Below are 144,179 nucleotides of genomic sequence, written 5' to 3'. Positions count from 1 at the left end.
GAAGGGAAGAGAGACAAGCAGCCCCAAGAATGTTGAAAAGGCCTTAAAGAATTTTATTAATTTATATTTACCTAAATTTATACACAATATATAAAGAGTATTATGAGATCTTTTTAAATTTATTTATTTATTTTACATCCCAACTGCAGTTTCCCCTCCCTCCTGTCCTCCCTTTTTCTCCCCCTTTTAGCCCCTCATCCACTCATACTCCATTTCTGTCTAGAAAGGGTCAAGTCTCCCATGGGATGTCAATAAAAGAACAAAACATGGCATATCAAGTGGTGGTAGGACTAAGCTCCTCCCGTTGTGTTAAGGCAAGGCAGCCCACTATGAGGAATAGGTTCTCAAAAGCCAGCCAAAACATCAGGGACATCCCCTGCTCCCACTGTTTGGAGTCCTGCAAGTAGACCAAGCTACACAACTCTCACATGTATGCAGAGGGCCTAGGTCCATTCCATGCAGGCTCTCTGGTTTTCAGTTTGGTGTGTGTGTGTGTGTGTGTGTGTGTGTGTGTGTGTGTGTGTGTGTGTAAAATCTTAAATGAAGTTTTGTCACTTAGTCTGACAGAGTTCTCCAAAGGAGTGATAAACTGTTTAACAAAAACCCCAGTATCAAGGCATGATAAACCTCCATTCAAGTTATTTGTTATAGTAGTCCAAGGAACTCTCCAAGCAATATAGGCTATTGCTGTTGCCTTGGTTAGCTATCAAAGATGGAACATAAGCCCCTACTGTCAAAGACCCCCACAGACTTTGGGCACTGGACTCATAAGATCAAAGCCAGTGTATTTTTAACAAATATTTATATGCAAATGTTTTTAACACAGCATTTCACTGCCTACCTGTTCCCAAGAATGAACTAAACTGTGTTACCATTATGACTTGCTCTTGTGCAGGTAAATATGTAATCAATTACTCATGGGAGATCCATAGATGACATTTAAGACTTCAAGCAAGAGACACCAATGCAATTGCTTTATCTTATTCTGTTGGGGACAGTAGAGAGGTCATGGGTTAGGTTTGGTATAGCATTATCTAATTGAAATGACTGATTTTACATGCTGGATTGACGAACCTAAACTCCGAGACAAGTGGACTTAAGACACAAAACTTATCTTTTTTTATTAAAATTAATATTATGTGTAAGAATAGTATTTTTCCTGTCAATAAGTTTTGAGAATGCATTATTCTTTGGATAGTAAATATAGATTGCATTGGCTTTGTAGATACATGGAAAGGAACAAATTCCTTTTGCTAAGAAAATTGGTTTAAAACATTGAAGGCATCCTTTAGCTATCACAGAATGATATTGTTATCTAATTACATAGAGTGTGTATATATTTAGGGAGAATGCTGAGAATTGAACCTGGGCCTTTGTGTATACTGTGTAAGCATTCTACTACTGAGCTGTATCCCTGGACCTTAGATTTTGGAGCTAGGGTCCTGAAATATAGTACATGCTGCCCTGGAACTCAAGATCCTTTTGCCTCCGCCTCATCAGTGCTATGGTTACAGACAAGTGACACCATGCCTGGCTGAAGCTATTTCTTAACTGAAATGTTTTTGTTTGTCAGATATACAGATGATTTTTGATATAAATTATAACACTAAAGTTATAGTTTAGTTCCCCTGAAGGATCCAATACGTTTGGTATCTAATCCAAAAACTCGTATTACTCCATGGAGTACCATTTAAAATTTCAATTCAAATCATCTTTAAATTCTAAGTGTGTATTGGTTTGCTAAAGTTACTGTAATAGCATATCTCATAGTTAGTGAACTAAATAATGAAAATTTAGTTTCCCAATTAGTTCAAGGAGGTAGAGTTCAATACCAAAGTCTTGGCAACATTGGCTTCTCCTGAAGCCTTTCTATTTGATATGTAAATGGCTGCTTTCTGGCTACATCTTGACAAAGTCTTCTATGTGCACACTCCTGGCCTGTATGCCCCATTTGCTCCTTATAGTTTCACCACTCAGATTGGGCTAAGACACACTATGAAGACCTTGTATTATTCTAATCATCTCTATAAAGACTTTATCTTTGAAAATAGCTAAGTTAGGAGGCACTGGGTCATGGCTTTAATATATGACTTTTGAGAGAATATAAAATAACACATCGCATTCCTGCCTCATAAAGTTCCACAAACAGCCTAGTAAATATCTCTTGGAAAACAATTTCATTTGACATACAGCTCTATATTTTTCTATCTTTCAATAATTAAATTTTTGTTACCTCACCATATTAATTAAATATGAGTTTTCTTCCAAAAGGCTCTGATTTTCATTTCTATACACAAAGATTACATGTGTGTTATCTCTCCGCTTCAGGCACCCAAGAGGATTCCAAGGCACCCATGTAAATAAATTTCTTGTAGAACTCTTGTATCAGTTTGTCAGTCATTTGGACTTCCCCTTAACCTCCTACCCCTGTACAGTTTCACAAAGTCTCTCAGATAAGACAATATTAGCTCCATCAAATCTACAGCAAGAAGATTAAGCTCAAAGCCACTTACCAAGGGAATCCCTACTCCCTTAATTTAAATACAAATCTTGTAATTCCAATTGCTATTTCTATCAAACTATTAACAAAGCCTTGGAATTCACCTCCATGTGGTCAGTTGCCACTTGTCTGCCAGTGTCGGTAAAGTTCTCCGGTCTCCCAGCTTCCTCAATGTGCTGGCTTTGATAAAGATAAAACAGACTCTGAGTAAAGTGTCATATTGTCAGTGAAACTAAATTCTGCAAAAAAAAGAACATGTCCAAAGACAGAGTCATCATAGAAAACCCCATTTCAATCCCACCTTTGCCATTTGAATACATTTCTTACATTCCCCAAGCCTCTGAGGCTGAATAAGCCTGGTTTAAGATAACACTTTCCAGATGTATACATTTTCCTCCAAATTCCATTTTTCTTAACAATAAATAAAGTTCACACGCACACATATATCATATTTTCATTATTCGTCTTTTGTTGATAGACTTTTAGGTTTGTTCCATTCTCTTGCCATTGTGGATAATACAGAAACAAACACGGTTGTGCAAGTATTTCCATGCGTGCAGTAGTGTAGCTAGGATGTATGGTGGTTCTATTTTCATTCTTTAACTTTTTGAGAAATCTCCAGATTGATTTCCATGATACTTGTTTCTGTTTACTCTTTGACTAGCAGTGAATAAGGGTCCTCACATGGTTTGTTGTCTATTTTCTTGATGATAGTCATAACTAGTGTGAAATGGAATCTCAAAACAGTTTTTATTTGCATTTTCTTGACGACTGAGGATATTGGATGGTTTTAAGAATACTTACTGGCCATTTATGTTTCTTCTTTTGAGAATTCTAATGCGTTAGCCTATATCTTGATTGTCAGTTTAGATTTTTGGTGTTTTTTTCTTTTATTCATAGTTCCTAGCTCATAATGGTTACATGTATATAGTTGAGTGTGGCTACAGACTAATCATCTAGAGAAGAGAAGGAAATGAGATGATTAGGAAGTAAAGAGGACAAAAGGTCACAATTAACACAATAGCAAAAAATATTTCTACATGTATGTTTTCAAATTCTTTTCCTAAAATGTAACATACATTCTCTTAATTGACCTTTTTTTTACTCATTAATTAATTGTCATTATATTCAGAAAATGTTAGGTAAAGTATAAAGGATATTTCAGCATATTAGTTAAATCACTTTCAATGTGTTAACACAAACATATGTTATGCTTCCATAGTTCAAGAGGTCACCACCACTTGTAGGTAGATGACTTTTGGAAACATCACACACGTGGCACAATACTGTGTTGCAGGGTAACAGAGTTCTGTAAATAAGGCATAGATATGCTTTCTCAAATAATAGTTAGAATCTCAGTAGGATTTGTGCTATTCAGCGTGTATTGAAAATGATAGCAGATTAGGTTTCTTTATTCCAAGCCAATTACATACAACAAAAAGATAATTGGAGACACAATTTCAAAAGATTACTTTTAAATTCCGAAATTAGCACCCTCACTCTACATAGTACTGAGAAATAAATTAATGCCCTCAGCCCTTTCTCTCATAATCAGTTATTATATTTTGCTCGTAGCTGCAATTAAAGGCTGTTACCAAGGTATGCTTTCTTTCCACTTTCTACTCTGAGCAGTTGAAAGACCATTCAGCTGAGACCTGGATGAAAAAGAAGCCATCCAAGAAAATAGACAACCACTTCAATCAAAGGGAAAGCAAATGCAAAGAAACAGGTAATGAGGTTACTGTGGTAGTAGAAAGAGAAACAAAGCCACATGGATTGAATGTAGTGAGCAATGAGCAACATGAGAGGGACTTGAGAACATACCAGGGAATAATGACATATATGTGTGAGGCCCAATACCGAAACACATTATATTGTATGCTAACCTAAAAAGATAAACTAAAAATTATTTTGAAATGCACACCAGAGGATAGAATACCATAGACTGGTAGCTTATAATGAGCAGAAATGTAGTGTTCATAGTGCTGGAGGTTAAGAAGTTCAAGATCAAGAGACTAAGAGTCTTTTTGGTGTTTCACCCATGACAGTGGTGCAAGAGACGGTATATGAGAGGAGAAATGGAGACCAAGCTCATGAATTTATAACAACCAACTTCTTCAGTGATGGAAGATAGAATGGGTTAATGAAGAAGGCATAATCCTCATTGCTTTATCACATCTTAAAGGACCATCTTATTTAGTTTTTCAAGGCAGGATTTCTCTGTGTAACAGCTATGGTTATCCTGGAACAAGGTTTGAAGACCAGGTAGCCTCAAACTCACAGAGATCCACCTGCCTCTGCCTCTCAAATGGTGATATTAAAGGCATGTACCACCACTGCCCAACTTAAAGGACCATGTTAGTACCATAGAAATGATTATTGAATTTCAACTTGAGTTTGGAAAGGTGAATATTTAAACAATATCCCAGTAATTACATTTTATGCCTCCTTGAAGATGAAGTAATATTTCCTTTCCTTTCCTTTTCCTTTCCTTTCGTTCTTTCTTTCTTTCTTCTTTTGGTTTTTAGAGACAGGGTTTCTCTGTGTAGACTGACCTTGAACTCTCTCTGTAGACCAGGCTGGTCTTGAACTCACAGATATCTGCCTGCCTCTGTCTCCTGAGTGCTGGGATTAAAGGCATGCACTGCCACCACCCAGTGAAGCAAATTTTTTTTTACCTGAAATGAAGACACTGACAGTGGGCAAAGCTCTGACATCGTTAATGTTTTAAGAACTCTATATATTGGAGAATGAATTATAGTTGTGCAAGACAGAACATAATTGTAAAAGTCACAGGAGAGCTGTTACAACTGGAACAAGAATAATAGTTTGTAGAATTGATGAAGGAATTAACATTTGTTGACTGTTAGACCAATAAAAACAAAGGAGAACTGTATCATGAATAATAAAAATCCCGAGACAGATATTGGAGTTCAATATGGAGATCAGAAAAGCAAAGCAGCCAAGCCAGTAGAGAGTTCTTACCTCTACCAAGGCTCAGACCAAAGGGGGACAATCCACTGAACCTGAACCTCAAACTGCTCCCGACTACACTGTTCCTCACTGAACCTCAGGCTCCCTGAGATTGCACTGAGTTCCTGCCTTATGTTCCTGTCTAGTGCTGGAATTAAAGGTGTGTCATCCCTAGTGCTAGGATTAAATGTGTGAGCTCTGTTTTTCTTTTAGACTGATTCACTCTCATATAGCCCAGGGTAGCCTTGAACTCACAGAGATCCATCAGCCTCTGTCTCCTGAGTGCTGATATTAAAAGTATGCTCACCACTGCCTGTCCTTTATGGTCATCTAGTGGCTTAGATGTTTGCCTAACTAGTGGCTTAGTTCTGCACTCTGATCTTCTGGAAAGCTTTGTTAGATTACAAACAAAATATCACTACACAGAACATATTCAACATTAATGAAAGAAACCTGAGTGGCAGGCACTTGCAAGAGCCTCTGAAGGTGAGGGTCATGGAATCTGAAAGGGATGGAGTAGACTCTACTCTGGACTCACTAAGACAGAAGCCATAAAATCAGGAGTTTATGAAGGAGACAAACCTAGAATCACAAATATAGGAAGCTCATTCTAATAAATAGATCATACTTTAGAAGAATTACATGTATAAGGGAACAAAAGGAATGGGGAGATCTTCTTAATACATTTAGACCATTCAAAAGAGTATTAGTTTTTATTTAAATGCAAACACCATTTCCCCATTAGGTGAAGACTACACCAATATAAACTAGGGATGTTATGATGACCTTGGAAATATGATGCTATTTGTTGTTTTGGCTTTCCTTTACCATAACCTCATATTACATGTCAGTGTACATCCTTCTTGAATTATGATGGAATGAGGAAGAAACTTGACTTTCTCATTATTCAAATCATTCCCTTTATCTCTGTTGCATCAAAGGTGACCCCAAGACCAATGTTTGAACCCTTGATATAGTACCTCATTAACCTATTCCTTTCCTAAAACTCATATGCTATATCAGGTTCTGATATAATTTTCCATCTAGTGTAATTTATGGATGCTTTCTGTAACCCATATTTCCTGGTTGATAACAGCATGGAATGGAGATCTGGTATAATTTTTTGCTCCCAAAATTAAGTTTGTAATTTGCCGATCTCCCTTCCTTTACAACTCTGACATGTTCATTCTCTCATGATATTTATGTCTACTTGAGTATATCACTTTGAGGCATTCCTAAGGCTTTTTCTTCACCAAAATGTTGGTACACTTCTGTTCATGCTCTCTTCCCTCCCCATGGTGGTGAGGGTGAAGCACATGAGGTGTGTGTGTGTGTGTGTGTGTGTGTGTGTGTGTGTGTGTGTGTGTACGTGTGTGTGTGTACATGTGTGAGTAAATGTGAGAAGGTCCAAAATTACTGTTGAAAGTCTTCTTGTATTGCTCTCTACTTTACTTACTGAGTTGGGGTCTCTTGTTGAACCCAGGAATTACCAGTTCTGAATAGTAGACACAGCCAGCCTGCCTAAGGATCCCCTCTCTCTGCTTCCCACGTACTAGAATTAGAAGGGACTGCCACACCTATGGGGTCCTGGAGATTCAAATTCCAGTGTTCATACTTCCAGGGCAAGTGTTTTGTCTGCTGTGGCATCTCCCCAGGCTCTGATTTTATTCCATAATCTGATTTTAGGTTGTGCTGACAGGCATAGCCAAGTTGTATGTCATCTTCAAATAAGATGAAGATGCACTGAATGGGAGAGATATGACAGAACTGATCAATATCTTGGGATTCCACTAGTGACTTTTCCCATCCAGGGCTCATTCTTTATGCAGCTCATTCGCTTGATTGGCAGAATGTTCTACTGTGACATTATCTTTTTACTTCTGCTTTGCTTGGCAGAAGCCCTCATGTTGTACGACACCGTGTGAGCACTAATTTAAAAATTACAGTCACAGATGACACATGGGGATTGAATTCTGTAGCAATGACTAGAGCCATGAGCTTAGATCTCAGTTTGTTTCTCTTGGAACTTAGCATGTTCTAAATCTTCTGACCAAAAACTTAAAAACAATGAAAAAATATTCTCTGTTGACTTCTGGGCCTACCCACAGATAAATCTTTAAAGTGTACATTGAAGAATGGTAACCAAGTCAGCAGTGCAATGTAATGTAAACACTTCAAAGAAAATAAAATTCAAGTATGGCCAGCTTGTTATTTGACACTGTGAGAACCTAGGCTGTGCCAAATGTGAGGCTCTTACTAAACCTCACCACATACCTGACATCAGAATAAGTCACTGAGAAAGACTGCAGCCAACGCCACGACTTTCTCTAAACATTTTCCCCCAGTGTCCTTTAGTGGAAGTTTGAATTTCACTTCTTCAGGCTAAAATGAAATTCCTTAAATCTTTCCTTGCATGACTTGTTTTGAAACAGAATAAGCTTTCTCCTTGATTGACCAAAATAATTATGCCTGTGTGCAGTTTCCAAGATTTAAATTGGGAATAAATCTTAGCAGGATAAAAAAAAATCTGGCACTGTTTCTCTGGGTATAAAGAAACATGGGCAGGGTACTCACTCTTTAAAAGTTTTAAAGAGAAGCCCGTGTTTTGGGGCACTAACTGTAGCACCATCTTATGAATATGTCTTATTACCATTCACCCCCAATCACAAAAGCCTGGGTAATACATGACCATGCCTATGCTCCAGTCACTAAGGACATATCATTGTCTTTAGTCTCCTAAAGTCTTTTCTACTCACCAACTTTCATGTTTTCTTCTAAGTTTTTAACCTATGCTTCTTGTTTAAAAAAAAAGATAATTTTTTTAGTATATTTAGAATTTTCATTTTAAAAAGATAACACTAAGTATTTTATATATATGTGTGTGTGTGTGTGTGTGTGTGTGTGTGTACATATGTGTGTGTATGATTAAGTACACATGAATTCAGGTGGCCTCAGAGGCTAGAAGAGACAGATCCCCTGGAATTGGAGTGGCAGGCAATTGCAAACTGCCCAGTGTAGGTGCTGGGAACTGAACTCAAGTCCTTGCAAGAGAAGCATGCACTCTTAACTGCGAGCCTTCTCTCCAGTTTCATTTCGTCTTCTGTCGTAAGGCAAGGACCTAAACGTTTTCCTGAAATAGTCAAGTTAACCATCACAACTCTACTGAATGATACTCTGCTTTATATATATATATATATATATATATATATATATATATATATATATATATATATGAAGATAAAGAAAACCAGTAGTAAGATTATCAGATATCAATGTGATCTGCTAACCATGCCAATGTCTTTACAAATAAGACAATCTAAGCAACTAAGCTGTTATAAAGATGGTTGGATGAATAATTGTTACATTGTAGATAGATGTCTTTAAAGATAGGGAAGAACAACATATCCCTCCTCTCCACTAAATAAATATACCTCTCACCACTACCTATACTTCTATGCCCCTAAGCTTCCCATTCTTTGCTTTCTGCAGCTTAGAACTCTTCCCTGCCGTACCTGAAAGCTTTGATGGCTACAAAGATTCCTCTAGAAAGATATTTACTTGATGCCATGCCATTTTGACTCCCCAGAGATGGAACAGAAACAGGTGGCTCTGTTTCTAACTGTGGCCAACTACCCAACTATTGGTTGTGTTGGATAAAGTGTATCATTGCTCTGGATCTCACTTCCCATGTCTGTCCATTGGAAATCTTTGAGACACATTGGTACATGTGTGAACACCCTGCTCTGTAACTGAAACCTATGATTTGTGCTATGAGGTTTTGCTGAAATACACATGCAACAGATTCCAGAGACAGACTGGCCAGGGAGTTAATGCATGTAGATATATTACATAGAAATCTGGACTTGAAAATGACAATAGTTTAGGATTGTCCATCTCTGAAGAGAAGAGAACTGTACTTTTCTTGTTTATAGAAAGTTTGTTTCTTTGGGTCAAAGCATTGCTGAAGACTGGAGTATATGGATAAACAATGGGGACACATGGTGATAACCAAGGGCATAGAGCACATACACACTTGTGTTTTCATGTTTTACCCCACATCCTCTTCCTTCCTAACGAGGCTCTTCTATAGCTTGGTGAATCATGATGGCCCAGTTGCTCTGAATAAAAAAAATAAGTAAGAAACCAAGGTAGGCTTGGAAAAAACCTTGTAGAACTCGAATCTCACACATATCAACAACAGACAAAAGTTTCTTAGCCACCAGAGGCCAGAATCCTGGGAAACTCCTCATCCTTCCCTCCTCTGATGTCTGGAGCTGCACTCATTCCTGTTCAGATGAGCACAGTCCTTCAACTTTTCTCTGATTTATGGGCTTCACTGTATTCTCTGCGTGAGGACCTGTTCCCATTTGCCACAGTCATTTCCCAGTAGTTGCAATAAAAAGGATGTCAACAAATAGAACCTTTATCCGACTGAAGCAGCGACAGCTCCAAATACCAAGTAACTGGAGCTAGCCTTCACCTCAGTGTCAGCAGAACATGAATCCAGATGGTGTGGTTGAGGACTAGCTTCCTTCCATATCTGGTATGTGCCACTCTTTGTCATGTGAGATACCTATCTTTCAAGGGGATGTATTGGTGCAGAGGTTCAGGGGGAGAAAAACAGTGAAGTCAGCAGTGTACAAGCAAGCAAATGCTTTTCATTAATGAAGTCTAGCTAAAATAACCTTTTGGCACACTGGACAGACAAGTTATCTGTTATCTGTGTATTATTTCTATGCCCTTTAGGTTTGATGAACTTGTGTTTGACTTGTTCCTAGCTTAAGGCATGTTTCTGAAGTCTGCAAGGAAAAGTCACAGAACCAAGTAAGGAAAGGTTACCTTCACTTTCACACCTGCCTGTCAAAATCCATGGCTAGGAAGGCCATTGGTCCTTGGGGGAGGATATATTAATGTTGTGTTTCTGAGTGGTCATCTTGTCAAATTGCCTTCTACTAGCTTCAGGCTCTCACCAACTGAGCTAACCCACCACCCCTTTTAAACTGCCTTCTAAATATGTACGTTACATAGTTTTGTGCTGCTCCCAACCATGTGGCAGTGTGCAGTGGTTAATGCAGCGATTCATGACTTTTTGAAGTGTTGAGGATAAGAAATTGTCTGTGCTCAGTTACGGATGGTGCATCGATAGCAGTCCTCCCCTAACAAAGCTAGAGACTATCTGAGAAGACAGGCAGAAAGAATGTATGAATCAGAGGATGGGAAGGAAGGCTAGGAAACACTGTCTTCAGGACATGGTGTGTTGTACACACAAACCTACAGCAGGTATGGTTGCCTAAGTAGGATCAAACCAGATAAACTTCCAGCATAGATGGAGCAAGGACCACTAAGGCTTCACTCCTCAATGAGGAGGTACTGACAATTGATGGCTACTGGGGGGAAGGAGGAGGAGTCATTTTGATTTGGGGGTGTGGCCACTGGTAGGTTTTCCATTCATCAGTGGGTGGCCCCATCACTATGTGCATATGAGCAGCACTAATTAGACTCAGTGAGTTCAAGATAAATAAATAAGTAAACAATTTTCTAAAAGGAGGGCATGATGTTGAGAAGTGATGGGAAGGAACCTGGGTGAAGCAGGAAAGGGACAGGGGAGGTGGGGTGTCAAGATCCAATAAAAATGCATTGTATACATGAGCAAATTTAAAAGAATACAAAATAATCTTCTAAAAAGAGCCTATCGCCTCCCAGAAGCGATTACTGTACTTCTAACTAAGCCAGTTCCTTCTCTTTATACTCCCTACACTTGAAAAGTACCGAGCGTGCCCTGTTTAGCCCACTGTTTAGCCAACTTGCTCAGGGCACCCCTTCAGTTTTTCTAAGTCTTCATCTCCAGTAGATGCTTTTGTGAAGTTTCTTTTTCTCCTGTTGCTCAAAACAAAGAACACATTTCCCATTTTGATGCTGTCCTCTAGCTATTGTTTCTTATAACTGACTTGAGATAGAGTTCCAATTTCATTTTCCCCGTGAGGGTTACAATTGTTTCTGCTGCAATATATTAACCAGAATCTTACTTCCCAATCATTTCCCACATTCCTTATATCATACATCAGAATGTCATGGCTATGTGAGTGCTCTATTTTGTCGCATCAACAGTCCATCCCTATGTCACATTTTCTAACTCAGGAATAGTTAGGGAGAAAAACAAAACTCTTCATGTCTTGATCACTAACCATTACTTCCTCTCTGCTTCTTCAGAAATGAATGACAGACTGGTCTTATCTTTGCTTTCTATTTATCTACATAATTTTAGGATCAGTCTTCAGAAAAAAGTTTTGAAATTAATCTGTCACTCTTGATAATATCAACCTATTTTATCTATACAGATAATTTATCTTTATACAATTTTACACCTATAAAGTCCATAATTTATATATAATGATCTATTTATTTCTATACAAATATATTTACTTATGAATTTATTTATTTACATGTAAATATTATATGTAGTTATAATAAAATTACACACCTAAGTTATTTCATTAGGAACTTTCTGGTGATTAAAATTTTGCAACCATTCATGATTAATTACTTAGGATGATGTTCTAGATATAGAACTATTTTATAAACATATCGTCTCTCTACCAAATATCATATCATGAGAAAATTTAACTGTGCACAACACATAGAAAGAGTAATAAAATGCATCTCGGGGATTAAACTTTAGATGGAACATCTGTCCATCCTCTTCAAGGTTGGTTGCAGACACCATAACCACTACTGAAAATAAAAATTCCCCACATTTAACCTGTTTCTAACAATAAATAACCATAACATTATCATTGCTGTAGAAAAAATTAAATCTAAATCCTTGGGTTATGATCAGCCCGTATTAAATATCTCCCAATTGTCTACCAACTAACGCTTTGTTTTTTATTTTCCTGAACAAAACTCCAATTAGAGTGACCCTACTGTGTTAGTTGTTAAATCTTTTAGTCTCTCATAATTGAGAACAGTTTCAATATCTTTTTTTTCTTTTTAATAACACTGACATTTTGGAGCAACCAGGCCAGACTCCCAGAGTTCTGCAACCTGAATTCACTGGGACTGATTGCTTCCATCTGGATGCTGCTTTCCTTGTTTCTTTTATCTTCTGTTCCTGTAAACTGGGAGTTCAGTATAAAGAACTAACTAGCTTCGGGTTACAGATGCTGAATATGAAGATTTTATAGAGGATACAATGCATTTGGGGTTGTGTCACATCAAGTCAAGACTGTCCTGTTTTGGTAATGCCAGTTTGAGCACTTGATTAAGATAATTAGAACTGAATATTTCCATTTGCAATGTTTTCTCTTTAAAATTAACATAACTAGAAAGTAAATTGTGGATCCATGTGAATATATGATTTATTTTCAAGATTTATTTTCAAGACAGGGTTTCTCTGGGTAGCTTTGACTGTCGTGGAACTCACTCTGTAGACCAGGCTGGCTCAAAACCAGAGATCTACCTGCCTCTGCCTCCTGAGTGCTGGGATTAAAGGTGTGTACCACCACCACCAGGTTGAATGTATGAATTCTAATTATTATTTCATGTGATTTTTTGTAGCTCTGGTAATCCTTAACTCACTCATTAATTTTATCACAGAGTTGGAAAATGTTAAGTGTTTTCTTCATTTATAATTGCTGTATTTAATAGTGTGTGTAGAAAATATTATTTAGTTAATGAGAAAGAAACCATAATCCCTCTTTTTAAACAGGTATATATTTGCCCTTGACAGCTGTTTACCTGTTTCACAATACACTTTTATAGAGAAATCCCTTCTAGCAGTGATTTGATTCATGAAATCCCTTCAGTCTGACACATCCCTCTTAGACCTTGAATTCTTGCTTCTTGTCATTTAAAAAAAAAGAAAAGTGATCCAGGATAAGAAAACATTTTTCCAAACCAAGACCCCCAGTCGACCACTTTTGCAAACTATCCTTATTGTGTTAGTAAGGAATTCTAGCTGGAACAAAACTCCGGATACCAAGTCCTTTGCTTTTAATAGGGAGGCGTTCCTGAAGTCGTCATAAGTGAGGACAACCAGGAAATGTACTCTGAAAGGATGAGCTTTAGTTTTCTGCCCAAGTCAACTAACAGGGACCAGATTTGCCATCTTGCTGGAAACAATCAAAAACACATTGGACAGTCTATATGGAACAATTTCCAAGGCTTTGGATAGAAGACAACAAGGGATAGTGTTTCTCACAACATGGGAAATAAACAGGCTGGCTCCTGCAAGCTCAAAGTTTGTTTCCTGAGGAGTTTCCAGACCCTGTTCAGAAATAGGAGTTCAGGCAGCATTCAGGTCCTTCCTTCAAAATAAGTAGAAGATGAAACTCCAGAGAGAACAAAGCATACAGTGCTCAGATCAAGTGATTAGGCTGCTGAGAGGTAAAGCTACACTTTCCCCCTCAGATCTGGAGCCATATATGTATGACAATTACCCAATGCTGGGAAATATCTATGCAGAGAATTAAAGCTACAGTCCATGGAAACATGTCAAGGGCTGAAAACAGTGCCTCCTCTCACCAAGCAGACTGGAAATGGCACAGAAGAGACCTGTATCAGTCCTAGGAAATGTTGCTTCCACAATCCCATCTAATACATCTGAAAAACAACATGCCACAAGTTTAAACTCTTTTCCTATAATTCAATTGTATTTCAGAAGAAACTGTTAGAGGAAGCAAAAATTTCTAGCAGCTAACAAGCTAGCATTCACAAAGTCTGGAATATCATAATTAAAGAAATTGGCATGAACATGAAGAATGAGGAATGTATGACTTTTAGAAATGAACATGTCAACCCACTAAAAAGATATTAAAATTACTAACAGTTATTATAATATATATATACATTAAACATGTTAACTGGAAATATAGGTATAACATAGATGATAAAACTTCTAGAAATGGAAAGTAGTCTCAGATGAAATACATCAGATGAAATAAGACATCACAAACAGTGCGACACAAGAGAAAATAACAGTGATCTTGAAACCATAACAATAAAAATTATTATATAATTATTATATAGAACTCTGGATTCCAGTTGCAGGGGAGGGGGATGATGAGCAAAGGGGTCAAGGCCAGGCTGAGAAACCCACAGAAACATCTGACCTCAACAAGGGGAAGCTCATAGACCCTGGACTGATAGCTGGGAAAACAGCATAGGACTGTTCCAGACTCCCTGAATGAGGATGTCAGTTTGGAGGTCTGGTTAATCTATGGGGCCTCTGGCAGTGGATCAGTATTTATCCCTAGTACACAAATGGACTTTGGGAGCCCACTCCACATAGAGGGATACTCTCTCAGTCTAAACACACAGGGGAGGGTCTAGGTCCTGCTTCAAATGATATGACAGACTTTGAAGATTCCCCATGGAAGGCCTCACCCTCCCTGGGGAGCAGAAAGGGGATGGGATAGGGGGTCTGTGGGGGACAGGAGAGGAGGGCAGGGAAAGGAAACTAGGACTGACATGTAAAAGAGGCTTGCTTCTAATTTAAATTTTTAAAAAAGGGAAAATTTATTATACAAACCACAAAATTAAAGGCCATCAGTCATTGTGGGGAAAAGATTAAGTTACCTAAGTATGTATAATCAAAATCCTATTTAAATGGGTCACAAAAATATATTTAAAGAAACAATTACCAACAAGATTCTGAATTGAATAAAGACTGAAGACCCACAGATAATAGATCATCAAAATTACACAGATGCACATGAGAATCCATTTGTTCAAAACCAGTGGTGCTATGAAAGGCATTAAAACATCCTAAGAAGGAAGAAATATTACAGATGAAACAACAGATAAGGATGGCCAGAGAGCTGGGAGCTGGGGATGGGGGGCATATAACACCTCCAAAGTACTGTCAGAAAAAGGTGTCACACTGGAATGCTGCATGTAGTGGTTCATTCAAGGCAAGAAAGATAGCCTGAGCTATGCCAAAGCTAGAGAACCTACATTGCAGAAAATTCTGAAGGCCCTCTTTCAGACAGAGGCAAAAGATACAAAATGGAAACATATTTCCAAAAAGAACAACGTGCATTGGGAAGAGGTGGGTGTGTGAACAAAGCTGGAATCATCCCTACTTCCAAGTCTCCTGAGGTACTTCTAATAAAAGCTTAAAAATAATCATGTCTTTCAGGGTGTATGCTATCTGTGGAAGTAAAATACGTTAAAGTGTCAAGAAGACAGACAGATACAAAAAATACTATGATGCCGGGTGGTGGTGGCGCACGCCTTTAATCCCAGCACTCGGGAGGCAGAGGCAGGCGGATCTCTGTAAGTTCGAGGCCGGGCTGGACCGATAGCCTCCAAAACAATACAGTGAAAGCCTGTCTCGTAAAAACCAAAAAAAGACTATGATAAGGACTTTACAGTATGTATGCAATGATAAGGACATTTCAAAGTTGGCTGCGATCACATAAAGATGTGTTCTACCAACCCCAAAGCTGCTACTAGGATAAAAAGTAAAACTGAAGCATATGAACCAACAAAAGACACATCACTAAAAACATCAGAAGACAGTGAAAGGAGACAAACGGAACAAAGAATAGAGTGGACAATTAGAGAGGATTCAATAGGAACCAGGAGACTTACATCATTTCTTCTCTGTCTTGATCATGAAGCCTTGTTCTCCAAATATCTCCTTCCTTCCCAAAGTCTGCTCTGCATGTAATCTAACTCCTTCTCTCTGGACTCTGAGTATCTAGTCCTCTGACCCACAGTTCTTCCAGAGATTTTTTTTTCAGGATTTCTCACTGAGGCCATCCAGAAAGACTTAGTGACATCAGCTGTGTTCTACATTTGCAAAGACCTCACTGTGTTTTGTCTTTTCTCATCAGTTCCCTTAAGCTTCTTCGTTGATCTAGTACCTGTCTTCAGTCATTAGACTATATATCCCCTTTGTTTTCCTAGGGCTTCAGGTGATGTAAGTTCTCTCAGCAGAGTGTGCTCTTGGGTTCAGTTTTAGGTAGCCACCCTTATTCATAGGAGTCTTCCTGTCTTCCTTGCTTTTCATTCTTCAGTGTTGCACACGGTGGCTTTCTACCCCACAGCAGCTGTCTTACCAAGAGCAGCATACCCTTGTTGAGCATTTTAGTGAGCCCCGTGGTGTTACTGTACATTTGGATATCTGGAGGATCCCCTGTTTCTTGAAGCACTTCCCTTCCCTAGAAACTTCAGTATAGCACTCTCCTCTGTCCCTCCCATGCTGGCTGCTCCTTGATCCCTTTTTCTTCCACCTGCTTCTGTTCTGCATTCAGTCAAATGTTGACTTCTCTCTCTAAATGTTCTCCCTTCGCAATTTCTCTTTTCTAAACATTCTCTCCTTTTGTAATTTCACTTTTCATTTAGTATTGTCAAAATATTTTCCTAAAATTCTGGCCCAAAACCCTAAAGCAGATGCTCAATTGCCTGTAGAATGTTTCCAACTTTTGGTTGAGACAAAGATGACTCAAAACCATTATCTCCCAAACTAAATCCATTACTGCCCTTTATAATCCTGCCAATCCTCTTAAACATGTGTGACAATGATTGATCACCAACTGTTAAGGGGCAGCTTTTTCCTTGAGAGAAAAGCCTTCCCGCCCGCCTGGTTCTAGATCCGCATCAGTCCCAAATAAACACACAGGAGGCTATATTAATTATGAAGCTGTTGGCCTTGCTTGTTTCTTACTGGCTAACTCTGACTTAAGTAATTACCCCATAATTGTTAATCTAAGTATTTCTCTTACCAGAGAATAGTTCCGGGCTTCCTACCTCCATGGCATTACATCTTGACTCTCCTGTGTTTCTCCTTCCCAGAATCCTCCTGGATTCCTAGCCCCACCTATCTAGATTCCTATTGGCCAGACAGTGCTTTATTGACATATACACAGGACTTCCCCAACAACCAACCATTACATTAACCTACCCAGAAATCTAATGATCATTCTTCCTCCTCCTCCTCCTCCTCCTCCTCCTTCCTCCTCCTTCTCCTTGTTCTACTCAGTATCCTCATGCTTTTCCTACTATGACATCTGTCGATGCTCTGTTTATTATAATTAGCATTATCATTTCCTAGTTCAAGCCTTATCATCTCTCCCTCAGATTATTTCACAGCACTCTATCTCCCTGAGCACAATTTCCTGTAGCCAATCAATAATTCATATAGCAGTCAGAGTAAATATTCTGAATTATAACATACTTGTTTCTCTCAACTCTGTTGAGTGACTCAGCATATCCTTAGGATAAAGTCTAAATTCCTTAACATGGCTTACAAAGTTGAAATCCATAATTTATCTCCTCTCCATTAACTCAGACCCTTGCCTCATGGCTCTTTTAACCTCACAATCTACATTTGTCCTACTGAATCTTCTGCAGTGTTTAAAACCAACCCCAGATCTTTTTTCATACTGTCCTCCTTTTCATGAAGTTAATCCTGATGATCTTGTCTCTTTCTTCTTCCTGGAAATCATCTAATGTCCCTTCCTATTTAGGGGCATCTCCCTTTGGGTCCATGATACTGGGCACTAATCTCTCATAAGAATTATAGGTCTATGGATATCTACAGGTGTGGTAATTGTTATTTCTTGTTTATGGGTCTGTATTCTCTGTTATAGATGTCTTTGAAGGAGATGTCTTCACTAACCTGTGAGTATAAACCTGATGTATATAGCAAGTACTTACTGAATGGCTATTGACTAATAAGTCGACAGGTATAATTGCAAATGAATGCCTTATATGACATACTTATTTTCAGCACTTAAATTTGTCCATTAATAATTCTCTTTGTAGAATAAAAATATTCCTGGATGGTATGATTCTAAGGCCTATAAAATCCCAAAGTTACTATTATTAATTTAGGATGCTTTTAAGATTTCTTAAACTAACAAATGTATATTATTTCTAAGTGAAAGTAGAACTTTATTGGTTCTTCTATGGAGGGGATACTAGTCAGTTATGTTTATTGATCACTCACTCTGTGCCCATCAACGTTCTGAGAGCTTTCTGGGTAATGTTGTTGAGTCTTCATAGCAACTCGGTGAGCTTTCTGGTATCCGACTTTAAGATGGTAACAGGCACATGAATGTTTAGTAACTTCCTTGGAGATACATGGTTAGTAAGCAGCACTGAGCTTTAACCCCAACAGTGCGCTTGCAAAATTCTTCTAACTACTATGGTTCACTACCACTTAGTTGTCTTGAGAGCTTCAGTCTGAAATGTTTTTACTACCCTCCTTTGACTTAATTCTCATTCCCTATTTTATTTACATATAGAATTGGGTCCATTTACATTCTACAAAACAAACTCAGAATTAACTTTATCCATTAAAGCAAAACCCAAAAATGCTTGCATCTATTCTTGTCATGAGGCAGAGTGATACCATTTATGTTAAGTGTCTTTCTTATATATATATAAATTTGGCAAGAATGCATGTAAAGTTGAAGTCTTTCCTAAATCTCAGGACTGCCTTGTGATTTGTAGGATCTGGTGCAAAATGGCAAGGACCTTTCTCAAAAGTCAGTGACAAGAGAACATTAGATCAGGCATGACATCTCCTAAGGGATGTATCCTTTTGCCCAGGAAGCATGTCTGTGAAGCTGGTGTGGCTGAGGCCCCTCAGAAGCAGCCTCATCAGATGATGATTTCCAGCTATTACTTTGTCTGCAACTGATACTGTCTTGAGAACAATGATGCTACAGTATTTAAAGTTGAAAATTGTATTTTCCATTTTAAAACAACTTTATTGTTTTGGATAGAAGTACTCACCCACATTATCCTACCACAGAATATTCATAATCAAAAAGAATTTAGCAACGACTCTCTCTCTCATATATACATAAAATAGAGATGTAGCTTGCTGAGTTAAATGCCTGCCATGAAAGCATAGGACCTGAGTCCCCAGCAACTGCATAAAAAGCTAACGTGGTGACGTATGCCTGTAATGCAGCACTAGGGAGGCAGAAACAGGACTATCCCCGGGGTTTGCTGGCTATTTTAACTAAGGTGTGAGCTCTAGGTTTATTGAGAGACTCTCTCAAAAAACCAAGTGGTGATCAATTGAAAAAAGACACCCAAGGTTGTCTTCTTGCCTCCACATACACAAGTATATACATGCACAAATATGTACACAGGCAAACACACACACACACACACACACACACACACACACAAATCTCATGTGTTTTAGCTACTATGATGTCTACAGTTCTATGCAATAGCAATAAACGATTTTATTTTGCTGAGGAACAAACAGACTGAGAACTATTAAGTGACTTCCATAAAACCACTTAGCCAGTAAATTGAGGGGCTACTAGTTAAGCTCATAGCCACCTGCTGCCAAACACCATGGCTTTTCCATTATGCCACATCACCCCTTTTATAGCAATGGAAAAACCACAATCAGTCACGGACCAATAAGTAGAACTGTAAGACATTTAATTTTGGCTTTAAATAATTTAAAGTTTGCACTTGTTTCTTCTGTGCCTTTGCTGTGAATCTCTGATTCTTCAAACCTGGGCACAGTCCTGGAGACACAAAAGACAATTTATAATTTCTCTTTTTAAAAAAGGAATGGGTGCATCATCTGTGACTGGGTGAGCTCCCCAGTGGGAATGCTGTCGTGGTCATTCTCAAATATCAGGGCAGATGCAATCTATTAGACATTACAACACCAGCTGTTGTTTTATATCATTAGACTTGTAACCAACTGGGAAAAAGTCTTCTTCTGCCAAGAGGCAAGTCTCCAGGCTCTGCCACAAATATCAATTCCAATTTGGTTGAAGTGATGCAGGGTCATTGTTTTCCCCTCTTTTTCATGGTTTCAGAAGTGATTCTCTGTACGTTGGTTGGAACCAAACTTGAACTATGTCACATTTTCCATTTAGATTTAAGAAGATGTACACTTACATAGGCCTTTAAAACAGAGTCAGACACACATTTTCCATCAAGACTGAAGACTCTGGGCACACCTCCTTGTCCTCTGATGTGGATCTGAGCATAAAATTTGCCTGGGACTTTGAGCTAAGAGTAGTATGTGATTTGCAGAACCAATCATTTTGCTTTGAAAAGGGAAGAGACGGATTACAATTTGCGGCTCTCTCTGGTGAAGAGTTACAGTGTCCACTCAATGTTATTACCAAGCCAGAAGTTCACAAGTGGCTCTCCTTGGCAATTTGATCTCGAGTCTGATGGCCATCTGACCATTTAGTAGCATTTTAGAATCATGAAGTGGTAACCTTGGAAGGGACCTTAGGTCATATTATCTCAGTGCCTCATTTCACATAGATGTTCAAGGGTGTTTGTGGTGGCAGAAGTTATGAACCAAACCAGTAAAAGAACAGGTCCTGGGTCTGAGTCACTGACCATTGCTGTGTCTCCTTCCATTACTGCATACCTGTCTTCTTTCTTGGTTCCTGCAAAATTCCATTTGTTCTTCTTGGCACACAGTTTCCATTTCAACAGGGAAATTCTTTGAATGGGAACCCTTAAAAGGATACAGTTTTCTTTGGTATATATTTACCTTTAAAAATTCAATAAAACATTCAGCTGTCTGCTGTCTGCACAAGGACCATTAGGTCACTCTTGCATTCAAGGATTAAGTCAACAAAGGTTTGTTGATCACTGACAAAACAAAATGGATCTTTATTTTTTTATTTTAAGATTATTTTGTTTATTTTGACTACCCTAAAGGAAATTAAAATCTGGAGGAATGGATATACAAATAATAATTTTAATAACTGTTCAATTTACATTTTCATGCATATAATGTGGTATCTAATATGGACTGTCAACTTAATAGGGTCTAGCATCACCTAGGAGACACACTTCTGGGTGTGTCTGTAAGAGAGTTTCTAGAATGGATGGAGCAGATCCATCCCAGAGACTTGGATCACAAACTGCATAGAGATAAAGTAAGCTGATTACCATCATTGGTTTCTTTGTGTTTCTTGATTGTGGATGCAATGTGAGCAGTTATCTCTCATTCCTGCTGCCATGTCTTCAATCCCATTATGCACTGTGCATATATGTATATATATATATATATATATATATATATATATATATATATATATCTCAAAAGGAAAAGGCTGCATGTGCAATTAAGCAGTGTTACCAATATGTTTATTTTCAAATTGGTTCCAGTGTGAGGGACAGCATCCCAGGCTGCAATAGGAACTGGAGCTCAGAAGGCTGTAATGGTTGTGTTCTCATCTGAAATCCCTGTGGATGAGTTGCCCAGCAGTTAAGGATATGAAGGTAGGGGACAGCACATTCTGTCTGATCTTAGAATGATAGCAAAATGCCATCATGTAAATAATCAGAATGTCAGGGATGATTCCTGTGTGTGAATAAAATGTGATCGGCCTGATTCCTGCTCTTGTCACCATTTCCTACCTCTGTGATCAGTACTGACTTCCCTTCTGAACTATAAGTTAAAAATAAACTGTATCTTCTATAAGTTGCTTTTAATCACAATACTTTATCACAGCAACAAAAGAATACATAGTACTTACGTCAAAATTTGATTTTGCCATAGTCCTACTTGTTTCTGTTAGGCAGCAATACCATTTCTCCATTTTCCCAAACCTAAAGTGTTTGAGTTATTGATACCTCACTCTTCTCAGCTCAGAGAGGGAAGAAGCTGTGTTTGATATTTGGGCCAGTGTGACATAAAACAGTTTCAACAAAATGAGTTAATGAATCAGTCCAGCTCTCATCCCACCTCTGACAACAAATTCATAGAAATCGTGGAGAAGGCTCTTGGATCCTGTGGCCCATTACATGGCTAAGGAAGTTTCAAATTGAGGTCTTTGGTTCATTTGAACTAAAATTTGTTGTAGAGTGATATCAGGGTCTAATTTTATTCTTCTATGGCATCCAGTTTCCCCAGCAACATTTATTGAATGAATATGCTGTCTTATCCCAGTGTGCATGGGCTTGCTTTGTTTTGGGTTTTTTGCTTCTTTGTATAATATCAGAAGACAGTTGCTACTAGTACATATGCTTGGGTCTTCTATCTTTTTCCATTGGTCTATGTGTCCATTTTCTTTGTGTGTGCTGGCACCATATTGGTTTTATTCTATAGATCTGCAATATATCTTCAAGTCTAGTATAGCAATCTTTCCAATATTCTTTTTACTCAAGGCAGGGAGCAAATGTGCGGGAAATTACCAATGCTCCAACTTCTTGTCTGCCTGGGGAACCATGAAAGAAAGTGTCATAAAATGTCATTTCAAATGCTTCTTTGAAACACTCAAGAAACTATTTCTGATATGCAGAAAACATTCTGTTACTGACATTGCCTGTGTTTGGGAAACTCAATCAATGTCTGAGAGCAAGCTGCAGGGAGAAGAAAAGTCTCCTTAGAAGTCTCAGGCTTCATACAGTTCTTCCCACATTTACCTTGTGGTATTGTTGTGCAAGTAAAATAACTACTTTCCTTAGCAATCTGGCCTTCACCAGGTCTAATATAAAAACCTTTCCTGACCCATATTGTGTTGATTCCATAGCCTTTTCTTGCCTATCCCCCTTTAAGTGGATCTTTTCTACATCTCAAATTTCTCTGGCCAAATACATTTGTTTAGAAAAGTCAGTAGGGTACATTCTTTCATGTTTGAGGAAGAGGGACAATTTTGCATTTGTTGACTGCTGCCTGGTTACCTTCTATCACCTCATTACATGGGAAAGCAAAGTTGAGTTACAGACATCCTTCAGGAGAGACGCTGTGTCCTGCATATGGGATAATATCACCAGAACAGGTTCTTTGATGCTCTCCAACTCTTCCATCATGACAGCCACATAAAAGCACATAAAAACATTAGGTCTCACTTTGTAATTCCCCAAGAGGAAACTATGGCAAGGGAGGCCAGTGCAAGAGAAGGAGCACACAGAGTGTTGGAATTTTCATTGAAGTTCTGGAATCTTCTCTCAAATCTCTGGGAATTTTCAGTTCTCAGATATTTCATCTGTGCTTTAAAAGTTTACCTTTGTCATCATCCTAAGGGATTAATAAGCTTTTATTGATTTTTCAATGTTTAACATCTGGACACTCTATATTACAATGCTCAGATACCATCTAAGACTGAGGCCACCACTCAAATAAAATATAAAGTCATACATAAGGCAAATATTAATATCACTGAACATTTTGTGCTTATGCACTTTCAGAGTCCTCTTTCCTACATTATCTGATCCATGCTCACAGTTCTGAAAGGTTGTGTGATGGGGCAAGACAGTGCAGAGGTTCCTCCATCTTGTGCTCTTGCTGAGACCATTTCAGGTTTAACTAGAATGTGATCATGATGGAAAATCCCATGGGATATTACCCAACTCTATTCTAGGAACCCAAGGTCACGATGCCCCTTTTATATTACCTGCTTGTGCAGACCTTCCCGTCCTTCTAACCTCTTAGCTTGTGGTAAACTGCTTGATTACGTGAGACCCCCTCCTCCCGGAAGCTGCCCAGCAAGATGCCAGGCTCTCCTTAACACTTTTATTGGTAACTATGAATTAAGAAGCCAAGCCTTGGAGAGGTAAAATGGTTTCCCTCATATTTCAAGGTGGGACTTCAATCTCAGTGCCCTCAGTTTCTACTGTACTTCAGTTGCCCAAGCAGAGCATCAAAACAGAACAACTAAATACATGCCCAGTAAACGCAGTTTGGGATAAATGACAATGATGTGGCAGAGCAGGATACTAAGGAAAGAAATGTCTTCCACAGAGTGAGTGAAATTTCCATGGTCAACATGTGGCACTTGCTTTGAACTCTCCTTAGGTAGAATTCTTATAAAACAGCCTAGCATGAAGCCAGAAAGCTGATTCCATGGCTTAATACAAAAGCCCCTCTCATCATCTAATGTTCGTCATGGTGTCTTTCATTTGAAAATGTGCTTTGCACATGTGAATGCCTAATAAATGCTAGTTGATAATGACAATGAGAACTGATGAACCGAGATCGCCTTTGGCACTGAAGTTGTCAGCTTTCCCATGAGTAGCACATGATGAAGAATGCTGAGTCCCATTAGCAGCTTTCTGAATACTTGAGTCCATAAAAGTAACTTTTTGAACTCACTGTGGTGGGGGTCTGAGAGTTGATAACACGAGGCCATGTACACACGATGCCAATCATTCCAATGAAAACTGAAAAATTCAGTCAATCATCTGGGGATTTATCTGCATGACACCAAACATCTGGATGACTGAGTGTTTCCAGTTCTCACTAGCATGGTGTCATGCAGATTCATACATCTACCATTTAAGATCAGCAATATTGCAAGGTACACAAGTTTTAGATACCATGCTGCAAAAGGGAACACAAGAGCATTTCATTTATTTCTTCTCTCGGTAATATTTGTAAAAGGAAGTACATGTAACTACTGACACTTTTCATACAAGAGACCAAACACACACAAAGAGCTCACAGCCTAGTGGGAAAAGCAAAGCAGAATATGATGGAAGCCCAAACAAGAGGACAAAGGAATTCAATGCACAGATGAACTCAGAGAGTTTTCAGAGCTTCAAAGATGAGGTGTTATTTGATCCAGACTACATGCTTAAACAGAGTGGGGGTAGATGTTCCCAGTGGAAGAGGAAGCCAGAGGGTATGATTTATGAAAAGACAAAGGAACTCTCGGACACTCCAAAAGTAAAAAGAGGAATTGAGAGAGAACAAAATACAAGTGTGTTGGCAGTATCTATCTGCAGTCTGTGTGTTAGAAGGTCAGGCTTCGCTCTCACTTAGTTGTATGTCTTCCAAGAAGCAGAAACATCAGGGACAAAAATGACAGCTTGTCCTGGGCCCAACCCTGCCTTTGCAGACCACACCTGTTCTGGGGCTCTAGCATTTCCTTCTCACATTGTTCTCCTTGAGTACCTGCAGAGGCCATTTCTCAATCTCTTCTCCCAAAGGAAGATGCTGCTGCTGCTGTGCACACCAAGGGGCAGCTGATTGTGAGCTGCGAGTGAGGATGAGTGTGTGCGCTGGAGGCTCCTCACCCCACAGACTAAACAGGTAACAGGGAGAGAGGGTCAGCAGATGACAGGCCTGGTATTAGGAGCCAGACATCTGCACCCCACTCCCGGAACCCATGATTTATAAACTGAAATAGAGCCTTGAAGGCCGTTATAAAGGCAGGATAATCAATACAGAGTGATATGATGCATTTATGTCACAGTTTATTACCTTGTTTTACAGCATATCAGTATTTAAATGAACTTGAGTAGGCCTCCATTGGTACTCTCTACAGGGTTCTATAAATGTTAGGGGCAGTTATATATTTGGGGAGGCTGATCAGAGGTGGGGTAGGAGATATTGGCATGAATGAGATTCTGGAGGGTCTCATATGGGTTTGGCAGATAAATTCCCAAAGGAGATACATCAGCTATTTTGTGGCTCGGGTTCCTCCTTTTCCCATCTTCCCCAGCTGCCCCTGTCCTTAGAGAGAGCTTCCTTTTCCACACTGTTGTTCCAATTATGACCCACTGTATGAAATTGAACTCTTAAGTGTAGACTATGTCTAGTTACTTTATGAATAATGATTATACCCCTCAATCTAGTGAGCTCTATTATTAGCTAACAAAAATCTAGAACTTTTGTTGTTTGTTTGTTTGTTGTTTCTTTGATCTTCCATGTTTGTTTTTGATAGTGTTTGAGTTGAAGTTTCCCTATCAGCTTTTTAATGATTCATTGTAAAGAGTTCTTGGAAAAACTTATCAGTGTCACCCTTGAAACTTACTCTCTGCCAGCCTTTTACATTCCTGTACCTTCTCAGGACTGGCTATAGAGTTTGTAAAAGCTGACGAAAAATGAAAGTGGGGAACGACTTGTTCAAAACTTATTCAGCATTTCAGGAAGGTGACAGCTGAGCATTGAAGCAAGCCTGGGCCCCTCTGAGCATGGGGCCATGCGTGGCTGCACAGGTCTGCCTGCCTTCACACATCTCAGGCAAGATGCCTTTCCTCTTGACTTAGTTAGTGAACTCAGTGCAAAGAACCTTTTTACAATCTCAGAAAATGTGGTCCAGCAGTAAATGGGATGATGCTAGATGGCACGCAGATGGACATTTGTTTAGTGTCATGGTCATGTACCAATGTGTTATGATATGGGTAATAGTTATGTAAATGTGCCTTGGGGAAATATAATTTGCACATCAATCAATAATTTCATGTTTATTATTGTTTAGGACAAGGCTAAGTTACAAAATAGGCCAAATTAAAGAAAATATTAAGTAAATAAGAGTCCAGGTGGTAGGCAGATGTTGCACAAAGTACAAAATGGTACTTAAATGACTGAAGTTGAGAAACACTGGGAATATGAATGGTTAGGGTGTCCTGGTGACCCTGGATGACACTGGGAATACTGAATGGTTAGGGTATCCTGATGACCCTGAATATGTGGTAGCTTCCTTGGGCACACCTGATCTCTCCTTTCTGTTCTAACTGATCCTCTTTTCCTGTTTAGTAAGTAGGACTTTGATTTGAACTAAAAAAAAGGCCACCAGATCTGGAGCCCAGCTTAAAGCAGACCTGGAAAGTCTCTCAGATCTAAAACTCCACCCCCTCTTCTCAGCGCAGTCTCCTGGTCCTATTCTGTAGACTAAAGAGATCCATTAGTCTAGGCAGAATGCTTGTGACCAACCACAAAGCTGATACCAGGCAGCCTTAGGCACTTCCAACATTTTTAAAGCTCTTTATTGATGCAGGCATTTAACATTGTTTGTTTGATAAATAGTTTTTATTATTCACCCCCAATTACTATTCTTCAAAATTTAGTAAATATTATTTATGATTAGTCTCTGGATTAGTATTCCTTGTTTATTGAGAGTGTATTAAATGGTGAAAATGGTTCATCTATCTTGTAGCAGCATGAGTGGAGGTGAGGAGGGCTGGTCCTGAGGTCATAAGGGTGGGAGAGCTGCCCCTGTCCCCCACCAGCTGCTACACTCACATGAGCAGACCCTGCATCTTGCCTGGGTAGCCAGACAGAGCCAATCCTGTTGGAGGTATGGGTAAGCCAACCCCTGTAGTTCACATGGGAGAGCTTTCCCCATTACTCATCTGTCATGTGGAGATGAGGCCGGGAAGAGAAGCCACCGCCACCGGTCCCCCAAGGCAGGTGAGAAAACTGGCCCTGCCCCTCATCAGCAGCAGCACGCAGGAGAGTGGCCCCTATGCCATGTCCAGGCAATATAGTTGAGCAGATCCTGAAGATGTAGATGTGGGGGATCTGACTCTGAGGATATGAAAGCAGGAAAACTGCCACCCCACCCCCACCCCACCCCACCCGCAGCGCGCTTTTGCATGGTCGCTGCAAGGGGTGAACTAACCAGGACAATGCAGGAGCACCCAACCTGGTGGTGAGGACAAGGAAGAGATGGCAGGCTGACCAACCCTGCAAACTACCCAGTCCCAGAACCAGATTTATGTGTTGGCCCACCCCAATATCCACCCGATCGGTGATCTGCTGGAACACATAAAGGCTGGACCATTCTGCAGACCCAAAGCTACAGGATTTCCACAGAATAGAGCAATAGCAGGATATCTGAGAGAAGTCCCAGTGAGGGTCCAGCATCAATAGTGCAGAAACCAGAGGCCTCAAAGCAGACCAATGACTCTCTGCAATGAACACTTGCAAGTAAAGACATATGGATAAAGGGTTGACTGCGAGGCTCACTGGGTCACACTACAGCTTCCATGACAAGATTGATTTTTTTCTAGTCTTTTTTTTCCTTTTTTCTCTTAAATTTCATTTTATTTTTGGGGGGTTACAAGGGCAGAGGGTGGATAAGAAGGGATGAGGAAATGAATGGGATAGAGATGCATGATATGAAAGACAAATAATTTTTCAAAATGGTGTAAATGGTATAAAGGCTAACCTTAATTTGATCTTAACAGCAATCCGGCAAGTGTTAACATTTCCACTTTGTAAAAGAGTCTCCTGAGCCCAGTGGCTTCTCCAAGACCACCTAGGATGCCTATCTCTAACTTCTCTGTTTCTAAAGTCAAGATATTTTCACTTTTCTTTGCTTGTGCACTGAACATCTGGGTCCTAGTGTTCCATTTGAGAATGGTGTTTCTCTCTAAATTCATCCAGGACTACTGCTGTTTCAAATCAAAAGGTGTTAATCTTAGGTATTTAGAGAACATGACATCAGAACTGGGAACTCTCAGGAATTTGATATCTTGAGAAATTCTTAATGCATTTTTGACCTCCTGTATACTCTTGGTTTGTTATTATAAATGTCTAAAATGTTTGATTAATAGATTTTATTTATTATCAATATTCATTAATAAGACTGTGAATATGTTTTGGGTATCATAAAAAAGCCTGCAGCCTATAGCTAATGTAGAAACACCAGAGACACCAGGGAGCAGTATTTGGTATATTGAAGGACTCTGGTGTTCATATTGTCTAACATGAATAGCACCACTATATACAATCACATACTGGTGTAAACAATTTAAGGATCAGTTTTGCTTCCAGATTGTTATTTCTTGAGACACTACTCAGTGAACATGATACAATATGTGATTAAACGTACCAGTTTTTAATTTATTTACAGGAATGAGTCACGAGCTTCACATGGGGCTATGGACACACATTGGGACCATGGCAGCAGCTACAGGCAGAGCTGGCACAATGATCCCCTGTCACTTCACGTCCTCCAGTCCAGGTGCGTAAAGTGGTCTCAAACTCTTCAATGACATCGCTTCCTGAGATCCTTTAACTTAGCAACTTCTCTGTATTAAGTTTGGTTCCCTCTAAAGATTTTACTTAGGATTCAAGATTAGAAAAAAATCAGAATAACTTCCTTTTTTTAATGCTGGAAAGAAAAACCCACAGGGAAACAATACCTGAAATGGACAGCACTGTGGGCTCATGGGCATTTGGGTGGAGCAGTTAGGTCAAATTATTTTGTGTTCCAAGAAAGAGGAAAGTAACAATTAAATAAGGGTTTGAAGAGCCCTCCCTTCTTTTCAAACTAAAGAACACTTGAAAGCTTGTTCTAGACAATAAGAATTTTACACAGAATTAAAATTCATCCTGACCCTAGAAAGAATTATTACTAGGAGTTAATTGCAAGTTGCTTGTTTAGACTTTCTGTGGCTGTCAGGTCACTGCTGAGTGGAGGCCTGGAAAACACGTCCCCTCCAGACTAAAGAGACATGTGTTTCCCATTTCAACATTTCATTGCCCCCCAACTGAAAACAAATCAGCTGTGTCCTTGGGATCTTAGGAGAGAAGGTTAGGAGTTATTCCTGGACAAGCTTGAGGAAAACATTATCCTAATGGAGGGAATGTGTTTGTACTAAAGACCTCTTAATAGTATTGAGTTAACCTTTCCCAACTTGAGCTCCTCTGCCTTGAAAAGAATGAAAATTCAAAAAGTCCATTGGTGTTAGGCTGGCTTTGTCTTTATGTGAGAAACCTAGCTTTGGTTTTGATAAGCATAAACATAATCACTGTCTCCAGGGGTTACACACACACACACACACACACACACACACACACACACACACACACACACCTTCACCAGTGTGGTCTAGAAATGCCATCCTTTCTTGACTGTCTGCAGCAATTGAATGCCACTTCCTGTTTTCTCAGACCAAGTTACCTGATCAATTCTATGTTATTTTCTCAAGAAAGATTTCTCTGATTTCTCAATGTTCAACATGGTCAGCAAGAACATCAGCTTGAGAAAGATTATTTGCTTTACTGCACTGGAAATAATGGTCTCCTTAGGTCTGCAAGCCTACTGTGGAGGAATTTTGGCTCCTTTTTATGGTTTTTACCCTGACAGAGCACAGGAAGTAGGAAAATAGATTTATTTTCCTTGGCAAAATCAGGGGATGCTTAGTTTAGCAATGGGTTTTTAAGAGTTCAGCTGGGTAGCCCAGCATGAAGCCACTGTAAGACCTATAGGTCACACTCTGAAGCATAAGTAGAGAAATTCACCACCATTCTCCTTCTCAGCTCTGGGTAATAGATAGCAGGACAATTGGCTTTTCTTTTCTTCTTCTCCCTATTTTTTTCCAAGTTTGATTTTTTTCCATGAAAAGATTTAAAAATTTAAAGAAATTTGAGTTGCAAAGTCCACAGTGTACCACTATACTAAGGTGACAAGAAGCTGGTGATCTGTTCATGCCACCTTGATGTCTCCCTGGCTTTGAGTAAACAAAAGACTAGCATAGAGAGGAGTCACTATTTCTTTACTCAGATTTGTGGGACCTCACCTGGAGAGAATCCAGTGCAAAGTTCTTATTGTAGGTCTCCAACCAATCAGACTTGGAATCTTTAGTAAGGTTACAATTTAGTAGAATCATTTGAAGTTAGTCTATGGTTATATCTTCTGGCTTTCATGTTTTACAGTATAAGATCTTATCTTTTAATTTTTACATCTTTTGAATGACTTCAGGTTTCCTCATAATCACCATTTTAGAATGCAATGTGAGATCTTATTTGACAAGGTAATTCACATAGATATGAAATATAAGCATATTATATCACACTGTGAAATCACACCATTTGTAATTTATACCAGCATTACAGGCATCCAATAAGAGACTGTGTTTCACCCTCAGGAAAAATCAAAATGAGCATACCAACATATTCACAAGATAAGCATAAATATACGTCAGTAATATATCCTACGTTGTGTTTTTTTTAAATCTAGATTCCATATTGTGGGAGAATAGTCCTGAAATGAAGTTGTGTGAGGAGAATTCTGAGTTCTTGTGAGAGCACTTAAGAAAAGAGAATTGTGACCTCAGTTTCTTCAAGAAACAGACCTATTCTTGGGCATGTTTCCATGCTCCTCCAAGACGTATTGGATAGGAGTGAGTTTACATCAGATTATTCATTATTTCTTGCTGCTGATATCAGTCAAATGGTTAAATGATCCCTTATATGCCTCTATGGAAAAACATGATTTTACTACTTACAGCTTGTCCTTGTGACTGTATGCAGTTGGAACTCATGAAAGCATCACTCAGGTGGCCTTTATTAACCCTCAGAGTATAAATTGTCTGGGATTCTGAATAAAGTTTACTATTGCATGAGACTTTAGTCCACCTCATTTATCAGTTCCTTTCTCCAAGGTCCCACCATCTCTAGAATGGTGACACAATTCATAAAAGAAAATATGTAATACTATTTTGCTTAAAATAATCATCAGTTCCACTTAGTTTCCAGCAAATGACAACATTTCATCCTTCCTTATAGATGACTGAAACTCCACTATGAACATATCATATCTTTAAAATCCATTCTTCTTTTGGGGATCATCCAGGCTGATTCCAAACCTTAGTTACTGTAAATTACATGTTTACTACAGATGATACACACGTTCTCTTTTTTGTTTTTTGAGAAGGCTCCATACTGATTTCCATCCTCCCCACCAAGGATTCTCATCAGCAACTGTCGCTTATCATTTTCTTGTCACTGAGAGGAGATGGTGCCTCCAAGAAGTTTCCATGTGTTTTCCTGATGGTCAAGGGTTAAAAGTGCCTTAACTCTGAGATAATAAGCAGGCTTGATTTGCCTCTTCCCCAGATTCTTAGAAGCAGCCCTCCATAGCCCTCTTCCTGACTGTAGCTACTCTTCAAAGCTCAGTATTTATTCCTGTGTTGAAACTACTTCCAAAAATCAGTTATTAAAATTATTTCTGTGTTACAGGGCAGTTTCTCATCTTGAAAAACACATTCCTAATTGTATGCCAAATTGTCATTTTCAAGCTTCTGACTATGCCCCTGGCCAGTCCCTGCTTTTCATGCCCTTGCTTACCAGGAGCTTCTGCTTGGTGATGGCAGCTTTAACAATCTAAGACTGCATCATCTTTCCCAGTGAATGACTGAGCCTCTCTTCTTTGGTTGATTTTGATGAGTTTTATCAATGACTTACTGCGTCACCAGGGTTTGGTCAGTGATGTCTTCGACTCTCTTTTCTTCTTGGTAGGCAGTCCTATTGATTCTTTCTTGGAAGACTCTCCCTATTTCCCATTCCCTGTAAGTCACATCTGTCTTCCAGTGCTTGCCCTGCCCTAGCTCATCTTTGCCTGTTTACAAAAAGTGTTAGGCCAAAATGGCAAGTTTTTAAATTTTTTTTCTCTTGCTTAGAAGCCATTCTTACTTAAAACCTTTTATGGGTCTTTAAGGCCCGAAAAAAGGTTCATGTCTTTTATCTGAAAGTTAAAGGTCAACAGATTGATGAGTCCAGTTCCCTCAAGGTCGCATCCTGCCTTGTTCCTTCCTGCTTCCCTTTGCTTCTCCCTGTCTCCTCTTGTCCCGCTCTAGCTCAATGTTTTCTTTCTTCTCCTGAAATTATTCTATGCACTCTATTTGTTTAACAACTATTTGTCTTAACTAATTGTCTTAATTGTCGCATAACTTGTTTATTCTCAAGTTGCCTTTTTGACCAGATTTTAACTGGTATAAAAACAATTTATTCCTCATGATGTGGTTTTTGTTTTCTTTATTGCCACACACCCACACTGTATACAATGGTTGCTTAAAATGCTTCATTTTGATAATATTAAAATAAAAGCTTGTGCTTTATGTGAAGACTATTTGTCTTATTGTATGTAATATTGTGAATGCTAAAAGCATAGGTAAAATTGCTAAATTTTTATCAGAAGTTCTGCCCTCATCTTCCTACTGTACATACAGCTATTCCTTCTTCCTCCAATTACTACTTTTGCTTTTGAAGAATAATATACAATATCATACCTTGATAAAATCTTCTCTTGCTTATAAAACATTCTTACCTTCACTACTCTCAGGGCCATCTTGAATCCAAGCAGCTCTGCATTTTGGAATTTTAAAGGAAAAATAATCATCTGAGTCCAGTGTATTATAACAAAAGACATTGTAGTGTCAGTCTCTCATTTTATTGAAAAGAAATCATTTCTATTCTAGCACAAACAATGTATATTTTACATCATAAAGCAAGATATAATTTACATATTACATTTCTTATGAGATCTTTATTACCATATGTCATTTATGTAGGTCATTACTTCTGGTTTAATTTAACCCGCCAAGTACTCTACTAATTAGCTTCTTGTTTGGGAAGGGATTGAAGACAATGACAGTTTCATGTCTTCATCTGTGTATATTTTGGTGGAGAGTAACAGGTGTATGCCTTGAGTCTGTGGCACTGAGACACTCCTCTGTCAATTGACTTACAAGCTAGAAATCTAATCCTCCAAATCACTTGTTAAACGTATGTCGAATTTAAAAATGGATCCTAAATGAACAAAACAGAGTGCTAGTGTTTCAGAGATGTATCCAGATAAACGATCAGATAAAGATGTTGTGGTGCGGATCCACTGGGAACAGGCATTCCTGTGACTAACTAGCAAGGGTTATTCTATGAATTCCTAGAAACTACTGATTTGAAGCATTAGGTAAAGCCTCCCACTTTCTCCTTTGAGTTTATAGATCAGGCTCTTTTGATGGTCACTGGAAATAGAATCAGGATTAAGAATTCAAACAACTTTCTTGTATGATTCTCTTCTATGAATCTACTCTCCTTAGCAAAATTTGCTTATTTCTAAATTCTTTTCCTTGGCTATAACCCAAATATCTTAGCTATTCTCTGCAAACTTGAAATCCCGCTAATTTACCAGTCTATTGGACTTGTACTCACTTTACAAATCAAAGGACGTTTTTACAATAAGGATGTACTGCTTGTTCCTTTGAAACCTGATAATACACAACAATTAGTGGGACGAATGCATGAGTGGAAAGACTCCTTAAAAACATGTAATGTGTGTTCATCCAAACCATATGAACTATTCTGAAAGAAATGTTTTAATGGGTGTTATCGAGAAGGGTTCACTACATGAGCTTGAAGTACACATGACGGTCTTCCTTCTTATTATTAACAATGTACAAAATCATTTGAAATATATTTTCAGATCAGTAACTGTTAGACTGAAAAAAATCACCATTAACTCAATTAGATATGCCAAGGGAAATAAAAATGTATACTGAAAGTACATCTTATACTCCAAATATTTTTCCTGTCACTCATATTACAAAGTTGACTTATTTGGCCAAAGCCAATCTGAAGCATTTTATTCACTGAGAACTATGGTTGTCAAGCTGTTGATGAGAATATAAGTTAAAAAATATCTCTATACTTTGTGTCTTAAATTATTCTTTGGTCAAATGATGTGATCATTGAAATATCTGAAAATATAAACCTATTTATCATTTCCAAATACAAGGTTATATGTATGTACAGCCAGATACCATTTCCTGCTCAAAAACAAAGCTTCTAGATACTGTTAATCCATGAACATTGTGTGCTCTTAAAGTCCCTTTCCTCCCATAGCTACAAAGTGCTGAACAGACAAAGAACAAGAAAGAAGAAAGGAAGGAGGAAAGGAGGGAGGGAGGGAGGGACGGAGGGAGGGAGGAAGGGAGGAAGCAAATGAACATAGCCTCACAGCTTCCTTGTGAGATATGTAAGAATTGTTAAATCCATTTTATAAATAGGTAAACTAGACACAGCATGGTTTGGTCAAGTTCACCAGGAAAGTTGACAAAGCCTAGCTGGGAACAAAGAGAAACAAAAAAATACCTGCCCTGCCTCCCACCCTACATACTAATCCCCATTTCAAAAATACTAAAATATGAAAGCATAATTGTCCTTAATTTTCTGGAGTTTAGAGAACGCTTTAAGAACTTCAGTTAAACATGTTAATTGTCTTTCATATTTCTATGGAGTGGAGAAAGAGCAGATGGCTAACTACACCATGCCCCTGCTTTCTGTGTGTATTTCTTGAGATCAGGCTCCAAACTCAAGATCATCCTTATATTGTTAAATAATTCCAAATTCCTTTAAAGCCCTAAAATGAAAATGAAAGCTGTTCTCACACAGTTTCCTAGCAAATTGTACTTTGACCTTAATGAGAATTTTGTATAGAGTATGGAAAACAACAAGATACCACATTAATATATTATTACTGTGTAGATAAGGACAGCAGTGATGGTGTAAAGTTTGCTTTTATACTGTTTGAGAAACTGCAAACTCAAGCTTGCAATATTTTATATATAATATATATATAAATATACACAGAATGTGTGTGTGTGTGTGTGTGTGTGCTCGCGCGCGCGCACGCATGTGCGCGCGCATCTGACCACCACTAAGGCACCAAAGAGATAAAGGCTATGCCTTTCAATTCAGTATTTCTTTTCCCCCAAAAAATTTTTCTACAAAATTTACTACAAAAATTTCTCTCCATCTCTAAAACCAAAAGTACTTCTTCTACCAAAGAGCAAATGACAGCATCTGTTCAAAATGTTCAAAAACAACAGATATCTTTAACTTGGGATGGTTTATTGTTTGGTTTAGATGAGGGATGGTGTTGATGGCGACATTATAACCTAGCACTTAGAGCTTAAGTCCACAGATTCACTTGAGACCTTAGAGCTCAGAGTTCACCAGACATGGCCAACCACATCAATCGGACAGGTCAAACACCACAACATGTGTACATTCCTTTTTCCTGAAGCTGACAGAAAAACCTTACCATAACCAACAGACATGGAGACAACATACAGGTTCCTCAGAAATACTTTTGATTTTCAAAATCTGCTAGAGATACTAGAAGGAGACAGAATAAGGCACTGAAGTCAAACAGGTTACTGAGACATAATCTTTCATGCGCGTGCACATGCGTGCACACACACACACTCGAGTGTGTATATGTGCTTATATGCATATATGCATATGTGTGTGTGTGTTTCTTTGGCTGCTGAAGATTTTTTTAATTCTCATACAATTATAGGAATGGGTGAGTTGAGCCTAACTGAAGAAGCCTGGAGTATAATTAGCAAAGCATGGATAGAAGGAAAACAAAATGAACACACACAGAAACAAATGGTGATGGTATCCGAGAGGAAGAAGGAACCACTGTTAACTAATTCTCGTTTTGTTCCTCTCCTGCTTTTCTCCGCCATGGTCCCAATATTTTAGTTCTGGCATTGTTTGTTTGTTTGCTTTTATTTTTTTCCAGCAGATGAAGAAATGACAGAACAGGATAGGTTTCTTATGGTTTTTGATTTCTTCTTAGGCCTGTTTAATTATTTTTTCCTCAGTTGACTGTTGGCACTTGGTTCCTCTGTAAACTATATTCCTTGGCCTTCAGTCTCAGGTTGGCAATGCTGTTGGCCATGTTGATACCCTGTGCAGGGCTATTGTTGGCACATGTGGCAGAATAAGTAGCCATGGCGCTGTAGGGACAAAGGAGAGAGCAGGGAGAACAACAGGCATTAGTGTCATAAAGCTGCAAGTCCATGCCCTGGGTGGATATACTCTCAGGACAGGGGCAGGCAGGGCAGTAGGGTGGATAGAGGACCTCTGGGGTCTCTTACAGACCCAGCTTTCAATTAGTCAAAGGTCTTTGGAAAAGGGTGGCCATCTTTTATAGGACATTGGGGAAGCAGAGGAAATGAAATAGGGTAGGGAGAGGTATTTCCTGTGTTGGATACAGTGAATAATGATTTGTTTCTAAGGGAAGAGGAGATTCTGCTTGTCAAGTAGCAGGAGTTTCATCAGCTAGTTAAGCACAGCCTAAGCTTTTCTACCCATACAACAGCCTGTGGAACCAGTGAAGGAGATCAGCAAGCAAGTAACACTCGCCTGGAAGAATGTTGCTTCTTCCCTCTAGGTAACTAGAGTGGACAATCAATAATACTAAAAGGAATGATGTACTTGTATAATTGGTTAAACAACCCAGCTTACCCTTCTGTCATTGTGATTCTCTGGACAATAATAACAAACACGGTTAAATCAAGACTTTCCTGTCAATGGGTCTTGATTTTTATAGCTTCTCAAAAGTGACTAGCACACACCACCTTTGGGGTGAGTCACCTTGGAAATATTTGAAATTTAAAAATAAACTTCCCAAGTTATAGTTTTACCATTCTTGATCTCAGGCATAACTGTTTCTCCCTGTCTATGTCGTTGAGAGAAACATGAAGCTAGTTTTGATTGTCATAGACTATAAAGACCTATCCAAGAACTCATTACTGGTGGGCTTCTATTCATTGCATCCGCAAATCTCTTTTAAAGGAAAAGAAATAATGTGTAGATGTAGATGCAAATTATCTTTTTCTCTGTATAAAATAGTTAAAACAAGACTTGTTGGACTAAGTAGAATGCTTCTAGCTGTTTCTAAGATGCATAAGATCCTTTTCAACAGAGAGCAGAGATGAGACTTATAAATGGAACGATGTGTGCTTTTCTGCCTTCTGCATTCCAGTGAAATTTTGTTTGCCATACAGGAGTTTGTGGATATGGGATCAAGTGACAAGATCAGAAAGAACGAAAACTAAACCTAGATGCAATATACCATTGGAGTCAAGATTGGAGTTAAGACTCACAGTAGTCTATTTCAGATTCTAGCATTTCCCAAGGAAAAAATGATTTAAAGAAATACACTGAGTTTCGTATCACTTACTCATTGTATAAAGCAAATCTTTTAAAAGCTTTATTACCTAGATATAAGTCATTGTGAGAATAAAGTCTACATTGCAACAAAGGGGAAAAAACTCGGGTTACAAAATAATTCTACATTCTTACATTTCATTTCTAGATGTCCCCTCTTCCTGATCAATTTCTGGGTCCTAAACTTCCCTTCCCAGACAAGGCTAAGTTCTCTTATAGCACCCTGTATTTTTGCTTTACTCATTTAATTCATATTTAATTAATAACTTGTTCAGAGTTTATCATTTTTTTCTAAAAGCTGCATAGACCACCACATCTGCTTTCTTCATCACTGTATCTTCAGGTAGAGCTGACGCATCCAGCACATATTTGGTGTTCAATAAACCCCTTACTGAATAAACAGCCATAACTAGATATAGAATGATTAAACTGATCTGTGCATCCCTGACATCTATTATCCTGCTGTAGTTCTCTCTAAAAAGAATTCGTTTATTCTTGAGGACTAGTTCTTTCTCTAAAATTTGTTATCTTAATGGAAGGACAGAGTCAGAAAGATGTAGCAAAAGAGGGCATAATCATTGCATATTATTAGATCTATAAAGACATCTTTTCACAGTAAAAATACATTAATATATGAAAGCTTAATAATAAAACAGACTGTTTTTATCACTGTCCATCCAAGAGGCAGAAGAATACTCATTTAAAGCAGGCTTAAATTATGACTAGAACAATTTGCTAACACAGGAAAAGCCAAATAGATATCATTTACTTTCTAGATGAATTACATGCTTCTATCTAATATCCTACTAGAAATCAATGCATACCTCAAATTTGTAGTTGAAAAATTTCCAGGATATATCAAACATTCAAAAATTTAGTAGCTTCTAGGTGTGGTGGTACACACCTTTAATCCCAGTACTCAGGAGGCAGAGGCAGATGGATCTCTGAGTTTGAGGCCAGCCTGGTTTATAAAGTAAGCTTCAGGACAGCCAAGCTACACAAAGAGACCCTGTCTCTAAGAAAAGGGGGGGGGGGCAAACAAAATAGTAACTAAGAAAAGAGATAACCAGGTTTGGGCAATGTACCTAAATTATGTATTATTATAAAATAAAATTAGCCTTTATCAACCAGGTTTCTGTGAGAGTATCAAGTCCTAGAGATAGTCTACAGTTATGGGTATTTTAAACACATAGAGCAGAAGCTGGTGTAACAGGGTGTCTGTGTTGCTTGTTAAATTCTGGGAAGACAATTGAGTGACTTCTGAATACACAAGGCTAAAACTTCTTAAGAGAACTTGAAAAAATTACTACTACAAATTATAGATTGTTATGGAATAATTGTGCTTCTAGATACTTGGTCCAAGTTTCTAAGAGAGATCCCCCATCCTTTGAGATTCTGGGCAGCAAGGTCCTACTTGATAGAAATTCACCTTTTCTTTGATAACTGAACCTCTTTGGAAGAAGGGATTAATATCTGGGAGCATGTGTTAATTTTCTGACTTGGTGTTACTATTTTCTGAATTGTCTACTATAGTGTTGGTATCAGTTCTGCTATAGCACACATTTTGTCCACAGTTATTTCATAGTCTACTACTATATCTCATCTGATGTTCTAGCCTGAATACATTGTGTGGTAACTGTTGTAGAAATACTGAGTTTCTTTCTAAGGTAGGTTGACACTAAGTAACATGAATCAATCCACTTTTTCACTGAAAACCAAATGAATAAGAATTAAGATAGTATTTTGCACAAGAGAGTGAATATTCACCAAGGTATTCAAGTGACAGCCTGTGAGCACAGCGGAGAACAGTGTCTCTTTGTATTTTGTGGAACTGTAATAATGACAGCACCATCCTAGCAGTGATTCTGTAGCAATAATATATGATGTCCCTCAAGTTACAGGGTCAGGAGTTAAGAAAGTTGTTGATATTAATAAATAGCATTTGCACTCCTTTGGGAAGTTTGGTAAGTGATACCAGTTTCACCTGATAAATGTTTAGGAAAGTCACTAATTTTCAAAGATTGGACAAACTTAGTATTTCAGTATTTGTTAGCCATATATGTAGACTATCAAGAGCAGACACCATCTCCATTCTTTGTTTCTTAACAAGTGTTTAAGATATATAATACCATAAATATGAGTTCCAGTCATATTTTATATATTTTCCTCTGGGTGATTGACATGGGTCTGTTTTTACAGCTCAAGCTAAATGCAGTATAGGTAAGTAATGGGCATCTTTTTGACATACCACTACAAACAAGACTTGTTAGCAGTCAGAAAAGAGAGAATTAATTCCTGGTGTCCCAAAAGTTGCTTAGTCATGCTTTAGCCATAGCATTGAAAGGTGAAAGACTTGCTTGTTTAAGTGACAACAGAGGCAGGAGAGACTTGAATGGCTGCCAGTCTGAGAGACTATTCATGACCATCTGTTTTCTGTGTCATGGAAACACCTAAAACTCTGCTTTAGAAAAAAAAAAGAGAGCCCTTAAATATCGTCCCACTGGAGAGACACCAGCAAAGGTAATTAATTGATTTCAACCAATGAATGGGTCATCCAGCCCATGTAAAAATACCACTTGTTCCTACACCGAATGAAACTTCCTGGAATTAAAAAAAGGAAAAAAAAAGACAGAAATTCAGTGATGTGTATCAGTTAAACACATGACAACCACTGAAAGTCAAATCAACTAACATCCCATTTGGCAAGAATTTCTCATTCATGTAAGCAGGGAGCACATATGAGTTCTGGGACCAAGTCTTAAAAAGGTTGGCCAATGTACCATTTGTGCTGAATTTTCAACAAAGCTCTTTGTATCTGTAACCAAGAAACTGAATTGCCAAATAAAGCACATGGAGACATTAGAGATGAGAAAGAATGGCTTGTCTTCCATCTGCTGACTCATCAAGTCTGCAGTGGGACATCACAGAGCTGACACATTTCGGGAAGTATGAGGTTTTCCACTTCCTTATTTGGAGATTCCAAGCAAATGCAACCCAGCAGCATGCTCACCCCACCATCAGGGGCATATAATTGTTTCCTCTGGAGACAAGTCACTTATGACCAATTCTACTTGCTCTGAAAGTTCGTTCTTAAAAAAATGGAGTGAAAATATTACCAAGGAGGTAGAGCAAATACTCTTAATGGTTTGACCTCTAATCATAGTGTCAGTCCTATAAATCACAAAACAATGCTGTCAGCATTCTTTGAATAAAGGTTGAGAAGCTGCACAAAACGTCACCCTAAAGATGATTATGACAGCCTAAGAAGCATGTGAACGGTCCTTAGCATCCAAGTTTCCACTCATTCTAGATTATCTTTCACAGGCTCTAGTTTTCTGAACCCTGAAATACAGGAGTTGGAGGCCATCTCTTTGGCTTGTTCTTTTGTCAAGGAAAGAACAATGGAGGAATGCTTATGTCACCTAAGAAAAGTAAATTTCAGTTTTCCTGGGGAAATTTACTTCTAAACTGAGGTTTCATAAATCCTTAGGAGGTGCGCCTATGTAACTTAAGTCATCATTTCTTCTTTCTGCATGAAATTTGGAAGCTGAATTTTAAAATATATACTTGTTTTTTCTAAGTAGGCAAGTGGGACCACGTTTCATGAGTAAAGCCTTAGTGTCCACTGTGCGTTCCGTGATCCCTCTATAATGTTCAACTTCTCTTTGTAGAAACATCTTTCCCCTGCCACCAGATCTTTTACATTTCCCCTTTTCAATATTGAGTGTGCCATGTTGTTTACCCCTAGATTTTCAACTCCCTTGTGAGACATGCAATAGGGAAAAATTATGTCTGACTCAATTTTCAGTATAAACTTACATAATAAATCAACTATGGCATTGGCCTGAGAAGCAACAGAAGCAGGGCAATGCCATAGTCTGATCCATGGCTCATATTTGGGTATCAAAAGCCTCCCTTGTCAAAGTCTGTCCGATATGACCATCATGAGAATTACTTCAGAGTGGAACAACAGAGAGATACAGAATCCCAGCCCCACTGTAGACTTAATGGATCAGAGTCTTCATAGGCACGGGCCAGTGATCCTGGAACATAACTGTGTTTGAGGGAAGTTGCTCTGGATAATTACACTCCCTTAGAGGGCATGCTTTCTTAAAGTTCTGACTTCTAATTTCTGATTTGGGGAACCTCCACTACTTATATTTCTAAGACATCAGTCACCAGTTTCTTAAAAACAAAAAGCAAAAACTAATATCCCCTTAAGCCCTACCCCAAGAAGCCACCCTCATGCCCATCTGACAAGTTACCTTTTCAGTGTCTTCCGTTAGAATCCGTTATGAAGCCCCTCGTGTAAACAACATCTTGGGAGGGACGAAGATCTATTTTTGAAAGTGTGAAAGGGAGAAATGAGCCAAATGCGTTGAGCAGCTGTCAGCAGCACCATGACCAAGACCAAATGAGGGGAGGGACAGTGTACAAGAGTAATCAGCCTTTCTTTCCCTTGCTACTAGTTTCCAGTCCAGCCCTCCCTCTATAAATGGCACTCCAGACGAGCATGATAGAGCCGCGCCATTCACAAGCTACCTCTCAGAGGAAGAGAAGTGTCTGGGGAAGAATTTCTTCACTACTTCATCACCAAGAATAGTATGGGATTTGGTTGATTTTTGCTACCCAAGAGGCAAACACTGTAAAGCTAGTAAGGCTTGATAATTTTAGTGTTTGTGTGCATTTTCATTTTCATAATTTGCTTAAAGAAAAAGAAGTGGGTTTATGTCCCAAGCACAAACTTGCTTCAGTTAGCTACAGGTAAGTCAATAACAACCTCTACCAGGAAAGTAGTGTCCGTGTTAGGAAATCCTTTGCTCCCTCTGGTACCTCGGTTGCCTGTGTGACATCACCATCTAGTGTACTCTGGAGAATAAGTGAGGTCATACTGAGCTACAATTAGAGTGAACCAAATGTCCTTGTTTGCCAGGGATCATCCTAGTTTTTACCTTTTGTCCTAGTGTAATTATTAATATCATTCTAAAACCTTCTCAGTGCAGATGATATGTTATATTATCTTCACACTCAATAGTAAAGACATCCAGCAAAAATAGGAGGAAGGGGGTGGTTACTTCCAGCCTGTAGTTCTGACCATAGGCAAATAGCTGCTTTTATGATTTGGTTTCCTGTTCTTTTTCCAGAGATGAGCTATAGAAGTTGGAAAACCATTCTCCCTGACAAAATTGTCTACTCACTGTCCCTGGGTTTTATGATCTAACCACTGGGGTGCCCACACCACAGGATAGAGACCCCAGGTGTAGACATGCTTTGTTGAATCAAGAAAGAAAGCTTGAACCAAGAAGGAGCATTTAGATAGTTTCACAATCTTATACTTTTCAGTATTTCCAATATAGTGCAACATGTATCCCTGTGTGTTGGACAGAAACAGGGCCCAGAAATACTGTTCTAATTCTGCTTGCTGGAGACTTAAACCTGGGGAAGTGTTCAGTTTCCTCTCGTTTTGAGCCAGGGCAAGGACAGAGCTATCACACAGGAGTGCTCTAGAGGTTAACCAAGAGAAATGCCTTTTAATGAGACATAATAGTACCAACAGCAACAACAACTCTCATTCCCTTTGCTTTTCATCATTTGTTTTCCTTTTGTATTTCCTTAACAACAATTATGTTTTCTAGCAAGGTTCCAAATGCAAAATTGTAATATATTTGATTCTAAACATAGCCGAAAAAAATCCCCAAGTAACAGAATAGCCTTTGCCACTTTCAGAAATTAACCAAATTATAAACACTTGAGTCAACAATAAGTCAAAGAAACATATCATTCATTAAACTATTGCCTTAAACTTTTGTTTTTCTACTTATACTTGATATTAACTTATTCTTCATACAAAATATAAACAATCAGCTTATATATCACTTCCCTTAGTTTTTTTTTACAAATACTATATGTAAAAGAAATAAATGCATATCATGAAATGAGTAAAAGGAACTAGGTTATACAGTTTTATGTAAAAAAAGCACGATACAAAAAAATGTACACTAAGATTATCCCTATATAAAATATTGAACTCTAGTCATAAAATGAACTAGTTATATCAAGATGTTGAAATTATGAATGGATTTTGGAAATGTATCTAGAATCTTTCTATTTTTTTCAGTTAAAATAGAATATTTCCCAAAAGGCACACACAAATCATCATGTTACTAGTTTCTGTTGGATGCAGAAACTTGTCTATCTTTGGTTCAGTTGGCCTAACTCGATGCTAGTTCAGGATGGATCTCATCTCCATTTGTGTAATTTGCTGTGTTTGGCTCCATGGGTAGGACCCACATGGCAGCCATGTAGATTGTTGATAGCTAGGGGTGAAAAAAGTCCCAAGGAAGACATAGTCAGAAAAAGGAGCAATACTTCCTGGTTGCAAGCAAATTCAAACCAGAAATCTTAATGCAGCAGACCCTGAACTCCACCCATATCTTAATCTGCTGACTGAATCTGTAGATTATCAGATCAATAGTTGTAGGGAGAACAGGCCTTCCACTTATTTAAAATATTAAAGAATATGCTATTCCACAACAGTCTCCAAACTATGTTTTTAGTAAGTTCCATGGGAGAAGCATTTAAATTGTAAGTAGGAAACATAGACATGGCTGATATTTCAAAGTCAGCTTGAAGATCCAGAACAGGAATAGGTCCCTCTCATTCTCCTAGACAAGGGACATCTACCATTGAGATCGGAGCTACTTCAGGCTAATTACACAAGGAATGTCCCCAAACTCCCAAATGCATTCATGGCATTTCTCTGTAGAAATTATTTGAAGCAAAAGACCATTTAGATGAAACTTTGGGATTTACTGACACCTACCAACTGTGGGAAAGTACTTGTGCTTCCCAAATGTGCATTTCACATCTTTAGCTTGGCCCAAACTCCTGTAACCAGTTTTAAACCCCTCCTTGGGGCAAGAATTAGCTTTAATAATAAAATATAAACAAATGTTTTTAATAGAAAAAACAAATATGCGCATAGTTCTTCCATAAAAAGCAGCCAGACAGAATATATAGCCTTGACCTGGTGTCTCCTAGATTTAAAGAAGGGCACAGGAACCTGATCATGTACTAAGTACAGGAATTCTAGATGTGACTGCATCAACTTATGCTTTCTGAACAGCGCCCTGGATGGAGTGAAAAAGTCTTCAAATAGAGACTGAAATGGTCCTCTGTTGTTTTCTGCTTCAAGCAATTCCTTTTTAAAATAACAGTTCGTGTATTTTTATTCTTATTTAAAGGATACCACACAGAGTGAGAGAGAAAGAAGCACCTCACAGAGAGAGGAGGGGAAGAGAGAGAGGGATAAACATTGGAATATATAAGAATTACAAATAAAATAGGAAGGCATTTGGAGATCTTAAGAGATCCTTGCCCACTAACAAGGAACTAGGGTCATGAAAGTGATTGAACTTCTCTATTGCTGAGTTTTCATCTCCTCCCTCCCTCCCTCCCTCTCTCCCTCTCTCCATCCTTCTCTCTCTTCTTCCTGTCCTTTTAATTCAAAATCAGTTTTATTGTGAAAAGTGCTTTTAGTCCTATAATTGGAGCATTACACACTGATTCCCTACTTGACCATAACACAGCAAAGGTGTTTTAAACTGGAGTTTTGTTCCAGAATGGTTCCAAGAGGGGCACTGGACACGGTTTACAAAGGATCTGTTCTTTTATATTCTTTCCTGGTATTGCAACCTTGGCAAGAATTCCTGAGTCCAAGAGGAGATTGCTGATGGCCGCCCCCTCTCTCTTCTGCCCCAAACCCTGCTCCTGGGGCAACCAGCAATCTCTTGTAAAAATGTGGGGGTGCCAGCAAGTTGAATGTCTCTGAAGAGGTTAACCCAGTAAGGAATGTCAGCCAGCTGCAAAAGCAGCCTTGAGAGTGGTGGATGGCTGAGAAGCGTGTGGAAGTGGAGCAAGGGAGAGTGGGCCAGTCATTCACCTGTATGGAGAGGCTGTCCCCCAGGAGAGATAATCGGTGGGTCTAGGAGCAGGGCGAGGTACGATGGGCTGCTCCACAGCAGTCACGTCTCCTGAGTAGGACTTGAGGAGGGAAGCGTTTTTATTGGCCAGCATGGCTCTCTCATTCCGACGGAACTTGGCTCTTCGGTTCTGAAACCACACCTGGAATATTGTTGGGAAGGGAGAAAGATATAAAAAAGGAGAGGAAGAACAAAGAGAAATAAGTTACGTGAATGAAATCTTGGTTGATTTTACTACATAATGTCGTCCCAAGAAAGATAAGGATGGGTCTGGAACCCTTCCTAAAACAACAGGAATACTGCAATGTAATCCTTCCTCTGTGGGCTATGTGATTCCGAGTTAAAGCTCTGTCTGTGGAACATTTCAGAGGTAGAGCTTAGCATCGATAAAGCCCCATTTTAACCTCCCCCCTCGCTAAAGGACCATGAAATACTTCTAGTAATTAAAAATCCAGAGATGGGATCTATGAATAATTGACAAGATGACAAAATGTAGGTTACAAACCCTGCTGTAGTTATAATCAATAAAATGAGGTTTTCACTTGATGTTGGCAATGGATACAATGATTTTTGAAGGGCATTTAAAAAATTCTTCAAAGTGTGAACTTTTCCTCTGCTTTCATGGTGTTTATTATTTAAAGTAAGCCCACAGCTTATACAAGGATTAAGAAGAAAATGATTCATATAAGAGGTGTAGGAAAAGTCATCAGAGAAGGAGATTAAAACAGAAGGAAAAGAACTACTAAAGAGTACCCAATAAATTGGCAGCCCCTATGGAAGCAAAATCAAATAGTGACTCCAGAGATCAAGACTAATGGGGGACAGATGTTCCAGGGTATCCCTCTCCCTCAAAAGGGTGTATCCATACAATGACCCCTTGCAAGCTATCAGGGTCTAGCACTCCTAATATATTGATCCAGACAGGGAAACCTATCTATGTTCTATATATAAAAAAAAACACCTCTCAGTAGAAAAACAAACAAAAAAACAGGCACTAGCCTGAGAATTCAACTGGAGGACATTTATTTGTACATCTGACAGCATCTGCAATAGCTAATGATAAACTCATCACTTATTAAACTGCTCCCAGGACTAGTAATCTATATTGGGACTTACACACTGTTTCAGCCTAGTATAACAGTTCTGCATATTGGGTTTTATCATTTATACTTTGAAGTAGAGGAACATGCCCAGTGAGATTACAATACTGAAGTTTATACAAATAATAACTGGCCGATTTTTCTACTTTAGGATATCTAACCCATGACCATACAGATCTATACTGCAATGGAATTTTATTCATTCGCTTATATTCATTCAAGGACTCTTTGTGGAATGCCCACTGGAGTGCAGGCCTTGTACTAAAAACTGGGAAGAAAGGGATGAAGAGGACTGTTTTTTCAAGCAGCTCAAAATTTATTAAAGGTAGGTGTGTAAGTACATCTGAAGTAACACAAAGAAAATGTTTTAGTCAAATCATAGGAAGTATGACAGTGTATGGGAACAAATTGCACTAGGGGATGACATGTATCTAAAATACCATGTGGCTATTGCCCCCGCCCCACAGAATTGTGTAGCATGAAGGACCTGAATGGACATCAGCAAAGGTGAGATTAGACATCTCCTCCCTGTCTTCCCAGCCCTCTGATCTTTCGTTTGTAATATGATCAGAACATCACTGTTAGAGTTAGCACTTTAAATGTAAACATAATCTGTGTCTTGCTTGATACCATCTACTGCCTTCCTACTGAAGAATACACTGAAAATTTCTTACCACCAAGAAAATACTATTAAAAAATTAGCTCTTTGTTTATCATAAAACCACATTACTTTCTAGTGTGTCTTAGGCTCAGAGCAACCAAATGACTCCCAAACAGAAGTGACTATCCATCTATACACAGTTACACCAGACATTTCCTCTACTGGTAGTATGCTTTCTCCCTGTCCAGATATCAAATCCAAGATTTTATTGTAACATCACTTCCTCCATGAAGGGTCATAGTGAAAGGCATAGACTTCAAGGTCTAAAAGAATTGCATAAAAATACCAGCTATACTACACTAAGGATTTGTCATTGAACTGTTATCTAATGTGTCTGTTACTTTATCCCATAGTTGATTAGAAATGACTGACATGCTTACAAATAGTTATGAGTGGGTTCACAGTGTACACTCAATAAGGGCAAAGTCCCTTCCTTTCCCTTGGGCAGAGTGGATCATTCTTTCTTCTACTCTATCAATAATTCTTGCAGATTTCTTTACTGTGGGGATCATCTCATGATGGCATCATTTGAAGGTTTGGCCATCTTTTCTATCTGTTCCAAACTGTAGCATGGTTAAGAAGAGGGCCACTGTCTTATTTATTTCCAACAAATCAAATCAGGTCAAAAATTCCATAGTTGTTCAATAAGCATTTGAGGAAAAGGGAAGAAATGAATTTTGCATGGATGAATAAAATTTATCCCCACACAAGAGGGCTCCACCACCCAGTAAGGAGAATTGACCCACAGATTACTCCATATAGTACTTGTCATGTTATGGCGAATGTCCTGAATATGGAGTCCCAGAGTTAGGGATTGGTTTGACCTGGGGAAACCTAGGACTATACAGAGAAACAATTTTGTGCCACTCACCTAGGAAATGTTCACAGCAGTGGAAGGCATTGGTTTGTAGTGTGGTGGAAAAGGAAGGAAAAAAAGAGATAGACAATGGACACACAGGTGATACATAGATGGAATTTTCCTGTCTCTCCTACCATATACGTGTATGCACGTATGTGTACATATGCGTTATAGGTATATACATGCACAACATTCAACAATTGAATTGGAGACAAGATAATCTCCCAGCTCAAAATTTACATTTCTGAATTCTAAAAACAATATTCACCATTGCTCTATCTATGTTTCCTTTTTCAAATTCTGAACACTATCACAAAATGGTGCTCTAAGATACTAGGAGCTACTAGTTAATTTAATTTAATTTTTTACATACAACATTTTGACCATATTCTTTCCCTTCTCCCAATGCCTCCCAGATCCTCCCTACCTCCTTACCTACGCAACCTCGTGTTCTGTCTTTTTGTCTCTCTCTCTCTCAAAACAAAATGAAAACAATAGTCAAAACACAAAAAATAAGAAAATAAAATGCCAAAACAAGGAGAAGAACATGTTTTGTGTGTGTGTTGTCTATGTGTATGCATGAGTGTGTGTGTGTGTGTGTGTGTGTGTTGCTCATTTAAAGTTGTTCATTTCACTGAAGGCTGAGGTTGGAGAAATAGGAGATGCAGATGGTTAGGAAAGCAGGAAAAATTCATAGCACTGTATGCAAAGCAGCCTAGGGTGGTGTACAATGGTGAGTTAACAGTTAACATCAATTCTATGAGTTCTATGAGCATGATGGGATGGAGAGAGCAGGACTCTGTTGTTACTATGGAGCACTGATATGAACCCTGACTGCCAACACAGAGGTGTATCCTCAACATTCTGTCTCAGTTTCCTCAGGGTCACAGAAGGGGCCTAGATGTCTTTCCTTGCATCACGGTGCTGCAATTCTTTCTTGTCTCATGGTGACAACTCTGAGGCGGGGAGCCTGTCTCCCCATATGGAAAATCTCACACTCTTCTTCCAACTGAAGGAGTCACCATTACTCTACCTTCCCTTGACTTGTTTTATTTCATAGAGACATTGGAGACAAAAGAAGTTAAATACTTTGAGTGTACTCCTAACCTAATTTTTCATATTCATCTCTAGTCTTTATCACCATTCATAATCATGGGTACTTACAACAAGGTACTGGCAGGTTTATTTATTCTCCTAAGCTGGAGAAGAAAGCTCAGATGAGGGGGAGTTAATAGCCTAGGAATGGCCACTCTAGGGCTCAAAATGAAAGCTGGGGGTGCAGAGGTAAGTGATCAAGTAGATGGTGTAATAGAACACCAAAGTACAAGGTTCACAACAAGGGGAAAGAAATAGCCCTCCCTACAGCATATTCTATCCTTCCTAAAGGCATTCTGTTTGATTTTTTAAAATGCCATTCAACCTAAAGAAACACAGTAAAGATATGAAGCCTGTTGTCATACTTCATATGTACAACCCTTATCAGTACCAGCTTCAGCTCCGAACCTACAACTTGTATTCATAAACCATCTTCAGAGACCGGTCGCAGTGGAGGGGATACTTGGTGTCTGCCACCCAAAACATGAGTTACCTGTACTCTAGCCTCAGTGAGGTTCACCCGACGTGCAAGATCTTCTCGCACAAAAGCATCTGGGTAATGTGTCCGCTCGAAGACACGCTCCAAGGCCTGCAGCTGGCTGCTGTTGAAGGTTGTTCTGTTTCTCCGTTGCTTTCTCTTCTTCTTCTCCTCTGAGTTCAGCTGATCATCTGGAATGAAATGAATTGGTGATAAAGAGTGAATACCACTCCAGAGGTTCCAGGTGGACTAGAGTTACCACATCCCTAGCAAAGTACTAAAGTCAAATGTTACTTTGCTGATACAAATTCTGGCAAGGGCCAAGATCCTCCTCGGTTTCTGGTACCTCATTATTGAATCTATGTGTAAGATTAGATCTGAGATCATTGCCTGAAGAATATTACCTACATGCTCTTTGAAACCTGCTCTGTAAAAGAGGACTAAAGGAAAAGTCTCACACTGGTCCATACTCTCTGTATTTTATTAGAGATGAAGAAATAAAAGTAGATTGCACTTTACCTTATTCCCTTACACAATATGATGCTCACTCATACAGTTTCATCACTGATTATACCAGTCCCCCTAGATCCTCTCCAAAGCACAGACCCAGAGTCACCAGAAAAGGAACTGTTCAAACCCAGAGATTTCCATTTTAATGTGCTTTCTCTTTGAAGCAGTGATCCAAAACAATATTAAAAACTCCATGCTGTTGCTGAGAACACCAGCTTAGATCAAGGTTAGTGTAAAAAACAATACCAGCAACCATTAGCTTGGGGCTCACCCTAATAAAACACAAGAATGGGGAGCTGTCCCCTGAAACAGCTGAGTTCTACATTGAGTAGTAGGGTCCTGAAGACTGGGGAACCTTTAGATAATTACATACCTGAATTTTTACCTGCCAGGGTCTGTTTTGGGTTTTCTCTGAATTATCCCAAAGCCATCTTGGTTTGCTCATCATCCAGAGAGCAGGATGTCCCCATTAGATAGTAACATAGGCCTATCCTGAACCCCTTCACAGGCCGAGGACAAGAATGATTGATTGTGGAAACCAAGTGGTTGACCAACTGTGACCAGCAACCCAATGTCCAGACATTTGGAATTCCCAGACCTATATGACTCATAAGCATTTCCCTATGGCACGTGCTGTCCAGTAGCTTCTCACCAGAAAGGCTCAGCCCAAAGAAAATTACAAGGAGTAAAAATGAGGGGAAAGGAGAAGTTGTATATTTGCTCCATCCTCAACACAAAGGAGTTCTCAGCGCTTTGCTTCTAGCACATCTGATCTCGGTTTTCTGTGACTAAACACACGTACAGCATTCTTGACAAAGCTGCTAGCAAGAATCAAGATGCCCTATGGACATCCACCTAAGCCATAATATTATTGTTAGCACAAACCAACAAATTAGAGTCTGTTCTAGATTTATGTTTGGGTTCAAAGTGCAGATTAGGCTGAGGATTCCTGCAGTGCAGATCTCTGGGTGCCTGATGGTTGACACTGCTGCCTTTACACTATGAGACGCCTTCCCTCTCAAGCTCCTTCAGGACTTACAATATTGTAGTAATTAAAGACCCAGATACAATAAACACTGACTGAAACTTTTTCCCATGGGAAACATGAAACTTCTCTTGCCCTCAGAAGTGTCTCTATAAGAAAAAAATGTATAAGATCCTACTCAATTTCTCCAAGAAAGAGACTGCTGGCCACTATTCCCTGACTGATACATGAGTTCCGTTAATCCTCTTTGTTTTTGATACTGATGGCACCTTGATGGAGCTTCAATTACACTCCCCTGAAACTCTCAAATCAGTCATGTTCTAATGAATCATTATGTACATCATAATTTCTAAGGTCTCTCCAGGCCTAGAACATCCAGCTAGCATGACTGACAGTATTTTACCTATTAGGAAAATCAGCTGACAACACTGTAAACCAAACATGTAGGGTCTAATGTCTTTTAGCAGTTCTCGTGCATGTACAATCTCCTCCCTGTTCAACTGTTTGAAAACACTTGTATTATTCTTATTGTCGCCCCCAACCCAACAGATCTCTTGTCCACAGTTCCATATGCCTAGTTCTTTAGGTATCTCTGGGTTCGTTATCATGAAATTTCATGTTTCCATTAAACATCGATCTGCAAGAGTCCTTAGCCTCTCTACTCTTCTAAATTTAAGACCAATCAGACCACAAGTTAGTATTTTTTTAGTCATATAAAGAAAACCCCAGATTAAGCAAATACTCTGATTTGTCTTCACTCAAGAAAATTCCTTCTCCTGTATAGCCACAGGCTCCAAATCCTTTGTTCTGTTATGTAATCCTGTTTCTTCTTGTACTGGCAAACTCTGATCAAGATCAAGAATATTTTGTCTTGTTCTTAGTGCCACAACCTGCCACGTAATCACTCAGTAGTTCTTTCAAGTCTCCCACCATCCATTGAAATCTCACTGACTGTCCACTGTAAAACCACCAACTCCCCTGAAGTGGGAGGAAGGGAAATGGAGGATTACAGTTTATGACAGGGAATAAAGAGCTGCGATGATCCGAAGTGATTCCAGCAAGAGTTTCTCAGTGAATGTGCTTGTTGTTTCTAACCAATGAAAACATCAGTTCAGATCATGTTGAAGGTGAGAAAAGACATGCAAATAGCAAGGGTCCCAGTAGCCTGGCTCTGGCAAATGTCCTTCAAAGCCCAAGTCAAATAGAAAGAGACAAGGAATAGGCAGCAGAGACAGCATGAGCGGCAGCTCTTTGGCTCATCTGTCTTTGCTCACTACTCTTAGTTTGAGAGTTTTCCCTACCATGGAGGAACAGGCCTGGGTACAGTGTCTTCCACAGCAGGAGAGAATAAATAAACACTGCCGAAGTTTACAAACTCAGGGCACTTGAAAATGTGTGATAAATACATTCTTCTGACTTGGGGCTCTGGTTGAACACATGGAACAAAAGCAGTGAGTGTTTGTCAGAGCAGGAGAGTCATCTTTCTCTTAGGACAGCTACAGTGAAGGCGAATTTCAAAATACATGGTCATAGACACTAATACCCAACTGAATGATGGTATGGACATCACTTTTTGGCATCCTCATGAGACTGGGACCTTACCACATGAATTGTAAACTTGTTTTTATTGAAATAATAAGTAAATATAAGGAAGTTATGGATTTTGTAGATTTGGGGTTTGAATACACTGCAAATGTGTAGCTACTGTTATTGCTACTTTCATGATGAGATAACTAAACTGGTATTATGGACAGGTGTGGTCTCACTTGGAATCACGAATCAAATTTTTGCACCAGCTGGGGACTAGTGGGGCATGCTTTTATTCCCAGCTCTAGGGTGGCAGAAGCAGGTGGATCTCTGTGAGTTGAAGGCCAGCCCGGTCTACAGAGTGATTTCCAGGACAGCTAAGGCTGCCCAGATAAACCCTGCCTCAAAAAATCAGAAAAAAAGAAAGGAGAGAGAGAGAGAAAGAGAGAAAGAGAGAGAGAGAGAGAGAGAGAGAGAAAGAGAGAGAGAGAGAGAGGAAAGAAGGAAGAAATAGAGAAAGAAAGAAGAAAAAGTTTTTGTACCAAATAAAAAACAAGGAGTTATCTAATTCATTCCTCTCATGTTGCAGATGAGGTAAGGAACTAGAAGAACAAAATGATTTGCCTAAAATAACAATGAAAATTGGAGATTTCTAGACAGAGCTGGAAGCCAAGACTCCTAATCCACTTCATTCTTACATGCAAATGGCAATCTACATGCTGTGCAAGAGAAAAACCAGAAAGTAGCCACAAGGGGAATTATTCATGGGAAATGTTTTATCATGCCAGTTGTTATAAAGATATTATAAGTAGGGTCTGTGAACAAGAATCAGTGTGTCATATACCATCCCTGTCAGAATGCCCATGAAGCCATGTTCATCTTGAGTGGCTGTTTAGCTTGGGTATTCTGTATTTTCTTTTTCAGTTGCCTTGGTAAGTATCTCCAGTTATTTTCACACAAAAGAGCACCCCCATCTTCCATCTTTTCCCCAGAAACATATGGGTACATTTCTCTTTCATTTTACAGGACACATTAAAATCAATGTGTCCTAGGAAACATTTCACATTTTTCTTCCTGAGTTAAGACTTGGCCAGTAATTTCAGTCTGTGTTGACCTATCCCCTTTTAAATCCCCCTACACGTGTTAGTATTTTGTCTAATACTATGTAAAAATTATTCTTGAGTTCTTTCCAGGTGGATATTTTCCTGTCGTTGCGCATTCACTCATTACTATGGAAGGGAGAGGGAAGCACAGATGAGCTGACAGGAAAGGATGCAAGAGTTAGACCCACACTAACACGCAGAAGCGGAACCGAGAGTTAGAAGCCTGGAATCTAAAAGACTTGGTGGCTCCTGAATTCTCATGATTCTTTTTAATAGTCCAAAGCAGCTAATTAGACCAGAGATGTCTTTGTTTCTGGGTGATTTTAAAAACAAAAGGAAAAATAAATCTTTTATAGTGTATCTTCTCCAGATCTAGATAGAGAGTTTTGGGGTCTCGTTGCTTTGTAAATGAGGCTCAGTCCTTCATTTTCATCTCTTATGTGAAAAGCAGTTTTGAGAGGGATGAGTCATTTAAATAATCAGGAACACACATAAGACAGAAATGCTAACAAGTGGTGATTTCAATGGGTCACAGTGTTAGTACCGGAGATGAAACACCTCACAAGGAAAAGGAACCAGAAACCTTTGCAAGATAAATTGTGTATCCACACATGGCTTGAAAAAAAAATAGCATTCACCCTGGCTGTAGCATAAAATTTACTCAGCATTCTGCATGAGATATCTGGCATTGCACTGAAGGCAAGGTGAAGAAAGCCTAAAATGATCCGATCAAGCATCAGGACCAGGCAGCTGTAGTAACCACTTCTTACTAAGACCTTGCATCCCCCATGCAGTCTCTGACCTTCTGCTGTGCTGAGTCCAGTAGGAGGAACCCCTGAGGTCCAAGGTCAATGTTCAGCCCAATGTAATTTAAAGGTACAGTAAAAATCTATATTTTAGGAAGAAAAATCGCAGTGAAAATGTGTTCCCTATGCCTGAGTCACATCAATTTGGGAAGAAATCTGATGCAAGAAGATAAAATGCCAACTTCAGTAGCAGAAACCAGCCACCACATCAAAGCTTGTCATCTGTCTCTGGGCTGAAATCATGGCAGGCAAGCGGATCTGAAGTGCAGACCGCTGATCATTTTATGGGCATTGAAGAATGTTTTCAAAGCAATTTATATTGCACAACAGCTACTTACTTTAATGGGATTTGTGTGGTTCAGGCCCTGTAACCTTTAGAAAACTGAGAGGAAGTATAATTGCAAAAGCCACTAAAAACTGTTTTGCTTTGATTGCCAGGTCTATGAAAAGTAGTGAAATACAACATTTAAGCTTCCTTGGGCACACTTAGCTTTAAATGAAATTAGGACGGCATCCTTCTGACATGTGCCCTGATAAGTGGCTCGGGTATCACTTAACTGGAGACACTGTTGCAATGCAAATTGAGCTTCATGACTGCAATGACCAAAGCTAGGTTTAGCGGCTTGCCCACCCTTTCTCAACAGCGTGGTCCTTCACCACTGAATCTCATCCACTGTGCAGAGAGGTAAGGTCTCTGACAATACAAACACTATTCAGTCATTGGAGGTAAATGATCAGTCACCTTAGAGCTGCCAGGCCCACACTGTGTGGTGAAATTAGACATGTGTACTCTTTCCTTTACCATCGTGTTGGCATGTATTTAGTTAGGCACCAGCCTAAGTCCTAAAAGAATAATATGAAAACACACAAAACGTAATCATTCTCTTGAGAAGAGAATGTTCTAAAGACGTGAAAAAGTGGGCTGGAGAGATGGAGGGGAGGCGGTGGGACAGAGCAGGAAGCATGTCAGCTTAGAAACCAAGATCCCTGTTTTCCTGCCACCCTGCCCAGTATTATCTGTGATCTTGGACTGTGCACTTCACTTCTCGGAGCCTATTTGCAAAACAACCCTACAGAGAGGAAAACTAACCTCTCAAGGTTGCCTGGGGCCTCCAGGAATGCATCCTGGGCAGCCAGTGGGGCACAGGGAAAGTATTTGGAAGTGGTTGTGCAGGGCTGCCATTATAGGTGTGATTTCTCCTTGGAAACTAACTAGTCAGAGCCATGTGCTGATCCCTTTGCCTGTAGGGAGCCATCCTATCACAGAAAAGCTACAGGGGAAGTTACCAGACACTCCAGATATGGTGACCACAGCTTGATCAAGTTGGGCAAGAATGTAGAAGAGGCTGGAAGCTGAACAGTCTTTCTCATAAAAGCTTGAAAACTCAGAAGGGACGAAGACGCGGTGCTAGACCCAGCAAAGCCTGAGGAACTCAAAGCCTGAGGAACTCAAAGCCTGAGGAACTCAAAGCCTGAGGAACTCAAAGCCTGAGGAACTCAAAGCCTGAGGAACTCAAAGCCTGAGGAACTCAAAGCCTGAGGAACTCAAAGCCTGAGGAACTCAAAGCCTGAGGAACTCAAAGCCTGAGGAACTCAAAGCCTGAGGAACTCAAAGCCTGAGGAACTCCAGTTTGTAGCAGACCCTCACTGGGGACACTCTTCTGCTCTTAGTCGTTTCCTGGCTTTTTACTGAGCCGATTTTTCTTTCTAAAGCTGGCTTTGGGAAATAAATATGCAAACATCAAGCAGATGCCAGCACACAAATAGGTAAGGAATTCATAACTTTTGTAAGCAACCTCACCAGAAATTAGTATTTTTGAAAACACAGGACAAAGAGGAAGGCCAAAGGCAAAACCCAGGCTATGAAAATTCAATTATTCCCAGCTCATTTGCTTTGTGTTAACTAATTTAGTTGCCACATGTCTAAAAACTAAAAGTCACATTACTTAATATTTATTCAGTGAGTTTTCTTTTTCTCCTCTTTTTTTTTCTTTTTCTTTTTTCTGTCTGAGCATTTTGGGAAATTCCAAAAGACTTTTAAAAAGAAAAGAAAGGAACCACCAAGGGAGGCAAAATTCTAGGAAAAGAATAGATTCTCAATCAGATTTTCAGATTTTAAAAGCTTTCCAACTATTGATGTTCCAGGTGTGTGGTTTCCCCACCGGCTCACACCCTACCCCCACCCCCTCATTCATCCCCACTCCCTGCCCAGCCCAGGTGGAGGCTCCCTCCACAGGCAGCTCTGGGTGAGCTGAGGGCTGTTGGCTGCTTCTGGTGTCATGATTCCTTTACAAGGACTGTATCCACCTCACAAAAGGCTTATCATCAGTCATGGCATTGCCAGGAGGAACTCTCATGTGGATCCACTGAGTTCCAGGTCATTTTTTTAAACATGATTCTTTTATTTGTTATACTTTAAAACGTTACTTTAAAAGCTGGTAAAAGCAGGCTTAAGAAAAACACTCCCCCGAGGAGACTGATGAGTAAGACATCCGTAGTTAATGAATAAAGTTAACTCTTGGAAGGACCAGACTAACGAAACAGAGGGCTCCTCTCCTTGGATTAAAAAAAAAAGTCATAATTAAAAGGTATCTGAGTTCTTGGAATAGTGTGACTTATACGGCCTTGCATGCTTTTATTTTAGGTTGAAAGGGCAGGATGCTTCTAGCAGAGATTCCATAAGGAGCAGAGCACTAGTGCTCCATCACGATGGAATACAGAGGGAGGGCATTTTAATGTCTGCCAGGCAACGAAGAGGCAACGAAGTCATTCTGGTGGTTACTCTGTTCTTAGATACCAAAAATAATCAGAAGACAGGGGGATGCTAATATGCCCGTCATAAGAAGTCCGACATTTACAAGGATGACACCAACTGGCAAACTAAGCAGTAGTTTATATGTCCCTCCCTAATAATGATTTTGACAACTATCTTACATACCATCCTAAAACCTCCATTCAGTGACAGTCGGAAGCAGAGGCAGACACCCACAGCTAAACAGTGAACTGAACTCCTGGAACCCAGTGACAGAGAAGGAGGAGTGATGAGCAAAGGGGTTAAGACTGGAATGGTGAATCCCAGAGAAACAGCTGACTGGAACAAGGGGGAGATCTTGGACCACAACCTGATGGCTGAGAGGCCAGCATGGGACTGATCCAGACCCCCTGAATGTGGGTGTCAGTGAGGAGACTCAGGCAATCTATGGGGTTTGGGGGTAGTAGATCAATATTTATCCCTGGCACACAAATGGACTTTGGGGACTCGACCCACAATGAGGGATGCTTTCTCAATTTGGACACATTGGTGAGGGCCTAGGCCCTCCCAGGAATGAAATGACAGACTCTAGAGATTCCCCATGGAGGGCCTTACCCTCCCTGGGGAATGGAGTGGGGATGGGGGGGGGGCTGGAGGGGTGGGAGGGAGTGGGCATGGAGGGGAGGGAGAGGGAGCTGGGACTGACATGGGAAGCAACCTTGTTTCTAACTTAAATATGTAATAAAAAAGTGTAAAAAAAAAAACCTCCGACATTTAAAAATAGTGTATTGGTAAAAGAAATTAAAATTCACAAGAGAAGTGAGAGTGTAGTTTCTCACAGCTTAGGACTTTTTAGGGGTGGGGAGTGGATACTTCTCCATAACATCTCTGGGTTTCCATATTTTCTTATGTAAACTCTGTTGCTATCTCAGTCAGTTTAGGTTGCTGTCATCAAATACCACAGACTGTGAGTTAACAAACAGAAATGTATCTCTCATAGCCTGGAAACTGGGGAGCTTTAGAGCCTGAGGATGGGCCTATTCAGTTCCTTAAAAATAACAGGGGCGTGTTTTCTTGGGGTAACAAGGATCGAATTCTATCTTGAGGACTCCACCCTCATGGCCTCATCTGAACCAAATTACTTCCCCAAGACCTGACCTTCAAGCACATCGCACTAAACCCAACACCCAAACTGGGATGGAGGTGGGGGCGAGGTGAGGGGAAGCAGTTACTTCAGGAAAATTGCTTTGACACAAAGAATTGAGGTATTTTTAGAGGAGTTCAGTTGCAATGGCTAGTTACACACCATTGCCTTTTATATTAAAACATATTGTGTTTTAGTAATTATTATTAGTAATTCTGTAAATAAGTATGGGTTGGAAAACAGGAGGATTGGATTCTAATTCAAGGAGCTACGGGCCAAGTCTGTGATGTCAGTCTAAAGTACCACTAATGTCTCACAATGGGATCATGAGATTGTTTTTATATTTCAAGGATGGAGCCAGATAGAAAGCGTTAGGTAGTTGTTTGCTTTAGATGATTTATGCTCTTTCTATGGTAGTGTGTTCCTTTTTTTCTTTTAAAGAAATTCATTGACTGGATTATAAATTATGTGAGGGCTGTGACATAATTAGCATGCCTAGGGAAATCCTGGGTGATTGACAAATACCTAAATGCCAAAAGAATCTCATAGGAATAAATCTCCAGATTGAAAGCGATATGAATGTTATTTTGTAAGAAGTAACTCATGCCCAATTATTGTCTAGACAGTTACCCTGTCCTGTAGCTGAACTAAAAGGAAGCAGTAATAACTATATACCACTTTCATTTCTTCAGTCTTTGACCTCCTTTCCATGAGTTAGAGTATTCTCCATGCAGCAGTGTTTATATCAACTACTGAAGACCAAAATTATTAACTCTAATTATAGTCAAAACCAATCATGACCTTCACATCCTCTCACCATCACCAATTTCCTGTTGCCAACTGGTAAAGCAGGCTTTCTGCATACAGAGAAGTATAACATACAGTCTGTTCTCAGAAGATTTCATGCTGATTTGAGAAGCAGAACTGAAAGTACATCAATGGGAAAGTAACAGCAAAGAAAACATATCCATTTGACTTAATGGCCACCAGAGCCAGCAGTAGGCAAAGGAGGACTGAGATACCACGTAAATGCTAGGGTAGATGCACAGCCTGCAAGAACATCCTCAGCATCCTTCCTCAGTTTCAGCGTTGTTTGGCTCCATTCTCTCTACTCTAGTAATAGCACTAATGGTGACCAGTGCCTTTTGGTATATTTTATTCTATTGCGTCTCTTGTGACCTAATGAAACATCCTTGGCCGACCCTTATCCATGTACTTTACTCCTCTTGAAGTCTCAGCTTCCTACCTGCTCTTTCAAGGAACTTCCTCTAAGAAGTAATAGACCTCTCTTCATTGTTTCCCCAACTCCCAGCATTTTAGCCCTCTTAATAACCCTTATGAACCGGTATGGCAATCTGTAATGTCTTATGTTCACTGATGCCATAGTAGACCGCTGTGTCTTGAAGGCAAGCACTTTGTCTGACTTACTAAGTATGGCATTGTGGCATCCAGCAATAGTATCCAGCACAGTTTAGGAACTTTTCTTGAAATAACTCAAGGAATACATTAAACTGCTTGGTAAAAATGCCTTGTATGATCTGACCAATTCACACTTAACTGCTGACCCTGGCAACTCTTTAAGGTATCAGTTTCTATTTAAAAAAATCTTGGCACACAAACTTTTGAAGGACTAAGGTTTACTGTAGTCTTGATAAAGCACATAGGGTTAGCATTTATTCCGATCTTTGATGTACTCTCCCACCAGTGGCTTTGCTTCAGAAATTATCCAGGAGATCAGTTAATTCTCAGTTGACAACGAAATCCTTGAAGGCAGATGTAGTGTGACGCCACCGTCCTCATAGCTGTTAATAAATATTATACCCTGATAATGGCAGCACATATGGAATTATTGACCAATTTGGTCTTGTAAAGGGAAAGGAAGTCTTGAAAGATGTCTCAGTGAAACCATTTCTGTGTTCCAAATGAACTCGTACTTTGGATTGTTTTTCTTTTAGTCAGTCATCTCCAGACACTGTGTTTGCTGTTCCCTTTCCCAGGCAAGAAAGTTTGGGCAAAAGCATGGCTAATTCATTCTCTAACATACGGGAACATGACTGCCTGTCAACCACACCTAACCTTAATTATATGACAATTTCTCCCCCAGGGATTTGTGAGTGTTTTAACTAGCAAGGATGCTGATGTGTTAAGGTCAGATGAAGAAAAAAAAAAAAAAGAAAGTTAAATTTGGGCAAAGTTTCCCAAACTCCATGTGGGATAATCTTATCCCACTGAGTCATGTGCCCTGGTTTTAAGTATCCTAAAGAAGCCCTTGTTAGTAGATGATCCTGTCTGCCTGGAGTAGAGACTGTGAATGACCTGTGTGTCACTATGACTCACATCATGACCATAGGTCCACACCCCGGCATCTGAAAGCTGGTGGAAGAAGGCCATGCTGTCCCAGCTCACAGCAGGAAGAAGCCAGAGTGGAAGACAGCCATAATAAAAAGGTTGTGTTGGTTGGAAAGAGAATGATAAGTAGAAGAGGGTGACGGTATTTCAGTGACATGGGACGTTCCCTCCGCATATGTTTCCATGCCTCCCATTCCAGACATTCTCCTTTCCATATCCTTGGGTCATCTCTCAGCTTTTGTATCCCTTTAAAACTTTCTTAATTGCCAATAACTTTTAAGGAAGGATTTTTTTCTCCCATTTTGATTTTTGAAGCAGGGTCTCTGGCTGTCTTGGAACTCATTCTATAAACCAGGCTGGCTTCAACTCACAGAGATAGACCTGCCTTTTCTCCTGAGTTGTTGTGGCTAAAGATGTGTACCACCACTGCCCAGATAAAGAAGTATTTTTTAAAAAAGATTTGCGTTTTTTTTAATTAAGTGTTGTGCGTGAGTGGGTACATGTTCATGAGTACAGATGCCTGCAGATTCAGGAGTGTCAGAAAATATCCCTTGAAGCTGGATTTACAGACTCTGGTGAGCTCTCCAGTGTGAGTTTTGGGAATTGAACTTGGGTTCCCTGCAAGAACAGTATGAGCTCTTAACCACTGAGCCCTTCAATAGGTGATCAAAGCCCACAGAGTCACCACTAAACATGTAGACAGATGAGCAACACAAAGTGGACTCAACAGTGTATGTGTTGTGTGTGTGCATGTGTGTGTGTGTGTGTATGTGTATGTGTGTGTGCGCGCGTGTGTGTGGTGTGTGTAGTGGGGGTTCAGGAAATCCACAGCTGAACTAGTAACAACAGTGCTATAAACATAAGAACTCAAAGCAGACCCAATCGCCTGAGGTGGAAAGGCCCAGATTCTTGCACTGTGAAAGATTTACTTATCTGGGCTGTCTGCATAGTCCACTAAGCTGCTGAGGTCACTCAGCATTACCTGGTGGGGCACTAACTCTATCTGGTAACTCACTTTGACATATTAGTTGCTGATGGGAGTTCCCAGATAATGGCTATGTGTCACTGCCAGCTGGACATAGCTTCAAAACAAAAGAAAATTTAAGTAGATATTTCAGACATCTGAAATTTAAATAAAGCAAGGCAGAGTATGTAAGGTTCCAAGTGAAGCCAGTTGGCATGACCTAGCACCACATCACTGGGCTCTTAAACCTTGAACAGTTCAAGCATGGAAAAATACAGTTGGTAATGGAGACATTGAAGACAATCACAAAAAGAAAAAAAAAGCAAACTTCCATTAAAATCCGAATGTTTATACATTGACATTGAGACTGTCCCATTCCCACTAGAACCCAAATGATATATGCACCTTTAGAGACATTTGAGGTCTATATTTCAAAGTTCTGAGCTAAACCTCTATGTAAACTTTATGGGTCCCTCTAGAAAAAGAAGGGTTTTTGGTCAGAACTGGGAAAATAACGGCATAAAGCATCCAGTCACAACAGCGTAGATGCCTGTTAGATTCTCTTCCAAGAGAAGACTGAGAAAAACAGTTTATTCTCCAAGTTCAATTTGAAAGTCTAATACTTAATGTTCAAAAACTTTTGTTCATGGAACATGACACTTAGGGAGCCCTATTGAGGAAAACCTGTTTATCACTTGATTTCTTCCAGTTATAACTATCAGGAAAGTGAGCTTCTCCAAGATCATCACAAGTGGGAGTGAAGAACTTGAGTCACATGTGTGTCACTGGCTTTCTGGGGGACATCCTCAGAAGGTTTGCAGACAGCCCCAGACCATCACTTCAGTGACCCATAGCCAATACATCAGTTGCATCTTAGGCACCCAGCTACGCCTATGGATATAATGACTATTTGGAATGTGTTTTTTATGATCTCCAGCCAAAAGCTAACCATGGCTCAATATTTTTGAATCTCAGAGAAACAAGTAGGAATCTATACCCCCCCCCATTCTTAGCATGGTTAGAACAGAATTCCATCAGCAAAGCATAATGGAATTGTGTTCTCAACTTCTGAGCATTCAACAGCTCAGGTTTCTGTGGGTACTTTCGTCCAAAGACCGTAAAACACCTCACATATGTTATTTCATTTATATTCCAAATGTTTCTGGTATAACAAAGGAGCACTTAATACAATGTTAAGCAAAAAGGGCTAATTTAATAAATTAAAATACAGCTTAATAAAGTTGCATTTATCTAATTAACTGCAAGAAACGCACCTAGTAATATTTTGGAAAAAATAAGTCAATCAATAGGTTCATTATTTCTACCATTTAATTAAAATTTTTCTGGGAGCAGTGGTAGCACTGGAGAGATGGATGGTTCAGCGATTAAGAGCATTGACTGCTCTTCCAGAGGACCCAAGTTTGATTCCTAGCATACACATGGTGGTTCACAATTGCCTGTAACTCTAGTGCCAGGGGATCCTCTGTTAGCCTCTGTGGGCACTGCACACGTGTTCACAGACACACATGCAGGCAAAAACATTAATAATAATGATGATAATAAATTTTCCTTTCCTGTTTCCAACCTCTAGGACACACTAATTTTATTTTTCTTCCTTAACTCTGAGTTGGTATTTGATTCAAACAATTTATCACATTGTAGCATATTTCTTACTAGTTAGAAGACAGAGCCCTTAGAACCAGACTGAATCTGTTACTTCAGCAAATGTAGCCTTCTTGAGCCCAAGCTGACAAATGAAAAAAAAAACTGTAAATATTTTCAAAGGTAATTTTTGTGAGGTTCAAGTAAGTGTTCTAAAATCACGAGTACACATATTATAGATGCACATATATGAGATATAGTTATTGTGCAGTCTATGAGGGCAGTGACTATTTTTACCTTCTTATATGCTCTCAAGGACTTAATGTACTGTGGGTGGATATGATTTTTCAGGTTGACACTTAATAAATATATCTTAATACTAAACACTTTCTATCTGCTAACAGCCTCCATTAATGTGCTATGCATGCTCTTTTTTTCATTGTCCTTGTTCTAGATCGTGGTACTGCTTTATCTTATGTATATGAAAAGCCAAAGCTTAGAACATCCTGGATGAGGGCATGGAATTTACATCTAGTAGTTTGCCTAAAGAACCCACACTCTGAAAATCTTTGCTCTGTTTGACATTCAAAGACACGGTAATTGAAATAACTCAGGGGCTATAAAATGTCATTCCTAAGAACTAATAAGAAATGGAAGAAGTTGGGTGTGGCAGTATATGCCAGTATGTGTGTGTAGGGGGGGGTAGAAACAAGAGGATACAGATTCGAGTGCAGCAGAGGCTGCACAGTGAAACCCAGTCTCAAAACAGAGAAAGTAAAAGAAGAGAAGGAAAGAGAGTGACAGAGGGAAAGAAGGAATTTTTTAGTAGATAGGAATTTCCCCAAATATATTGGGGAAACTGAAACAGATACAGAGCCTTCCTCTTCATTGGATCAGGATGTGACCAGATAATTTTCATAAGACATATATTCCTCTAAGAAATGTTTGCGCGTACTTTGTTTACCTTTGAGAACCAAAGTTCTGACCTATATTTCTACTCCTCTCCTAATTCACGTTACAGGACTTTCTTGGAGTCATGGGAGCATAAATCTGATAATGCATGAAGACAATGGGAACAGGATAATTGCACAGATCTACTACCTATCTATCATATTTAACATCAATAATCATATGCTATAGCCACAGCTTTCTCAAATCCCCAAGTTATATGAAATACTCTCTTAGTGCCATGTACGGGAGAGACATATTGGACTGTCTTCATCTCAATTATAAAAGGTAATAATAATAATAATAATCATAATTGGAGTGGTCACATTCACAGGGATATTAGATGATAAACAATGAGAAACAAATAAAAGTGTGACATCTTACATCATCATAGATAATAACATTGATCTTGGGGCCAGTTAGCCCCATGCTCATGAAATTAGACTGGATAGTTCCATGTTTAGTTCTTTTGTATAAAAATTTACATTTATTTAGCAGAAGAGTAGGTCTACTTCCTCCTAACACACCAAAAAATACACAGTAGCAATTCCATACACAAAAGTCTAATAAATCTACTTCTTAGGTGGTTCTTAAAATTTCTGCTACTCCTTAGATCTTTAGGATGAAAATTTTGTACTCTCTGAAATGGTAATGCTTGAGAAATGCAAGCAGAGCTTCTGGCCTGAATAGAGATGAAACAATTGGATGCCCACAGATTATACTGAGTTTACCCCCAAACTTTACTGTAAGCTTGCAACTCATGGAATTCTAATTAACTAGTAATAAAAAATCACAATTCGTATTTCCTATTTTTTGTTTTCTTCCTGGTTGTTGTAACTTAGCATTTAATAAACAACATTTAATTGGTAATTATGAAAGTGAGTTCCTTTCAAAAAGGAGTTCATGGTTTAATGGAGTGGAAAAAAACCAACTCATGTCATCAAGAAACTTCAACAAATGAGTTAAGTAAAATAAACGAGGGTATATACTATAAAGTTGTGGTACAGAGGGATGGAAAAGAGTCATAGAATATGAGGAAATAATTGAATTGTATTTTCAAGGAATAAAAGGACATATTTTGACCAACTGTGGAGGAAAAAAAACCTATTTATAATAAGTAGAGCAAGACAGATAAAAAGCAGTGTGACTCATTGCTAAAAATGTATTTTTAGCTCATTTATTCCCTAAGAGGGTTCAGAGAAGTAAGTTTGTTAAGGTGCAGTGTCAGTAAGAGACAAGATGGCGGCTTTCCAGTGTTGCAGGCACTGAGAGTTTGGGAACTCTGAGAGGAGAAGAAAGATATAGCTGAGCTGGCGAAGGTGAATGGCAGTGGCCCTTTACAGCATTCTCTGGCTTTTAGGCTGTTAGTGCAGAGAAGTCAGTAATGGGCTTCTAGCCGAGAGGTAGGCGGCTAAGCACTTTTGCCTTCCCTGCTAGATCCAGATGACTGCAGACTTCAGGTTTGCCTGGGTATGAGACAAATGCCTCTGTTCTAACACTCAGAAGAGGTTCATTTCTAAGAATATGCTTTGTCTTGCTGCTTAAATAGTTAATATGCATGAGCCTCTCTGATTCCCAAATGTCTACCTGCCCATCTCTCCCACTTTCTCCTCTGTCTCCTCTTTCCAAAGCTTCAAAATCATCTTGTTTCCCACCCTATGAAGTGTATCTGTATCTAAGTCACTAAAAAAGCAAAGTATGGACTCAAGACTCAAAGCGCATATAATTTTCTTTTTAGATAAAAGAGATCTGAAAGATTTTCTAAATGGTCCAGATGCATGTCCTAAAGGTCCGTGTTCACTTCTATAAGCAACAAATGGTCACACAAGTCATCAGTGGCTCTAACCCAGGCTGAACATGCCTTGCCCTCTAAGATTTTACCTGAGATCTAACTGAACCTCCTGGGCTCCTGGAACACCTCACTGTAAGCAATCTGATTCATAAAAAAATAATTTTCAAAACCATAAAATCAGATATGGCAATTCACTTCCTTTTTAAAAAATGACCACAGAATGTTTTTAAGTTGCCAGCTCAGCCAACATTCAAATATCATCACAGACATGTGTGCAAAAGCCCTTAAAATCCATCTATTTGTATTGTGAGGCATGCTGGCATGTCTCAGAATATGGGGGAGTAGTACTATCAATTTAATTATAAACAAGCCCTTTCACTTTTGAGCCAAAGGGAGCCTGACTCTCCCATTTATTTACCATTCCTTGACACTTTCTAGTCTTTCTAGAGATGGAAAGATCCTTGGGGAAATCTTTGCCTAGTTCTTTACTCCAAGACACCCCATATCCCTGTGAAGTGACTACGGAGTTGTCTTCTCGGCATTTATGTGGAGGATCTTTGTGCAAACCAGAGTCTCTGAACACAAGAGGGAATGGAGAGAAGGGCATGTCGACTCTCAACGAATCCTCATCTCAGAGAATCATTGACTTCTAAAGGGGTTTTGTTAAAGGCTAAAGATATAAGTGGGAAGAAACTTTATTAATGTTTTCTAGAGAAACAAAGCTGTCTTTTCCTTCCACAAGAAAAGTCTTTTCTGTGCTGAAATTGGCAGCCGGTCAGCCTGGCATTTATCTCCTGCGTAGAAAGTGCTCTGTCAGGCGATCTGTGACTAACAATAAGCTGGAAAACACACCACAGACGTCCACTGTATTTTATTTGGCAGAGAGGAATTATTTCTCAGCACAAAGTATTTGCAACTGGCATTGGTTAAACAAGAAATTACAACCTTTAAAAGCCCTATTTATCATTAGCTGCAAAAGTGCAGACTTCGCTGTCAATTACCCTCACAAAGGATTATGGACCATCAACACAGCACAAGGAATCACACAGGCTTGGCAGCCTGGGCCTCTCTGAGGGGAGGATTGGAAAGGGTCCCCTCCTCTAGAGACCCTTGGGCCCTTCCATTGCAGTCTCCCCCTACAGCTGTGAGAGGCTCTCTGGTTTTCGCTCTCCCTTTACCTTGGGCTAGCTGATGCTAGGGGACCGGCAAAGAGGAGAACACTGCTCCAGCAACATCTTATAACCCACTGGCTGAATCCTGTCCCCAGCAACTTTCCTGTAGTTCTGCTCTGAATGGATTCTGGTGATGTAAATAAAAAGTACAAGATTGGTTTCTGGAAGTTAGTAGGATAATAGGATGCTAATTCTCTCAACTGCTCCAAGAGGCTAAATAGAGAAAACGCTGATTCGAATAAAGGCAAGGTCTCTACTGCGATTGATTCTCATTAACTTCTCAGCCCCTGAGTGGTGCATGAACACATGGTCTAATCTACCTTAAAATGATTTAATAATGACTTCAAAATAGAAAAGTAAAGAAATATTTGGCTTTCTAGTCTTTCAGCTTTTTAAACTATGTCTTTTTTTTCCTTAAGTGGTTATATAATGGTAATGGACTTTTCTCAAGGAGCACAGATAAACAACAGATAGACAAAGAGATGGATAACCCTACTTAGTTTCAGCTTCCCTAAGTAGCCCAGGATCATGAGCAGGGTTTCTGACACAGGGCTGCAGGTCCATTATTCTCTATGGCCCTGAAGTATCTCTCACAGGAATGCGGCTGACAGCTGAACTATACTTCTCTTCAATGTTTTTGCTCATTTTGATCACAGTTCTCTAAGCATAGCAACATCAGTAATGCCTGAGGATTAAGTGAAGGAGCATAATATATGTAAACCACTGCTATGCAGTTTGACAACAGTGTTCCAGGGACACTGGGGACATGATAATGCAGATGACAGAGGCAAAGGTAAAGGTGAGCATGCCACATAGGGGGGTATGCAGTGCTAAAAGTTACCTTCTGAAATGCTTTTAATACTATGAAGGGACATTGTGAGATCTACACATATATAATATACTCCAAGTTACATGTATGCATATCTTCGCTACATAAAACAACATCCAGCAGAAAACCTGTAAGGAAATAAATCAGTGTATTAAAAGTATTCACCTCTGAGTGAAACAAGAATGGATATTCTCTTTTGCTCTTTTCTCTATTCTCTGATTTTTCCATAGTAAGGTCAAAGTACACAGTTATTATAAGAAGGAAATAGAAACAGTCAATATTGGCAAGGAACACCAGCCAGACTAACATATTTAGCCTTGTCCAATGGGTTTTTAGAAAGCTTTAACACGTGCTAATGGACTCAGAATCAGTTACAAGCCTTCAGGGAAGACAGTTTGCACTGCAGCAAGGTGACTGAGGCTTAAGGAGGTGAAGTGGTTAGCCAGCTCAGGAAAAGCCAGCTCTGCTGCACGGGCAAAGCTAAGGCCCGGTGGTTCTGTGCTGGGGCCTCTGTCATTCCCTTTGCAGATCGCCCGGCTGCCTGTGTGCGTGCTCTCCAAGCTACTGGCTCCTTTGCATTCCTATCTTTTCCAGTTAACTTGTGTTTAAGATGTGGGTCTATTCCTGTGTATGGCACCTAATCTCTCCCTTTCATTTTTCTCTCCTGTGTACATACCAACTATCACAGGGATATCCTGTGTGGATGACCTTCTCCAAAAATCATGCCAGTTTGGATAGCTTTATTTAGCTCCATTAAGTTCAAAGAATGTGCCAGGCAGATTCGCAGTCCAAAAATAATCTCCTTTTATTGGCACTCTAAATTACCTCATGGAGCAGTGAGCTGAGCTAAATTAAAGCTTTCATAGAGCAAGGCCCAGGGATTTTTACTGAGTGGTAAACGTTCTCTCTCTGTGTGAGAACTTTACTGTTTCCTTCCTCTGAGAGAGACTGTGCTTAGAGGCAAAGTAGCTCCAAGCAGATCTGTGAGAACTCATTTTATTTGACAAAGACTCTTAGTGTAAGCCCCTGGTGTGGAATATTTAAAACTTTATAGGTTTTCTTAGCTTTTAGACTAATTTGCATATAAATGAAGGGACACAGACCTCTAGCATGAATGGCTGAATTAGTTCATCGCTTTTTCTTAACCAGAAAGTTGTGCTCCTAAGAGTCATTGAGGGATGGATTGAGCCATATAAGTGGCTTTAAAGAGCTTGACAAGTCTTAGCCATATTCCTTGTGGACCTCCAGGTGCACCTTATGTTATCTTTTCATAACTGCTGGAATACTGTGACATTCCTCTCTGAGATCAGAACATTAAAGAACAGCCAGGATGAAACAAAAAATAGGAAATTAAGAGTCACAGTTACCCATTTTCTCTAACTCAGAATGCCCGTACTGGTCTCAGGTAATAATGGGTTTATCACTGTGCTTTCAATTTATAGGTGATAACCACTGAGTTTCTGAACAGCTAAAACCAGCATACCTGGTTGACCTTACTACCTAACATATTACCCTGGGACTCTTGATGTCACCCTCTGTTGAATAAGTGGCCTGTGCAGGTGTGAAGCGTATATGTGTCCCCTGTGCCCCAGTGTCAGTACTGAGTTTTGGACACATCCACGGCTCTACACAAAAGAAACTAATGAATCATAGTCTTTATGTAGTTTGAAGAAAAGTCTCTTGTATTTTATTTCTCCCCACTGAGCATCTAGAATATCCATGAAAAGTCATCCACTGTTTCTCTGTACGAGTGCATTGACTTCAATGGAGATTCCAGCGAAGTTCCTAGAGAACCGAGCAAAAGAATTTGCTCAAGGGAAGGGAAAGTAGAGGGGCGCGGCATGTGGGGAAGGAATACAAAGTTATGTGTTTCTTAAAAAAGGGATTACATGAGCGAAAGTGTGCTGCATGTGGGTTCCCTATTGAGTGGGTGTTCTTATGCTCAGCATCAGGTCCCGATACTGGTGACATAAATGTTCTTAGTCCTGATTGAAAACCTGAAAACACTTCTCTCTTGACTATTGCTGAGATCTCATAAGCCCCCAACATAAAAGAATAAATGGTCCAACCTAGAACATTTACAGCTCTACATGAGCTCCATTGTGGTTTTGGTAGAAGGAGGAGAAAAAATCTATAATCATATTAAACATTTAGCTATGCAGTATTGAATATTTATCATCTAATGGGATCCAAAATACTGAATGGCTGTAACATAACACAGCTGTGCTAAAGCCACTGATGGGCTACAATGGTCAGTAAACAGGGACTCAGTTCCCAGTACCTGTTTTTCAAGCTAGCAAGCTGACTCTGTGCAAGTCACTTCCTTTTGCTCAGTTTGCAAGTAAGTGGTTTGGAGGGCCACCATCTCTGACTCCTTTTCCCTCTAGTAGTCCATGGCTATAGTTACCACTTTGGGTCATACTAACATCTGATATCTCCCATCTCAGGCCTCCAAAGACACAGCATGTTCAGTGGTAACAAATCAGGTAAGAGAACCCTGGCATTCTCTTCCTTAACAAATTTCATGGAGAAACTAAATGACAAATTAGAAGAATCGATGCTCCTAGCCCACTCCTAATTCCTGAGTCTGCTCTTATTCTAACAACAACAACAAATCCTAAGATGCTAACATACTTTTGATTTTTATCTGTAGGACCCTTTCAAGCACAGCTGTTACTCATTAGACTCCAGTGGCGGAAAGCATTTGGTGGCTACACGGAAAAAAAAGAAAAAGAAAGCCTGTAAAGTTTTATTTATAATCTACTCTCACTGTAAAATGGTAGACGTTCTGAATCAATAAAAAGATGTGCTTGGTACTAACAGCAGAAGTATGTCTCCTTAAAACGGCAGTAAAGGCTGTGGGCATGCTTCCAAGCTTTAAGCACTATCTCACTTCGAACTTATTTTCCCCAGATGTATGGCTGTGTTTCTCGGCCCCGGGACCAGCTTTTGAGTAAGAAAACACAGCTTTGTGGGAATATGATTTTTCCTAGCCGGGTATACAGATTATGCATGTGCATACCTAGGATTCTCAAATAATTTTCTAACAGGAGCTCACATCCTCTGAGGGAAGCAAGTGCTCTGTGAGCTAGTGCACTTCATGAAAATCTTCACAGGAGGCTGGATTATGTCTGCCAAGAATGTGAGAGAAGGAAGTCCAGCTTCCAGAACAGGTTTTGATTCGTTACTTACAAGTTTCAGTTTTGACACTAACAAGTCTGTAAGTCACAAGTGTTTCCTAATTTCATATTAAGAACCTATCCAGCCTTCCTCCCACCTTCTGTGTGGTGGCAGGTACCACAGCAAATGCAAGTGAGAAAATGAAAACTTATGGTGTTGAAATTTCTATACCCTTGCACCTGGGGTCTGATCCCACTTGCACCTGGAAACCAGAGTGTGTGGTAATAAAGTCCCTCCAGGCAGCAGCTTTCGGCCAGGAACTACAAAGGCTTCCAAAAATTAAAATTGTATTTGTTTCTTGGAATCCCCGTGTGGTGGAAAATAGTGTTCTCACTTCCTATGGACAGGGAGCCTGAAAAGTAGGACTCAGATGGGTATACATAAGATGAAAGCATTGTCCCCAACCATTGCTGGTTTGTGAGCACAAAACCCACCTGAGCATCAAGGCCGCAGAGCCTTGGTAGCATGCTACATCTCCCCCTCAGATCAGATTTCTCAGAAAATACATTCCTTTATCTTTCATCCCATCTTGTAAACCTAGGCTGATTCAAGGTCTAACTAAGCCTTTCATCTTTTTATTTAAATTTCTGAAGAAACCGTAAGTAATAAAGTGCCATACTAAATGAGTTACCCACTGCCCATACTACTCTCTACACTAGGAAATCTGTTACTGTGAAATGTTTTCTTTCAGGGGGTTGCCTGAGTGGGTTTTACTTAACACACATATTTTGACATTTTACATGATGATGAGAGTTGAATTTAGTGGCAGTTGGTTGCAGAAAAAGTAGGATCCCAGCCCAGCAAGAAAGCAAAGTGTTATTCTTCTCTCAGCCCTTCCAAAAGCAGGGCGGTACTGCCACGTCGAATAGCCTGCCTCCCGAAGTCTGCTTCTGAGATCGGTATGTTTAAGAATTACATCATAGTGGAATTGGGTCACCCTGACCCTAAGTGCACCATATTCCAGCACTCATCTTCTGACCCCATCTCCCTAATCACATTTGCACGCTGTCTCCACTTTTTATAGTAGACTTAGAACCTTTTTACAACATATTCTATTTTGCAAGTCATTTATCAATGTTTTTTCATCTCTTCTTGCCTTCATTACTTTGAGGTAGGGCCCCGTGATTGGTAATGATGACAAAACCATGTTATGTAGCTTTTCTGGAGCTTCTGTCCCCTGAGAACTCTACAAATATTACCAGCACACACAGAGGTCTCCTGGAATGGCTTAGGTCACAGACAGAGTAGGGGAAAATGCTATGACTAGCCTAAATGGAATAAATTGAAGGTTGTGTTGGAACTGGATCAAGACACTAGTGTTAACATGCCTGACTATTTAGGAAAAGTTCCAGGATCACTTAATGATGAAAAGCAATAAGCCTGTCAAAATTTGCCTGGAATATATGTAGGATTAGGCCAGCTCCTAAAATTTCCCAAGGTACCTCTGGGTCAAGGACTTTCTGCAGAAGGTAAGCATTCTTGATGTTATAAAAATTCCAAAAGTCTTGGTTGCAAAAACATATAGTGTGGTAGTGGGGGATGGGAGACAGAGAAAGAGAGGAGGGAGAAATGAAACAAAGGGTTTCTTTCTCTTGTTTCCATGAATGTTATTCAGTGAACCTGTATTAATTCCCAATGCTTGTCATAGATTATCACTTCTAGGGAAAAAAATAAGATCCTATATCTAGGACCAATCCAATTATTAAATAGTAAGATAATTCCACTGACCTGAAATAAAATACAGCTTCAACTGGTCTTCAAATATGCCTGGTGATTTAATAATAATGTAAGGTGATGCTTCCCAAGGGAAAGTTAGCTACATTCTAAAATAAAATACAATAATGAATCAAGGAAGGTTATCCCTGTTTATTGAGAAAGGAAGGGAGGAATGGAAAAGGAGGGTAGAAGACATTTTTCTTAATGATGTCAAGATTCATGTAAGGGGCAATTCTATAAAAGTTCATTTCCATCATTTATGCTTCCCTATCAGGGGTTCCTAAAAGTTGATACTTTATATTTGGCCCCTAGATTCCTCATAAATACTTTCATCCAATCCTTGTTTGCTGTTAGCAATCAATACATCTCCTATACTTCAAGCATTCACTTAACGCTAATAAATACTTTGTAAGCAACAGTTCCTAGTGCTGTGGACAGCACTAGAAGGACAGTAGTGAGGGAGTGGTAAGCTTTGCCCTGCTCTCTCTACTGTTCCTAAACTCAAGATGAACATATTATTATACACATCTGAATTTTACTAAGTAGTTTTTCTCTGGAACCAAATTGTTCTGAATGGACTACTGACAAACGATTCGTTGTTTCCTTGTTCTGATCCCTGGAACTGCCTGATTCAAGCTTTCTCCTGGTTTCCTCTTTAACCTCTCATTTTATGAAATGTACATCCCTTTGAATAGCTTCAAATTTTCATCCCACAGTCACACTTGCAACACCTTTCTATCACATTGTCCAAACTCCCATATTTAATCTCTCTGACCCAATAAGCTATTTGAATATTAAAGCCTAACTTATATCATAACTGGAGCTGTCATACAAACTCTCATATCTGAAAATAAATGAGAAAATTAAGCTTCATCAAGTCAGTTTTTGCTCATGTTTTCACATGCAAAGCCTACGCTGCTGCTAGACATGATGTAAGTCTGTAATTCTAGCATTTGAGAGGCTGAGAAGGGAGTTTGAGATCAGCCTGGGCTACATAGTAAATTCAAGACTAGCCTGAGATATTCATGAGACTTTGTTTCAAAAGAACAAAACAAAATAAAAACAAACAAAAGACATGTAAGCAAACAAACAAATAACTAGACTATTAATGTTAACTCCTGGTTGTTCTTACAAGATTGACTATATGCAAATGCTTAGACCCAGCCAGCTTTTCCTCTACATACAACACATACTTGAACAACTCAAGGGGACAAAGTCATATATTTAATAGTTTCCTTAATAAACATCTACTCATCTTCCAGTGGCCAGCTTCAGGTTTATATCTATCCAAAAAAATGATTCCAAAATTATATATGATTCCAAAAAATGCAGCCAATTTAAGGCTCATACATCTAATTCCTAGGCAGCAGGGACCAGAGAGCATCTACAGTGGCATTTCTGGAGCTTACCTCACTGTGTGGGTCATTGTAGGTGGGAGGGGAGCAGTTGAGACCATCTATACAACGAAATGCTAGTCCAAGTGGCTATCAGGATCTACAAGTCCAGTAGCTCCTATATTTTGCAAAAAATATATTGTATGGAATCTGCTAAAAAATATTTCATTCAGATTGGAGATGCTAACCTAGTGTGTCTTAGTCAAAATATAACCAAACCTTCACAAGGTTTTCCTTTTTGGTTTGTTCCTCAAACCCCCATGCATATGGAAACATATGCGCGCGCACGCACACACACACACACACACACACACACACACACACACACACACACACACACACACGTGTTTGTTCTCCAATCTCAAGGGGGCTTCCTTTTAATTTAGGCGATAATCTAAACTGCCAACCCCCATAGTCTCACAGCTCACCTCATGTCGCCCCCTGGTGCCCAAAAGCAAGAAAAATATCTAAGAGAATGAAACATAAAAGTAATTTTTATTTCTTTGTTTTTGAGATTATTACTCATTTAATCCATGCTGGCCTCAAACTTGCTATGTAACCAAGGATGACCTTGAACTCCTGAACTCCCTCTCTCTAACTCCCCCTCCCCACACACAAGCAGAGGGATTGCAGGCATGGACTACCATGTGTGACTGAAAATGAGTTTTCAAGGTGATAAATGTCCGGACCTTGAAACCATATGCAGAAAGTGTTTCCAAAAAGTCATGTTTACTGATATAGACATATGGTCACAAACAAGATTAAAATATAAATTTGCTTCAGAAGCCAATCTTGTTCCCCTTCACATCTTTAAATAATAACATGAATGTTCTCCAGTCCCCGATCTGCCTTCCCCAACGCACTCCAAATCTCAACGCCTTGCTTATCCCGAAAACTGTATCGGTGGTTTGTATCACCTAACCTAAGGCTGGGTAGCTGGTGACAGAAAAATTATTTATCATATTTTGAAAATAAATTTACTATTATTTGGTGCTCTAAAGTCATTTGTTTTATAAAATAGCTAATTGTAGATTTATTTAATTACTCTCACAAATCTACATAAGCAGTTCACAGGTTCAAAAAAGAAATATTTACTTGTACATAGATTTCTAAATTCTGGGTAAGCTTAAGCATGGATCTAAAATTAATTTTCAAGGAAAATTAGAAGTTGGGAAGCATTGGAAATATCTGACTTAAAGCAATCTTTGAAGAAAACATAAAGCATTCAATTGCCTTTTTCAAAGAGACTGGTGAAATAAAAGTATTTTTTAAAAAGAAAAATGGAAAGCAGAGAATCGGCAAGTTTAATTTTCAGCCCAGTGTGGTCCATTTCCAGAAAAGAATATTATTAACATTATATAAAGCACAGTTTTTAAACCCATGTTCTATTTTGAGTGTTTCCCTAAGTTACTCTTTTACATTACTTTGTGCATTCAAAGCCCACAGGGAGGTCTAGGATTTATTTTGCCTCCAAAGATCTCTACCCTGATTAATAATAGTAATACTAACAACAACAATAACAGCAATTGTTGGGAAATTTAACAATGAATGCAAAGATCACACCAGTGAATGGGTGTAGTGCCCACATGCCTGGACTTCTGTTTACAGGGGGACAGCAAGTTCTCATCAAACTGTTTGTGAGTCTTAGCTTTATTCAAAGCCAATTTCCAAAGTCCCTTCCTTTCTCTTTTCTTTTTGCCTCTTCTCTCACCACAAAGCTTTTTGGATTGAGCAGAAGTATTTGGTCACTTGCCCTTTGACCTCAGAGTCTTCTGAGACTATATATTCATTTTGAGAATGAGCCCCTTTAGTTACCTAACGTGTCCTCACACTAAATTGTTTCCAGATGTTTACAAATATTTCAAGGAAAAATCCACATAGGTTTTATGGCTGAGTGATAAAGGACTCCACAGTGTCTGTTCCGTTGTAAAATGAGCTCCAAGCAGTTATTATGAAAAAATCTTTGATTTGACAAGGATTCACTACATGACAGGCACTGTACACACCACATTAATACGTTATCTCTTTCAATGTCCACAAAACATTCTTCGGGTGGGGGTGGTGTAATACTCTTCGTTTTAGAGGAAAGGCAAGGAGGCTCAGAGAGAAGCTCAAAACAAACAAGACAGAGAAATGGGTGCTGTTACAGCTCCTCATTCTGCATCTGTGTGCTGCAACTCTCTCAGAGAATCCACTGTTGGTTTAAGAGAGAGAACACTGAGGAGTATTTCCAGAAATCCGGAGGCATCCCTAAGTATCTAAAGAGGCTGTCATAGAGAGTAGGGAAGACAAAAGTCCTACAGTTTCAACTAGTAGCATCAATAGATATGTTCATCAAATATGAATTCAAAGGCTATGAAGGCCTCAGGGCAATGTGTTTTTATTATTTGAAAACAGCTGTTACATGTGAGGTCCTGAAATTTTCCTGTTGAATGTTTATATTGTTCTTCACTTATAATATTCTGACTTATTCTGAAAAAAAAAAGAAATCAAATGGTCAAGATGATCTTTTACTTTATTAAGCTTTTTTCATAGGAGCTATGCTTTTTAGTTAATGTTTTGACACTGGAAAAAAGCAATTATTAGCAAGAAAACTCCATCGATTTGCTTTTGAGATGAGGTAGGACACTATTCAGTTAATATTTCTTTTTTCTACTCAAGCAAAGAAGCAAGGCATTATTTCCAAGGAGCTCAGTGGATGCTGGCTCCATTACCCAAAATAAACATTAGTCAAAAACGTTCTGTATTTGTACTTGGAAAACATTCTAGTTTCTTCACTTCAATTAATTGTATTTATCTGCAGTGTTTACGCTTCTGATTAGTCTTGCCTTGGTGTATTTCCACATGGTTTTGAATTATCAAAATGTAGGCTGATAATGAGATAAAGAAATTATGAAATGTGTACATGAGGGAGAAGTGTCTACTACTGCAGATTAGCCAAATAATTCATGAGGTGGGAAATCCATATGCAGGCAATTAAGAGGTGGCTCTGTACTGGAGTGTCTGTCAAAGAATCCAGCACGGCCTGCTGCAGCTTGCCTTGTCTACTCATGTGAAACGTCATCCATCCTTGCCACCTCTTCCCCTGACCTCATCAAATAGCTCCCCCAACCCCCACAAGGTTAGAATTCAAGTCAGTGTCAAAAATGGCTAAGCATCTTTGCTAGCCCACTACTCAAGGCACTCCAGGACTCTCAGACTCTTGACCTTGCTGAAACCACAGGGTTATCTAAAGGAGAAATCTTTTTCTGGGGGTCCGTTCTTCCTTCCTGTTTCTTTTTCTCTTCAAGCCACCATGACTCTTTCTAAAGAAAAGGTGAGTTACAAAGCAGAGCTTCCTGCTTTTGCTTTCTTAGGTTCTTGATCTCTCAGGCCAAAAGTTTTCCAAGCTGTCAGTCTCTACTCCCTGAATTATACTTTAAAATGCAAAATACCCAGAACGTTAAAAAAATAAGTTGTGATGCCAATATTTATTAATGAGTTCTTCCAATCTTTTAAAACAGTTTTTTAATTGTGTGTGTGTGTGTGTGTGTGTGTGTGTGTGTGTGTGCAGATGCTCATGGAGGCCAGAAACATCAGCTCTCCTTGAAGCTAGAGTCACGGATAGTTATAGGCTGCCCCTTGTAGGTTCTGGGAACTTAGTCATCTTAACTGCTTAGTTATCTCTCCAGACATAATTTATACTACTTTTAAGTGAGTTTAGCACTGGTGAAAAGAGCCAGACTTAAAGCCTAATAGGCAAAGGGTATACATTTTTGGTTTGACAAAATAGCACAATGTCAACTACTACCAAGCAGACCCATGAGAAAACAGTCATTCCTGGAAGAGCCCTTGTGGGACTGAACAGGTATCTCACCAACTAAATTTTCTTGCTTGGTGTTTTTATTACTCTTAACTCACAATCTTTGTACTTGTAAGAAGAAACAATATTGTACTATACTCAAGCCCATGTCTTCTGGTGTCAGGAGATGAACAGGGTTGGTTGGTCCAGTCACAGTAGGTGCAAACTAGCTTGTCCTGACCCAATTTCCCCTTTTATTTTTCATTAATGAAGCCATCTGTGAAGGCTCAGAGTTTGCAGATATGAACCTCAAATAAACAAGACCTGATGAAAAGCTGATCTTTCAGCCTTAGGCAAAATATAGATTAAATTTCCTGTGCTGAGCAGTGAACATATTTTGAAAGTTGTGGAATATGTTAGAAGATTCAGAATCTGAGACAGAGGGCATAGGGTGTCATTCTTCTCTATTGAGATGCTCTAAGAGGCAGAGTGCTAAAGAAAGTTGGGGTATAAAATATTCTTCAAAAGTTACACCATTTCTTCTGATGATTCCAAATTAATGGCTTCTTACAAATTTGGAATCAACATAGTTTGGAATTATATCAGGCTCATGGAAAGTACTATAGAAAAATGTGAGCAAGTCTTCCGTGAGCCATATGTCTGCCCTGGAAGAAGGAGGATACACAGGCATTCAGAATGAAGACAGCGCTAAGATGGAGGCAGTGTGGGGGCTCTGAGCTGTGTCTAGCTGAAGTCTTGAGAGACCATTGAGTGGTAGGGATAAGAAGAGCCGGGCAGAGCATCAGTGAACTCAGGTATTATACTAGGCTTGTCCCTTGGGCAAGAGAACACGTCAGACAGTTCTTCAATGTTGTTCCAAGTGCTTCGTGCGGTGCTTAACATTATAAATATTTGCTAATGGAATGACCACTGGTAGCCAAGTTTGCTGGTTTCAGTCCATCTGATGTATGATTTCAGTTTTATTTTGGGGAGAAAAATATCTGACTGAATTATGACCTTTGGTTTCACTAATGTATACCCCGTAAAGAGGAGGGACTCAGAACCATGAAATAAATAACTTCTTGGGAAATTTCAGTTACAAACATCTTCACGTAGCTGGATTATATAATTTGCCAATGCTATCTGCTAATGTTTTGATAGACTTCAAGGAAGTCACTTTTGCAGAATTTGAAGCAAGGTCTACTTATTCAGATAATGAACTCCAGAAAGAAACTGTCCCCATTTCACTCCCTGCTGTATACAGTCACCTTCTCCTATTTGAACTGCTCACTTGGAACCTGGAAGTTGAAGAGACCATCCAGGTACAAAAAACGGAGAAAAGGTGGGGCTACAAAAATGATCCTGCAGGCCAGGCTACACAGCCTCACTGATAAGGCCCCGCTACTTCTTTCATCTACTAATCTTAGTCCTCCCCACCACCCTGCATCCTCCTGAGCCACTGCAGTACACACACCTGGCTGCCCAGCCTGACTTTTCAAGACATAATTCTCATGGCTGCTTCAAGACACCATCATCTTTATCTTTGCCTTTGCAATAACTTTTTAACTGATTTTTGCTTCTTCTCTAATGTCTATTCTTATAAAATGGTCAAGTTTTTTCTTTTAAAGATCAAAATCTTCATTATAAAATTCCAAACTTCTATCTGTCCAGTGGCTTCCCATTGCCACCATCCTTAGAAAACAGATCTAACCCCTTTAGCATACTCGTCTCTGGTATCTTGCTCATAGACTTCTCACCTTGCCTAAAGTTCTTACCACTTATAGTCTTCTGGCTACACTGACCTTCCTGTCTTTTTTTTTATTATATATATAGCGCATGTCTGTATGCCCACAGGCCTGCAGAGGACACAAGATCTCATTACAGATGGTTGGGAACCACAATGTGGTTGCTGGGAATTGAACTCTGGACCTCTGGAGGAACAGGTAGTGCTCTTATCCTCTGAGCCATCTCTCCAGCCCCTGACCTTCTTTTTATGACCTGGATGTTCACGTTTGATCCAATTTCAGAGCTTTTATACCTGTCCCTTCCCTCTTCTCACAGTTACCTCCTTTTTTCATTCACATCCTTGCTCAAATAAGCCTGTTTCTTTTTCTTCTTCTTCTTCTTTTAGAACTCACCTATAGTTGTAACTAAATTGTTTACCTGTCAAGTTTATGATACTATTTTTCTGTTTGCTCTTGAGGTCCCAACACCTTGGATAATGACCAGGATGGCTGGTACTCGGTGTGTATGTGTCAACAGTGTGAAAACATGAGTGAAAGGAAGAAAGACTGGAGTAGGGGGTCTTCAGTTATTACTGAGTCGATTCCAGACCTCCTATTTGGTTGAATCAGCAAATCTTACAAACCTGGATACCCATGGTTTATTGAGTGTTTGTCTAAATGTTGATCATTCAATATATTATTTGTCACTTAGTTACTCTTCTGTGTGTTTATTTTCCTCACAGGAAACTCCAAAAGAATAAGTAGGAAAACTGAGGGACTAAAATGTACTGCATGCTACAGGAAACCATGCGTTGCAGCAGTTCTGTAAAGGCTGCTATGACAGCATAGGAGATTTGGAATTGAATAAGACAGTCCAGAGATTAAATTCACTACATTCTAAGTTCATCCTAGCATGGGCCCTACACCAAAGAGGAAGAGAAATTCACCCCTTTCTTCCTCACTATGGAGTCACAAAATCACTTCCTTCCAAGATGGCAGCACTCTGGCTGCCCCCACCAACACTACAGTTCAACTACATAATACATTTACTAACTGTTTTAGGTTTGCTGGGAAACTAATCACTACTTAGAACATCATATGTGAACAAATGAATTTCCAAATCTAAACAGTCAACTTAGAGGTCACTGTGAGAATCCTTCAAGGAAACTCTACAGTTTTAAAAATCTCATTGCTACCTTCAAAGAGGACACATCCAGAAATTTTAAATGTTTTAAATGCCTTTTTCCCTCTTATATTGTTCTACAGTTCAGCATTAGACCTGACACAAACGAAGAGCTTGGTTCCATACATCTACGATAGGTAGGTCCAAGAACATCTTGTTTAGCATCCAATAGACTTGTCAAGAAGATGTTCTGCCATTCCCCTTTCATAGACCTAGAGCCCAAAGGAGCTTGATGACATATGCAAAATCATGTTTTTCGTGGTCAAAGGTTAACAGTCAAAGTCAAGTCTCTCTGGCTCACCTCAGCTTCTCTAGACCTCACCTCCATCTCAGTAGTACCTTCATCTAAGTTACTGAGCCCGGTAATTAATCTTAGATTTTCTATTTAACTGACATAAAAGTCCCTATCATCATTTTCTTGGCAAAGGCATTAGTTTTCAAAGGATTCTTCAAATATTTAAATGTGTAATCCCAGGGCATAACCTGCTCTCACAGTGTCCAGCTCACTATTCTATTGAATAAATGTCACAAAGAAAGCGGGTCCTGTTCTACTACTTTTCTGGCTACTAGAAGATACAGGAAAGGGTACTGGAGGGTAATGGAGTATAACGTATCTGAAAGGTCAAGACTAGTTCTAATCTTTGTCAATAACTTAGCTTCAAGGCTCCAGGCAAGGGGCTCAGCCCCTTAGGAACAACAATATCTACCATTTAGCCTTGTTATGAAATTTTAATCAACTTAATTAGTAAAAGTCACCCAGCAAACCATCTGCTCCATGATAAGTGCTCAATAAATCTCATTTTCTTTCTTTAGTACTCTTATCCCAATGAGAAATCCAAAGGCACTAGTTAAGTGCAATCATTTCTGAACTTCAGAGACAAACATAAAGAAACACATGAGTAAATCCAGAGTCTCTTTGCTTACCCAGAAGCCTTTTTTCTATCTCACTGATATCAATTATGCATCTGTGGATTAACAGGAATAGAATCTTGTTTCTCAGTTGTGTTGTAGAAGTTAGGATCGCATTATTTGTCTATGGAAATATGCTTGCTACTCGACAAACTGTCTTTAAGTCAGGAGCTGTCTTTAATAACTACTCACCCCAAATGGGAAGATTCCTTGAGAAGGTGAGTCAGCCAAGATAACTTCAGGGCAGTCATAAATAAGATCAGTATCTACAAGGCCCGAGACATGGGATGTCATGACACTTGGTGGATGACTTCTGATGTACTCGATTATGTAACAAGGAGATTTGCAGAGGCATAACCACAAAGCTCCCCTGGGTAAGCAGCTAGTGTGCTCACAAATGATTAAATGCAAAATAAACAAGAGTGAGCTGTGAATTATGGGGTTGTAATTCCACCAACGGGGTTCCAGTGATGTCATAGACCACCAGAGCAAAGTTTGTGTCACCAAAGGATTCCAGATGGGCTTAGAGGCCTATAACTCTATAGCGTAGCCTGCTATAGACCTGATCCAGAAAGGTCTCTGCTCCTGGTTTTGGCTCATCTCATTTCCACAAGGGTCCACCTTTCTTGTTCCTTTACTTTGAGCTTGCTGAAGTCAAACTGGCTCTGTTTTTCTAAGAGTAGTGCCTTCTGATCAGTCCAACATTCTACCAGTTGATAAAGGCCAACAAATAGACCATTTGGAGACCAGTCTTCTCTGACATACACTTCATTAGAAAACATGACTTGGTATTAATAAAACATTCATGTGGGACAAGATCCTTGGAGTATACTTTAAAGGGGACATTGAAGATCTAGTCCTAAAACATGCCAAGTCCAAATATATCACTAATGCAAAAAAAATTCAGTTGCAATTGAACAAGCTACATTTGGGAAAGTTATGGTGAAATCTCATGTACAGCCTTCTCATAAACACACATCCAAGGGAGGATAATTTACCAAACCAAATTAAAGTAACCAGATTTCAAAGTGTTGCAAAATCTGTGCTTTGTCACTATCTGTAAGTAAGGAAATACTTTACTTTTAAAAAGGAGGAGTGGGAAGAGGGTGAGTGTCAGCTTCCCAAAGGCAGAACACTTTCATATGAATGACTTAGACTTGAAACTAAACTGAAAATGCAACTATCTGTGGTACAGGGTACCTCTTTTCAAATGTGTGCTTCTTCGAGGCTAAGAGTTGAGACAAAAGTCACCTAAGCTTATACTCAGGGGTTGTATATATCTCCATGGTGTATTTCTTGTCCTTCTAGAGCAGTGCTCGGTGACTACAAATGTTGCATGCATGCTTTTTATTTCTTGTTGGTGTGTACATATATCATTTATTCAATAGCTGCTTTAAAGCAAACTGTACTAGGAAAAGCACCATGGCAGGCGCTCTGAGCTGGCTATAAATCATCTGCCTCTCTTTCCTTGTCTTACAAACTGCATTTACCTGGATAAAGATATAAGATTGGCACTTACAGTTTAAGTGACAATGGCACACAAGATATTCAGCCTTTGTCACAAGGAAATACCTTATTCTGTGACTCGATACCAACTGCTATGGACCAAAGTGGCCTAAGTTAGGGCTTTCAAATGTGTGTTTTTTGGAGAACTTCATTCACTGCATATGGAGTCCTACATGTGTCCTTTGTATCATTTGTGTTCCAGTAAACCAGGTTTGTACAGAAAGGAGTGTGAGTGTGTTAGAGAAAGAAACAGATAATCTGGTATTTTTCTTTATTTCTTTTACTGCAAATCGGTAGAAATTAGCAGCATTGCAATCATATAAATAAAATATTGATTATGAAAACAAGGACCAAGAGAAGGGCTTTCTGCATAAGGAAGGACTTCATGACCTTTGAAAGACAGTGGCAACCCAGAATTATCTGTGTACCCCACTGGAGGACAGGTGGACCAGGGCCTGGAAGTCAAAAGGAGCACCCACCGACATTCTGGGCTTCCCATACTTCCTGGCTACCAGATGTGTGTAGCCAGTGAGTAGCACAGACTACACAGGTCATAAAATGAAGACTATTTTCCAACATGTGCAAATGCTTCTCAGCATAAGACTGCCATTTATTCTTAAAGATCTACCTAATCTTTGCCTCAAATTCACTAAGATGTTTGGGACATAATCTGCCTCACTCGCAAAAAAAAAAAAAAAAAAAAAAAAAAAAAAAGAGCAAATGGCAGCTGCTTCCTTGGACCACAGGAGGGAAGGCACACCAGCCTTGCAATAAACCGTTCTCAGAGTGCCTCACCCATAGATACTTGTTTTCTCCACATGTGCCACAGCTGTGAGCAATACAGATCCAGTGTTTGAAAATGCCAGGGAAATTTGACTGTTAATAGCTTGGCAAAAAAATTAAGTCTTAGATACTTCATGATATAGAAATGCAATCTGTACATATTCTAGGCTTATTAGATTTCAAAGGGGAATGTAAGAAAACAGGTCACATATCAGATGGAGGGTAGAATGTTTATATTATGCAACTCATTAGAAAATTGAACTTGGAGAACAGAAGGACAAACTTAAGTGTACTCACAGTTAACATGGCATTATGTCTGCACAAAAACTTACTAAGTCCCACAGAAATGTCAATGGAGTCGTCAGTTAGTGCTGCTGTAGAAACATGACAACAGGGGAAGAATGCTTCATTTTGGGTCCCTGGGAACTTGCTAAATCAAGTCTTGGTTTAACAGTCTTGATATTTGTGTCCTAGATATGTGCTATAATCTACATGATTTTCAGAAGCTCAATAGAAAAAGAAGTGGGTTTGTCTCCCAGTCTGTAAAGTCCATGGGGATGGCCGAAGCAGGTGGGAGTTAAGAATGCTCATGCCCCCTGAAGCACTTCAGGGTCAGTATGGCTATTTACCATGAAGAGGGGAGGAATCATGGCCTGAAAGGGAGGATCTTATGCAGAAAGTTCTAAGGCAGACATGGTGGCATTTGTGGTGGAGCCCTGTGAGCGTCACAAACAGACACGAGGCATCAGTTTCTAACTGTGGATTAAAAACGGATGTCTACTTAGTCACTCAGTAAATGACATGCTGGAAGAGTGTGAATTTCAGAGTATGGGAATATTCTAATTTCAGTAGTACTGAATGGTCTGCAGCATTGACTGGGAAACCACACTGAATATATAGCCAAGCTGGGGAGCAACGATGCTTGTCAGAGATGTTTGTGGAAGTACAGAACAGAAAAAGGCAAGAATTTCTTTATGCCTACAACAGGAAGTGCAGTGGAGGACTGATCACTTTGTGTTCATTACCTCCCTCTGAGCAGTGAGCCTCGGTTATCCATATTCATGAAGCACTTTTATAGACAAAGATACTGAGACCCAGAGAGTTGTACAAAATCAAGTTGTAAATGGGATCATAAATGAACAGAGAACTCTCTGAATCTACAATAAATACATAGAAATTCCTAATGCCCCTAAGCCCCTTGTAAAATATTTCTCAGTTTTGTGTGTATAAGCTCTACCTCCAGGGACTGAATTCAAGTTCTCACGTATATTAATAAGTACATGTTCTGCTAATCACCTACATTGCTAGTCCCAAAGATTCCTCACATTTTGAGAGCTTGGCATAAATCTAATGAATTACATGTTTTATTTTTTATCTTTTCTTGATAACTTAATTTTGAATTCTGTATTCCATGTCTTATAGTCCATTAATGTACATATGATTAACCCTTTATTTTATGTTTGTTTGTTAAAGCAAGGTCTCAGTATGTAGCTCTGACTGTCCTGGAACTCACTATGTAGATAAGGCTGGCCTTGAACTCACAGAGATCTTCTTGCCTCTGCCTCCTGCGTGCAGGGATTAAAAGTGTGAGCCACCACTGCCCAGTCTATTTTTCATTTATTTTTGGAAGCACAATAGCTTACTGCATTCCCACAAAAGAAGCAGGCAGAACAGCGGTTTTCTAGTAAGCAATGTGATTTACTTTTAGAATATTAATACAGCATGGGGACATAATGTAAAGTAGCTTGCTTGATTCCTCATTCCTAATTTACATTGTTTTCTAAGAGAGTAATACAAGTAAAATAGTTTGGTTGACATCAAAGGTGTATGGAATAGAATGTTAAGAAATTAAAATGGGATCAGGAGAGTGAGTCGCTTCACAGTAGTAATGCACTAAGATTATATACACAAGCAGAACTCCTATCCAAAAACTGAAAACAATTGCCCTAGCTCCATCTACTTCTCAGAATTAGCTGAAGAAAATTATTAGAACAGCAAGTGTGTGTTTTTTAATGTTTATGAAGTAAATTTATACTCCATATCACCTTATCTTCCACGTATTAATGTTTTCAATACCTTATGACAAAGCAAGTCATGCAAGTAATTAAGGACATGAATGAAATAAGCCAGCAGTGTAAGTAAATGTGGTCAGTTGAAACAACATAGGCTAAATTTCTTCTCTGCTCAAAGTAGAGTTGAACCTTCAAAACAAACAAACAAACCTCAAACAGGGCAGAAAACAAATATTTGCACCGTTTCAAGAAAGCAGAGTAAAGGAGGCAAAGGAAGGGGGAAGACGAAGATAAACATTTAAACAAAGGCCCTGGAAATTATCACACTCAGGAAAATTGCTCCTTCCCTGAGGGCGGCTGAGAAGAGATTGTAGGAGTCGAGCGTGCAGAGATATTATTTTCTGTTCCTCTTGTCAGAAGGGATTCAGTCTTTGAAATATGTCTAGCTGAACTGCAGAAATCAGTTCCATGATGAATGAACTAAATTACGTTTTATTTCTTAAATGTGTTGGGGATTCATCCTGTGGTCCTTCCCCGGGTTTTGAGGATTAGGGCGGTTGGAAGGCACATCTGGTCCCAGGCAGCCTGCTCTCTGGGTGTTCTTTCTTCCCTCCTTTAGAAGAAGGCAATGTGGGGAGATGCAGAATCTTTTATTGGGTAAGTGTGGTTTTATAATTCTCAAAAATGGTGCTAACTCTATTTCCTCTAATGAGGAAGAGAAAGAGTAAGTATTAATACATAAAAAATACATTTAATTCATAAGCTAAAAGTCTTTATTCAGCATGGTGTTATACCCCTTGTTAATTTTTTCCTTCAATAAAATGTTTGTGTTCAAAGGGCAAATACTTTAATGACAATCTGCCTTGAAATGATCTTTAAATAGATCTACTTCATAATAACAATTTCATATCTTTCTTATAATTATCACTTTAAACAAAAGCTTGTGTCTGGATAAAATTAATTACCTTTGTTTTGTTTTTAATACTTCCTCCTTGTCAAAATGTTTCACTAGGTCCTGAATCTGCCACTGTATCTATCATTCTACAGAGCAGAAAAGAATGTATGACTCTTCCAACATTTAATAAAAGGGAATGCAAGATGCAAGAACCTACAATAAAAGAAACCATGTTGGTCTCCTCTTTGTGCCACTTGGTGAGCACTCTTTACCAGTTATGTCGAGAATTAATCCTGTGGAAAACCCCTTTCTAAGTGTGGTCTAGGAGCATCCTTTAGATATGAGGCAGGCTTTTCCAACTTCAGGAAATGTGTGCTCATATCTAGGGAAAATTCCCAACTAGAACAGGCAGAAAAGAAAATGAAACAATTTATTCTGAAATACTTGGGGCTGAAGATGCCTCCAGAGGAAGCTGACAGGGTTGAGAAATGGACTGTGAAGGCCAAGGTTTGCATAATCATCAGGAGACATTTGTTTGCTGTTTGCATGTTTATTTCTTTAATTTTCCTGATGAGAACAAGTGGGATAAATGTTTATGTGTTTTCTTGTTTAATGGGAGCAGGCTATTTGAAAATGGGCTTAAAAACTCCTCTACTGATTGAAGAACAATCAGTCATCAAGGATGCTAATGCCATATAATCAAAAGTTGTATGAATAAAATTATACAGAAAATACTTCAAATGTATTTTCAAAATATTAACTGTATTTACCTCAGGGTAGTAAAATAATGGCAACTTGAAGTTTTCATTTGAAATTTTAAGGTAGATAAATATAGTTTTCTAAAATACATATGTGCAATTCTTGGTTTTTATCTTATAACAAGACAAACAAACAAACAAACAAAAACTTTGCAGGTAGAAAGCAAAGTTGAATGCCTCCAGGCAGATGTGTCTATACAGTATTTGAGAGAACATGCCCCACCCCACAGTGTCTAGTCTTAAGAAAATTCTCAAGGCACATTCACAACCCTAAAATATTTAGAAAATAAGTAAAAAAATCCATGTGGAAACATTGAGCATTTCTAGAACATGCACTGAAGAAAGGCGTTTACAGGAAGGGATTGGCAGGGACCAGAATTGAGCAGAGGTATCACAAAGTGTCGTGGAAATAGAAACTTGGAAGGTAGAATGTATGCTGCAAATTCTTCTACATAAGAAGCTCGGAGACAGAAGTGAGTCTAGCACACAGGAATACATTTGCCTAGCTAGCATCTGATGGCATAGCAGCAAGACAGCTTCTGTCAGGATTTAGGCTTATGAACAGTGCAAGTTGCTAGAGCAGGATAGAAATAAAGGCTACAGAGAATGAGTTTAAGAGGAAAAAATCTGGATAAGTCATCCATCCTTGATTTCAAAAAGGTTGAAAAGGAATCATGCATTCTAATGAAGGGTGGGAGCTAGGATTTTTAAACAATGTGTTTGCAGGAGAAGCCATCAGCAGAGCTCTCTGAATAGGCTTTAAGGATTTAGTCCACACTGCTCATTTCATCACCTGCACGTAGGGAAAGACAAGGTTGCATTGTGGGAAAACTGATAGGAAAGGAGGAGGAGATGCAGGCAGACATACTAAGCATTGTAAAGGGGACAGGTTTAAGTAGATTTTAAAGGTAAATTCAAGGGAGTTAGAGATGGAGCCGGCAAAGGCACAAGAACAGAACATAAGGGATGGATGTGACAACCTTCACCTGGGAGACATGAAAATCTGCCTGAGAATCAAAGGAAGGGAGTCCCATACTTGGTTACTTCTGAGGCCAAAGTACTTTTGTGACATTGGAAGAGCAACATCTACAAGGTGGCAGCACACACAGAGTCATAGAGCTGCGAAGAGGAAATAATAATCTACAAATGGCTCTTGCCGAGAAAGGCCTAGACAAAAGGCAGGAAGTGGGAAGGAGAAACTAGCATGCTGAGTACTTTCACTCCATAAGAAAGGCCTTTGTTTGAAAGTGCTTACTGAGAGATGGCTCAGGGATTAAGAGCACTGGCTGCTCTTCCATGGGTCCTGAATTCAATTCCCAGTAACCACATGGTGGCTCACAACCATCTATAATGGGATCTGTTTCCCTCTTCTGACATGAAGGCAGAATGTTATATACATAATAAAGAAAAAGAAAAAAAGTGCTTACTAAGCAAGAGAGCACAGACAACCCCTTAACAGCTGTTTACTACCTGCTAGGAGCTATGGTAGTATTTGTGGAAGAAGCACTGATAGGAAGTGGAAAGAGGGGTTGGCATGTGCCTAGTTATTTAGTGCCACGTCCTTGTCTGGATTCACTGTGATGAGTGAAAATGACAAGGTGGGAGGATTTAGAACCAGTACAGTTTCCATTAGAACCTTTAGTTCTGTGAACTAAGCAATGACCCCTAAAAAGAAACAGAATACAATAAACAGTCTCCCAAACTGCAATCACCAACAGATCCCTAACTGGGGAGAGCCCGGGTATGGTAGTACATGCCTTTGATTGTAACCTGCAGGAGTATTATTGTAAGTTCAAAACTAGTCTAGTCTTGTAAAGAGTTCCCAGATACCCAGGGTTAGTTACATGGTGAGACCCTGTCTCAAGAACCCCCAAATTAAAAATGAAATAATAAACTGAATTCGCAGAGAGGAAAAATATAGATAGCTGTCTGGCATAGTATACATACTTGAGCTCAACACCCCTCTCTTTCAGAAGATTCCAGAACACAATATTTAAGGAATGTTTTAAGTTCCAGCACCAGAATTGTTGTGTCAGAGGATATACAAAGAAGAAAAGGAAGATGTTCTCACCACCCACCAATCCTAAGCCAATCATACCAAGCTCTTGGCAAACTGGCACTGGATTTGTATAAAAAGATTGCAAGGAAACATGAGGAAGAAGGGGTACTTTGCATGTGTCTACTGCTGGCCAGGTCCTCCAATTTGCCCAGAGTCAAACAGATTGACCGTAGCACATTCTGGCACAGGGTTTTGATTGAGTTGGGCCCTTTGGCCTTGAAGTTGTATTTCTGAGTCCCCTTTGAAAAGATTTGGCCTCCTTGTGTGTACTCAGAATATAATTGAGAGAACACCCATCTGTTTTTATGCTTATTTATAACTGCACCTCCTTCCAGCACTGTGAGGTCCTTTAAAATATAATGACATGAGTAATGAGGAGAAAATAGCTGAATGAGATGAATGCTCTCCCTCTCTGATACAGGATTGTGGGAAAGTAATCTCCCGCACAGTTCTGCCTCCTGCTTCTACTCCTACTGAACATCTCAGGTCAGATTATCTGGAAAAGTTTGTATTTGATGCCATCTATGCTAAGACAACAATATCTTCATTTAGCCAGTGTGCTGCCCCCAGAGCCACCTCATCTGTCTCCAGTTACCCTTAGGTAAAGAAGATAATGCAAAATTTACAGAGGAGGTAAAGAACTTATCCATAAGTCCTTGAAGGGTCATATTAGGGACTGGAAGTGATTTCCAGCATTCAGATTTCAGTGTCACACAAGTTGTGGGACAGTTTTCACCTTCCTTTGATGGAAAAGGGTTGCCCTCACTCCAGGGGGCAGATTCCCTGCCCTATTTGAAGACTCTAGGTGCTCTAAGGGTTCCTATTGCAGTCTGAAACATCTTACTTATGCCAGCCAAAAGGCTCCACCTCTTCCTTTAAAACCTCCAGCGCATTTGGACACCCATGCATGTATGCTCACGTGCGAACAAGCACATACACTCACTCACAAAATTACACTCACATCTGCACCGTCAATCCCCACCCCTCCACAGAATCCAGGCACTCGTTCCAGAAGCTATAGCTCAAGGGCCAGTCTTCTGGCCCCACCTCCTTCTACCTTTTCCGTCTTACCCTGGAATCTTGATCAGAGTCATTTCAAAGGAACTGAGGAAAGTAGACCACTTCACCAGCAGCTATCTCCGTGTTTCTGTCAAAACACATCTGTGTGGAATATATTCACTGATTTCCTGGAGTATCTTCATGCTATGAGGATTTCCTGTGCATTTCCATTCATGCAGAATACTCTTACAGCTAGTGTCTCCTGACCTAGAGTTGGTTTTTTTAAAGGCAGAATCACCTCAGCCTTGAAAATTGCACCCCCTATTGGAAAGAAAAGGAAAGGAGCAGCCAGTCAAGCTAGGCTGGTGGTCCTTCCTACCTCTTTGGACTAGCAAGAAGGGTGGAAGGGTGTAGGCAGGTTTGCATCTTTGCTTGGACAGAGACAAAAGCAGTTAAAACGAAAGACACTAATGGCTGTGCTTTAAAATTAAAAATCTTTGTTTAATTAATTCCTCTTTACCTAACACACACACACACACACACACACACACACACACACACACCAGAATACTACAACTTATCACACACATTCCAAATTTATTCCTTAATTGAAGTCGAGCCTAATGGAACCAATAGTCCAAAAAAAAAAAAGAGTCTAGACTTCTCAGGAATTGAGACTCCCTGACTCTGCTGTGTAGCAAAGGGTTTCAGGCACTCGGGACCCAGTCTGCGGTCACAACTCAGCCCCTTGTCCCTTGTCCCTATATTTGAGCAGCCCAGATATGACAGAATTCTAAGATTTTGACTGTCCACAGACTCTTTTAAAAGGTCACTGTGAATTTCATTTGTTGAGATGATTGTTGTTTATCTCACCAAATGTCCTTAAGAGGCTATGCCATTCCTCCAACTACTAAGATTGTCGCCCTCTTCAGTCAGCATCTCAGTTTTTTTTTAATTAAGTGATTTTGGTACTAATGAAATACTGTAATTTTTTAAATCTTAGTGCAAAATTGATATGCCAAAGAGTTCTGTATGAACACTTCTTTAAGACTTCTATCTACTGATGCCAAGAATCTACAAATGTTCAGTCTCCGGTAGAGACATCTTTCTGTGAAAATAAACTAGCTAACTTACTTAGAAACACCCTTGGCTGTCCTTCTGTCCTTTCTCTGATGCTGTCATCTATACTGGCGCAACCAGAAGCCACATTTAGAAAAAAGGAAGGCATGGTGCTTTGTTGATATTTTCACCATCGTCTGAGAATATTGATTTTTCACTTGAGTGTTGCTAGCCTGTACACCAAGGTCTTTGATTTTTCCAAGAATCCAAATTCTTGTGACTCAATATCATTATCAAAGAGGGAGTTACAGTACAAGAAACTCATGGGAGGGGGTACCTTAGAGCATCGTAGCAAATCATCGGGGAAATAGACAAGAAATGGCCAGTCATATAGTAATGCTCTGGGAACAGGTAGTTCTCTAATTTGGGGGACACAAAATGGCCATAGAGAGCTGGGCACTTGACAGCAATCGAAATAATTTTTAATAAATATTTCTAGCTCTTAAGGCCCACGTGATTAAACGTACCAAGACATGGATAGAGTACGTCGAGACACATTTTGCTTTTACTTTGGGGAGGGGGAATAGTGTCTGACTAAAAATCTCTTCTTGCCCACCCCCAACACAATGCAAAACCCTATCTCCTTTTCTATGAATACTCCTTCTAGTTTCAAAGTGGTTCCTCGTGTGGCTCTTCTACAGGGTTAATACAATGAACATTCCTCAGCATACAAAGAGCATGGAGCCCTAAGCTGGCGGCTCCCTGTGGTCGCAGCGCAAGACCCACAGGCACAAAAGTTTGCCACAACTGGATAGCGGCCTCTCTAGTGCTTTCCCCACGAGGGAAAAGGTTTTGGGGTCTGCTTTGACAGAAGAGGCTCCCTCACCTCTGCAGTGAGCTGAGGAACACGCCGTAGGAAGAGAATTGTAAATTCTTGAAAATGAAACATCCACTTGGTCTAGGTACGCCCATAGTTGAAAATCTACAGCTGTCATTGAGTGCACCGGGTTCCAGGCACGGCCCTGGAGCAGAGGGCAAAACTCTTCAAAACTCGGTCCTGGCTACAAGTAATGCAAAAGTTGGGTTCTGGAATCTGTGCTATAGAAAAGTACCGCGGCTTTGGAATAGACTGATGGCATTTGTTGGTTTGAGGATGATTTATTCGCTCCTGCTGTAAAATCTAAAATGATTGTCTTGGGAAGACAAAGGAACTACTTACTGACCCTGGTGTGATCCACTGCGGGCCTGCCCTGCTGCCCAGCATTCTGCCTTGAGGGCCTCTTAAGAAAGGTCACCAGTGCAAAGGCTAAGACTAGGATGCTATAGGGTATTGGGAAGGGTTTCCTGGAGAATGAGATCGGAACAGTGATGCCTAGAGTTGCTTTTCTGGATCCTCAAAGAGTCTCTGCTCAGCCTGGATCCTTGGTTCCTATGGACTCAATTCCCTAACAATTTCAAACGCCAAGTTGTCCTGGGTCCCCAAACTTCGAAGTTACTAGATTGTCTTTTTCTCTGAAAATTTTAAGTGGAGGTCACTAGGCTCTCAGCCCCTTGTGTGTAAAATAAGCAATTCACCGCCAACCTTTTGCATTAGGCTTAATGCTTTGGAGACTCCCTCGGTCCTGAATTTCATTCCCTGCTCCCATGAAGAGAGAGTTTTCCAGGCTACCCTTAAAAAGACTTGTTTTATCATCTCCATCTTGAATTAAGATCACTGAGGCCTGGGTTCAAATTTAGAGTACCAGCGCGGGGTATAATCCCAGGGTGGTGCTGAGAGACACTTCTGGCGCCATAACTATTGCGAAATGAGACGCTGCAGGGAGAGAGGGAATTGATATTATTTTGATGCTGATTCCAACTGGGGAGCGTCCTAGAGAATGTCCCCGCTCTCCTGGGTGTTCCTCTGGCATAGAGGAATTGGGGAGCTGGGCCAGGGAGAGTGGAGTTGGTAGAGCAGGAGGGTGCCTGCCTTTACACCTCTCCCTTTGTGACAAATCGATTTCCCGCGCGCCGCTGTTCCACATTTGCATCCACCAGCTCAGCTCGGGATCCAGCTGTGCCCTGGTGATCACTTAGCGCTGGCTGGTGAATATGTGCGTGCGCGAGCGCGTGTCTAATTGACTTTCCGTCTACCTTTTTATGACTACATGTGTTTCCAACAAAAGGTCTTATTAGGACAATCTGGTTTCACTAATTTAGAGGTTGGGAATGTGGAAGGCAGGCGTGTTTTCTTTTTTTTTTTTTTAAGAGTTTGCAGAAGTTGAAATTAAGAAGTTGACAGCGGGATGAACTGTTCTCCCAAGAGTAGGTCTGCTTGTTTTTAAGATTCCTTCCTCTCCCTCCCTACTTATCCCTACCCTGCAGTCACAGGCATCCATACACCAAACGTTCCTCTACTACATTAGCCATAGAGTCGATTTTCAACAGTGCTAAAGGAACCGAAAAGATTGAGAAACATAGACTGGGCTGGAAGAATCGATAATCAAAACAGGCCTTCCATAAAAGGGAAAATGGAGCATCAGCCCTGACCCGGAGGAGGGGTGGGAGAACAGGAATGTTGACTTAGGGTAGGAGAGGTCAATGAGGACTCTACTTTTTACAATACTTGACCAGGATGAAACACATTTTTTTTGCACAATTAAGAATCTACTGTTGAGTGCATCTGTGGAACCTACATTCTAATTTCTCCATATAGGTAATTAGAGAGGCCAGGGTTCCATATACCTGGCAAGTCAAAGCATCTCCTTGTTGTTCCCATCTCTTTGAGGAGTATTTTTCTTTCTCACTCTGAGCACCTGATGCCCTGTGAACTTCTCCATCCCTTATGACCCCTAAAGTCATTAGGACCAGATTTCTGCAGTAGCTCCCATCTATCCCAGACTCCCCATTTCTCTGTCTATAATCTAAGCATTACCGTCTCCTACAAACTGAAGAACCAATGCCACCCCACAGATAATGATTTCCAAACAGATCACAACTTCCTCTGCATTCTACCCAATGCCCAAGAATAAGGATGGGGTTCCACAGGGCTGCTTGTCTTACCAGACTAGAGGGTCCTGTCATCATACCCCCCCACCCCATGGAGAAGAGGAAGGTTCAGAAAACTTTGCTTCTAAAAGCAACAGTTTCTTAGTACAGCCCTGTCTGCCGGTCACATTCCAGTGAAGGCAAAATCAGCCTGGGCCTGTATGTCTATGTGTTATGTTTCCCTGAATTATTTCTCAGTCCTAGGTGCTGGTCATCTTACCCTGCAATGTGTTGACAAGTGCATCCTTTCCCCCAGTTAGCCTGAAGAGGCTAGGTTTCCTCTCTGGGTCCTTCCTCCATCCACCTCTCTACTCACTACAAGTATGAGATGAGGTTGAGTTCCATGCAGGCAGATTTATGGGGTCCTACCCTTTTCTGGGGGGAGTCCCCCAGCTCAGGTAGAAACCTTAAGCTTGCCTAGGAGATTCATATGCATAATGTGATCTTGGTGGTTCTAGTCTCATAAGAACCACTCCCCAGTTTTCACCATCTTCAGTACAGCCCCTCCAAATCAGCTGCACAATGGCTTCCTTAGCCTGGCTTTTCTACATACCACTATAGGAGCATGGCAGTCCTTAAGCTGCCTTCTTCTATGGTTTCCTCAAAGAAGAAAACAAGACAAGAAAAAGCAGTGCTTTCTGTCCTCTTCCAGCCCCACAGTTTCTGATGCTGACTGCCACTTTGAGGCTCTTGCTTTCTGAGGCCAGCCTTGGTCCCGCTTTCCCTGTGCTCCAGCCTTCTCTTGGAGCAAAGCAATACTATCTCCTCTCTCCTGCCCACGGTGGTCTTCTTTAGAGCTTGTTTTCTGTTGGGGTGGTGTGTATGTGTGGTGGTGTGAGGTTCCAACATTTAGTTCTTCCAACAGTGATAACTGTGGGGTCAATATTAAATCGTATGGAAGCTTCCCCGACAGTCACAGAGCAGCTGCAGCTGGGACTCCAGGTACGGCCTTCCTGTCTTTGTTTTCATATTTTCCCTAGTGAAAGGTTTTTAGAATTTCATAGTCCTTTTTGCAAGAGCTTCATATACTCCATCCTTGAGATGCATGAGTATATACCAGAATCAGCTTCCCCAAAAGACTACACAGAATGACTAGGCTCCAAGCCTAGTCCATACCCAGGGTTTGGGGATACAGATTCTTCCTGGATGTGGTTTGAACTAATTTCTGTAATTCGAATGTCTACTTCAAACCTCTTTATCTAGCTCTTGTGGCAGTCAGTGGGCTCAATCCAGAGCTGGCTGTACCCCAGGTTACTGACATCTGAACTAGTTCAATCCTAGCAGACCGAAGAATTTAAGGCTGTAGCTAGGGGCCAGTGCCTTGACTAGATAGGGCTCTCCAGTGACCTGCCTGCTTCAGAGAGCCTGGCACCCTACCACTGTTCCCAGGTGTCATTTCCAGCTGTTTCTGACATAGGTTTGCTCTGAATGTCTTTTTAAAATTATTATTTGGAAGTCTAAGATAGGGGGGAGGGTCCTGTGAGAATCATAGAATGTCTGAGAGCCTCTGAACTACAAAGATCGACCAGCATACAAAGATAAGGAAGGAGGGCATTTTAGAACTTTCTGCCTGCTCCAAACTCCTGAACCTCCCAGAGCGAAGGGAGTATCTGTGTGCATCTGACTAGAGGCCACTTAGGATGAACCAGATGGCAAGCGTGTTACATGCTTAGGGACCATGGCATATGCTGGCAGTAAGGGCGAAGTTAATAACTCCGAAATGAACATTTCGTGGGAAGGAGGTCGACAGTGAGCGAGGGTGGGTACAGCAGCTTGTACTTAAATGTGTCTGCAGGTCTAGGGGCCAGCAAAGCCCCTGTGTGCTTCACGAGCACTTGGGCCTCAACCAGGATCCCAGGTGCACTTAAGGTGCTAGATCAAGCTGGGCAGAGTTTTGGATTTTGCACCTAAAGAACATTCTAGCTTCATCAAGGTTTGCCCTAACGGATGGGCTTTTAGCTCAATCTCAAAACCGATTCTCAGGTAGAAGTGACAGCAGAGGTCAGAGAGCAAGCCGGGGCATCTAGAGCTGCCCACAGTCTTCCCAGGCCTGGGTCACAGGCACACTGGGGTGTACAACCTGAGTGGCTTCTGCCAGATTCCCTTGAGCACAGAGCTTTCCCCTCAACCCCGCAGAAGAAGCACTCCCAGGCCCATCCGACTGACTTCTTTGTCCGCTGTTTTCTCTAACAGGGGTGGCTATGCAGTCTGCGCTCTGGCCAGACTGCTCCTACCCAAGCGCGGATGCTCCGCCTGCGGGATTTCTGGCCGCTGCTCTCACCCGAAACCGAGATGCAGCCGAGGCTGCTGGAGACAGTCCTGGCCGAAGATCCCTGCCTGGGATCGCCTGGCCTCCCAGCTTCCCTGGGCCTCCTGATCTGTCTCCAGCCTCAACTGGGCTTACACCCTTGGAGGATTCCTCTTTTTCTCACCCTGTCTTGTCTTTCTGCGACCTGCGACCAGCACTTTTCCCAGGACTTCCTCATCCCCACCTCTTCCAGAAACCTAAGCCTTAGATAGAACACGCTCGCAGCCACCATTCCCGGGTCTCCACCCGCTGTCCCCTTCCCGGAGCTCGCGCCCCTCACTCACTGTCCTGCTGAGGGGTGTCGCTGCCACTGGTCAGTCCTGGTGACTCCAGCAGGCTCCGGCCCGCCTCTCCCACACTTTCGTCCGCCTGTGCCGCCACCATGTCCCCGGCCTCCTCCAGGTCTAGCAGGTGACTGACGGAGAAGTTCTTTTTCGCCTGCAGGGTGTCGAGGTTGCCCGGGCTGTCCAAGCGGCCGCCCAGCGCCGGTTGCCGCTCCAGAACGTGCCCGTAGCTGGAGGTCATGGTCTCCCCTCCAATCCCACCCACCCCCCTCTTCCCGCTCGAATCAACACCAAACGCTGTGGGCACGAGGGGGGAGAGGAGCCGAGTGGGGAAGAAAGAGGGGGGAGTGGGGAGAGAGAGAGAGAGAGAGAGAGAGAGAGAGAGAGAGAGAGAGAGAGAGAGAGAGAGAGAGAGAGAGAGAGAGAGAGAGAGAGAGAGAGAGAGAGAGAGAGACCCCTTTCTGAAGGGCAGAACTTTTCGGCACCAGTAACTTTGCCACAGCCTCGGTTGCTTTCCTGAAGCCAAGTCTGGCTGGGTCCAAAGAGACAATCCACACCGAAAAGTTTTCTTTTTTTTTTTTAAGTTACCCTATGCTTAAATCAGGAAGAAAAAAAAAATCCTTTCGAACTCTCAAGAAGCGTCCACACGCAGACACTAAAAATAATAATAAGGGGGAGAGAGGAAAGGGGAGGCCAGCAGGGCGGGCGGGGGAGTTAGGCAAACAGAAGAGAGAAGAAGGGGTGGAGAGAAGAATCAAAGTGGGTTAAAGAAAAAGAAGAAGAAGAAGGTTTTTAAAAAAAAGTTATTCCCGGCAAGAGTTCAAGCACCAACAGAAGGAGGCTTGTTCCAGCTTTAAAATTTCTTCAAGAAAGCCGTTCCCCTCTCGGCACTCCTGTGGATTCTCGGGAGTGACTAGAATTTCAGGAGAGTGATGTCTTGCAGATGTATTAGAGGGCAGGATTCTCACTTTACTTTTCGTAAGGAGAAAAAAAAAGAAATAAAGAAGCAGGGCTTCAAGAGTCAGTAGAGGGCGGCGGGTCCCCCTTCCCTTCTCTCTCTCCCCTCTGCGTTGCTCCTCTCCCCTTCTCAGTCGGATCAAGAAACTCTCTGGCACTTCAAAAGGCACAGACTGGCATGGAGAGGAGGCTTTGTAGGGAATACAAGAAAATTGGAGACCCCTGGGAGGGCAGATCTCCACTTAATAGGAGCCTGTAATTACGTGGCAAAGCCTTTGTGCGGCGCCTGACGTTTTACAGACCCCCTTTCTCCATCACAAGCTCCTTCCTCCCTTCCCTCGGACCGAAAAAAACAGCCTGATTAAGAAAACCCCCTTTGCGAGAAAGAGAGAGGGAGGGAGCCAGAGAGGGAGGGAGGGAGGAGGGCAAGAGAGGGAGGGAAGCAGAGAGAGCCCCTTTGGATTTTTAAAATAAAGGTCTAATTATCATTCCCTTGCAGTAGTATCACGGAGAGAAAGGAGCGGAGACCCAGTCACTTTAAACGGGCTGATTATTTTGTTTGGGTATTAACTCCTCCGGATTTGTTTGAGATCCTGTTAGACAATCTCATTTGCAAGCTTTGATAACAGCTGAGGGCAAGCTTGTTGGGGGGGGAGAGGAAGAATGCACATCTATAACAATCAAATCTTCTTCTTCTGCCCCGCCCCCGGCAACTTTTCCTGCAGATTTGTTTTGGCGAAGACCGCAGGGAGAGACTGAGACAGAAAAGCAAAAGAGCAAGCCCATTAAAGCTCGTTTGGCTCTGTAGAGACAGCCTATTAAATAATGTAATAAAATAACAAGAGCGATAATAACTGGAGGCGCTCTACGTTCTAAAGGCAGCTTGGAGAGATCCAGAAGTCTTCAGCTTCGAATGGATTCGAAACTTTCGCTGCCACCAGAAATCTCCAGGCTTCGGACAGTAGAAAACTTACATACTTATTAAACAGGAGGGAAACCCATGCTGGCCGTTCCCCTACTCTTACAACGGGTGCAGTTTCTTAGGTGTGGCCGAGAGTCGCTTTCCCAAGCGAGGATGGTTAGCACAGAGGCCGTCCAAATTCGGAGCAGACAAGAGTACCCCTGCTGAGAGAGCTAGGGGGAACTGGGGGAGCAGGGGAAAGGCTCTGTGCTAATCTGTGTCCAGCCGCGTGCGGTCGGTCCTGGCAGACACTGAGTCCGAGGACGCCTGGGTCGAAGTCTATGGACCACGCTTGACAGAGGACAGAGAAGTGCTGGCGGTGTTTTCATGACCTGTTGGAATCTGGTAACAGCTTTAATAGTCTCATTAGAAATGAGTTGCTATATGACCAGTAAGTAAAATAGTAAGTGCTTATTGGTGGGATTTTATGTTCTTTAAATACATGCATACATACGTTTCCCCTCATTCCCTTGATTGCTAGATTTTCCCTTCCTGTAGCTATGAGGTTGAATTGAAAAGGAGGAAGGGTCCGAGTGTGTGTAAATGGTTTCTGAGCTCCAAAGGGCCATAGTTAGCCCAGAACTTCCAGCCCTGATCTGGGAAAAGAACATTTGATGCCATCAAAGGGTTGTAGATTGAAACCAGATGTGCGCGCCTCGGTTCTTTCCATGCATTTAATTAAGGAGCCAGGATGGAGGAGACTTTTTCATCATTAGTCCACCCGCTGCCCCTCCTTTTTCCACCCCCTCGCCTCCCTCCAGCCACTCGTGCCCCCTGTCCTGCAGCCCTCCAGCCCCAAGCGCACTATGGTCGCTCAAGCTCCGCAGCCCAGGCTCTGAGAAACGAATATTGTCTGCCAGCGCCTGAGCCGGGAAAGCTCGTTAGTTCTTGCGCTGGGAACTTGCGCGTGGGTGGGCTGAGCAGAGTGTGAGTATGTATCCCTGGGTGTCTTTGGAGATGCTAACAGTGAGGCCTCCAAAGCCCAAGCCGTTTGTGTCGTTCCCTGGAGTGGAAGCCACTTAATTAGGCAGGTTAAAGTGACAGGTTTCCACCACCATCTCCGGGGCTCTCTACTCTCTTAGGTGAAAGGAGCCACCCTTTCTTTCTTCCCTAAGGCCAGCACAGGTCCCCACAACACCAGTCTCCCCCAAAATCACCCCAGAACTGGAGCCTTGCACTCTTCAACTTATATAGTTGGATTTCTTTTTCTTTCAGACTGGAGAATTGCCATTTGTGACTAAACCCTGAGTAAAAAGTTCTAGTGTCCCAAGACAGTTCCTCCAGGTAGAAGGACATCGCCTCAGAGAAGTAGCCTTGTTTCTGTGTACAGCCAGTATGGTTGATGTCCTCGGGATGTTGACAAGGAAGAGAGATCACAGACCATCCCCAGAAGTACCATCACATGCTTTCCTCCTTCTCTCTCAAGGCAGGAGACAGGTTTTGAAAATCGCCCTGGTGTTACCCATGTACACATCAACCACTAGCAGCAGTATCAGCTAGGGTACTAATGGTTTCTACAGGAACTGTGGATACATACCTAAATATTTGTGTGCCAAATTTGTTAATAAAGTAACAAATATAGCACCTAGCATATAGCAAATTCAAATCTGTGATAGTATCCTAAAGTTCAAATGCAAATTCTGCTTGCTGCCCTCCCCCATTGCTTCCACTTCTACTGTAGAATCCATAAGCAAGGAAAGTCACACTAGAAGGGTGTCCTTTGAAATTTGTGTGCACAGAGTGTACTCAGCTCCTCTAAACTGGAACTCAGGAGCCTGAGTCCCAGAGAAAGTTGCATCCTGTAGTGCCTGGGGAGGGCAAGGCAGGCAGCTGGGCTACCTCCCAACTGAGTTTAGAGTCCTTAGAGGCTATGCTAGCTCAAAAGGCTCCTGGAACCCTGCACACTTTCTAGAAAGCCATCTAGACTTCAGCTGCATACTTTTAAGCCCCTTTATCTGGTCAGGGAGCTTAGAATGTGACCCCTGCATTCAGCGGGAAGGTTGGCTGCTCTGGGAGAATCCCCTCTGAGGCAAACCCTCTGGGAAACCTGCAGAACTGTCTCCCATTCCACTCCAGACGTTTTCAAGAGCTTGTGACTCTCTCTCTCTCTCTCTCTCTCTCTCTCTCTCTCTCTCTCTCTCTCTCTCTCTCTCTCTCTCATTAGCAATTACAATCGGATTGGATCTACATCCTGATTGTGTTTACATATGGCATTTGTGATTTGTTGAGATTCTGGATTGCAATTAAAAACTGTGGAATAGCCCTAGGGGGAAATTCAAGATGTAGCAAACAGCATTTACATCAGAGCCTGTGTTTGCACAGGAGAAGGTGTTCCCAGATCCCAAATGGAAACAGCACTGTTACTGCTCTACCAAGACACTCATCTCAGGTCTAGGGAGGTTTTTCCCTCCTATCTCCTCTATGTCCAGGCTCTAGGATGGCTTATTGGCTGCAGGGGTGGAGCAAGGAGAAAAATGTTGAACCAAGTTCTCTGGGCTCAGGTTGCAATTACCAGGAGAGCCAAGAACTTTTAGAATTCCAGAAAAGAATAACCATCTGGCAGAAATATGGCAGGAGGGGCTATTTAGGGAAGCTATGGCTACCAGCATGCAGTCATCTCCCAGGCAGGATACTAGACTGGCCTGAGCGTTTAGAAGGTCCTAGAGGAAAGTGGCCTGGTTTTGCCCTTGTCATTCTTTAATCACTATTTTGTTTTCCCAAGTGACTTTCTTGTGGGAAGGTTGGAGCATGTGTAGGCTTTCCCTTGCCTTTAGCTTTGACTCCTATCCATCAATCATTATTTATTAAAATCTGTAACTTTGTTTGATGTAACTTACAGAGCTCTCTTCCTCATAATCCACCCAGCACCTGACAATAGCTTTCTACCCATTCTTTCTGGTCCAGCCCCTTTAAAGAACTCCTGTTTGCAGATTCCTCCTCTCCAACCTCAGTGGGTACAAAGCAGGAGCTAGGGAAGAGAGTTGCCAAGAGACTAGACCAAGGTAAGAAGGACTTTTGGTTGACAGCCATGTAGTCTTGGGTGGTCCTGCGTAGGCTTGGTAGTGGTTATTGCCCAGCATTTCCCTGGCATTAGAAGCCAGCACAACATTGCTTCATCTGGCTAGCAGTATGTCTCCCACCCTAAGTAGCTCCCCATCTGAGCTAGAAGCCAGGAGTTGTGCTCTCTGGCATCTTAATTTGCTGACAAGATAATCACACATGACAAGTCACAGGTTCCATGACGCATAAAGAACACAGTATTATTCTCATGCAAACAACATGCCAGGGATGGAACTGCTTCTCTGATCATGACTGACAACCTGGTGCATATTCATTACTAGAGAAATAGGGGTGGGGGGAAGAGCTAGCTGGGTGCCTATATTTTAAGATTTCTATGGAACTTTTATGCCAGACTCTATTGTGCTCTCCCAATTCTAGTTCCTGTGACTCTAAGTGGCATATTAGGACAATTCCTCTTTCTAGTTCCTGTAACTCTAAGTGGCATATTAAGACAATTCCTTCTGTCTTCTTGAGCGCATGTTCCCTATTTACCCCCCAACTCTGTCCAATATTCCTATTGAAAGATTTTCAAACTTTGCAGTAATTAAAGGAAGTAAGACTAAAGACACACTTTGCTGGTGGTGAATTGATTGACCCATTCTACTATAGGATGTGAGGTCAGTATATTCAGGGACCTAGTTTTACTGTATCTGTTTCTCACACCATCAACTAGCTAAACATACTACAGGGGTAGTTTTAGTCAAAGGTATCTGCATTCTGGGAATACAAGTGAGCATTCCTCAGGTCTTAGGCTACTAGAAGCCTCTGCTGTAACTGACAATACAGAGTCACTGTATTTGGGACTTCTTCCTAGTTCTCTACCCATGTCTCTGGCTGCTTCTCTTGGTCTTCTAGAGAATTTCTCTCCTTCTTAAATGCTGATATGTTCCTGAGCTATGTCTATTGTTTTTACTGTCCTTCACAATAAACAGGTTGTTCTTAGATTTCACAGGTTTGTTTTTAAAGTAGAACTCCATGGGATAGCCCAGGCTGGCCTCACACTAGGACTCTTTTTCACTCAGCCTCCTGGGTTTTTTAATACAAAGGTGTGCCAGGATGGAACTCAAAAGTGGATAAATTAGGTTGACTAGGCTAATAAGCCTTCTACCACATTTCTTTAAACATTTAATGACCATGTGTGCAACCCATTAGGTGCAATGCTTGTCATATAGTAAGTAAGCATTGAAAATAAAAAGAAAGCCTTCTCCCGAATGATCACGCATGTTCATTGAGGAAAGTGAAATTGAGCATCCTCAAACTTTGGCTCACCATCTTCTCCCCATATGAACCATTTTCCCCCAGTAGAAAATGAGTTATTTCAGCTTCCTCTGTCCCAGATAGCACCCGCAGCTTCTCCGAGTAATCAGTAGTATCTACCAATTTTAGGTTTGGGGAGGTGATGGCTCAATGGTTACGAGTACTTGATGTTCCCTTGGACCAGACAATAAAGGGGATGAGAAAGAAATCAGAGAAGCATCACCCTTTACAACAGCCACAAACACCATAAAATATCTTGGGGTAACTCTAACCAAGCAAGTGAAAGACATGTATAACAAGAACTTTGAGTCCTTAAAAAAAGAACTTAAAGAAGATACCAGAAAATGGAAAGATCTCCCATGCTCTTGGATAAGTAGGATCAATGTAGTAAAAATGGCAATCTTACCAAAAGCAGTCTACAGATTCAATGCAATCCCTATCAAAATGAATTATTTTAATACCTAGAGCTACCAGGGAAACCATTAGTTTTCCAAACCCCACGTGTACACATTGTTGCACTGGGGATCAAGCTTTCCACATAAGATTGTTTTGTGACATTTCAGATCCTAACTGTGACACCAGGTATGATGGTGGATGCCTGGCATCTAAAAACTTGGAAGAACAAGGACAGAACATCCTGAATTTTAGGCCAATTTGGGCTATACAGAAATATTTTTGTCTCAAATAACAACAACAAAACAAAGTAAAACAAAAACCCAAACACAAATTTGAAGGTGAGATTCAGTAATGTCTCTAATATTCATTATTATTTAGTTGTATCTGTCTCTATTAAGTTATTGTCCAAGACTTTAGATGCTAAAACTTATATACATTTTATACCAAATGATGCAAGCTAACCATTAATTTTTTTTATTTTATTTTCCAGTTTAAATTTGATAAGAAACAAGGTTGCTTCACAAGTCAGTTCCAGGACCCTCTCCCTTTCCCTCCCCTCCTCCCGTGCCCTACCCCCAACCCCCCCCCCTTATCCCCTCATTCCCCCAGGGAGGGTGAGGCCCTCCATGGGGGTGTCCATAGTCTGTCATTTCATATAGGGCAGGGCCTAGACCCTTCCCCAAGAGTTCAGGGTGAGAGTGCACCTCACATTGTTCTATGGGAGTCCAGAGACCGTGTGTATACTTGGGATGGGTACTGATCTGCTGTCCAAGGCTCAATAGATTACCTAGGCCTCCTCACTGACACCCAGATTCAGGTCTTGATCTGTCCCATGCTGGATTCCCAGACTGATGCCTGGGATTCAAGAGTTAGCCTTTGTCTGGTCAGCTGTTTCTGGGGGTTAAACCAGCCCAGTCTTAATCCCTTTGATCATCAGTCCTCCCTCTCTGTTACTGGCTTTCTTGAGTTCAGCTCAGTACTTAACCAAGGCAGTCTGCCTCTTCTTTGATCAGCCAGTAAATGAAGTTTCTGTTTCCCAGACCCTCTGGCCATAGGATTGTAGGCTGGCACTCCCCAGATCTATGTCTAAAATCCATATATGAGAGAGTACATGCCATGTTTCTCTTTTTGTGACTGGGTTACCTCACTCAGGATGGTTTCTTCTAGTGTCATCCATTTGCCTGCGAATCTCATGATTCCATTGTTTTTTTCTGCTGAATAGTACTCCATTGTGTAAATGTACCACATTTTCTCTATCCACTCTTCGGTTGAGGGACATCTAGGTTGCTTCCAAGTTCTGGCTATTACAAATAAAGCTGCTATGAACATAGTGGAACAGACATCTTTGTTGTATGAATGGGCATCTTTTGGATATATGCCTAAGAGTAGAGTTGCTGGGTCTTGTGGTAGGTTTATTCCCATTTTTCTGAGGAATCTCCATACTGCTTTCCAAAGTGGCTGAACCAGTTGGCACTCCCACCAGCAATGGAGGAGTGTCCCCCTTTCACCACATCCTCTCCAGCATAAATTGTCATTGGTGTTTTTGATTTTAGCCATTCTGACAGGAGTGAGATGGTATCTCAGAGTTGTTTTGATTTGCATTTCCCGGATGGCTAAGGATGTTGAGCACTTTCTCAAGTGCCTCTCAGCCATTTTAGACTCCTCTATTGAAAACTCTCTATTTAGTTCTGCAGCCCACTTTTTAATTGGGTCCTTTGATGATTTGGAGACTTGCTTCTTGAGCTCTTTGTAAATTTTGGAGATCAACCCTCTGTCAGATGTGGGATTAGTGAATATTTTTTCCCATTCTGTGGGCTGCCTTTTTGTCTTGCTGACTGTGTCCTTTGCCTTACAGAAGCTTCTCAGTTTCAGTAGGTCCCATTTATTAATTGTTGATCTCACTGTCTGTGCTACTGGTGTTATGTTCAGGAAGCTGTCTCCTGTACCAATTCGTTCAAGGGTACCACCCACTTTCTCTTCTAAGAGGTTCAGTGTGGCTGGATTTATGTTGAGGTCCTTGATCCATTTGGACTTAAGTTTTGTGCATGGCGATAAACATGGATCGATCTGCATTCTTCTACATGCCAGTCTCCAGTTATGCCAGCACCATTTGTTGAAGATGCTTTCTTTATTTCATTGTATATTTTTAGCTTCTTTGTCAAAGATCAGATGTTCGTATGTGTGTGGGTTAATACCTGGGTTTTCAATTCGATTCCATTGGTCTACCTGTCTATTTTTGTGCCAATACCAAGCTGTTTTCAGGACTATAGCTCTATAATAGAGCTTGAGGTCAGGGATGGTGATGCCTCCGGACGTTGCCTTGTTGAACAGGGTTGTTTTGGCTATCCTGGGTCTTTTGTTTTTCCATACAAAATTGATTATTGTTCTTTCAAGGTCTGTGAAGAATTGTGCTGGGATTTTAATGGGGATTGCAATGAATCTGTAGATTGCTTTTGGCAGGATTGCCATTTTTACTACATTGATCCTACCTATCCAAGAGCATGGGAGATCTTTCCATTTTCTGAGGGCTTCTTTAATTTCTTTCTTTAAAGATTCAAAGTTCTTATGATACAGGTCTTTCACTTGTTTGGTTAGCATTACCCCAAGGTATTTTATGTTGTTTGTGGCAATTGTAAAGGGTGATGTTTCTCTGATTTCTCTTTCAGCCCTTTTATCATCTGTATATAGTAGGGCTACTGATTTTCTTGAGTTGATCTTGTAGCCTGCCACTTTGCTGAAGGTGTTAATCAGCTGTAAGAGTTCCCTGGTAGAGTTCTTTGGGTCATTGATATAAACTATCATATCGTCTGCAAACAGTGAAAGTTTGACCTCTTCCTTCCCAATTTGTATCCCCTTGATCCCCCTTTGTTGTCGTATGGCAATAGCTAGAACTTCAAGTACCATGTTGAAAAGGTATGGAGAGAGTGGACAGCCTTGTTTTGTTCCTGATTTTAGAGGAATTGCGTTGAGTTTCTGTCCATTTAGTTTGATGTTGGCTGTTGGTTTACTGTATATAGCTTTTATTATGTTTAAGTATGTCCCTGTTATCCCAGATCTCTCCAAGACCTTTATTATGAAGGGGTGTTGGATTTTGTCAAAGGCTTTTTCAGCATCTAGTGAGATGATCATGTGATTTTTGTTTTTCAGCTTGTTTATATGGTGGATTACGTTGATGGATTTTCGTATGTTGAACCATCCCTGCATCCCTGGGATGAAACCTACTTGATCGTGGTGAATGATTGTTTTGATGTGTTCTTGGATCCGATTTGCCAGTATTTTATTGAGTATTTTTGCATCAATGTTCATGAGGGATATTAGTCTGAAGTTCTCTTTCTTAGTTGTATCTTTGTGTGGCTTGGGGATCAAGGTTATTGAAGCCTCATAGAAAGAGTTTGGCAAAGACCCTTCTGCTTCTATTGTGTGGAACACTTTGAGTAGAATTGGTATAAGCTGTTCTTTGAATTTCTGGTAGAATTCTGCACTGAGGCCATCTGGATCTGGACTTTTTTTGGTTGGGAGACTTTTGATGACTGCTTCTATTTCCATAGGGGTTATAGGTCTATTTAAATTGCTTATCTGTTCTTGATTTAGTTTTGGCAAGTGATAGCTATCCAGGAAGTCATCTATTTCCTTTAAATTTTCGAATTTTGTGGAGTACAGGTTTTCAAAGTATGACCTAATGATTCTCTGGATTTCCTCAGAGTCTGTTGTTATGTCCCCCTTTTCATTTCTGATTTTGTTAATTTGCGTGTTCACTCTCTGCTGTTTGGTAAGTTTGGACAAAGGTTTGTCTATCTTGTTGATTTTCTCAAAGAACCAACTCTTCGTTGCATTGATTCTTTGTATTGTTTTCCTGGTTTCTACTTTATTGATTTCAGCCCTCAATTTGATTATTTCCTGGCGTCTACTCCTCCTGGGGGAGTTTGCTTCTTTGTGTTCTAGAGCTTTCAGCTGTGATGTTAATTCTCTGGTATAACTGTTCTCCTGTTTCTTCATGTGAGCACTTAGTGCTATGAACTTCCCCCGTAGCACTGCTTTCAAAGTGTCCCATAGGTTTGGGTATGTTGTGTCTTCATTCTCATTGAATTCAAGGAAGTCTTTAATTTCTTTTTTTATTTCCTCTTTGACCCAGGGATGGTGCAGTTGAGCATTATTCAATTTCCATGAGTTTGTAGGTTTTCTGCAATTTGTGTTGTTGTTGAATTCTAATTTTAAAGCTTGGTGGTCTGATAAGATGCATGAAGTTATTCCAATTTTTTTGTAGCTGCTGAGGTTTGATATGTTGCCAAGTATGTGGTCGATTTTTGAGAAGATTCCATGTGGTGGTGAGAAGAAGGTGTATTCTTTTTTATGTGGATGAAATATTCTATAGATATCTGCTAACCATTAATTTTTATAACCACTACTAGACATGCTCTGGCCATGTAGAGCCCAGTTTGGAGGAGAGAAAATGGCATTAGATATCTTTGGTTCTGCCTTCTTAAAGCAACTTTAAACAAATTACTAGTCCCTCTCAGTCTCCAACGCCAACATTCAGGCTACTTTGGAAAATGTAAAGTAGCAGGTGAAGCATCTAAAACAGTGCCTGGAACATGGTAAATAGTCAGTACAGGTTAGTTCATTCTCCACATTTGGCTATGATGTAGTTGTTTGGACCAGACCAGCAATGCTTTTTTCAAGAGTAAACAAAATAAATACCCAAAATATTTGTGTCCTTTTCATCTCCTCAGATATCAAGAGGAAGCCAAGTCTTGAGCAACAGTATTCCAGAAAAAGATACTCTGAAGTCAACTAAACTCCCTTCCTTCTCTTTTAATCCTTGGTTTATCCCCAGCACTTCAGTATATAACAAGAGACTGCAAAAGGAGTAAGTGCTCATCAAGACAAGGAAAATACAGTCCAGGTATATACAGTTGTATGGCCTTGGATAAAGACAAATTACAGATTATGATTATGAATTCAAAGAGAACAGAAGTTGAGGCAAAGACCAGTAGTTCTCCCACCTACTAAATACCTAAAGGTATTTCCCAATACAGAAGCACAGGTAAGGGGCTACAGATTGTTAAGTAGATAAAAATCAGAGCACATTTTGGCAACTTGATAGTTCCAAGAAGATCATTGTTGTTTATGATTTGCTGAGAAAGAAAATCCATAAAACACACTCAAGTATATGTCAGGATTTCTAGAAAGCTGAGGTTTTAATCAAGTCTCAAAATTATTGACAACATTTAAACAAGTCAATTAAATCTTCAAGCTAGATAGAGTTCAAATAAGATTAACCTGTTCACCAATAAAAAGATAACCAGAAGATCTCTGAATAATTAGCAATTAAGCTATTTAATCCCATAGACTGTTCATCAAGGAAGAAATTAAAATGCAAATTAAAAACAATTTGGATCATACAACACATATTATCCAACATATAGAAGGTATTTGAGGCTGGGGGTGGGAGAATACACCTTTAATTCTAATTCTGGACACAGGTGGATCTTTGTGAGTTTGAGGCCTGCCTTGCTTACATATTGAATTTCAGGATAACCAGAGCTAAGTAGAGAGACCTGTCTCAAAAAGAACCAAAACAAAACAAAATTAATAAAGTAGAAAAGTATAATAACATCCACAAAGATAAAAGCAGATACCTTAATAGACTAAGAAAAACCCATAAACTTATAGCAAGGATAAGAAAGAATTGTAAAGAAGGAGAAATTGCTGATGCTGGGAACGGTGCTATGAATCCCCTACAGTAAACATTTAAAGAATGTAATGATGTTGGAAGTCACAGCCATGGCTCATATATGCCAGGCAAGCATTGCACCATTGAAATGAATCCCTGCTCTGCCTGAATGCAACATTATAAATGTTTGATTACAATAAAATTGAAAATTCAGAGCATGTGAAAGTCCTATAAGTAAACATAATTCACCAAAATTGGCATAAAAATAATTATAAAGTATGAGTAAATCTGCACCCTGTAAAGAAAATGAGTGTGGAATTTTTTCCACAAAGAGATCTTCAGGCTCAACTGTCATTAAGTGAATTCTTCCAGTAATGTAAAAAACAAACAATCGTAACATCATTAGTGAAGAATAAAGAGGAAATACTTCTCTTTTTTACATTTTTCTTTTTTTTTAATTTAGAAACAATCATTTTACATATCAATCTCCCCAGTTCCCTCTCCCTACCATCCTCCCATGCCCCCTACCGGCTCCCCCAACAGCTCTCTACCTCCCACCCCCCACCCCTCCCACCTGCTCCCTAAGGACAGCTAGGCCTTCCATGGGGGATCATCAAAGTCTGTCACATCATTTGGGGGAAGGCCTAGTCCCTCCTCCATGTATCTGGTCTGAAATAGTATCCCTCCATAGGGAATGGGCTCCCAAAGTTCATTTGTGCACTAGGAATACATACTGGTTCCAATGTGAGAGGTACCATAGACTGCCCAGGCCTCCTAACTGGCACCCACATTCAAAGGGTTTGGTTTAGTCCAATGCTGGTTCCCCATGTGCTCTGTGACTGGGGTCCATGTGCTCTAACTAGGTCAGGTCAGCTAGTTCTGTAGGTTTCTCCAGTACAGTCTTGACTCCTTTGCTCATCCCTCCTCCCTCTCTACAAGTGGATTCCAGGAATATGGCTCAGTGCTTAGCTGTGGGTGCCTGCTTCTGCTTCTATCAGCTACTGGATGAAGAATCTAGGATGGCAATTAAGGTAGTCATTAATCTCATTACAGGGAAAAGGCATCAAAGGCGGCCTCTCCACTACTGCCTAGATTCTTAGTTGGGGTCATCTTTGTGGATCATTTCCATAGTGCCAGATTTCTCTTTAAACCTTTACTGGCTCCCTCTATTAAAGTCTCTTTTCTTGCTCTCCTCTATTTCTCCCCTGTCTCAGTCTTCCCTATCCCTCTCGTTCTCCTCCCCCCTCCTCTTCTCCCCTTCTCTTTTTCCTACCTTCCTCCACTCTCCCCCAGTGCTCCCAATTTTCTCAGGAGTTCTTGTCCTTTTCCCCTTCTTTGGGGGACCATATATTTTTCTCTTAGAGTTCTCCTTGTTTCCCAGTTTCTCTGGTGGTGTGGGTTGTAGGCTCATAATCCTTTTATCTATGTCTAATATCCATATATGAGTGAGTACATACCATGCTCGTCTTTCTGTGACTGGGCTACCTCACTCAGGATGGTTTCTTCTAGTTCCATCCATTTGCCTGCGAATCTCAAGGTTTCATTGTTTTTTTCTTCTGAGTAATAATTCCATTGTGTAAATGTACCACATTTTCTCCATCCATTCTCCAGTTGAGGTGCATCTAGGATGCTTCCAGGTTCTGGCTATTACAAATAATGCTGCTATGAACATAGTATGAATGTTCATCCTTTGGGTATATGCCCAAGAGTGGAATTGCTGGATCTTGAGGTAGACTGATTCCTGAGAAACTGCCATACTGATTTCCAAAGTGGACACACAAGTTGGCATGCCCACCAGCAATGGAGGAGTGTTCCCCTTTCTCCACATCCTCTCCAGCATAAACTGTCATGGGTATTTTTGATTTTAGCCATTCTGACAGGAGTAAGATGGTATCTCAGAGTTGTTTTGATTTGTATTTCCCTGATGGCTAAGGATATTGAACACTTTCTTAAGTGTCTTTCAGCCATTTCATATTTCTCTATTGAGAATTCTCTATTTAGTTCTGAACCCCACTTTTCAATAGAATTGTTTGGTGTTTTGGTGACTAGCTTCTTGAGTTCTTTGTATATTTTGGAAATATCTGTTAGATGTGGGATTAGTGGAGATGTTTTCCAACTTCTAGCCTACATGTGTTCATGCACACTTGCACGTGCATGCTCACACACACACTTTTTAAACAAACTTGTAATAGGAAACAATTTCTTTTGTCTGATCAATAGGAGTTATGAAAAGCCTATGGAAACATAGGCACATGCTTGCTTGGTAAAATGTCCAAGTATTTCTCATAAATTCTCTAATGAAGAACCTACAACTAATATTTCTATTTAACCTTGTCTGAAGGTAGAGGATGTGCAATAAGATGAAAAATACAATGGGCAGGAAAGCAGTTCTCTTTGTGTGAAAGACCAGAGTAATATACCTACTCTAAAGTAACATTAAGATACCATAATACATTCACCAAAATGGTTAGTTAAACTGGTATATTCAGAGATGCAGAACAATAATAACTCCATTCATGCCCTATAGCACTCATTCCCTGCTGGTAAATTAGTACACACAACTGTAACTCTCATATACTATTGTGGGGAATACACACAAGTACAACTTTGGGAAGTTGATACTATCTACAAGCACCAAATACATGCTATGACCCAAATATTCTATTCCTAAGTAGTTATACAACAGAAATTCATGGGCTTAAAAACAACAGTATATGCTTATAATCTAAAACATTAGGAAGATAATGAGTTCAAGGTTACCCTGGGCTACAGAATGAAAACCTATATTAAAACAAAACCCAACCAAGCAAATAAACAAATATCCCCAATACCTAAATACCCAAATCAATACTATAGATAGAAAATTTGTACACTAATTAAATTGAATACTAGCAATAATATGGACAATTTTCTCCAAGATAATATTTGAAAAACAGCAGACATGAACAGCATTGAGTTTACTTATCATTTATTTAGGATGAAAAAGCTGTTTCTTTGCATATTTCTTTTCCTCAACCAAAAAGATCTCATATCACATCTCATAGAAATGATAATTCAAGCAGGAAATTAAAGACCCAGTTTTGCTATCAAGATACCATTTATCTACCACAGAAGATTTCTATATGAGTGAGTTGAAACAGGAATAAAATATTTATAACATAATTCTAATTGGTCAAATGAGCAAATGTTTTTTGTTTGTATTTTGTAAGTTGCAGTCCAATACTGAATAGGATTTTAGCCATGCTTTTCTGTGTTTAGTGAAATAACACATTGTGCTGGTTGATACCTGTCAACTTGACACAAACCTAAATGTACCAGTAGAGAGAATACTGAGAAAATCTTCCAGAAGCCTGGCCTGCAAGAAAGTCTTTGACAGTATTACCATAATTAATGGTTGACATGGGAGGTCACAGATCACTGTGGGCAGCAGTGCTACCCCTAACTTGTTTTCCTGGGTGGTATAAGAAAGCAGACTGAGTAATCTACAGGGAGCAAGCCAGAAAGCAGCATGCTTCCATGGCTTTTGCTTCAGTTTCTGCCTTTAGGTTCCTGCCTTGAGTTTCTGTCCTGAGTTCCCTCCAAGAAGGGCTATGACCCAAAAGTTGTAAGATGAAATTAAGCCTTTTCCTCCCCCTGTTGCTTTTGTTCATGTAGTTTTATCACAGCAATAGAGACTCTAACTATGACACATACCAAGAAGAAAGCATTGTACACACATGTCTAAACTACAAGTGCTCATGTTAATTTTCTACCAGGTGTGCAGTTGTTCACACTGCTCTCAATTCCATAACTCATAACTGCACTTTGTCATCTTTAGATGAGTGTGAACAGTGTGTCAAGAACCACATTGGATGCTTTTTTGTCTACTCTTTTACATGATCTTCTCAATAGCCACATAATAGAAGCTTTATTCTCTTTTATGGATTTTTTAAAAAGTCAATCAGATTCCCCAGGGGAGTCATCAGTCCATGATTAAAATTTGTTCCTGATGGTCAGTACCATGATCTGAAACACCAGTTGAAGGGTTACACTGGAATGAATGCATTTAAAATGTAAAAAAGTACTCATCCAGGGACACGAAACTGTAAGATCTGAATACATTTATTCTTGAGAGTTGCTGTTTCCCTTCCTGAGCTCATGCCTCTTGAGTCCCACTGCTTTAGGAAAACACACACACACACACACACACACACACACACACACACACACACACACACACTGGAAAACAAAAACAGAACAAATGTCAAGAGCAAAACAACCCTGATCCCCGTGTTTACTTCAACAAAGCGTCCAGATTCTAGGATAACTTTAGAAAGAAATGCTTCAGAACTTGTCTGGTTCCTTCTCTTGCGGACAGAATAAAGGAAGAGAGGGCAACATTCAGATTTTCTGGGAATTTTGGGGTACAACATAGATTAAAAGGATTGCAAAACAAATATACACTGATCTATAAGTCAGAGGACACCTGACCATGCTCTCCCTCATCTTTTCCTTACCCTCTGTATGAAAGTTGTTGGTTCTCAAATTGTCACACAACCTGAGACACACCTGGGGGTGCACATCTTAGTCAGGAGCCTCAGCATCCACGAGGCAGCTGCTTGTTCTTGCACAGAGGAAAGACCTGTTATCATGACAGCCTCTGTGCTGGCCTGGTGAAATGTGCTCTTTTGGAGATAATAGCTACAATTGAGAAATAAATCTGTACTTCCACAAGATAGAGAAGAATTTGAGCTATTGCTCCCCGCTGCAGCATAGGAGCTAATAAAAACCTCGAACCCATTACTCATGCATCAGAACAAAGAGGGCTTTATTGAAGATCAAATAAAAAGTGTTTAACTACTGAGTCAGGCAGCACTTGAAGTGAGGATTCCAGAGTCCTTCATTGCCCATATTGCTTTTAATGATATTTGAGATTAAAGTTCAGAAAGAATCAGCTTACACAAAAATGATAGGCCTGATTTCCCTCTATTTGCTGATTCTGGGTATCCACAGCCTCTTTCTGAACAAGATACCTGTCCTGTCATCAGTGTACTTCTCATGTTGGTTTATCTGTAGCCCTTAACATGTGGACTTTAAAAACAACTCTCAGACATTTTGACATTTAGTATGCATGCCCTCTATCTCCAGCAAGTAAAGACATCTGACTTGTCCACAGTGTGCTCACTGCTGAGAGAGAAAAACAAACTGGTATTTGTAAACTAATTTGTGTTGCGGGATTGATAATTGAATATTCTACTTCTCGAGGTTTTTTAAAAAAGAGAAGCAATGTCTACCGTTTCTATAATTGACCCATTCTCCTAGCTTTTCTGTGTGCAGTACCAAAGGAAAGCTTGTATTAGTGTTTCATGGTACCTCAGACTCCTAGACACTGAAGTCTTTCAAAGGTAACTTAATGCCATATCTGTTGTCTCCTGGTAATTTCTTCTTTTCTTTCTTCCTTCTGACGTCCTCTAGGATGGCATTTTAGACTATTGTGGAGGGTGTCTCAAGTCTCACAGGGACTGGAAGAGTAAATCTAAGATTCATATATGAAAGTTCTGCATTGGCTTCTAGATCCTCTGTGACAAGATGCTTTGGGGAACTCAATTCCTGGACTCCTCTTTGACAATTTTATGAATGAAGATGTGTTTCTATTCTCTCTTAACGTTGAGGCTTGTTGGTAAATCTTATCCAGAACTGCTCAGTCTCAGCCAGATGGGTTCAGCTTCCCTGCAACCAGATCTTTGCAGGTCTTCTAACTCCTCCCACAAACATGCCATGCAGATCTAATAGCTCAGCCCAGCTGTCTTCCTTACACCCCTAACCTAATTCTGAACCACAGAGAATGCAAACTTCTGGGTCTTTCTCATATTCTGGAGGAGATGGGTAACTCAGGATTCATAAAGAAGCCAACTATTTCCACCACTTTATTTTGATTCATGATAGAGTTCTGGAAGTCCATCACTTTCCAAAGATCTGAACGGAAAGTGGGTTTTTGAAAAGGCCTTGCAATTGGCAGGGCACCCTGTAAAGAGAATGTCTGAGGCTAACCGTTCACTCCTCCTCTCTCTCCCTTTTTTCCAGTCCAGTTGGCTGATGAGACAGTCTCACACTCACCTATACTGACACAACTTATGCTTTGTGAAATTTCTCTGCTATTGGAAATCTGATATTGAAGTAGTATGTCCTAATTCTTAATTACTTATAGGGGTTCAAAAATTAGAAATGTGTTTTGCCTTTCCCAATGCTTGTCTTCTAGGAATGTAATCATAAAAAATGATTTAAAATCCATCCAATGTTTAGTCAATTGTTGAGTTATCAGCTGTTTTCTGGTTTTACCTTCCACCTTCATGCAGATGTCGATTTCTGAATAACTATTACATGTACATACGTTTTTTAAAAAGTGTGCATTATAAGATACTATATTTTGACCTATTTATCATATTTTGTACTTAAAATTGCACATGCAAATTTGTGTTTTATTTGATATTGTTTTTGCAGGTTTATGTATGTGTGTGTGCATGTTGTATGTATCAAGTGCAGGTATGTATGGAGTCCAGAGGACAACCTTAGCAGTCTCTCTTAGGAATGCCACTCACTTCTTTGACACAGGGTCTATTATTAGCTCAATGCTCACCAACTTAGCTAAACTGGCTGATTAGCTAGTCCCAGGAATTCTCTGGTCTCTGGTACCCCAGAGTATTATTATGCCCAATATCTTCACATGAGTTTTAATGATCAGATTCATGTTCTCATGCTTGCAAGACAGGCACTTTGCAGACTGAACCATTCTCCCCGCTTCTGTTACATTTTAAAAATACATTATCTCATTGTAAGTTTATAAACCACAATGGAAATAGCAAAAAATGAGCATATGACACAGTATGGACAACCAGAAATAGAGTTAATTGAATTGCTGGAATTGTTTTCTCTTTGATAAACTGGTGTAAAATATGCAAATAAATTCCTTCCTGTTAAGATTTCTTAGAGATTTCGGTGACAGAACACAGGTTTTTCATGCAAATGTCTGAGATGTGGACTCTATTTTAAGAAGTCATGGAGATTTAAGCCAGGCATAGTGACACAGCTACTCAGTGGCTGAGGGAGGAGGATCACAAATTCAAAGACTGTCTGGATTACAGAATGAATCATAGGCCAGACTGGGCAACTTAGTAAGACTCTGTCTCAAAATAAAAAGTTAGAGATAGCTGGGTCTACAGCATAGATTAATGATAGAATGTTTACCTAACATTCATGAGGCCCTGGGTTCAATCCCCAGCAACACACACACACACACACACACACACACACACACACACACACACACACACACTGAAGAAAAATAAGTCAATTGAGAAATGAGAAAATCTGTCAACTGATTACAGAAAAACAAACAAACAAACAACAACAAAACAAAACCTAAAGCAACAGTTGCTCTATCATCCTAAAATTAATAGCAATTAAATATCGTTACTCTCATTGAATATTTTAGAACAGATTTGGGAGAACAACAACTACAAAGAAACAGCCTAGGAACAATGGGCCATTCACTGATGTTCCAGGTAATGGATCTCAGTGATTCATTACTGATACTTACCTCTTACTATGTCCAGATAACACTATTCTGCCCATTCTCGTGGAAGCATCTATAAAGGTTACAACATTAAATTGCCTTTACTGCTAATGTCTGGGCATAGAAAAGAGAATCAATATTGCCAAATCTTAGAGAATATATACAGACAACATGCGCCATAGTGTTATTTATTTTGATCTTGGCTGTCTCCTTTTTTCAAGCAAGTGTGGACTGCTTCTTAGTGAGTGAGTACCACTGTATTTATGAGAGATAGATAATTCACATACTATCAAAGGTGTTCTATTTGCCTCCGTGATTGGTTGATTATAAGATGACCATCTTTCATCTCTCCTAAAGGTCCATTATATGCTCTATTTCTGTATCTTTTTGCCTTGACTGTTTGAATGATTTTCTCAGCTCTATTCTCTGACTAATTCACTATCTCTTTAGCAGGATCTGATCTTTTGTTTAATCCACTTAGTCAATTATTTTATTTCAATGACCATCTATATTGATTCTTGTAAATACTATTCTTACTTTTACTTAATGATTTAAAATGCACATTTTATCTTATGAATGTATTTATTTAATATCTTTAAGACTGGCATCACCATTTAAGGTAAATTTTTGCTATTTGTGTTGTGTATTCAGTCAATTTGTCTTAAGATTGTTTAATTGTGGCATTTATAATTTTAATTATTAACTGTAAATTATGAAAATTAAAAAATAAAATATAAAAATTTAGGGAAAATGATGCAGAAAATAGAGCATCAATTTAAATAATTTTAAGACCTTTATGTTAGTTTCTTTGGGAGGAAGACAGTAAAATGTTTAAGCTTTATCTTTTTCAATGAAGTTCATCTATTACAAATTTGAGGTTAACCACTAAAAAGTATCAATTGAATATACAATCTAAAAACCACTGAAGGAAAATAAAACATTATGAAAAATCAACAAAATTAATAGAGATATGGGAATAAAACCACAGAGAGATGTACAATAAATGTAAACACGAAACCAAGCATGTCAATTTACTGCACACACATTAAAATGATCATTAAAAGTAAAAGTTTGTTAGAAAGTATTTTAAAGAAAAGTACAGCATTGTAAAACCAAAAAATAATACATTTAAAGCAAAGCAACACCAACAGACTGGAGAATAAGAGAGCAGACTGTTAATAATGGAAGGGATGAAAGCCGGTTTAGTCAGCTACTGGATGTAGCTCAGATGGTAAACTGCTTGCCTTGTATGCACAGATCTCTGGGTTCAATCTCCAGCAACATGTATACTAAGCCTATTAGCACATACTTATAATTGCGGGACTAGGGAGGCAGAGGAATGAGGATAAGAGTTCAAAGTCATCTTTAATTACAAAGTGAGTTCAAGGACAGACACATGAGACTGTCTGGAAAAACAAACAAACAAACCAGCTTTAGTCTCACTATAGAATACAATATGGCAGCAAAGAGGCTAGGGACAAATGGCCTTTCCCTAACTTACGTCTACACACCTACACTAATTTATATACAGCTCCATCAGTCAACATATCTTTTGAAAATAATACTAAATATAAAAGATACAGAGGAATGTTTCAGCATGGTGGTATCTGCAGGGTGCTTAAAATACATGTAAGGTATTACTAAGTGTTGGTTGTGGGTATAGACTTCAGAAAATTTTAAACCACAAAGAATTGACAGATTCATAGAGAATTCAGTGTAATTATTTTTATATGACTTGTGCTTTTCTGCAAAAAAAAATGAGAGAGGGAAGAACACAGTAACAAATATAGTAGTTAATAATTAATAAAAATAGGCACATTTAAATAGCACACCCTGTGTACCATACATACATACATGCACATAGATGATAGATAACACGTAGATAGGTAATAGCCAACTATCTAGATTAATAGATAATGACAGGTAAGTAGATGATAGATAGATAGATAGGTAGATAGATAGATGATAGTTAGATCAATAGATACTTTCCTCTCTAGAAATGCAAGCCAAACTGTTATTTACAGCAAATTCATAGTCTTGTTGCTTTTACCACTAGGCAAGGAAGAACAGCAATCTACTGCTTCCAAATAGCTAGAAAACTTTAAACTAACAGGATCTAAAATACAAAAGAATTAGAGACCTACAAAAACAGAATTTGAGAATTTATAAGAAAGCATAAATAATCCAATTTAGTTTCATTGAATAACAATATATAAAACACTAACCTGCTATTTTTATGTTTTAAAGGTTTAATTATTTCAGTTTCTGCGTTTGAATATTTTGCCTGGTTATATGTCTGAGCATTGCACGGTGCCTGGTATCTGTGGAGGTCAGACGAGGGCATCAGATCCTCTGGAGCTGGAGTTGTGAGTGTGGTGTGGGTGCTGGGAGCTAAAACTTTGTCCTTTGCAAGCACAAGTGCTCTTACCCACGGATCTTTCTCTGCAGCCCCAACTTGCATCTAATACTATGAGTAACTGTAAGCATAAGAAGGAACAATCAAAAGGAAGACTCAGATCATTGACACCTCTAACCCAAGACAACCGCATGCATTTCAACCACATGACCAACTGGAATGCTTTAAATGGTGTGTGGTCTTTTCTTTGCGTTTCATAAAAACTAAGAAAAGCACTGATGGTCTCCGTCCACTACCTCTGAATTAGAAGCATTATTGGTTCTTACAGGACTCAATCTCGGGAAATTCTATCATGGTAGAAGTTCAGGGAGCAGTGTTCCTTCTTTGTCCCCAGTCACAGTGTTACTCCCTCACCTCCCTACTCTACCTTTATGCGAGGACAGTCTCCAGCATGCAGAGAAGCAGGGGACAGTTTGCTGCAGGTGCCCAGAAAGTGTCTCTGTTTACTCATCGCCTTCATGCTGAAAGTCCGGCGACTGCTGTTTGCCACAGCTCAGCTATTGGGGGATGCCTGAGAGCACGAAAGATTTCTGTTCCACAGTCGCCCTTCAAGGGGCAGAAAGCAAGTGCTATAACAGCTGTGTATATGTTTGTTTTCTTTGGGGAAGAAAGAAGAAAAAAAAGAACTACAAAAGGTCTAAATCACAGTTTTCTTTTTCACTTGTGTAAGGGTTACAAAGGCAGGCACACACTGTTTCCTTTTACATGCAAAATAAAGCGCTGCATTTTCATATCAGTAGTTCATGTTTAATCATTTATATTTCATTAAAAATCTCTATTGGCTTATTACTTTGCCAATTCCCAGTTTTATTTTATGTTTTTGAGACAAGGTTTTTCTGTATACCCTTTGCTGTCCTGAAACTTTCTCTGTAGACCAGGCTGGCCTAGAACTCACAGAGATCCACCTGTTTCTGTCTCCTGAGTGCTAGGATTAAAGGCGTGCATCACCACTGCCAGACTAATTTTCCGTTCTTTTAAAAGGCTTATATTTTCTTCTTTTATATCATTTGTGTATGACTCAATGAATTGCACTAGGGTTGGCTAAAAGGCCTGGGTGAGAGTTTATGTATACAAGCCTGGATACTTCGCCAGTGGCTATACCACTGAAGAAAATGTCTCTTCTTCCCTTAGCAACCACCAAAGCATTTGTGGATCCCCAGACAGAAGTGATCAGCTAGCCACCCTTGGACAGAAAGACAATGATATTCCCCACATGAAGACTATGTATCCAGTTTCAAAAGAAAGATGAATTAGAGGTAGACACAGGAGAGGCATCAGCTAATAGGAGATAGAATAACCCACTCACATCAAGGACACTGAGAACACAAGGCTGCGGATGATATTTAAAGTCTCATCAATAAGAGACACTATGGGAGACAGAAAGGAAATCTAACAATTGTTCTGTGAAGTGCTAAATAATAACATCACATATTTCCAAGAAGACAGCCATATATATGGAGAATTAATACTAATTTTAAAATGAATATATAAAGCTGGGCTAGTAATGTCACACTGGTTTTAGAGAATGACCTAAGGATGAGCAAAAAAATGCCCTTAATATTTGTTCATTTGCGTTGATTCTCCATTCATTTGTAGGTTAAGGGTCTTTGCTGGGTATTCTGGTGTCAACAGACAACAGGTCATATGATTATAATAATGTATTTTTTATACAGTGCTTTGGAGCTAATAAGTACCATTATGTTGGTCAACTTGATAAAGTGTTCTTTGTAATGAATTGTTAAAATCTGAAGTCTTAGAAACACACTTGTAGGGAGAGATCTTACTAGGCACCTGTGGCACTGACCACATCTATTTGGGCATGGCCATACACCTGGGGAGAAGCAGCTCTCTCTGTCTCTCTGTCTCTCTCTCTGTCTCTCTGTCTCTGTCTCTGTCTCTGTCTCTGTCTCTGTCTCTGTCTCTCTCTCTCTCTCTCTCTCTCTCTCTCTCTCTCTCTCTCTCTCTCTCTCTCTGGGTTCTGGTTGTGTCTCGGAGACTTTTGGAGCCCTATCCCTATGTTATTGGTTTCTCATGTAAGTGACTTTTCCCTAATATATAACATACAACATCCCTATCCCGTGTGTGATAATCCTTTTCTTATACGCACCCACTGAAGTCTTCTGTTTGTGAATTTTTCTTCTGTCTCTCTTGAGCTGTGTGAATAGCTGGGAAGGAAGGAAGTTCTGCTTATTTAGATACTCCAAACAATTGGTGTGAGTTGTAACCTGTGATAAATCCACCAAATTATCAACTTGGTAATAATCTTAAAGGTGTATTTATTTATCCAGTCTTTAAATTCCCATGCCCATTGTTCAGGTGTCTTATGACATTTAGCAGTACTGTCTCTTCTTTATTATGTGTGTGGTTCCAGATGGAGGGTCCCAGAGTGACTTAAAGAGCTGAAGGACACAATCATTTATAGACTTACTACATGTCTGGCAATTAACAAGGCATAGAGTGAAGGCTGGAAGCAGGACAGCTATCTGCTAGAACTACATGTGACTATGTGACCTACATGCAGCCATGGGACTTTCCCATATGACTTGCCTTAGAACTTGTTGGTCTCTGAGTAGTTGGGTCTTTAAATCTGATAATTTAGGACACCACAGATAAATGCTCTCAGGTATTAGTGGACTTTGCATTCTCTAGCTTCTGCAATAACTCAGCATCATAAATTACCTGTCTTAATTAGGGTTTCTAATGCTCTGATCGAAATCATGACCAAAAATAACTTGTGGAGGACAAGGTTTAGCTTACCTTACAGATGATAAGTCCATCACTTAAGGAAGTCAGGCAGAAGCTTTGTAGGAACCTGGAGGCAGGAACTGGAGCAGCCAGGGGAGAATGATGCTTACTGGCTTGCTTATCCTGCTTTCCCATGCCATCTAGACCACCTGCCCAGGGATAGCACCACCTGCAACGGATTGGGCTTTCCAATATCAATCCCTAACCTTGCCCACAGGGTAGCCTAGTGGGGCCATTTTCTCAATTGAGGTTGTTTCTTTGCAAATAACTCTGGCTAGTATTAAGTTCAAATAAAACTAGCCAGCATGTTACCCAAATCAAGGATCAGAGCAGAGATCTGACTTATTTAAGAAAGGATCATGTTTTAAAAGAACTACACTTATCACTGGTATGGTAAAAGTGAAATAACTAAAAGTTCACTATGATCGGCTAGTTGTACATTGCCATTTAAACGGGAATAGTAATGCACTGGAAACAAACTACGCTATAATCAAATTTCCAAAGACTGGAGGTTTTGCAAAGAACATAATCTGGACCCATTCATGCATTGAAAACTTAGTAACATGAAACAATTAGGTTTTTAAAAGTTGTTTATAAAGTTTGAATTCTAACAGGAGGATAGAGAATAGAAAAAAGTGATAGAGAAGGAATAAAAAACATGGATGAAATGATTAAGGATGGAAACAGACCCACAAAGAAAGCAGCCCAGGTTGATGAGATTTGCACTTGATAGGAACTGTCATAGAAGAACAAAAGATACAGCTCTTCAGAAGTATGAGAGCACAGGTAGCAAGTCATTTGCTGTTTAAAAGCACCATGAAGAAAAAAATAGAGAAGGTTACTAAATGTACCGGTAGACAACATTCTTTTAGGAGTCACAGAATATCAAAACTGTAATACCCAAATTCAAATATTATATAAATGATTGGACTTAAGAGAAGAAAGAAAGAAAAAGGAAGAGAGAGAGGGGGGGAATAAAAGAAAGAAAGAAAGAAGGGTAAATGTCACAAGCAATGTATACTTGGCATTAAACAAGATGGAGTTGCAGGGCTGGAGAGATGATTCAGTTGGTAGGACCACTAGTAGGTTTTTCCAGAGGTCCCTGGTTTGATTCCCAGCACCCACATGACTGCTCACAACTGCCTGTAACTCCCAGTTCCAGGAGATATAATACCCTCTTCCAGCCTCTACAAGCACCAGGCTCTCATGTGGTGCATAGACACAACTGAAGGCAAGATAATCATACATTTACAAATTAAAAATAAGAAAGAATGGAGTTGAGAAAAAAGTAAAGTGAAGGAGCTGAAATAAGTATTTCTTGTTGATGCTGTGTGGTGAGTAGGACTGACAAATACAGCATGTCATACGGCTTATTATTACCATTTTGTTTAATGGAGAAATGATGAGCTTGGGTAAGATCAGAGAAAATGGCTCAGTTGTTGTACGGAACACAGAAATTAGGAACTTTGTGATGTTTCATATCTAAAAGTATTTAATGTCTAATTCATACTGCTCAGAAGTATCCTAGAATATAAGTTATTAGTTCATCACATAGTCATGTGGAGGACACAAGGACACTGGGACGAAGCTCTCTGGAGACTCTAAGAAAAGAGTTGCCATATTTACCTGCGTTACTATAACACTTTGGCAAAGAACAGGCTGTCAGCTAAGAATAGATTGTGAGGCTCCTTAAATGCTGAGTCAATTCCCACAGTGTGAAAGAGCAATTCATTCTTTCTCTGTCGTATTCCTCATGCTTCATCATAAGACTAGTGATGATTGGGACATATCTTCTAAGAACATTTTATTCAAGATATTAGTACCAGAGTTTGTTTTCTTCTTGGCAACAGCATAGACCAAGCGTGACTCTGAATATGCTCTATACTTTGGCTTGGCACCCTGAGCTCTCTTTCTGCCATGCACACTGGAATCTACAACTGGCAATGGTTTCCAGATATATATAAGTTCCTTTCCTGTCTTGGACATTGCATTGCCACCTGACCTTTGCCAAGTTACTCCCTTCTGCTTCACTATAACATAAGGTTGTAATTACAATGATTTCCCTCTCAGAAATGCGATGAGAAACTATTCATAACAAAGATTGTCAAAATTGCAAACATCATGAGAAGTAGATATTAAATATATAAAAAAGTTTTAAATTGAATATTCATTTCCTCTTTGGCTCCACGAATTCTTAAAATTTATATGTAAAGACAAGAAAAGAAAGAATGCCTGATTAAGCCCTTCTGTTAAGGCCATTCATGAATTAAACATGTATTTGGCCCCAAATATGACCTTGATTTTCAGATAAATAAATTTTGCACAGGGGAACATTATCTTTTCATTGTTCTCTCACTGGGCACATGTCTTTTTTCTTCCCCAAGAAAACTGAGGTCACTTATTTGATTTTAAATTGGCAATGCAATCTTGCTCAGTGCCAGACACATGACATGTCCTAGTAGCTGTCTGGACATGGATCTGGGATCATATTCCCTTCAACCCCCAATCTTTGTTCCAAACACTTGAGTGCAGGAGGGCAGAATGCTTGAAGAGGTGAACTCAGGCCAGGCTGGCATCCACTCTGTAGGATTCAGGGAAAGAGTCATACTTCAAAGTGGTAGAAGGGGGTGATTGGCAGTCCACTAAGATTGCTCATGGTAGGTGGAAGGACAACAGGAGAGAAATAAATTGGTACATGTTTTTTCAAGTCTGTTTCTCTTCCATCTGTAGACTCTTTAAACTGCCTTCATTTTTGGATGTGGACATTGAAGTATTGCTGACCAATGCCAGAGTCACAGGAATACCCTGCTGTGCTTTTGATCTTCCCATATGACTAAATTTCCTGGATCATCATGTTACTCTCCGTGTGTGCACATATGCACACGTGAATCTTCTGGCACATCTCCCAGAAGCGATAGTTCTAGGACAAAGGGCCCATTGGTGCTTTCAGAATGTAATATTGATCACTTTGGCTTTCCTTGGCTCAGGGCCAGACACTTCGTCTTTCACTGCACAAGATGGCTGCCAAGTCTCTTGGTTTGTCTTATTGTGACAGCCTTCGACACTACTTCCTGAAAAGCATGGTAATTTTTTTAAGAACCTTGTTTAAAAATGAAACTCCGTGTTTTACCAACTAAGGGCAGGAATTTGGTTCTTTAACCCTTACAGGCTGTGGTACATTCCCTAGTCATTTACACAGTACTCTCCATTGTTCAGGGAGCAGGGAAGTCAATGATGGAGAATAATTCATGGAGTTCTCCCTTCCTTTTGTAAAATTATCTGTCTAGTACCGGTCTTAGTCATAGTCTTAATTTATACTTCAAACTTCATGCTAACTCAAAGGCTAAATATAAGAATAAAAAGAAACTCCCAAAGTGTATTTTTCATATATTGTATTATCAAACTGAAAGTATCTAATTCAGAATTGATCCTGATACCAAAGCTTGATCATTAAAATGATAATATAATAACCAGTGTACACTAGCATAGGGCAAAAATAACATGGTTATCTTCAGGCAGACAAGAACAGGTCTGTAAACTTCAGAACCATTACAAATATCTAGACTTCAGGGAGAAGGAGGTCACCAAAGTCTCCCTTTCTCCTTTTTCCCCAAACACTATGTGTAGCATGTGACCTAAGCAGAATGTGAAATAGAGGATTCTTTCTATTCTTTTCTTGCTGGAGTTCCTTTCTGTTTCTAAGCATCATCACCTGCTGCTCATGGCTGCCTTTCTTCTCAGAAGAAAGTATCTTCAAGTAGTCATAGAACAGCTGAGTGTGCATTTCTATCATATGCAAATGTCTCATCTTCCAGACAATAGTTTTTGTTAATGTTTTTAAAGAAATGTACAGCATAAGCATGCATAGTGAATGGGGGATCCTGTGACCCTAAAAGAAGGGGTGATGGAGGATAGTGTTTTCAATGCTGCCACAATGGGTACTCCAATAGTGAGGCCTGGTGTCTTGTTTTGTTGGTTGATAAATCAACTGTTTCCATTGTATTCTATTTTATTTGGCTTCTGAGATATGCCCAGAGAAAATCCTTAATGCAGGACTGAGTGAAAGTTAATCTGAATTCCCAGCATTCTAGATGTAACGGAAAGAAGGCATGCTTCTGAACCAGAGAGTCCTAGGTGAGCCCCCTTCAGCCCTTGCCAGTCAAGCAATCTTGGGGAAGATATCAAACCTCTCTAAGTCACATTTTTAATTTACAGAATAAAGGAAATATTGGTTGGGGGAGGTGGGAATATGATCAAAGTATATTGTATGAAAGACACTTTTAAAAAATATTTATTTATTTATTATGTACACAGTATTGTGTCTGCATGTATCCCTGCAGGTGAGAAGAGGGCACCAGATCTTGTTACCAATGGTTGTGAGCCACCATGTGGTTGCTGGGAATGACCTCAAGACCTCTGGAAGAGCAGTCAGTGCTCCCAACCTCTGAGCCATCCCTCCAGCCCAAGACACTTTAAAGAGAAAAAATATATTACTTCCGTCTTATGAGACTGACATAATGGACATGAAAGACTAAACACAGTATGTGATAGTGGACTGTTGCAGTCAGTGACCTCCTTTGTGTACCCTTATGTGTGAGCAGACCCTGTGGAAGGCCTTTCTTAAGGACACCTTACGCAATCTAAAAACTCAGCTGTGATATTTTTAAGATGTTGTATTCCATAGTTATGATATCACTAGCGTCGAGTTTAAACTTGTGATGACAGAACAGTTGTGAGCTCTTTGGGTTTCAGATCCTTGGGAAGCAGAATGCTGTGACAGTTCTAGAGAAAATTGCCATGTTTGGCATTCTGTGGGCATGCTTGGTAGAGCCTTGAGTTTTCAGACAAAAAGAGCTGATTGAATCTTGTTCACTCACACTGAGTGGTGCACTTCCAATTCTTTCTTTGAAAGCACATGGATTGCAAAGAAACGTGTAGTGTTACTATATTCTCATATGGCTATCATTGGTAAGTAGCCCTAATAATATTCATGATAGTTCATAATAATCTATTTTGGAATCTATCTTTCAAATTAAACATTTAGATTAATAAAATTTTAATTAGGGAGTAATATAGTTGGAGTTCAATAATAGGTACACAATGTCATAGAATAACAAACTTATTTTCAGAATAATAATAGCAGCCTTGAAAATCTAGACACTAATATTTTGACCCAGGAAATCATTTCTTCTACTTTTGAGGAAACACAGTGTTTGCCATAATTGTTACACAGTGTGCCTGGCACTGTCTGCATAATCCCACACATCTTGATGTCATCTAGGAAAACTAAAAGCAGGTTGTAATTAAAGCTCCTATTCAGACAGCAACAGGGAGAAGAATCCATCAGAGTCCAGTTAACCACTAAGTAGGTTTGCAATTCAAAACCTGATTTGGCCCTTGTTCTCTGACTTTGAAATCATATTTTAGTTCTCAATGTAGGCAATTATTTCTTTGGCATTATAATATTCAGACTGTGTTTGTAAAGAACAGGACAATGAATTTATTGTTTTCCCTTCTCTGCAAGACTCTCTTAGAAAGCATTGAAAATAAGGCAGAAGTGAAAAATCAATGTTTTTAATTCATCCTCAGACTTTAGTAGACAATGTTTTACATTTATGAAATCCTCACATTTACATCCTTTGGACAAAACTTCCTGCTTTCGCATTAAACAAGATCCACAATCTGCCTTACCATTTGTCATAGAAAAGTCACACAGCAGAGATCTCAGAAAGCAAACAAATGGGCATTTTATTACTCCTACTGAAATCAGTTTTAAGGGTCTATCTTTTAAAGACACCATGCCTTATCCCTCATACTCTTTAATACTGAAAATAGATTTTTTCAAATAGTATATCCTGATTCTGTTTTAACTCCCTCTACTCCTTCCAGTCCCTACTCCCTTCCCCTCCCAACCTGATTCATTCATTTCTAATAACTACATCATCTGCTTCCTTTACTGAAGTACTGTGTATATTCACAAAGGTTGTCTTTCTTCATTCCATAAAATATGCATTAAATGTCCTATGTATATTTGGAACTTTGGATGTCACAAAATTAGGTGGAGGACATGTTTTGCATTTTCATGGAGCTTGTCCAACAAGAAAGATGAGGGTTGCAAACCATGATATAGTATGTCCTTGTCAGAGATGGTCATTCATCATCCAAAGTACTACCCACTCAATAAATTGTAAACCTAGGACCCTTCTAGCTCCATTCCTTCCTCAGACTTATTTGATTTGGGTCATACAGTACTGTCAAACATAATTTGGAAAATCATCAGTATTCTGAAGTGGAAATATATTTCTTATAGGTGGATTTAAGATTTTATTTTTAAAAAATGGAGAAAAGTAGGCAACATTTAAATAGAGAGTCCTGATTCTTCACAAACATTACCACTTTTCTACTGTATTCTCCCGGTTACAAAAATTCTTCAAAATATACAGGGAGTTTTCCAAAAAATTGTTAAATATAACTTGTCTTCTCTCATTTTCTGCTTCACTAAAGCTCATGGACTCACACTTGTGTGTGAATGACATTCAGCTGCAGGGTACCCAGAAGAGAAGCCATGTGGAGCTGTATTCTGTGTGGTCTGTGAGAGCCTGAGATCAGAAGATTTCAAGACAAAGACTGAAAAACAGCATCCTTGAAGGAAAATTCCCTGTTCCCAAACAGCATGGATCCTTGGAAGAAATTCAGTATTAATACTGATGTAGACACACGCTGTCTTCATCACTTATAGAGGAGCAACATCGGCTGGGTTCTCACTGGCCCAGGAGGAAAGGGGCCTGGATTTCAGAGACTGAAAGGATTCTATTTACTTTCTCAGAAGTAAAGGCCTACTGTCATCTCTTCGCCTCCCCCCAAACCACAGACCTCAACTCCTAGCAATTCCAACACCTACGCTACTACCTCATGATAACAAGCAATATGCTCATGAGAAAAAACAGAACACTTTACAATGCTGCTGGAGATGGATGACAATTTACAAGGGACAAGAAGGCAGTCCAAAAGTACTTATAATGTCTAAAACTGTAATTTCCAGACTGAAGAGTTCAGTAAATGAATAGATGAATTATATGATTACCACTGAGATGCAAATCAAAGGTCTAGAATATCAAGTAAAGGCAATTATCTCCAATTACATCAAAGTATCTCACACATGGAAGCCACATACAGGGCATTACACAGCATACACACACTCTCCCACATTCTCATACACACATACAATTACATACACGCACATACATAAACTGATGCACATGTACAAATACATACCACATGGAACTTGAAAGATAAAGCAGGAGTCATTTAAGCAAATGATGGGACTTCTGGAAGGTACAAAGAAGGATGAAGAGACAAAAGAGAATCATAGATTTTCATGGCATTTGAATACAAGTCTAACCTTAAAGTTAAAGGGACTAGTGAGGAAGAAAATCTCCAAAGACATATTTTATTAAGGTAAAGATTCTTGCAAAAACTCCTATTGTCAAAGAAGTAGTGTGAACATTATAATGGTCAGGAGCCACCAGACATTAAAAAGCAATGCTGAAAGCAGGTTTATCTAAACACACGAAACAGACAGTTATAATTGTCATTTTACTGTTTTAAGCTATCGGGGAACATGAAGGCTTTGTGTATGAAAGGCTTGTTCTCCAGTGGTGACAATACTGAGAGGTGATTGAATCCCACAGACAGTAACCTTGCCACCTGATGAGTTCCTAGAATGGACTAGTAGAAGAAGGTGGGACCTTGTTAGGTTGTAGACCAGTGCTGGCCTGCCTTAGAAAAACATGTATTGCCCTAGCCTCTTTTTCCTTCTGCCTTCCCTTCACTATAGGTGAGATGCTTCCATTTTTCTTATTCTGCTGTTCCATTTTATAGAAGCTTCTAGTTTGATAGAATCCCATTTGTTTGGTTTGTGCTTTGCTGCCTATCATCGGTCATCTGGTATGGATTGGAGTGATGATGGGACAGTTGATATAGCACATGTGTTGTGCTTTTTTTCTTTTTTAAATGTGTTTATTTATGATGCACAGTGTTCTGCCTGCTTGTCTGCCTATGTGCCAGAAGAGCGCACCAGATCTCATTATAGATGGCTGTGAACCGCCATGTGGTTGCTGGGACTTGAACTCAGGACCTCTGGAAGAGCAGCCGGTGCTCTTAACATCTGAGTCATCTCTCCAGCCCCACACTGTGCTTCCTTACTTGACTCTGCTGTGAGTGTTCCAGAGTCTCTGTTTCATTCCTACTCTACTCAATGATGGTCTTCAAATTTTCCAGTGAAGTGACAGTGTTTACTTTTTTCTATTTCTCCTCTGTAGGAGAAAGCTCACACCAGGTACTTTCAGTCAGCTCTCTTGCAGAAAGTCACTCTTTGTTTTTTGTTTTGTTTTACCATTGGTAATGTGTAGTTGTTATTAGTTTGTCTATAGAGTTTTTATTAGCTCTGTTGATCTTGGTGAATCAGCCTCTAGTTTCACTAATTCTTTTTCTGTTTCATAGATTACCACTCTAGTTTTCATTATTTTCTTTCTTCTGACATTTTAGTTTTCTTTGGCTCTTCATGATCTAGCATCTTAAGGTAGGACAGGGTCATTGTGTTGATAACTTTCTCTCCCGCTTAGATATGGGGCTATAAACTTGTACATTCCCTCCTCAGTCGCTGTTTTAGTCACACTTCATGTATACTATAATATGCCAGCTGTTTTAGCCTCCAGAATGATTGCAGGGATTACAGCATGTGCCTCCATACCCAGCTAGAAATCAGTAGTCTTAAAAAATGAGAAAAAATAAATTCTTATGGAAAATATAAAATTTACATGCAATTTAAGTATTTTGTGACATTAACTATATTCATAGTCTTATAACCATCCCCACTATCCTCCATAATATGTCTACGTTGTTGCTGTTGTTGTTGAGGCAGTCTCTAGACCAGGCTAGTCTCAAATTCCCTAAGTAGCTGAGATGGACCTTCAAACTTCAGATCCCTTGCCTCTACCTCCCAGGTGCTAAGTGCTGGGATTTTAGGGTCATGCTACTGTGTTGGTGAATGTGTGCTAGGCAAGTGACCCTGCCGGCTCCTGAACTCTTCGTCATATAACTGTCTCTATCCATTAAGCTACAGTTCTTCATTCTTTTCCATGAGATTTTATCCACTACTAGTTCTGCCTCGTTGTTTTAATGATCATAAATACTTCATTAGGAGGAATCATACACCATTTGTATGACTGACTTATTTTACTTAGCAAAATGTTCTTGTCATCTATGTCAGAAATTTGTTCCTTTTTAAAGTCTGACACATGTCCATACAACATTTTTTTCTCATCTTTGAGTTTATTGATAATACTACTTGGACTATGTTCATGGTTTTGTCTATACTGAATGTTCCTATGAGATTCTGTTTTTGGGTTCTAATATTATTTGAGACATCTTTTCTTTGTAGACAAGTTCTCACTGTCTTGTCCAGGCTGGACCAGAACTTGAGAGACTCCTTCTCAACCTCCCAAATCTCGGATTACAGGCATGTGATACTTCACCTGGCAAGACTCTGCTCATAATTTTTTGATGACATGCTCAGTATTTACCTGTAGTCACGTTCTTGCTATGATGTTCAAGCTGAACTAGAACTCAGAAGCATCCTTGTTCATTGTCCCAAATGCTGCAATTACAGGCATGTGTTCCCACATTTGGGGAGATACTGTTTTGTTGTTGAGTTTTAGAAGTTCACTGTAGTTAATAATCTGCTGTCACACATATTATTTGTAAATATGTTCTTTTGTTTGATAAGTTGCCTCTTTGCTGTCAATAGTTTCTTTAGATGCATAAAATTTCATGAAGTCCAATTTGTCTACTTCAATTTATGTCTGTGTCTTGGTGTCATACATAAGAAACCATTACCAAATTCAACATTAGGGAAGTCCCCATCCTGTGGTTTCTTCTAAAAGTTTGTTTTACATTTCAGATTTAGGTTATAGTTTAAGTTAATTTTACCATATAGACTTAGGTAAGGGTCCAATTCTATTATTTTGTATGTGAATACCTAGTTATCTTAGCACTGTTTGCTGAGAAGTTTTCCTTTTGCTTATTGGATAATCCTGATAATCCGCTTGAAAAAAATCACATGTGTTAGGAGTTATTTCTGAACTCTATTTTATTTCAATATGCCTGTCTCATGATGATTTTGAAGTTTGGGACTTTGACTATGTATCTGACTTTTAATTTATTTCTGCAAATAGTAACATTTGATAAAGATTATATGAAAGCTACAGATCATTTGGATAGTATCATCACTCTTGATGGTACTGAATCTTCCAACTCAGGAACATGGGTGTCTCTACTGTCTCCTTTACTTCGTTAGTTCACCCCTAAGTGTTTTATCCTTTCTTGCCAAACTGCAGGTAGACTTACAGTTTAGACTTTCTACTTGGATTGCTCTTGTCACCGTGATGAGGGACATTTGATTTCTGATTATTTCATGTACTTTTTTCATGTCTTAACACTTGGCTGAACTCGTCAGTTCTATTAGTTTTATTTTTGTACCGTGTTTAAGATTCTCAGGCTTGCTTATTCCATTCTAACTGATTTTTTCATTACTGTGACTAGGGCTTCCAACAGTATGCTGAATAGAAGTAGAAAAAGTGAGTTTCCAGCTGACCTGAGCAAGGGGAAGCTCATGAACCCCAGACTGATAGCTGGGAAACCAACCTTTCTCAAGCAAAGTTGCTACAAACATGAGTTAGAGAAGTATGTAGTCTTCAATGAATGATGCAAAAGAGTGGACCCAGATCTATCTTAAATAGTCAGAGACCTAAAACTGTGAAACTACAAGCAGAAAGAACATGGGGATGCTTCAGAACTGTACATGGATTTATATTTTTAGATAAGACACTCAAAACACAAGAAATAAAACAAAAACTGAATATACAAGAAATTACAGCAAGCTAAAAGCATCTTTATAACTAGAGAAACTATTTCAAATGTACATCAGACAAAACTTAATATTCAGAGTACTTAGAGATTCCATAAATCCAATAACAAAAATATTAATACAATTTTAAGCAATGGGTAATGGACCTAAACAGATTCTTCTCTGAAGACACCCAGATGGCCACTAGGCAGTTGAAAAACATATTCAGCATCACTAGTCATCAGGGAAATGCAAGGCATCTTTGAAAGTCTGAATGGCTATTATAAAAAAAGACAAAAGATGGCAAGTGCTGTCTGAGAAGGGAAAAGAATTCTTGCATCCTGTTGTTGAGGATGTAAACTGTGTGTAGTTGTTACAGAAAACCATAATAGAGAGTCTTCAAAACTTAAAGCTCAAACTGCCATATGAGCCAGCAAACCCACTCCTGGGAATTTATCCAAAGGAAATAAAACCAGTATGTTACAGAGATATCTACACTTTGATGTTTATTATAGTACCACTCACAACAGCCAAGAATTAGAAACAACCAAAATATCCTTCAGCTGATGAGTGAATAAAAAACGCTATGTATTTATATGTAATGGAATGTTACTGGGTTATAAAAAGAATGAAAGATTTTCATTTGTGACATCATGGATTGAACTGAGATGATGTTGTTCAGTGAAATAATTCAGCCATTAAAAGACAAGTACTGCATGATCTTACTTGTATGAAGAGTATATTTCAAATATAATCTCATGGAAGCCTAGAGTGGGGTGTAGTTTTAGATGCTAGGAAGAGTAAGTGAATACAAAGATAGGAAAAGAAGATCGAGGAACATGAAGCTGAAACAGCAGACAGTTTTCTGCTCATTCATAACATAGTAACACAACTATAAAGGGTGGCAGAGTAGTGTTTCAAAAAGCTAGAAGAAAGGATTTCAAATTTTTTATCACATAGAAATATTCAATGTTTAAGGACATGCATATCTCTACCCTTATGTTAAATTACTGTATACATATATGTGCATCAAGCCAGTATGTGTATATTACTTCATGAAAATGTGTAAATATTTGTATACATTAAGAAATCAGTTCAAACTTACAAAATGTATCATTTCTTTTAAGACGTTATATTGCATGTTATCAAGTAAATGTATATGTATATATAATCTATAAAATTTCAAAATTAAAAGTACAGTAAATCAAAAAATGGAAGTAAATGCATTACATAGAAAATCAGCTAGTAGCATCTGTGTTTGGCTTGGATTTTGAATGGTCCTTGAGAGTCATTGTGTTGAAGGATTATTCCCTAGCCCAGGGTGCTATTGTAAGAAGGCGGAGCATCTGGGAACAGGTCCATGGAGAAGGTGTTGGAAGCAGTATTCCCCTGCTGTTTTATTTCTTCTTTCTGCAAGGTGAACAGAGCTTCTCTATTATATGCTCCTCACATGATGGATTGTGTTGTCATAGATCCAAAGTAACATGGGCAAGTGACCATGGTCTGAAAACAAGAGCCTAAATAAATCTTTATTAAGTTTTGATGTTGTTTTGTTTTGATTTGTTGTTGTTATACTCATGGAAAGCTGGCTAGCTAACACATCCAGGAACTCTTCATATAAGGAATTACCTTGTGGGGTAGCTTAGGACTGCAACCAAGTGTGTACTTGTTTGTTTGATCAGGGATGTCCTTGTTTATGCTGTGAATATGTTTCTCTTACTGGTTGATGAATAAGGCTGTTTCAACCAGTGGACAGGCAGGATATAGCCAGGGAGGAAGTACAGGTGGGGCTACCAGACTAGAAGAATTTTAGAAAGAGGGCTGCAGAGAGTGAGGAGCTAGAGAGACACCATGTAGCTACAGAGAAGATAGGACGCCGGGGCATTCTCGAGTAAGCCAAGACCATATGGAAATACATAGATTAATAGAAATGGGTTAATAATTAAGAGTGGGCTAGCCAATAAGAAGACTGAGCCATCGGCCAAACAGTTTATAATTAAATAAGCCTCTGTGTGTTTATTTGGGACTAAACAACTGTGGGACTAGGCAGGACAGAAACTCTGTCTTCATTTGTTGCCTGTGATTTTTTTCTTCTGAGTGTTCACACTGGGATTTCACAAGAATGAGTAAGGTGTGTGGACTAAGGAGTATTTTCAGCTCAAAGTACTACATTGGATCCAATTTTCCAGGGTGAAACTCTCAATTTTATCACTTTAAAGTCATGTAAATGTGTGAGTACAGACTCAACTTCTCTAGTCTCCTTATCAATAAAAAGGGAATAGCTGCATACTGCACATGGTTAAAGTAGAAACGGCATGTTTACATCAGTAACTACCTAACTCAGCAGGTATCCCAACAACAGCAGCAAGCTGTCAAAGTCCCAATGTGAATGAGACATGTCTTCTTCAGGCTCCATGTACTTTATATCCTTTTCTGCATTTCCATCTAAAAAATATGCCCTGCTTATAGTCAATAGTTACAGATAAGATGTTTAAATAGTCATTGAATATCACTGGTTATCGAATTTCATCCACTATTGAAGAGTCCCTAAGTGAATTAAATTGCTAAGACTGAACAAATGAAACCTAGCTTGACAGTTCATTTTAAGAATGTACAAAGACAGCAACTTCTCCTAAGAGCATCTTTGAGCGAATACTTGACTTTATGTAGCAAAAAAAAAAAAAGGGAAAAAAGAGAAACACACAGAGGGCCCCTTTTCTAGACTAATTGTTCGATTCATGTATCATTTTTAAAGAGTTTAAAAACAAACTTAAAGGTAGTTATTCTAAGAGTAACTACCACAATTATTGTTGTTCTTTTAATCTAATGTCATTTTTCATTTGATGCACTTGAATTGCTTTATTCACAATTCCAGCATATAAGAATGATCAAGGCTATGGACTAAGGTAGTAAGGAAAACTTGCTGAATTCTCCGGGACTCTGTTACTGTGGAAATGAAAGGTGCCAACAGTTCTGGGAAGAGTATGAATTGCACTAACATTACAGCCATGGAAATATGGGTCTAACCAGAAGAAAGTGCTGAAGATAAATCTTTATCATGTTGATGAAGCTTAGCTGGGGCTGGCTAGATACTTCCAAGATGTGTTTTGGTGCCCAGGATCATTTTCTATGGCCTACGAGGCAATGGACCATACCTTGCCATCAACACCTAACAGTTGAGCATCACTCAACACATGTTCAACCTATATTATACTCTAGCTCAGGGATCAAAATTGACCCTGTTGAGTTATTTTCATACTGTGTGAATGAAAATTGAATTTCAAGCACCTTTTCTTCCAAATGTTAAGCTAGATTTAATACACATACATACACTCAGTCTCAGTCCCCAAGAAAGCACAGGATTGAATACTTTTGGTCACCAATTACATCTGTTTCCTTTCAAACAGTAACTCCTTTGGTCATTACCATCCTGTGAATATTACCATGTTTTATGCTACCTCAGAAAATCCATCCACAAAGTACTGTGAACATAGTGGATTTTGTCTCCTCCAGCAAATGGCAATCCAGGAAAATAAACAGCAAAACTGAGGCTAACTATATTGGTTTCATCTTCTGAGTCATGTAAATAAATTGATGTTTTCCAGGTTTGTGTGTGTATGTGTGTTTCTTGTAGCTTATTGCTCTGGAAGCCAAGTAAATGTTTTCCTGTGGTTAATCTTGGAAGCATGTTGTAGTAATATATTATTTATGATTTATGAAAGCTTGTCTGAGGATTCAGAAAAGCAAAGTTGGCCTCAAGCTATAAAGCTCACGCAGTGGTGACACACAGGTGATGGTACACACTTTTAATACTTAGGACTCAGGATTTAGAGGTAGATGGATCCCAGCACTATAGGGGTATAAAAGACAGAAGCAGGAACTTCAGTAGTCAGTAGAGGTATTTATTCTCCAGCCATGCTGAGGAGAGATTACAGTCTGAGACTTGGTGAAGAGCTCATGCATGGATCTGCCCTTTCAGCCTGAGTTAGAGATGAGAGCTAGTGGCCAGTTGCTTTGCTTTTCTGATCATCAGCTTTAAGTTTGAGCCCCAATATCAGTCACTGGGTCCCTTTATTTGTCATGTTATAGCATGTTGTCTTCAGAGATCTCTTGCACTAACTTGAACTGATTATCCCTTATGTTTACCTTGTGTTTTAATCTATTCAGCTGTTTTATCACTACAGCAAAACTCCGAGACGATCAAAATAAAAGGCTCACTGGTCTTAAAGTTTTGTAAATTACAGCCGTCATCAGTTGGTCCAATTGCTTTGGGCAAGTGGTTACACAAGACATCATGGCAGGAACACAAGACAGAGCAAAACAATTTACCTCATGATCAGGAAGTAAAAGACCCCATGGTAAAGATGCTTGCTATACTGTCTGGAGATACCAGTTCAATCCCTGGAACTCCTGGAAGGGTGGAAAGAGAGAACCAACTCCACAAAGTTGTCCTCTAACAGTATGGTATGCACACCCATACACATGTATCATGCATATACAGTAATAACTGATTTTTGATTTTTTAAAACAAATGATATTGAGTATGGGACTGGGAACTTAATCACCTTCAAAGGCAAATATTCATAACCTAAAGACCTCCCCCAAGAACCCACCTCCCAATAGCTCCACCCTGAGGATGCAGCCTTCATTTAGCATCAAGCCTTTGGGAGGTAGTCTAGATTCTAGATTCAAGTTACAATACCTTGTAACTTATCTCAATATCATCACTTCTTTTTTGGGAAACATGAAGCACAGCAAAGAGGACCAATTCTCTTACTTTTCCTGTTTCTCTTCTCACTTACAGTGTTTAAAAATGGACTGTCTCTTCAACACTTGCAAGTGTCTCCTTTGTTGTGCCTTGCCGTCCCTCCCATGTGTTCTGGGAAGCTCTCAGGTGTTGGCAAAGACGTTTGCCCACTTCTTGGCCCTTCTTTGGCTTGCCTGTTTGTATTCTTCCTGTCTGAGGTTAGACTGACGATGGGCTTTCCACAGGAGAGGCAGGAGTTTGGATAAGCCAGCAGTTTAAGCAGGGTTTTATGAGCAGCCATGTAATAAAATGCATTCAGGGGTCACACTAGGAACTTTAATCAGCACCAGGGGTCATTGGATAGCACTTCTAGCCAGGAGAGGAAGGAACAGGCAACAGAGGTTCAAAGGGAAGGAAAATTGGGGGAGGGGGCAGGCTTTTTTTTTTTAAGGTTCTCAAGTTATCAGAAATAACTTTTTAAAAAAGTGTTTTGCAATCAGAAATGGTAAAAAGAGCCTTAATTGCCCAGCGGAAACTGGTAGAGATCTGCTGTAAATTAGACGAGAATTTTACCCAGAGACTTAACTTTTTTCCCCTTTGCACAGTTTTGCTTGAAAGTATGGCCTTATGACTGGTCTCAGGATGGATATCAGATAACTCACCCTGAAGGGAGAAACATTCCCACCAAATCCTTCTCTGGAAAAAAAATCTCCATCCAAAAATCAGAGTCTGGGCAGACAAATTGGCACCAGTGTTTTTCTCTCTCCCTAGCCTTCCTTTTATATTCTGTGAGAGAGAAGACTTCAGACCTGAGTCACAATTCACAAATATTTAGTAATATTATGTTTTAAAAAAACTGGGAGGGAAAAACCAGAGGAAGGTAATTCTTAAAAGCTTCGCCTTCACTCATGCAAACAAATTTTATGCTTCTCAATAAATCTCCTGTTTTGTAAGTGGCCATTAAAATAACAGATGATTTGATTAAAATTCTGTTTTCTTTTCACAACAGTCATTTGGGGTTTTGGGGACCTCCAAATGTGGTCTTGGCCATGATGTCATTAGAATTTTATTAATGCATCCAAAAGGTTAAAAGCTCTTAGGTTTTATAGGGCTTTTAAAAGCAAATGTGATTGTCTCTTGCATAAACTGAGCCTGAACCCATTAAAATGTGACAACAACTTCAATACTGACCCTGTTTAAAGGTTAAAAAAAATTGATCAAGGATTGCCACATTTTTAATTGCTTCGAATTAAATAAAAACTGAACAGAGTCCAATATTTGGGAATGGAAAGAATTAAATGCAGTCTAACACCTTTCAATATAGTATTTTTTTAATTGGGTTTCACTCCCTCTTTTGCAGTTGATACTTAATGGCACAAAATAGTTTACAGTTTGAAAGGTTGATTTTTCCCTCTCTTGTCCAGTCACAATACAGTCAGAAGGAATATATATATATTCAGATGTCCGGGCTTTGAAAACAATTCCCAGAGCAACAACTGTCACTTCTTCTGTGTTGTTTATTTGGATGGAAAAGGAATCCAATTATAGCCCCAGGATGGTCCTGTCAAACTTTTAGGAACCAAATTATTTTCTGGGGATAGCCTGGAACTCACTATGTGACCCAGGCTGGTAGCAAACTTGGGCAATCCTCCTGTTTAAGCCTCCCAAGTGCTGGGATTACCAGTACATGCCACCATACTTGGTGGGCATTTTGGTGAGTTACAGAATAAATCCATAATGAAATAAGAAAACTGAGTGTCTGGAGCATACATAGCCATGCATTTGTTATTAATTTTTTTCTATTTTCTTTCCTCCTCACATACATTGTCAGAATGGACTATGTCACCCTGTTGAATGATCTTGTGTGATCTTGTAAACATAAACCAAGAAAAAAAACAAAAACAAAATAAAAAACAAAAACGAAAAAACCCTCTCCCCTCCCATTCTATGACGTTTTACACTAAAATGAAACTATTTGAGTTGGTTCAGACTTTCCCCTATTCTTAAATGACTGACCATGGAATGTTCTATTTACCCTTATTGTGTTATTAGTTAACTTTCATTTAACCTCATTTGTCATTCTAGTACATTCTGTGCCTTCAGGGCACATTAGCACTTTTATTCTATATTTTAGCCCTCCGAATGAACTACTGAAAAGCTCTCTTCTAGAGTCTGCTTGTTTAATTGCAGTCTGTGGTCTGAGGGAGCCTTAACTAGCAGAAGCCGATGGGCAGATAAGCCTTCCACAACATGTGCTTAATTATACCAACAAGTCTCTCTGGAGAAAGTCTTCAGACAATTACCTCCCGAAATAAATATACCCTAGCGACTGTCAATAGCAATAAAACCCACACAATCATTTCTTAAAGCTTTTATTGTTTGCCTGTAATTAGCATGTTGATGTGATTAAAGCTGCATTTGACTTCTGATAAACCCCAGACTCCTATAGATAACATTTCCAGTGGTTCAAAGCTGCTTTCATTAGAAGCGATATTTATCTGATTTGTAACCAATCAATTGGAAATAAAACTTTCCCGTGGCACGCAGTGAAAACAGCCAACAGCAGCCCCAGTTTCCCCCAAACCCCTGCAGAAGGCTAGGTCCTTGAGTGAGATGGATTCCATATGGGTAGGAGGAGGAACCAGCAGGGACTGAAAAGGTAGAGAGCACAGAGTTGCTCAGACCTGCGCCTTTTCTGCAATCCTGCAACGGAAGGCGCTACCGCTGCAACCAATTTTCTTGAAAAATATACTTCGTGTGGCAGCAAAGAAGCCTGCAGAACTGGGGTTCGCTGAGGCCATCATTTGTAATGTTTACTTTGCTTCCATATTTTAAGTTTATATTTGGTTGTTTTATCAGATTCTTTGAATTTGCGTTTTAACTTGTAAATATATGCTCTGCCTTTCTCCCAAGCTAGCCCTTTCTGGTTTCCCCTTTTCTTCTCTTTTCTCTCCTCTCCCCTCCCCCTCTCCTCTCCTTCGCTCTCCTCCCCTCCCCTCCCCTCCCCTCCCTTCTTCTCTCCTCTTCCCTCACCTACCCCCCCCACACCTCTTTCCTTTCCTTTCTGACTTTTGGCTGTATACGGTTGTTGTTTTTTCTATAAAAAAAATATTTCATTTGCAATCAGTTTGCCTCGTTCAAATTACAAAGCTCTAAATGTTGAGGTTTTGACAACTAGATTTTCAAACGTTTATTTGGTCCAGCAAATATGCTGAGAATGCCATAATGGAGGAAGGCTGAGCAGATAGCATCCTTGCAATGTAGAACCACTGCGACCTACATCTTGTTTTCTATGCAGTTTAAACCCTACACCAAAGTACTTATTTTTTGTTCCTAATGGGGATATGGAAAAAAGAGGAAAGAAAGCCTGATATCTTTATTATACAGTATTCAAATCACTTCTTTCTCACTTTCTACCCTCTTCAAATATTTCATTTTTTAAGAAATGAAGTGGAGGAATGAAAATATTTTTAATAATTGAATAGTGTTGACATGCAAACCTTTATGTATTTTTAGCCATGCCTCATTAGGATCTGTCTTTAAAAATGTGGTAAACATGTACATAAATACCATGTGTGTCATGCTTTTTAAATGGAGTTTTAAACTGTATATGAACAAAATAGTTTATTGCTATTGAAATTAAAATGTAAAACCTATGGCTGAGAAGCTTTATACTAATCTGGGTATGTTCAAAGGTTTTCCATTTTTTATTTGATTGCATGGTTCCTCAGTGCCCATTTCAAATGTTCTTTTTTAATGTGATTTATAACTTGATAGATAGTCCCATATCATCTCAATCTTAGTTACACATGTTTAGGTCTTTACACAGACAATTTCAGAGCAGTGTCTTGAAATGCTGATGGTTTGCAATCTAAATATGGCCACAATTTCAGAACTTAATATCTTGGAAATGAATGTCGTCTCCTGTATGAATAACCTGCGGGTATTTGTACACACACACACACACACACACACACACACACTCACACTCACACACACACACACACCAAGGGAACAAGAGCAATTGTGCTAGCAAAAGGAACTTCTGAAATGAGAACATTGGGTGTGACAAGTCTGTACCCATGGGTCTGGGGTTCATGAATATATCTCTTAGCAGCAGCATTTCTGAGGGTGTTAGGCTCAAGAGAAAGGTCTATATGAAGTATACCATGTACCTGTAAAAAAATCAACTTTCATCAAATACTTTAAACATTTTCTGTTCCACAATTTAGAAAACATTTCAGAAGTCATTAAAAACCTATTTTAAAACATCAGACATCAGCCATGCGTTGTTCTTCACTGTAAATACATTCCCTTATCCTTCTATTTCCTAATTACTATAAATTAGGATAACTCCTTTGCCAAATGAATTATACTATCAAAACACAAAATATTTATCTTCATCACCTTGATTTTAGATTCATTCATTTAAGATTATTAATAGCATGTTTTCTGAGTAAATTTTTCATTTCTGATGAAATGTTGAGTATAGCTCAGACAGTAAAGCTGAACTTCTTTTTGGTGACTCCATCCCCTACTCTGTAGGGGCCACATGATCACTAAGACAACAGAGCAAAGATTCTAGACCAGAACAATGCCATTTCTCTGCACATACCTAAAACCACAGTCACAATATCTCTGGTAACAGAAGGAAAATTATTTAGAGCCACAAAGAGAAATTGTGCAATTTTATAGTTTTACTTTCGAAGGAGCTGTTTGCTTTCCTGATAAAATGTTAAATAACTCAAGGCAGAAGGAGAAATCTGGCCTACTTGAGCTTTTGTTGATGATTTTTAAGTGTGTGGGCATACAGTGTACACTGAGGACACATTACTACAACACATTTTAACTGCTCATTTTGTGTAAATTTTTGTTTTAAACTTTATTATTTAAAAACTTGCAGGCAAATACAAATTAAAAAGAACAGGCACTGAGCTCAAAAGAAGGAAGGAAGGAAGACAGAAAGAAAGAAAGGAAGAAAGAAAGGAAGGAAGGAAGGAAGGAAGAAAGAAAGAAAGAAAGAAAGAAAGAAAGAAAGAAAGAAAAAAAAACCAATGCCCAACAATAGCTATTGTGCACCCAACTTTTTCTTTTTCTTGCTTAGGAGAACAGGAATTAGGAAGCCACCACAAAGTGAAAAATATTTGAATGAAAATGGATACATACACCAGCTCTCTGAACTGTTTCCTTTCACAGTCTTTAAATGTCTGAAAATTGAAACATTGCCTAATATTTTCATATTTTATTCAGGTGTTAGGTATCCCGTAGACACAGCCATCAGTTCTGTTCCTCTCTGCCTTTTAACTGTGTGATACAGGACATCCAAAAGTCCTCCGTGGGACAACTGTGAAGCGATTTACATGACA

At 39.7% G+C, this 144,179-nt stretch overlaps 1 protein-coding gene across 2 annotated transcripts; it reads right to left on the bottom strand.

Moving 5' to 3' along the window:
- Window positions 1–33,317: 33,317 nt before the first annotated feature.
- Prrx1 (paired related homeobox 1) lies at window positions 33,318–99,728 on the bottom strand. 2 transcript variants are annotated; one of them, XM_005071359.4, is made up of 5 exons: window positions 98,143–99,721; window positions 50,098–50,273; window positions 45,850–46,031; window positions 42,173–42,244; window positions 36,554–36,691 (listed from the first exon to the last, which is right to left on the bottom strand). In XM_005071359.4, the coding sequence occupies exons 1-4, from the start codon at window positions 98,381–98,383 to the stop codon at window positions 42,190–42,192; spliced, it is 654 nt and encodes a 217-aa protein (XP_005071416.1). In that variant the 5' UTR covers window positions 98,384–99,721; the 3' UTR covers window positions 36,554–36,691; window positions 42,173–42,189. The 2 variants fall into 2 exon arrangements, with proteins under 2 accessions (XP_005071415.1, XP_005071416.1); XM_005071358.4 differs by lacking the exon at window positions 42,173–42,244 and having other exon boundaries at window positions 33,318–36,691; window positions 98,143–99,728.
- Between the last annotated feature and the right edge of the window lie 44,451 nt (window positions 99,729–144,179).

This window comes from Mesocricetus auratus, unplaced genomic scaffold (genome assembly GCF_017639785.1).
Source record: "Mesocricetus auratus isolate SY011 unplaced genomic scaffold, BCM_Maur_2.0 Super-Scaffold_100676, whole genome shotgun sequence".
Lineage (NCBI taxonomy): Eukaryota > Metazoa > Chordata > Mammalia > Rodentia > Cricetidae > Mesocricetus > Mesocricetus auratus.
Note: the sequence above shows the minus strand (reverse complement) of the source record. Positions and strands in the feature narration are given on the sequence as shown.

Bases quoted from the DNA above. Each gene is read 5' to 3' on its own strand.
- Prrx1 (XM_005071358.4), bottom strand. From the start codon at position 98,383: ATGACCTCCAGCTACGGGCACGTTCTGGAGCGGCAACCGGCGCTGGGC. The intron at 46,032-50,097 runs GTAACTCATGTT...ACAATATTCCAG, and splicing joins TCACTGAGGCTAGAGTACAG to GTGTGGTTTCAGAACCGAAG. The intron at 36,692-45,849 runs GTGAATGACTGG...TTGTCCCTACAG, and splicing joins GGGACAGCCTCTCCATACAG to CGCCATGGCTACTTATTCTG.